The sequence below is a fragment of the Chrysoperla carnea genome, chromosome 5, assembly GCF_905475395.1.
Source record: "Chrysoperla carnea chromosome 5, inChrCarn1.1, whole genome shotgun sequence".
NCBI classification, from domain to species: Eukaryota; Metazoa; Arthropoda; class Insecta; order Neuroptera; family Chrysopidae; genus Chrysoperla; species Chrysoperla carnea.
The window spans coordinates 3,548,297-3,670,192 of record NC_058341.1 but is presented as its reverse complement, the minus strand read 5'-3'; the positions used below and the strand labels follow the sequence as shown (position 1 = coordinate 3,670,192).

Genomic DNA, 121,896 nt, shown 5'->3' with positions numbered 1-121,896 from the left:
TTCCAATAAAAATTGATTATAAAACTCCTAAAAAAAAGGACATTTATTTTGGTGATTCCTAGCGAATAATTATGTTTGTGCTTAATTCTCATGCGTTAAGCACAACGGAATGGAAAAAATTCGTATTATACGCTTCTTGTCCATTTGTTTACAATTCTCTTCACAGATGTTTATACAAAAACCTAGATCGCTTTGTCAACATTCAATGATGGAAGACTGTTGTCACTGTTCAAGTGAAAAGTGTCGTTATATACACTTTTATTCTTTACTATATTTCCCGAGTACGAATGGCCTGATTTCTTATTTACAAGAAATTCACATTTCATGCAATACCCTTTGGCTTCTCCAAGTCCACTTCTACGTTCTATATTGAATTGCAGAGTGCAATTGTGAATCATGGAAACTTCAAAGTGCAATTTTGAACGGAATTTAATTTTAGCTCTAAGGATCAAAGTCGTATTAACATGCATCAATAATTGATTTTTTATCGGATCCCTGATCGTGTGCAATGAGCCTGAGTGCCTGAAAATAATTTTGAGTCACTGAACCTTCTTTGAGAACGATACAAGGGATTCTTGTTCTTCAAACCACTTTCTTTTCAAACTCTGTGTCTGAATAATCCAGTCTTATTTAAGGTTCCGTATAAACATCTGTAGATATGTGTCCCCTTCAAAAAAGTTTCAACTTTTCACAAAAGTTAACCGTCTTTTTTGAGTTTAGAGGAAAATTACATAGTTTAAATTATTTCCAAAAAAAAAAAAGTTTATTTTCAATAAAAATTAACATTGCTTACTAATTTTTGTTTATACAACACAACATATAATAAATTTTTCAGTCAAATTGTTCTTTCAGTTTTTCTTTTTTTAGTTTTCATAAATTGTCTTTAATAACATAAAAAAAAGTCTTTCATAAATTAAGCAGCACACGATGCGTGAGCATTTTTTTTTTAAAAACAACATTCCTTCTTCGCACATGTCCGCCGCTCCGCTTCCGATTACTAATTATTATTATAAATGCGAGCACTTTTCACAAATTATAAAAAAGAAAAAAACAATTCTTTGTCATAAAATTATTACAGTTTGTTCATTTTGTTTTTCTTTTTTCATATTTTTAAAGCTGGCCACAAAATAATGTTTTGCCACGAAAGTATTATCTACGATCACGATATAATAAATACGTTTTCATTGCATGTGGTAATGCTAAATTTGTAATTCGGTCTTCCAAATGTTGTTTACCAATACGTTGTCTAATTACTCGTCGACATAGGTCCATTAATGGTAAGGGTTCAGCTGTAACAAATTAAAACAAAAAATTAGTTTCATTGAATCACAGAAATTGGAAAAAAAATCAGAGTCCATTAGTAAAAGTAATCGCTCTCTAATTATTCAAATTAGACAGATATAAGAGACCTTCGGCGCAAAAGACCGAGCCCTATCTATCTAGACCAGACGGCGGTGCGGTGAATATTTGAAATTTTTAACTTTAAGTTTAAATCGATTATTCGTGAGATTTTCCGAGTAATGCGCGTTGCTGCTTCAACCATGTTACTTTCTAAGGATCCTCTTTTATCTCAAAAAAAAAAAAAATTCAACCAAACCTCCGACTCTAAGGCCGTGTCGCCTCCTTGTTAGTTAATTACAGTTCTATGGCCAGTAAGCATTTCTTATTTGAAATCTTCTGGTATCTTACGACAGGACTCATAAATAACAGGGAGAGAAAGATTTCGGAGTAGCGATCGAAATATACTATGACATTTCCTTACCATAACAAAAATTCCCTAAAACTTTTTCGAATTTGATATCAAAAATGCAACAATCTCTGCATCATTTAGGTAGAGTTTTGTGGTTAAAATTAATAAACAATATACCGCTTGTAAAGTATCTCGTTAGCCATTATGATATATGAAGTAAAAAATTTTTATGGCATTTTGTCTGAAGAGCTGTCCTTTGTCTTATACATAAGACAAAAACTAAGAACTAAGATAAAAACTAATCTTACTCCATATATCATAATTGATAACGAGAGCTTTACAAACGGTATACATTCTGAGGAATTGATTAGTTATTTCATCATAATTTATTCACAAAAATTTCTATTCCTTGACTTTTTCAGAATCTTAGCGTCCTGTTCCGTGATCCTTCACGAGCTTGGGGTTCTTTTAGTATTTATTCAAGGACTTATTTGACGAACTTCTGAATTTTTGGACAGACTCAAAAATAAAAGAAATGAATAAATAAAAAATACTTACGATCTAATCCACCAATATATTTCATCGTAATTTCACAATGACCCCAAACAGCACTAACAATTGGATATAATTTACGTCCTTTCAAACCACGAAATGCAACACCTAAATATTGTCCATCCACTACGAAACTTAATGTGCCTTCATCCATATCTAACACCACTAAAAATTTATCTGGTACAATAAAAGTTTCATCTGGTTTCAACAACGTAGGATATGTGACACCAACATTATTCTTTGAATCATGATATAATTTATTTCTACCTAAGTCCCAACCCCATGATTGATCTGATGCCCCAACTAAACTTTGATATCCTACCGAATGTAACGGTGCATCTGTGGTCGCTACGCCAACCACAGCATGTGTACCCCGTTGTCGTGTGGACCAACACACTTCCCAAACATGTAGTCCTTTTGTGTATCCCACTTTACCCCGTATACAATCTGTTGATTGTGCAACGGGATGCCGATGGAAGGTTAATTTGTCATCATCTTTAACGAAGATATTTAGTGAACGATCTTCAGCGTTCCATGAATGTTTGAGTTGTGTATCACGTAATGCCGGTGGCATATCTAATAGGATATCTAAACGTGCTGGCCGTGCGAAATCTTGTGCTAGTTCACGTGGTATCACTGGTTTGTAGGGAGTGGGTGAATCCCGTGTCACTGTTTTAACACCGCCGCTTATTTTTTGACCCATGTTCATTGACGTTGTGCCACGATGATGAGTTGGTCGGGTGCTTCGTCGGTGATGTGACTCAATATACGATTGCTTCTGATGATGATGATGATGATTATGATGTGGGAGGACACCACCTTTATATGAACGACGTATATCACAAAATTCGTTTGTTGTGACGTCACCACCCCCACCTAAACCCCCACCACTGTTTGATGTGATTGATGTGTAACGTGTTCGACGATCACCGTCCCGACTCGATGATCCTCTTACTGAGCTACGTACTCCGCTTTTGTACCTGAAACAACAACAAAATTACATTAATTTATTTGTAATTTAAGAACATTTTTTATATGAAAGCCAAAACATAATACTTTCGAAAGGTCAAAATATTAACACATCCGAAAAGTAGGCTCGTAATTATTTGGACTTTATACTCGCATGAAATCAGTCTCTTTATGAAACACAAAGCACTGAAAACCTTAACGACTTGATGCGGGTAATTAAAGGTTTAATAAATAATAATTTCTTACATGTTAATGACTCGATTTGATATTTTATTCAATATTTGTCACGTCAGAACGTCACGATTTGTATGAATAAATTGATTTTGAATGCAACTGACTTATTATGAATGAAATACAAAATTAATTAATAAACAGAACAGCAAGCAGATATCTTTAGCGGATGTGTCAAATATTACGAACATGAACTCTGTTTGATAACAATATCAAAATTCATTGGAATATTGCGGTGTACCTTATGAATTTTATAAAATTTATAAAAATGTTTGACCAAAACTACGTCAATTCGTTAAGAATTTCTAATCAAATTCTAGAAAAGTTTCCAAGAAAATCATATCAAATTATTGTTATTTTAAAAACTCCATGAAAAACATACGATATTAACGATTGGAAATTCCAATAGATTCGAGAAAGTTGTAGAAAAACTTTTTCAAAACTTTCAAATTGTATATTTTTGAATTGGATCAAAATTTTTATAAAATCAATTTAGCCAATTGTTGTCTCTCCTTTTTATAAATATTTCTGTCTTTATTTAAAATCATGAGCAAAAAAAACAACCTATGTTTTTTATAACAATTCTCCAAACAATGCATCTGTTTTGGTGCAGATTTTTTCAACATTTTTGCAAACAAATAATTTCATTGTGTTCATATTTTTGAAGAGATCGAATCTTTTGGTTCAAACTGTACCAAGGTTTAAAAAAAAAGTTAATACCCTCTAGTTGAAAGACAGACATATCCATAAATGTGAATATTAAACAAAGATGAACGTAATAAATGCTGTTTGGGTATTATATTTTCGTCATTTACTGCTGCCAACTCGTTCTCGATGCATTCGCCTGTATTATATAGGTTCGATAGTCGCAACCAAATATTAACTACACTATACCATCATACCAAACGAAAAAGGGGATCAATATATTGATTTTGGGTATGTTCGTATATACACACACACAAAAAAAATAGTTACATTGTGACGGAGACAGCGAAATATGATTTACATGTTATATTGATTTATCTGTTTCATTTTATTATAGATAAAGTGCAATTTTTTTTTTTTAAATACGAAACACACCCTATTAAAAAGGGTGTGTTGCACCCTATGTGTATAATATGCAATCAAATTAACTATACATATGATATCATCCTTATTTGAGGGTAAATAATATAGCAGACGATATATTTTTATTTGAAAAGTTTTTTTTCACAATTATTATAACAACAAAAAAATATATCTCTATCATTGTTGAAAACGTGAATTCTTTGTATGGCAAAAATCAAAATTGTGTGTGCAATATAGGCAATTTTTATAGTATTTGAGTATGCAAGTTGCATATATAGAAACAATAAATAAAAATTCAGAAAACAATTTTTTTAAGTATTTAGGATTCAATAATAATTCAGGTTCATTGGACTGTTAGATAAATATTATCTTAGGAATTTTCTAAATTCTTCGAAAGTTGAATCAGAGAAATTGTTTTTCGCTTGCGATTGTTGAGGAGTTAAGATTAACTATACCTTCAATTATCAAATGGACCGGATTTTTGTTATTTTTTACCTCCAAACTGTGTGCCTGTATGTCTGTCTGTGGCATCGTAGCACCTATTTGAAAGGTAATTTAATGGAGTGTTCTTAGCTATGTTTCAAGTGCGGGTTTAGGGTTCCGTATCCACAAAAACTACAAAATTGTTAATGATCTTCAAAATCGGTTCAGTTTGGAAAAGACTTGCTGTAAAGGAGCTTCCAATTTAATATCAAGCATGTGCCTTTCCAACCTTAATTAGAATTTCAATCATCTTGGATGTTTGTTTTAAATATTACAGAACAGGGTAGGACTTTGAAGTTAAAAAAAATGAGTCGTTAGAGAATTTATGCTATTCTTTGAATACAATATATAGACAAATATAGACGAGACATTTGAAAATTCAATTTTTTACACAAACAATTGGTAAAAAAAAAGTTTCCTTTCATTTTATTTTTCACCTTGAAAATTTTCATATAAGTAAATTTTTTTGTAAAAAAAAAGATGAATAATTATTTTCAATTATTACTCAATCGCTGTAGTTTCAACCTTCAAAAGAGCTAAATAAAAATTTTTGTTGAAAAACTTACACAATCAACGTATATTTCGAATTGTTCATGATAAAACAATCATTATCCGCCGAATAATGTGGAAAATAGTTTTGTACATTATTAGGGTCCATTATTTTTATCCAATTTTCTTTTTTTTTATTTAAAAAAATTCACTAACAATAATTTTAACTCACTACTAAATTTTTCATTTAGAAACACAGAAATTAAGTTACTTAAATCATTTTCCAAACAATATCGAAAGATTTGCAGGACGGAAAAATATCTTTAGATTTTACACTCTGTTAAAAACCACACAGTTTTCTCACAAAAATATAATATTTTAAAAATATTTTTAAGCAAAGACTTGGAGATCAGACACAAAGTTAACTTCTGAAGAAGAGATCCACAGACAACAAATAATATATATTCCTCAACGACCCAGAGGATCCGAAATACAGTACTTAACCACAGACAGACACTGAACTACTCAATAAAGCAGGGTAGTTGGCTTTGGTTCGTGAGTTACGCCGATTTGTACCTAAAGACCTTTGTATGTATTAAAGAAAGAAGTATATAACAAAGAAGGTCGGATTCATGGACCTTTTGTAATAAAGGACAGAACGTCCCTACACAAAAAGATTTAGTGTATTCATTTCAAGGATAATTTTAAGTATTCAGGTAGTTTCAATAAAAATATGCCAAAATGGATTCATAATTAATTGAATAGATATTTCTATTGAAATTTGTAAAATCGAAATTTTCGATACTAGTTACGTTATGTAATAACGTAGTGCAAAAAAGTAATAATGAAGTGCAAAAAAGGTGTAAAATTAGATATTAAAGCAGTCCTTAATCTAGGAGTTCCATTTTTCGTTATTTTCAATTTTACACGCAAATTAGTTATTTGATATTTTTCGATTTAGACTAAAAAAGAGGTGGTCGTAAATTTTTTTATATTTTTGTTTTTAATTTAAATTTTTTTGGTTTTTCAAACATGCACTGAAAAAATAATAAATTTTCATTTTGTTCATCATAAAATAATTGTTTCTTTGTTTCTTAGCCATCGAATATGTACATTCAACCCTTGTTTATTTCGAATTATTTTTACTATCGATTTTTCACCGATTTCCAGTGATGTGGCGGGACACCCTGTTATATATTGTGTTCATGAAATCCCAATGGCCATCATCCACACACAAACTTATTTTATTTTTAAACAAAGAATCAACCTTTAAAATGTAAGTGAATTCAACACAACAGCTTGTAAGCTTACGATTACTTTTTTTTTTTGTTCAGTTTATTTACCTACTATTTATAATCGAAGAACAGCGACCGGTTTCACAACTCAGGTAAAATCTCCTAGGTACAAAAAAAATATTGTACTCTCATATATTTATACAATTTTATTAAAAGATGTATGGAACGTATTTAACGAATAAATGTATTTTTTGTGTGTGTTATGTGTACCCTAAAAAGGTAGTAGGTACCTTTAGGTTTTATATTTATATTTGGAATTATTACCTTTTTGAAAAAAATAATATACCAAAAAAAAATTTCGATTTATGACGATCAGAGTAGAATTGAGAAAGTTTACAAAATCTATTGTCCCAAAAATCATTAATAACTATAAATTTATTTTAAAGATTTTCGTAATAAAAATTCTGCATTAAGGCTTCTTTGTCTAGCAAAAAAGAGACAGGTAAGAATCTTTGAATGTTAATAGCTTATTTATTTTTTAATCAATTTTAATTTAACTTTCAAATTTTGTAATGGTATTAAGCCTGCTTTTACAACTTTATAAGGTGTCCTATTTATATAATAATCAAAGCGCCTATTTCGAAAAAAAATTTAGCATCCATGAGTGACATAATTTAACGATAAACTGCTCAGAACTGTCGAAATATGCAACAAATAATCAAAAAATGGCTTTATTGACTGAATTCTGGAGAGCAAGACCCTATAAATGATCGTACAGGAATGTGATTTATCGAAATAATTTTTTAGCACTATATTCACTCATAATTATTGACGAGTAACAGCTATTTTTCTCAACAATTTACCAAGAAAAATACAAATTAGTCACACATTTAGTAGTGTTCTGCCTTTATTGACACCCTGTATAGTAAATATTTTTCATTACAATTAAAATAAGAGAAAAACTTTGATAAGAAATTAATTTAAAAAAAAAAAAAAATAATGTACACTTTGAGAATACAGAAAAAAAAATTGAAGCAGGTTGAGTTGTGAAGTGGTGATGAGGATGACCTTGAAAATGAACTCTTCACATAAAATGAACGTACGTATAAGTTGACGACGTACAGAACTAGAACTGAAAGAACTGATGGCTACACGGTTGTGCCTGGGTAAGCAAGCAACAAAAGTTAACTTCAGTTTAAGTTAATGTTCTTCTGTATGTTAATTTTATGATATTGTTATTTAAAAAAAATTGTTATAAAAACTACCCATACGTTGTCTTGCAAAGTGTTGTAATTATATTTTTTTACAATGAACCATGGGGTTCACTAGATAAAAATCAAGAACCATTTATTGAGTGCAAATGATTGCATTTCATCTATACTTAAGGACGTCCTCAAAAAATCACGATTTCTTAGGATCATCTTTACTTCGTGAATATCCGTTCTCATTAATTCTCAATCACATTTACTTCGAAAAATCACGATTTAACAAATGTTAAATGATAAAAGCTTGAAGCTAGACGAATCATTGTTTGCTTAAGTTTTGTAGAATTCCTACGAACATGTGAACGACACTTTTGTGTCGAATTTTAATATTTGTTTAACAGTTCATTGTTTTTAAAATAATACTGTCTCAAAAGTTAATGAACATTTTCGTTGTTCTGTAAATATTTAATAATTTGTAAACTACAATGACATTAAAAAGTATGTTAACCCCCCATACACAAACATAAAATTCCATTCATATAAGTAATATAATTAAAGTCTTCATACTTCTTAAGTTAGTATCGTATTATTTTGAAATAATCAATGACAACAATCAATTTAATAATAAAAAATTAATTGACCTTCAGTTTTATTATTTAAATGATTAAATATATTTGATTTATGTTGATAATAAAATATTACTTTATTGTTTAGTTATTTTTTGTACACAAAAGTAATTGTTTTTTAAGTACGAATGACTTAAAAAGTAATTAAGTACTTTTATTAATTGATAAAATTTGTAATTTTCACACCTCTAGATCCTAGCTTAGAAAAAGTTTTCTAACGATTGTATAAACAGAATAGAAACTAAATCAAACATTAAACAAATGAGTTAATTGTTTAAATACTTGAATATCGATCCTACACAAAAAAGCTGTGTTTTAAACTTTTTCTTCTATCTCCAACCGTTTAAAAGATTTTCATAATTTGCAGTCTAAGGCCTACTTTTTTACTTTTCAATTTATGAATTCGTGTAAACGATTATCAATGCGATTTTTTTTTTAAGTAATCTTTTTAATGTGTTATTTATTTTTACTCTATAAGTCAAGTTTATCAAATCGTCACAAATGATCAATTTCCGGTAGTAAAATTTAATAACAGGATAGCCACAATAACAATTTTTTCAAAATTCCTCTGATTTTCCAATATAGTTCATTGTACTTTCCCTTGATTTATTTAAAGTTTACCGAGATTGTAATATCTACAACAAAAGTTAGAATTTTTGACCAGATAAGATGGGGTTTTTTAAATTTTCCGCATAGAATTTTTAACCGATATCTCAAAAATTGTACGTTCAATGATAAATTTTCCTAGATTTTTCGCAATTTTCATAAAGGGTATACTTTTACAAAAAAATTTTGGTTCGTAATTTTATTAAACTCACTGTAACACGAGGTAATCATTTGAAATTAAAAATTGAATAAAGTGATTATGATTTATGAATTTGAATTAAATAATAATTAATTTGAGAAGATTAGTGAATCGATTTACGTTGCTTGAAGCCATTTTAAAATGTTTAAGTCGTGATACTGATTATTTTAATTGCAGTTTTAAATAATTAGTATGTTGTTTTTTTTAAGGTCATAGGTGACAAAACAGTCAGCCAGTTAAAAACATTTTATCAGTCAGTTGTTGTGGGCTGTTCAGTCAACAAATTACTGACATTTCAATTAAAATTTTTATTTTGAGACTTATGATTTTACAGAGAAAATAATATTCATGAGTATTTTTTGTTGCTAAGTCAATATTTTTATATCCTATTAAGGTTTTTTTTCCTTTGTTTTCATTCGTTCCAAGTGAAAATTATCAAATACCTTCAAAATATATCGTTTTTTGAGAATTATCCAGAATAGAAATATGTATTTTATATCGATTTTCAATGATTTTTCTCTTAAAAATTTGCATGGATACATAATCTGAAATTTTAAACATTCTTCGAGTGTCTACCAAAAAAAAATTTTTGAGCCTTGAGCCAAACCATAATTTGTTTCTATGCTCATACATCCTTAAAAACTGAAAATAGATTATTTTCGATATCGCACAAATAAGGAAGTCAAAAAATAAATCATAAGAACAACTTTTTAACACAATATATACAGAGTGTTCGGGCATTTTTATAACGAAGCAAATTTAATTTGTCTGAATCATATACGGCTTTTATTTCTCCGAAAAGCAGAAAAATAAATTGGAAAAATTTTCTATTGAATTTGTCTAAAATAGTTTTTCACTTTTTCTCTATAATTAAATTATATTTTGTTGATTGAATTTAATTAATTAATTAACGTTCATTGAATTTATATAAAACGTACATTCAGCCTCACTAGCTTATCAACTAAAATTCAATAGATAGTGTTTGTCGATAAAAAATTATGTTTGCTTTGATCTGTAGTTTAACCTAACACACACTATTCAGTCTGCTTGTTACATTTTCCGTTAATTGAAGCGTATACAATTCTTTTTTTCTCTCACACAACTCATGTTTTATTGTGTAATTTTTTTTCAATTGTTATATATTTATTTTATTGTTGTGAGAACCTAAATATCAAGTCATGTTTTTTAACGGTTTTTCGTTTACAATTGTAACAATTGTTTAATTTTCAAAACAATTTTTGTTAGTCAGCGTTGGGAAAATTTTGTTTTGGATTCTTCTTCGTTAGTACTGAATAATTTTCAACAGTCAATTACAAAATTTGTTAGATCAGCTGATTTTTCTTTGTACACAATTTTTGAGTAATTATGATCGATTTAGACTACACTACTAATCATGATTCACTCCTCCGATAATACAGAGAATTTAAACATTTAATTATGTTAGTTATTATTTCTTTTGTTTTTATATTTATTATTTTGAAAAAAAAAAATTGATAAATTATATCTTTATTCTAGGAATTTTAATCCAACTATTTTAAAAAATTCAAAAATATTGATTTGACTTTTTAAGTTTTATCAACCCGTTGCTATTGCAAAAAAAAAAAATTATTTTTAAAAATATCTATCTATCTTGTCACAAATTTTTGTAAACTCATTGTTTATGGCTCTCAACAATTGAACTGATTATTTACCAATAAAAACAAAGCCCACACTTATAAAAATTTTGCTATTCATTAATAAATAATTTACGTCTCTAAAATAAATACAACAAATGTTTTCAAAAAAAAAAAAAATTTCAATGTTATCAATTATTAATTATAAATAATTTATTATTATTTGATAAGATTATTATTTAAAAAAAAATATTTATATTATTTTTTTACACAAAAAAATCTCGTTGAAAATGTAAGCCATGCAACGGGGAAAAAATTTGATTTTTGGAGAAAAAACTTTGATATAAAGCATGTCGTAGTTATTGGAAAAATCATTTTACCACGTGAAAACTTTAGTTCCTACGAAAATCTGGTTTTCAGGAAGTTTTGAATAAATGCATGGGTATTAAGACCATAGTAATTTACAACAATACTATTTAGGTGTATGAATGAACTGCCTAATAAAATATAGCCTTCCTTACTAGTAAAAAAAAATCTGTGTGTCCGCTATCGGTGGCTAACAACTACACTGTCTGCTGTGTCCGTCAGGTTATTGTCAGTTTCAAACAAAAGATGGTTTGTCGACAACACACGAGTACACACGTAACACACACGCATTACTGAAATGTAAAAGGAGCGATTCTAAAGGAATAAACTCTAAAAATAGCCCTTCCCAATCCCAAAAGGTTTAGTTATTCCAAAGACAGCGATTCGATTTAAATAATGACTATATTGAATGATTTTTTCAATAATAATCCATTCTCATTAGAATTGCAAATATTTTCGAAATTTCAAATTTTATTTACGGCAGGTAATTAGTTGGTAAAAAAAACCGAGGTATTGGACAGAGGATATTTAAAACATTTATATATTTGATTGTTGATATTATCAGAAGGGTAAAAAAAATTTCATATACGATCTTTAATGAATTGGCATAAAATTTAATGTATTAGTAAGAATTTTAGTCAATGAACAGTGAATTTATTTTAATATTCTTTTTTTAAATCAATTGATTGATTGATTAAATTATAATATGAGAACGATGATGTTATTAATTTAATTAATTCTATTATAAAAATTTTTTTATTAAAAAGGATATTAAAAATTTTTATGGAGGCTGGGGACTTTGTTACTGGAGAATACAGAATATAATTATTATAAGGGTTTTATATACTTTTAATATTGATTTTTAATTTAGTACCCTTAACGTTTCATCAAGCAAAAGTAGTGTGGGAATGGGAAAAACCATGCACAAAATTTTCCCATCAAATATTTGCTATAGAAATATTTTTTGCGTTGAGGTTGTATGAGCACGTAGCGGGATAAGACGAAAAGTACGAATACAATTTATCGATATCTGGCGTATTTTCAAAATATCGAAAGTTTTCTTGAATTATTCAGGTTTCGATATTTCGAAAACCAAGGCAGATATTGAAAAAATGTATTCTTATTTCTCGTCTGCATTCATGAAGTTAGAATAAAATTTATCATCAAAGTTGAAAATAAAATAGCAATAATTTCAACCCTAAAATCTACCCTGCTCGTACATCCCTAATACGGATGGAGATACTAGGTTTTTTCTTTTTGAGATTTCTCCATGAGTCAATGTGGCATGCGACAAAGCGTGCCAAGAGCTACGATAATAGGTTTAAACTGAGTTACAGCAGGCATTGAATGAATATAACATGGATATTAGGAAACCATTGCAATTTACAACAATACTGTTCAAATGTATTGATACAAATTTTTTAAATGGTCCTGTCATTACATATACCACTGCTTTTTTTTTTTTAAGTTTAAGCCCGCTTATAACTGCCATATTGTCTCTACTTGGAAGCCGTGGTTATGTTATTTATCCAAAATATGTTATAAAACAAAGGATATTCGAATTGGAGAAAATATTTTTAGAAAAATTAAAATTATTACTTACAAGTAAAACATTATTATTTAATCATAATAATTTCCTTAATCAATGAAAATATGAAAATGACGTTTTTCTCAACAATAACAAAAAACAATCACAGAACAAGAACAAAAAAAACAAAAACACTTGAATGAAAATATATTATAATGAACTTCGAACCGATGAATGATTTTTTGAAAATGAAATAAATAACACAAAAAGCCACCCAAAGAGATTTTTTCAAATAAAACTAACGTTAAATATTCACTTGAATATACAAAATTCCACGAATTTTCAACAACAAACCTTCACAGCGACAATAAAAAAAACTTTATTGGAATTAGTCATCATTTTTAAACAATTCAAAAAAATTAACCGTCAAAATATTAATAAATTTTATCAACACTATAAGCTTCACTGACGGACGGCACTGTTTTAGACTGACTGACTAACTATGATGAAATGGATGATCCATTCAGCTTTTAGTGTTGTTTAAGTAGAACTGAACTAAAAACTAAACTGTTCTCAGTTATTATTTAAGTATTGAAGTGTTTAGTACGGTTCACATGTTATGATTGTACAACTCTCAATATTATTATTTTTAGTACGTTTACATCAGAGAGTCAGTCCTCGTATAATTTATAATATCAAGATAATACAAATGCAAATATGAAAATAATAAAAAAGGCTGGCTGGCTGGCTTAGTGTAGAGCTCATCATTGAAAAATTATTGTATTAAAAATTAAGTATTATTTATTACGATGCATTATTCGTGTTATGATTATTACTAGCATAATAAAAATATGTCTCATCAATTGACGATCAAGTGTGAAGAGGAAGTCATTCTTGAGGGTGGACAAAGACATTATAGAAAGTGTTACATTTGAAATGCTCAGTAGGTTAGGTTAAAGTGGCTGTTCTAGGATAGGAACACTTAGACCGAAGGGTCCGTTGTGATACCGAAATCGGGGTTGATCTATCCCCGAAAACTAATCCATGAACCATTTGGAGCTGTTTAAGAACAAGGAGCGCTTAGACGTCAACGGATTTAACAGAAAGGTTGTCAAAGAAACATTAGCTCAAGTGAGTTATCTTCTCAAGGCAAGAGCTGGACAGTATGAGAGAGAAGATGAGACGTCGTCTCTTTCTCCTCGCTGTGACAGCTCCTGTACGGTCCAGGCGTGCCTCCTACCTTAACAGTGGCATTTTTGTATTGCCGCAACAATTTTGCTAATAGAGGCCCTTGGAAACGATATAAGATCTTCGGAACGCCAATACTCAGAAGATTGTCATTTTGACTACTCCCCGGATGCCTATAAGTTACTTGTTTCCGACAAAATTGTTTCATATTTTAGCAAGCTCGTCGGCTTTAAAATTTCCTAAATCTACGGAAGAATCGAAGAAAATTGTCTACCTTGAAAAGGAGTACGTTCTATTTTATATCATTATCGGTGATCCTTAACCGCGGTCAACAACGATGTGCCATAGGTTAACTTATCTGCGGTTGCTTTATCCGCGTTAAGCTTTCTGCTTCTATGCAGCAAAATTCGTCCAAGTTTATTCCCTTTTATGAAATTTTTCTAATACACAATGTCGGATGTTATAGAAAATTTGATGGCAGAAGATTCGAAAATGATACGAAATGAAAACTTAAAATATTTTGGTATTTGCAGGGTATTTAAACAATTAAAAACTACTAAAGACACTAAATATTGAAATGCAAATTATAACAAAGCAGAAAAAAAAACTCTAGCGTACGTAAGTCTTTGATTGTAACATCAAACGCGCGCTCAAGCAGCTGTTAAACATATTTTATCTCATTATTTATTATTTAATATATATAATTTTTTTTTATTGATAGAACAAAGATAGAGAGCAACTCAAATGTGCGTGTGTGTGCATTTAAACAGAAAAAAAAAATTATTATGATTTTCTATGTAGGGGATATTATTTATTGTAACTGACTGTGGCTGGCGAACTGACGAACGTCGACGCGGCGATTATGTTATGTTGAGGCTTTTGACATCATACACATAAAATGTGAACTCGTCTTGTGTTCACAATTTTTTTTATTAAATTATCAGTTTAAAAACAAACAAAAAATTGTTGAACTAATGACATTTTTAACTTCTTTTCTAAAAATAATTTTTATTTTATTGCAAGAAAAAATTATTTTTATTACGATTGAATTAGAAAATTGCATTTTTTTTTGTTTGAAAACAAAAATTGAATCGTTTGCATGACGTAAATAAGAATTGTATGAATTATGAAGAATAATAACAAACAATAAAGAAACATCATCAGTTTTTAGATTACACTGAACTCTTATTATTAATGGATACATTTTTAAGGGTTCTGTACCAAAAAAAGAGAACCCAAAAATATCCTAATGTTATCTCATGAAGATTTTTATCCAAAATTGCCCTGGCACTCGTACATCCTTAAGTTGATAACATTACTGATTCTGTTCTGCATTCAACGAATAGAACGCTTAGTGTTTTATATATAGAGTGCTCGAAAATCGTCATATATTTTTTCATAATTATACCGTTGATTTTTAAACTAGTTTCAAATACATTCCCAATTAAAATATTTAGCGTTAATTATAATAATAAAACCTTAATACATACAGCATAGTATTTCATAATTTATAAAGGCATGCCTCTATTCATCTAGCACCTATTTTCAAGGTGTGTTCCATACTTTTTTTTTTAAAATTATATAAACGTGCATAAATTATTTAGTTAATTTTGGTCATCATCATAAATTTTAATTTAATATGTGTAACAGTTTTTTTTTTAAGTACAAGCCACGCCTCACCTCCATACTGAATACATTTATTATTACATGTAATTCATAATAATACCACCAGATGGTTCTTTTAATAGTCTAGCCAGTCAGTCTAAATGTGTATATATGTTTTGAAAAATAATAAAAGTATGATGATATTGATAACTAACTACTAGGGGTACCAGCAGATCAAACCACAGCTTATGTTTAAAATAACTGTTTTAATGGATCCCCAAACCATGCCACAGCAAATGGTACAAACGATTGTTAAGAAGAATAATTCAACCTACTTCTCATTTTATATTTATTTCGATTTCGATTTGTTTCAAAAACGAGCTCCAAGACATTTTTAAATAAAAAGCTTAATTTTTTTTAATATAAAGTTGAACTAAGTCTAACTCAATTGTGAAAATTTTAAAGGGATGGGGTTTGTCTTCAAAATTAGACACATTTAACATTGATTATGTTATAAATCGACAATATAAGACGTACAATTTTAAAAAAATCCAATTTATTAAGAAATATAGGCAATATTATTACCTTAGGTGATAAAACTTTTGTGTAAACAATATACAGATATTTCAAATTTGCAGAAATACATTCAAACATAGGAAAAAATTCTTACAAACCTCATTAAAATAATCAATCAGTAATTAATCATAAATACGGAATATTAAAAAATTTATTGTACTAAGTTTTAAAAGCTTTTTGTAAAGAATGGAGAAAGCAAAAATTTTAAGAGTATTTGTTAATAATTGTCAGAAATTCTAAGTAAAATGAAAGAAAATTGAATTTTGGATTAACGCGATTTAATTGAATTTTTTTACCTTCGTTTTTTCTTTTTATCCGAAATATACAATTTCTTTAAAATTCCATCTATTAAATCCATTTAAAACAAACAAAAAATTTTCCCCGAAACTAAAAAATTTCAATCAAAATAGTTTTTCTTTCACAACAATGAAGAAATATTATCACACACTTATTTTAAAATCGATTTTCTTTTAATATTTTCACAATTTCACTACATATGTATGGGTGTTCGTCGTAGACGGTCCTCACAGTCCACATTTATTCGTCCGTCAATCCGTTATAAAGTATACACGTGCTATTCTATTAGTTCGAACAAACAGTGACAAAATAAAAACATATTTTACCACCGCCAAGAAGATATCAACAACAGACATTATCAGAGACACATGGTATGAGGTTTATGGAAAGTGGAGCGACCGGGATATGTGTGTGTGTGGGGGGGGGAGGGGGGTTGTTATTGTACACTCATCATACATAAAATAAATTGACACACGTGTTTTTCACAATTGTATGAGTGTGTATGTGTGTGTTTAGCCACGCGCAACTTCTAAAAAAGTATACAAAAAGTACCCCCCACAAATATTAAATATAAATATGGGTTTTTTTTGGCAGCAATGAATAGGATGGTTAATTTGTTATTTATGGCAAAATTATTATGTTCTAATATGAGAGTTAGCAAGTTTTACGATAGTTGATTGGGTTAATTTTGAATTTTTTTTTCTACAGGGTGGGTCATTTTAATCTATACACCTAAATATTTTGTAGTTAACCAATCATAAAATAGCTTAAACAAAAGTTTGATGTGAGACATCATATTGGACCTAGTTTTCGGATTTCTTTCATAGCCAATTTAATTCTTAAACGGTAAGAGACAGAATAATCTTCCCAATTTCGATAAAAAAAAGAAATATCCTAAACCTAGCCGTCTTAAAATCAATTTATTTGTGACGTTGCCATTTTTTTGAGAGACCACTTAACAACAACAAAACCTAGCCTTCAATTTTTTTGTTTAGGTTTTTATCTTGAAATTTTTAATTGCTTATAGAGATTATGTCAAAAAAAATAGAATTTTTTTTTTTTGGGTCATTGAAATGTAAAATTAATCATTGTTTAAATATTTTGAAAAGTGTAAATATTCATAAATTTTGGCTAAGTTGATGTCGACACAGTTTAACGACATATTTGGCTTAAAGTTGGTGAACGGATTCCAAAGGACAAAGGCCGAACATATTATGTGGGTTTTTGAAGTTAATTTGATTATTAAACAAAAAATTCCTATCAAGTCTATCCGAAAAATTGATCTTCCTGTGAGATTTTGGGAGAAATTTTAGAAACTATACATTGAACCACAAATTTAACCACGGGTTTATTCGACGATTCATTGAATATTTTCTATGATATCGTTAAAAGTAAATTCCTCCTATACTACACACAAAATATAAAAATTATCAAAAAATCTTCCATTTTAATTTGTTGCGAAATAAAACACGGAACTTATAGTAGAGGTCATTGTAAATCAAATAGACCTTTGAACATACATAAATTATTTTCCTCAAATGATTCATCCTTAGATCAAAATACAGAAAATTTACAAATTCTTAGAGGTATAAATCTTAAAACACAAAGATGCTACCCTCTTCAATAATTTCGAAACTTTCCGTATATGAGAGAATTCACACAAATCAATAAAGTAATATACCATCCGTTTTAATTTAGGTGTGTTTTCTTGCTAATTTTAATCATGTACGCGAATCGTGATTATTACCTGTGAACATATAAAGCAAAGCATAGCATAGCTTAGCAAGCAAGCATGGCATGACATAAGATGTAATAGTCTAGGATCAGGCAGGTTGTTCAGATCTTGCTAAGTAATTTTTACCCGTACGAAAATTTTAATAACCAGAAGAGTAATATTTAATAATTAATTGGAAAAATCGTTTTATGTGCCACTCGAAATAAGGCTGTTTGTTGTCTCGCTATGACTAATTAAGGATGTATAAGCACGGTAGTGCCGACACAAATTTCAAAAAATATATTTTTTCAATTGTGATTGTGAATTATGTAATTACTTGAAAATATATGAGAAAAGTAAGAATAAAATTTTTCGATATCTGAAGTAATTTTCAAAATATCGAAAATTTGGTTTAATTATTTACCTTTCGATATTTCGAAAACCAAAAATTTTATTCGCATTTTTCGTCTACGAAAATAAGGTAGAAATAATTTCAACCCTAAATCTAAAATTGCCTTGGCGCTCGTACTACCTTAACTTCCATGAAATTGAAATTTTTAGTATCTCTCTCATAAGGATGATATCTGGTTATAAAAATTTTCATAGAGAAATAAATTGTAAAGTACGACTTTGATAGCACCCTCTCGAATTTCCAACTTTCCTAAAATTTCTATTAAATACTACGATTGGTCCTAGCTTTATAGCGATCGACCGGTAACAATACAATTGTTAGAAGCTATTAAAAAAAGCGATGACTATGAACTTGAAATAAAAAATTTTTTTTTGTATAAAATGACGTATCTATTTCCGCTGATGAATATTTCTTTCACAATTACTTGGAGTTTTTTATTACCTGCTGCAAGCTATTTTTAAAATTTTTTTTCTGTTGAATATTAAATATGATTGTGTAAACAAAAATTCAAACTGATTTCGGTAAAATTTCAAAGGCGAGACTTTGACATTTAAACAAAATAAATTCTAAGAAAAATAAAAGATTTGGTAATCAAGCAAGAAAATCCTAAATATCCTTGACAAATTGTTACAAAAATGATTAGATGATCTCATTAGTTGAGACTTACCCCTTCAGCATTTATGTTTTAGGTTATCCATTTTTTTAGCCAGAACAGTGTTTCTTAAAGTTTGAAACACTTAAATTTCGAAAGTCTTACGTCATAGCTTGTGGCTTTGTGCAAGGTCAGCAAAAAATTCAATAATTACCTGAAACAAGAAAGAAAATTTTGTTAATTATTTTTATCAATCAAAAATTTTTGATTTCTATTTTAAGGGGAGACCGGATTTAATATTTTAGGGGGTTATTTAAGGGTTTAGGGCCAATTATTAAATTTCCCAAGCATCTTCCAATTTCCAGGACATAACACAAGAAAATCAATCGATATAATTTAGTTTCTATACAAAATATATATAACAATCATAGTATTGTTGCCAATTGTTATCAAATATTATCATAGGTACATAACAATACTTGATATTTACCCATAATGCTTTGTATTCAAGTAAATAGGTTTATCTAGACATAATTTATGTCTCTTCAAACAATTTAATACCATAATGATATTGTTTATATTCATATCGAATTCAAACATCTTTTGTATTAAACTTATTAATATTAATAATAGTTTAATTATATTGATTTACATGTTTTACACCCTTCTCACTCTGTAGACCCCCGCTAGACAATAATCATTGATAGTATATTAGTTAATTCAATAATCGACTATGTATTGTGTTTGTGTTAATTTGAATATTGTAAACAATAATTTACAATTATTGGAATATAAATTAAATTATTTGTAATTAATTTGTACATTAATTAATAATGTTTAATTAGTGGCCATAAATATTCTTATCATTAATTCACCTTGAAATTGATATACAACACACGTAAAGTCATTCGTCAAATTTGCTGACAAGTTTAATCAGCTTCTTGGAGAATCCCTTCGAAAATTACAGCTAGAAATCCTTCCAACTTTAATTAAAAAGGTAAAATTATAAAAATCATGATTTTGATTAGAAAATCTTTATATTTTTTCTCAAAGGTTTACTAAAAATTAAGTGGAGAGACGAAACGACTTCCATGCGAGCCTAACATGGGAGACGAAACGACTTTTTTAATCATATTCCCTACAGAGTGTATGATTTCCCTGGTTTTGGGTCGGTCTGACCTTACTCAGATTAAATTCAGGAGTCATGAGTGACATGAACAAAAATTCAAATTTAATTTTCGATCGATCAAACTTTTAAAATTCTTGCCTGACTTTTCGCCTGAAAGTTTTCGAGTATTTAAGCCCTGACAAGTTTCTACTTTTGAAAAATATTTTGTTATTTCGAAATATCTCACATTAAATTCGAATACCTAAAGTTGGAAAATAAACCAGTCTATCATCTTTAAAATATCCATATCGAATTGAATCAAGAAGAAAATATTGTATTTAGGAGTGGCAGAACCATACACGATACAAACAAGGATAACACTATTGTAAATATATAATAAGTGCGAGTGAGATACGAAGTATAATAATGAGGATGATATAGTTGGAATGTAATGCATATATAACAATTCCCGAACCCTGTGTACAGTAGTCGGGATTCGATCAATGAATGGAAAAGAGGGAGGCAACAAGAACCGAAAGACAGAGATAGACAAAGCAACGATAATGCCTCTGTTGATGACGACACACTATGTAATGTATAGTCGACAAAGAAAATGCCGACAGACTCCTGTTTACAACAAAATGGAGGGTATGGTAAATATAGGGATGGTATGGATGCTGTATGTGATTCTACAGTTAAAATCCTTTATAGTGACATCGAGAATAAAGGCTTTATAATAAAATCAGATAAAACGACATATAGAACAAAAATTTAACAGTTAAAACACTTTCTTTACTGGGTATTTCAACAATTAACTCAGTCTATAGTTTTTTTTTTCCACATAAAAATAAAGAATCTGCCTAGAGCTAAAGTCTGAGTATAATCACTTCGCCCTTTTATCTATTAAAAGGGCGACCCAATGAAAATTACTATTATCGAAGAAAAATGAAAACTCAGTCATTAAAAGGAAAGCTAGAATATGCTCCAAGTCTATATTTTTGTGTTCCAGTTTGTCTTATATCGACTAGGCTTTTATTTTTCTTCGAATGGCCATAAATGTAGATATTCTTTCTTTGTCGTTATAAACGATTTTCACTGTACTTAAAAACTTAAGAGGGTATGTTAAATATAGGGATGACTTGGATGCTGTGTGTACTACTGGTGAGTGCTTCAGGTTTTGTGTATACATATCCTTACTCAAAAACTTAAAGAGAGAAAATAGAGTAGGTGTGGGAATTTGTTGAGAAATGTAGAAGTGTATACTTTAAAAACATCCTGCTCTAAAAACTGTATTTGTGTCTCTTTCTATTTTGTTGTGACTGTAAAATAGTTTTAACACTTAATGTTTTTTAACCCTCCAAGAGTGTTGTTTTGTCACACAAATATAACCTCAATATTACGTGAATTATGGATTAAGTTTTAGAAGGTTTTTCATTTCTTATATTTTTGCAAATTTAAATGAAAATATTTCGTGAATTATGAATTAAATTCTAGAAGGTTTTTCATTTCTCATGTAAGACGTTATTTAATGTTTTTGCAAATTTAAATGAAAAATACTAAAGATATTTTTTAAAATCAATTCATGTTTAAAAGATATCTTAAGCTTAAAATTTCTTATAAATTTAAATCGATTTTCGATCTCAAAATATTTTAATTTCAATACTCAAAATTTTTAACTTTTCCAACACTGTTTACAAAAAATGGGCCATTTTTATACAAAATTTGTATTTTATGACATAAAACGTACAAAATTTGTTACAAAGAATATTATTATTTTTATATTAAATCTGATTTATGAGAAAATCAGAACAAGAATCAGATCCTTGAAATATTTTTGAGTTAAATTGAAATGAAGAATTTTTTTCTGCTAAAATTAATTAATTTAATTAATCGCAGATTTTTAAAATGATACCTTAAAATTTGTCAATACAACGTTGAATATCGTTAACCTCAAAAAAAAAGTATAAAAACTTAAACAATAAAATTTTATTTAAAATAAATAGACTTACGTATGAAATATAAGTTTAAAATCACATATTATCATTAAATTATAAATTATAAAACAAAAAAGGCACTAAATAAATGAAATTTAAAAAACAAAAAATTGTACAAACTTGAATCCACAATCACATTTTTTATAAATTTGACAGTTGGATAATAAACAAATGACTATCTATTTATCATAGAGTTCTAACATATAAATCTATAGAGTTCTAGTATAACAAAAAGAAATAAACATACAACTTCAATCATAAGTTATAAACAGGTACAAAAAGACGCCTCAAAATAAATTCTATTCACATTACATTACTTAAGGATGTTCAGCATTAAGGATGCATTAAGGATGTATGAGCATGACAGGGATATTTCATTTAAAGTCATTGAAAATCGATAAAAAATACATTGGCTCTTATGGAGAAATCTTAATAAACGACATATTTTAAAAGTTTTTGATAATTTTCACTTGGAACGAATTAAAACAACTAAGAAAAAATTTTTAATAGAAAATAAAGAAATTAGCAATGATATAGAAAAGAAAAAAAGTGTCTCCATCCATATAAGGGATGTAGGAGCAGGCTAGATTTGGGGTTGAAATTATTTTTATCACATTTGAAACTTTAATGATGACTTTTATTATAAATTTATGAATGTAGACGATATCTGCCTTGGTTTTGAAAATATTGAAAGCAAAATCAATACCCAGGCTTCTAAAAATTTTCGAAATTCCTGGTTGCACTCTGGTGATAGCACTCTGAATTACGTATTTTTATTTACATCACCTTTCTTGTAAATAAACGATGTTAACTGAGGGTTAAAAAAAAAAGAACAAAGACATGAACAGTATATAGTTGTTTCATGTTATTTCCTTTTTATCGTAGCATGCCTATGTCCGTGTCCGTATGTCCATTTACGTAAAATAACATTATTGTGTTCTATTTGTTTAATGTGTTGTAGTTTGTTTCATTTTATCATCTTTTTTTTTGTTACCTTTTCTAGATCTAGACTTAAAATAACAAACAAACATCAATTTCTAATGATGATTAAAAGTTTTTATTCTACATGATAACATAAAAAATAAACTAAGTCTGACAATCCTATTATTTTTAGGGTTGTCCGATTCTTCTTTATTTATCACGGTAGTTTATCTTCTTTAAAGCTGACAGACTTGCAAATCTTTAAGTTCACTAAAGTTTGTTTAAAGGACTAGAAAATCTTCACTGAGTACTTTCAATAAAATTCATGAACCATCTGATAGCAGTGAAGTAGACTTAAAAGTTACTTAAGACAGTTAGTCACAATATTTTTGTTAAATATTATCAATTGAACTCAATTAAATAAAAACGTCACAGCTCCAGCCTAGCATACAATTAATAATAAACTTGTTATTTCATTTATAATTAAACTTTTACTATAATTAAAACAATAAAACATTCATTTATGTCATTAATAAAAATTAATATAAATAAATTAATAATTCTATAATATATAAAACACACTAGCTAACTAGTCATTGCTGACCACAACATTTCATAATATTTCATTTTTCTTGAAAAGAATACTGATTAAGCTAATCACATAGTACAGGAGAAAATGGCAGCATTTGAAAATACATCTCATGAAAGAAATCAAAATGAATACTATTATCTTTTTTAAACAGAAAAATCTCCCGTTTAAATGGTAACATCTTTTTGAACAACCCTGTATATGTTTATCCACCGATTATAGTTTAATTTACTGAACATTCCCAGATAGGTCTACAAAATTTCGCGGTCATACTTTCTAGTCACTACTTTTTGTGAAAGTCTCGTATGAGATTACCAAATTGTGGAAATAGCTAAATCGGCAATGTAAAACAAATTCTTCGAAAACTCAACTCAACACTGTATATTCTTATCCACCGGACAAAACCTTTCCCATAGAGACATGGGATCAAAAATTGTGCTACGAATGTTCTTTTTTTGTAAAATCAAACACTTTAACTGCCTTAAAGTTCTACGAAAACTCAATGGTCGAGTAAGAATAAACTGCTGATTTCTGCTTTAAAACTTCTAAACGACCCTTTCCTTTTTAAGGAATGTTTCCCTTCTGCCATTATCGTTTCCAAGAAATTTTTTAAATCAGCATGTCATTACAATGCTTAACTATCAAGCTTTATGTTATTTTTCAGCTTTAAATACACAATAGCCGAAGAAAATAAGACTGGTTATGTGTTTCAGCTGTCATAGAATGCTATAAATAATCCTGCTACAAGAATTTCAAATTAAGGCGAGGAAAACTTTTGAAATGATTTTGTTTTAAGGGAATGTCTTTTCTAACTCGGATAATTTTTATCTTCTTGCGCGCCATTAATTCCTACACTATTAATAGTCAACAGTAGTAGTGAAGTGAATTCTCTCAAGGTTCTCTTTTATTCCACACATAAATATAAAGAAACTGTTTTTTAAAATAAAAAAAAACTCATTAAAATGTTACAAAATTTAAATTATTATTATCAATGACAGTAAATTATTAATTTATTTCAAATTATTAATTATTTCCTGAAATATATAATCGCACGCACAAAAACAGCTTCTCTACTTAGTGACTACTTGACTTGACTGGTTTTATACAAAACAAACAAAAAATAAAAGTATTTTTCAAATCCCAAATTTCATAACTCAATTGGAGAAACATTTCGAATAAAACTTTAAACGGTATTTTGTAATTTACAATGATTTCTAATCAAAAATTGAATAAAACAAAAGACCCTTCTTCTTAGAAGACCCTACCTCTCAGCGGTATATATAAGAGGTCTTTTGTTCAAAAAAAAAATCAAATTAACAATAAATCAATAACCGTTATAATTTTTATTGATTGGGCCTCTTACAACATTTATTTTATTCACTTCAATTCAGCTTAAATAATTTATTTTACATTGCAGCAAATTTCGGAATAAGTCGATAAAAACTGGGTTAAAAATACTAAGAATTACAGCACAGAAAAAAACTAATAAAACAATAGCTTTTATAATCTGGGTAAAATGGTTTTCTAGATAGAAATAACGGACCATTAAAAATCTAGGACATACAGATTACTATTTATAAAATGTAGAGCATAGAAATTTCTATGTGTTCCGTTTTAAAATAAGCTTTTAGAATAAAGTTTATGTAGAAATAATAATAAAAAAAATTCGTGTGAAAAATTACATGAACTTTGGTACAGAGTGAGAGAGTAAATCGATGACAAACTTTACAATAGTAATTATCTTCGTTTTTTCTTGAAATGCTTCTTTTCAAAGAATGTAGATTTTTTATAAAATTAACTTCTAAGAACTTGAAAGTCGTTTAAAAATTAAAATTCACAACAACTTAAGGTTGTACGAGCACCAAGACTTTGTTTGTTTCAACTTTTTATATTGGCCTTGGTTTTCGAAATATCCAAAGCTAAATTAATTTGAAATAAAAAAATAAATCCGAAATGTTTAAACAAAGTAGAGCCTATTAATTTTAATTAGTCTTATTCCATGAAAATATATTATTATCGTTAAATAATTAACAATGTTAAAAATTTTACAATGACTAATAAAACTTTGAAAAATCTCACACATTTACAAATAAAAAATGACTCACTTCAATTAAATTTTCTTAAAATATCAAGAAAAATTTTTCTTGATAAAATTAGTCACAATACAACTCTTAAAATTAGGTCATTTTTCATCCAACCAAAATGGCTTTATTGTGTCAAAACCCACCATCATTCAACAAAAAAAATACACACAAATAAATTTATTGTGTGAAAATTCTTATCACAAAAATAAAAAGTCATAAATTTTGCTTGTTATCTCAAAAATGTAAATAAATATAATTTCATATTTAAGATAAAAATTTTTATAATAAATATTAAAAGTCGTTAACACTAAACAAAACCGACGCCAATATGTATTTATTTTTTTCAAAAACATATCCGGAGGAATCCAAAGTAGTTTGGGTCAATGATCGGATCGGACCCTGTATCATAAAGATTGACCAAGGGCATGACAAGACAAGAATAAGTTTTTTTTATGTATACGAGAAAGACACCTTTTTATTTTAAATTTATTAATACTGAGTCATATTTCCGTTTCAAGGACACAAAGTAACACATGTTTTTTTTTTTTATCAAGTCGAAAAAACCGTTGAAATAATCGACGATTTATTCGAGCACCTGTTTATTTTAAAAATAAGTTAATATTCCAAAACGTACCTAGTTCCATGATATTTTTGTCTAGCTAATTCCATTTTAATTTAAATAATCCAAAAAATCACTTAATCACTTAAATTAATTCACTTAAAAAAATTTCTGTACATGTAGAGAGCAAAAAAAAAAGCACGTGGTTTTAAACAACGTATATTTTTCCCACCAAACTCAGAGCGACTTGCGGTTACTTGTGGTATCAAACACCACATGAAACCAACTGAAGTAAATATTTTTCAAGAACTTATTATGTGATTAGATTGTAAAAAAAATAACCAAGTAGCTCGCTCTGTTAGACACAACACCAATCACTTTTTAAAAATTAATTTAGAAGAAATAAAAATTAATTATATTTCACTCCATTCTTAAAAATTAAATAAAAATTATTGCACTTTAAGTTTTTACAGACGGAAAAACAGAAAAAATAAAAACTAAACAGTTTGGAATGATTTGAAAAACTGAAATATTTAATTTTAGTGTGAACGATTTAGTTATGTTCGTTTAAGTTCGATTCATCATTCGTGTGAATTTATTATAATGGGTGAATTTAGATCATGCGCAGTTTGATTTTTTGACGGTTTACCGTTTATATTATTACCAACCAAATACCATTTTTTTGTGTTATTACCAAAAGAATTATTTATTAGTTACTGTTTGTATTTTAGATTTTATAAATAATTTTTTTTTAGATATATTTTGGCAGATGTGGGCTATATTGTTTTTAAGGAACGTTTTACGTCATTGATTTTTTTAGGTTAGGTGGCACAGGGATTGTTTTTTAAATGTTGACATTTTGTTACGGTTGTTTTTTTGTTTTAACTGGCCATTTTAAATGTTGTTTAATTTCCGGGAAAAGTTATTACACTCGAAGATCATAAAATTTTTCGATTTTTAGCCTCATTTTCTAGAGATTTGAATCAAAATCGATAAAGTTTAAAAATTTGAGATTACTTACAAATCAATTTTTGAATTTGTAAGAAATTTACTAAAAATAAATTTTACCAAACTTTCGAAGACAAAACAAAAATGACATTACGAAATTCAAGATGGTGGAATTTCATACAGTTCTAAAATTGGTATTTTTCAAAAGAAAAAAAAGGAAACATATTTCAATGTAGTTTCTTTGACTTCTAGTTTCGACATTTCTAAAATTAATTTTTTTCAAAAAGGAGAAATTATTTTTTTGACTTCTGGTTTCGAAATTACTTTTTGAAAAAAAACACATTTTCATTTATTTCTCAAGTATTTGATAGAGTGGCGTCATGAAAGTTTAAAAATAAAACATTTTGATTACAAAATAATTAAATTTGCACCCACGCTCGTGTGTCAGTAATTTTTTTGTCAATGACGAAAATAAATTAAATATTTTCAAAATTTTCAAATCAGTTGTTTAATTCCCCTTATAATGACGTATTTTTTGGTTTTTCTCCAATTAATTGGAAAATGGAAAATTTCACATGAGCGTTTAATAAATTTCAAATGAAAAATTTCCTATTTTAATTGCTTTCTTGTTATTTTGAGAAAAAAAACTTGAATGATTAAGTTTTTAGGGTGCGTTCTTCACAAACAACGTTGCGTGTATTTAATCTTTAATAAAAATTTCCCAAAATGCACTTCTTAAAAAAAAATTTATTTCAAGGTTATGTAATATGTGTGATGTTCTTGAATTTTTTTTAATTAGTTAATTAAATAAAAAAGTAATAAAAAAAATTTCTCTATACAAAATACGCATATTAATTATCATTAATTAAAATAAAACTGATTAATATATTTCCGTTGTTGCCAATTAAAGACGTCGACTCTTTTTGAAGTTGAATACTCGGCTAGTTTGAAGCTGAGAATCATTTTTTAAATAAACAATATAGCCATGTGACTATTTGTGACTACTGCGCATGATTTGTATACTAAATATGGCGTCTAATATGTCAAAAAATGATAAAATTATTCATGAAGAATTTGGCGTTTGTTCTCAACTTTCTCAAGTCTACAACTGCCACTTCTTGGTACCAGTTTTCAGAAGGAAAGTGAAAGAATACTGCCAAGTATTATGCTAACTTGAGCCTACTAATGAGATTTAACGCTCCTTTTTTGAGAGCTGTATAACAAAAGACATTAAATTGAAGAGCCTTAAGATTGAGAATACTAAACAAAATGAATATCGAATACGACCCAAGTTATAGCAGGTTATAAAAAGTTTGATAATTTATTTTCCATCATAAATAGGTTATGACTGTTTTGTTTCTAACATAATAAAAAATAAATTTAATCACAATGTATTTACGAGAAGTCAGAGTCAGGGCAAAGTGCTGCTCACACACAGAAGAGGCAATCGACGATCGTCTACTGATTCTCCTCCTACCACCAGACCAAGCTAGTGGTAGATAGACGCAACATGACGATATATCAAGTCGTTTGCGTTGTATTTTGTGTTATTTCTCAAAGGTTAAATAATTATAAGGCATTGTACTTCTGTTATAAATACACCGGATGTATCAGGATAAATGGTCAGTAATTTAGAGGTCATGGAATACACCAAAATAAGACTTTTGGTATCAGGAAAAAGTGTCTCTCTTCAGATTTAGATTAGGTTAGGTTAGAGTGGTTATCTTGAGGTGGGACACACTTAGATTATAGGGTCTGTTGTGCTACCAAAGAAAGGATTGGCCAATCGCTGACCACTACTCCATGAACGATTTGGAGTTGTTTAAGAAAAGCAGGAGCGCTTTGACTTCAACGGACTTTAGGTGAGAGCTTGTCAAAGAAAGGCTGGCTCCAGTGAGTCTACCTCTGGGCAGTGGTAGAGAAGATGAGATATCATCCCCTACTCCTCACCGCTGTGACAGCTTTGAAAGACGAGCGTTTCTGGATATACATGCCTTATACCAAAATGGTTTTTTTTTTATCTTATCATCCTCTAGATGTTTGACCATTTATTCTGAAACACTCGGTATAAAAAAATACTACATTGACTCTGACTTCTCTACGTATGTGAAGAGACTTTCGATGAAGGCCAACTACGTTATTATTGACTGAGCTGAGAGACTGTACCTCTACCGTAGACGTGTATGTATTGTATGTGAATATTTGTGGATTGATCTCACAGGATTTTGTAGGTTTATCTTTGTTTAATAACAATGTATTCGTTTGTCTTGATAAAGTTTCCTTCTTCAAAAAAAAAAACAAAATAAATAAATAAAATTTCATGTGTTAATTGAAAATATGTGTCCTTGGAAATACATTCTTTGAAGGTTTTATGCGAAAACATCGATTCTTTATTAACGAGAGAAATATGTTATCTTATTATAAGTACAACAGAAGGCATAAAGGAAAAGTATCGTGGTCGATTAAACTTGAAGCTAGTGTCGAGAAGTTGTAAAACTTAAAATGATTTCCAATTTAATTTTAAACCGGAAATCGGACAGCTTTAACGAAAAAACCATAGCTTTGCAAACATGCCACATACACAACATCACCTGGTTGCTTTTAAAATCAAGGGCAAAGGGGATCTCTTGGCGCAAGTCGTAGGGACCCATTTGTGGAACCCCTCTTATTATTAATCTTAAAATCTAATTAAACTGTTTGGAACATTTTAAAAATTGTTAAATTTGCTTTGATCATTTTATTAAAATAAACAGAGGCCATCCACATCATTATTTGATTATTTTGCTATTTCACTTTGCGACTTAGCATTCAAAATGAGAATGAATTGGCTGGGAAAATTGCAGAGTTTGATGGGTAACATCATATGGGATTTACTTTTTCGTGTTGTTTTAATAGTCAATTTAGATCCTGAGATCCTTCCAGCAATCCGGAGGGCTAGGTAATCCGTACTGGATTTTTTATGAGAAGTGGGGGTGTTTTAAATTCCACCATTATTATTTTTCTTCATTTCAATGAGATCTATCACCTGTCAATTTTTCCCAAATACTTTGTATTATGTGAAGGTAATAAAAATTATTGTAATAAATAATGACGATTAAGTATTGAATAACAATTTTAACAATACCAATATAATAATTTTTGTGTGTTCAAAAGTATGGTTGACTGAACAACCAATACCTCTACAACTACAGAACATAGTCATACAATTTATATACAAAACTGATAATATACACGAGTGGTTGAAAATCATATCCTCACAGCAGAGAGTGAATACGATGGTCGATGGATGAAATGTTTGGGTTTAGCCAGCTAGCTTGCCTGCCTGCCTGCCTGTTCAAGCTACCCAATACACCCATACCATCATACACTATATCTGACACAAAAGACCCAGACAGGTGCAGTGTTGCCATGACTACATAAATAAACTGTGGTTGTTCTACACTCCCTTCTGGTTTAGCCTGTATCATGTATAATAGCCTCTGTTTATGTTTGATTCGTATAGAGTATAGACTAATCATTTTAGACGAAAAAAGTGTCAAACGAGGAATTTTTTTTGGACCTCAATCTATTTTTAAAGACCTAAGGGGTTTTTGAATCAGTGAACATGATTCCGAAAGTAAGAATTCGGATATTCTCTACTATTGGGAGTAATTCGCCTCCTGTTGGTGAAAACCATCAATATTTTGCAAGTATTCAACAAAAAGGGCTAGAAAAGTACACTAGAGGATTTTTGGAGTCGCTGATCACGGTTCTGAAGTTATAATTCCGATATACAGCCCCCTTCTTGGAATAATTTACCTCCCTCAGCTCCAAAACAAAATATTTTGTAAATATTCAATAAAATAGTCCAAAAAAATATACTAAGAGGTTTTTTGGGTCCTAATCCTCTGATAAAATTCAGAATTTTGTCAAATATTTATAAATAGTGTTTTTTGGACCAGCAGGGGCGAATTTTCCCAGGAGAAAAGGAGTATATTGAAATTATTCTTTCGTAATTGTGATCATAGAGACTCCGAAAATCTGCGGTATAGTTTTCTGGCCCATTTTGTTGAATATTAAGTTCTAAGATGTAGATTAACAGAACAGATGTAGGCCAACAGCAATGAAGATGTGGATTTTGATCAATGCACCTTCCCGAAAATTTAAAAAAAATTGGGCCAAAATTCCATTTAAAATGATAAAATGACAGGACTAGTATATGGAGATAGTTCAATGTATTATTTCTTTTATTAATATTATAAAAACATTTTAGTTTTTGAAATATATTCAAAAAGTTATTTGTCCCAAAAAGTATATAATTGTCAACAAAAAAAATTGTAGGTAGTCTGAATTAATGATAATTAAATGTTTGAAAAACATCTGTTTCATTTCAAGGACAAGGTGTATTTTTAGCAAAAAGATTATTACCTAAAATACATTCAAAATATTAATGGAGTTTATGTAAGTTGAATGGGAAATAGTTTTGGATCGAATACAGTACATCTTTCATCCTGTTTGAGATCCTTTAAACTGTTGTGTTGAAATTATATTACATAAATTCATTTAATTCTCTCATAGTTAGATTTCACTTTAGGCCTTTGAGGCATGAAGATTCTAGCCTAAAATTATCCATGAAAGCCTCGAGGAGCTGAACTTCCTGACAGTCATTCTGATACGAAATGTCTCGGTCAAAGCACCCCTCTCAATAGAGCATGTGATTTTTATAAGAAAATAGAATGATGCTCCGTTATGCCCAGAAAATAGCGATAAGCGTACCTTCTTCGATTTAATCTGATTGTTGTTTGAATTATAATCGCCATAATTCGAGGTTATACAGAATCCCATGGGAGCTATCTGATCATGGGAGCAGTCATCCTGGAAGCAGCCTAAAATTTAACGATTTTTCTAAGAAAAATAAAGGATTCCCTCATACGATAAGTTGAAGGATTCTCAGAATCGTTCAGAGAAATAGAAAAGTTCATGTCTTTGATTGGTAAATTTTTAAATATTACATTTCAAGTGGTTTCAATATTTATAGAAAAGGTCAGAATGCAACCTTTTAACAAAGTTTTTATTATTTTGGCATTAACTTTTAACATTTACATCTATTTTTATCTCTTTTCAACTATGACTGTAATTACTATTTTCAAATTTTCAAATATCATAGATAAAATGCTAAAAATTAAATAGATATGTCGAAGCATTAGAAAAACTTATTTATTACTAAAAAGATTAGTTCAAGCAAACATAGTTAGAAAAACATTGTTTAAAAGATTAGTTCGAGTACATAGTATATGCGAATCACATCCATTGTGATTTATTATACCATGTACATGAAATATATCAAGGTATACTAAGTTTAATCCCAAGTTTGTAACGCTTAAAAATATTGATGCTATGAACAAAATTTTGATATAGGTGTTCATAAAATCACCTAATTAGCCCATTTCCGGTTGTCTGTCTGTCTGTCTGACTCTCTGTCTGTCTGTCTGTCTGACAGTAATTCAAAAACGATATCAAGTTGAAATGTGTTTATTATGGTAAACAGAAGTGGTTTCGAGAAAGACAAGTACCTAAAACATGAATAAAATATATTATGTAATATGTTTTTGGGTATATTTGATACGGAATCCTTAAAATGAAAGGTTAAAACTTTACAAAATAATTATAATAATCTGATTTTGATATCAAAATAAAAAAATAAAAATAAAAAAACTACTATAGAATATTTAATTGACAAGATTAGAAACCAGTTGAAAATAAATTAAATAATTTGTAATAATTACTAATTATAAAATGTTATAAAACTACAAATTATTATGACTACATACATATAGACATATAACATAGGTTTTAACTTTTAATATCAATTCACTTTGATTTTATTAATAGTTATTTCCAATCAATACTTTTTGCCACCAATTAATTTTCTTTACTAATAGTTCAAGGATACCCCGTATCTATTTCACTTCACTGACTATGAATACGCAACACAACTCAATTCATATTTTTAATTATCAATTTTTTATTTATAATAATTTTAAACAATTCTAAGGAAATATTTTGTTTAGGTAAAAAAAAAAAACTTTTTTTTGTAAATTTTTAAATGTTAATTAAGATTTATTGCTTATAAATTTTTGATAGAGCGAATAAAAAAATTTGGGTTTTATAGCGTAAAAAAAACATGATTAAAAATGTCAATTTAAAGTAGTCGTGAGAGAATAATTTTTAAAAACCTTGATGAACAAATTTCAAATTTATGATGGCAATTGAAAATTTTAAAAGTCTCAAATTTCAAATTTATAGTGCTCTTGATAATTTTATAAGTCTCTAATTTAGAAGTTTCCAAAAACTGTTGTCGTTGAAAATAGAAGTCCATGATTTTTATCATCGGCAGAAGTCTTCAAATTATCCGTCATTTTTTATCAGGAGAAGGATAAAAAGGCTAAGAATTGAATACTTAAAATATCAAATTTTTTCCGTTCATGAAGTGGAGGGTTCAAGAAAAAGACTCTCTTTGAATATTTCACCATTCTTTCCTGGCATCAAAAAACTGTCTAAAAGGAATACATAAGGGGAATGTCCCTTAACATATGGGTCCTTAGCATCTAGACCAAGGGGTATTTCGTGTCCTTCTGGAGACAATCTATTACCCGAAGACGGGACGTTTCCGGGATAGAGATGCTTTTTAAGCAGATGAAGCTATAAGATACTGTCTAGTCTAGGCGCCACGTAGAAAACTCATAGCTTCTCCGCCGGCATCTCTCGGGACTGATGGATCTAAGGTATCGTACTCAGATTTCTGTACGTGCAAATAACATAAATGGAGGTCCTTCCTGGAAAAGTTTCACTATTTAAAAAGGATTTCTCATAGCCTTTACGTGATTCGGAAAATTACAGAGCATATTGCTGTGGGAATAACAGGTTCAGGAGAAAGGGACGTTTGAGACGGCCTCTTTCGTGCCAAAGAGCCCGTTGTTTTATTCCCTTTTAACGTTAGAGTGACTCGGTACTAAGATCAGTTTAACTGTGTTACTCAGTTCCAGGCATTCCAGTTCGATGACAAGCTAAAATTGATTTTTGTTTGTAGAATTCGTTGTATCAATTTGCGTGAAATAGTAAAATTTACGACTGAATGGCTACATAGGTTCGTGTCTCAATTTCTTGAGAAGACGATTTGAATTACTTCAATTTCAATCTCAATAAGATTAAAATAGGAATTCATTGCAACCATTTTTAGTTAATTAACCTAATATTTTAAAAATCTTTCTCCCCACTATTTTCTTTCCAATGCAAAAGAATGTACAAAGTATGTATAAAAAAGTGACCTATATAAATTCTTTAGGAAAAAAAAAAACAACACATTGTATTTGATTATAAAAGAAACCTACTTTTATTGAAATAATAATAAAAAACAATAAAAGTCTGACTTTGTGCAATAATTACTTTCATTTTCATTCAGATTTTATTAAAATATACGTATAATAATACTTTACTTTCATAAAAGTTATAGCTTAGCTAAGAAGTAAAAACGTGCTATAAACATGAGTACTGACTGACGCGTACTATTATTTAATAATTGTAAAATAAAAAAATATTTATTAATAATAGAGCCAGGCTAGTTAGTTAGTTCAGACAGACATTCTAATTTTGGTTTTTACAATAAATATATAAAATAGAAAAAAAATATCAAATCGAGGTAAATTATTATTTTATAACAATCAAAAAGCCTTTCCAATCAAATTTACTTTCAAATCCTGCTAATTTTTAACTTCTAATTCGTGTCAAAATAAACCTTAATATATCTTTTAAAACTAATCTCAATTTCGTAACTATTTGTACTTAGCATTGGAGAGTCGAAGGTAATGAATGAATAGAAGACATATGAGGTAGTCTCAATCTCATCGCGAGATCAAATATGGCAAATAACGCGACGAATGTGATATAACTGACGTACAGAGTTGGGTGGTGAAGTTGACACAAACGCATGAGTTGTTTTTATGAAAGTAATACTGTCTAACAAATTTAAAATATTGTTGCTTTGAAATGTAACATAGTTTAACTTTTTTGATTGTTTTTACCACTTAGGCTAGAGTGGCTGTTCTGGGGTGGGACACACTTAGACCATAGGGTCCGCTGTGATACCGAAAAAAGGATTGGCCTAACCCCAGCCACTACTTCATTCTACCACTTATAAAAATCATAACAAAATACTGATGTGATTGTCACAATCACATGAGCAGGTTTATTAGGTTTATTTAAAGAAAATTAGAGTTCTTCCAGTTGGATTTGAATCAGCGACATTCGCCTTACTATTGATTTTAGTGTCTCCATCTTAAACTTAATATCAAATTGACGTCCTGTCAAAATGTCGTGTAAGTCATGAACGAATATTTCAACAACATGAAATAAATATCTTAATATTATAAAAAAAAACTAAATGTATTTTTTTTTCTAAGTTGAAACATTAAACTTTTGACGAGGGTGGTTTTTTGTTATATCTGTCCCAAATGTATTTAGTGAACCCTATGGAAGATGTTGAAAAAGGTACCTTCCACCTAAGTTGGTTGTTACATACAAAATGTATATGAAAAGAGATCCTTTTAGGATCATTTTTAGTAGATGAGAGTGTGTGGTTTGGTATTGAGTTGGGAGTAAAGTAAAGTTTTTGGTAAGGTAATATTATCCTTATTTAATATTTTAAGGAATAGATATCATTTATCTATTTTTAAGTTTTCTTATCAAAAAGTTTCTATAAATAGAATTAAATATTAAAATTGGATGTTATCATATTTGTGTTGAGGGTCAACTTAACTACACGTGCGTGTCCACAAACATCTAAAAATTTAGTGGGGGCACAAATTTAAAAAAAAAAACATATATTTTCAATTTTGATTGTGAATTATGTTATAACTTGACGATATAAGATGAAAAGTAAGAATAAACTTTTTCGATATCTGGTGTAATTTTTAAAATAATGAAAATTGCAAATTTTAATAAAATTCATCATTAAAGTTGAAAATAAGATACAAATAATTTCAACACTTAAGCTACTCGGCTCATTACATCGATTATATGGATGGAGACACTTGGTTTTTACTTTTCTATGTCACGAAAGCATTCTGCTAGAAGAAAAAGATGATTTAACGATCAAGCATGAACAATCCTCTTCCCTGACACAGCTCGAGAAGCTTGCGCTGTCTTCTAACCTCATGAAGGATTAAAGACACAGATTTTTCATAGAAATTGGAGTCCTATGAAAATGATATCTCGAAAATTATAATATCGGAACATTTGAGTGCAGAATGGATTTTGAAACCCTATTGTATTGAAGTTCGAATAAGTTTTCGAATAAAAAACTAATTCGTAACTTTAATAGAACAGTAGTTATATTAAAAAGTTTGGTATAAACTTTTGGTATAAATTCTTTCATATATGTAACACAAAGTTTCTAAATAGTTTTGATAAAGGTACGAACCAACTCCTATACAATAAATAAGTTAGGTACGACTTTACTTTGGCGAACGAATTATTTAAAGTTATATTCATGGTCCTCTGTGTATGTATGTATTCTTTGGCCGCTTGGCAAATTGAAAACAGCACACAAAGAAACTATTTCGCATACATATACACATATGTAGTATAGTCTCAGACAACAGACGATTTGAATGTTTAATTTTACGCTGAGATTTTTTGCAAAAGAGAAATGAATACGAAAATATTCAACCAATTTAAACATTTTAACATATGACATTGAAATTTTTATAGATATAGGATGTTTTGTGTAATGCACGATGAATATGGCGGCGTGGCCGACGATACTTACAATGCTTTTTATAACGATCATTAAATTTTAATTGCATTTTCTGATTGAAAATGTCTTTTTTAATTAAAATAACTTTTTATTTTTACGATTTTTTTTTTTTGCTCGAAATTCTTACGTTTATGTTATTTGAATATTTTCCTTGTCTGATGCAGAATATCTCTCAGACGTCACAAGTCCTTTAATTGAACCTTAAAATTATTTTGTAATTGTTATGTATATACAGTAGAACCTCGTTAAATTGTAATCCTCAGTAAGTCAAAAAAATGTAATTCCCTGAAATTCACCACAAAATATGTGGTATTTCGAATTATTTAGACTTCGTAGCTCGAACAAAGTGTAAACTCCCTGCGAAGTATTGGTAGTACATATTTATACTCGTATTTCAAAAATCAGACTGTCTTACTTGTATCCTTACTTGTTCTAATCTCTTGCTCCTTCTAAGCCGAAATTTACTCCTTACTAACTATATCGAAAACTTATTAACTCGAAATTTTTAGCATTTCTCTTCAGATTTCAGTTATCGAGGTTACACTGTATCTACTTTTAGTGTAAGGCTGAAACCTGGAGATCTTACAACTAAATTTTAAAGAAGTTGTCCTGAACCGAATGAGCTGAATTTTTCCATACACGTCATTCTAAATCCAATATGGCGTTCCGTCAAAGATGGCGGACTATCAAATGAAACGGTTTGCTGAGAAGAATATGAATAAGAAATGTGAAGTGGTTAATAATGCAAGGACAAGCTTTTATTGTGATTAAAAAGTAGTAAATAATTATTTATGAGTTTTTTTTTAGCTTGGATTGCGATCAAATATCAATTTTTTTTGTACAGGTAAATCAGAGAAAATAGATTGTGCCAAACAAACAAGAAAGTGCGAGAGTAATCTTACATCGAATATAGGTACAGAACCCTAAAATGAAAGAAAAACTTAAAAGAACCAGAAAATCCAATGATAATATAATAAAATAATGATATAATTTTATTTGGAACCCACCATAATTTAATTTACATCAAACTGTACTTTTTTTTTTGAATTTTTACCTACTCGAAAAAACCATATCTATGACGCGTCCCCGTCAGCTCTTAAAGGCAGACATATGAATCATTTTTCAATCGCTATGATATTATACACAAGCATATCTTAAACATATATATATAAGCCCCACATTTTGGATACATATGGCGTTTTTATTTGATGATCTCACATTATAAACAGACACACTCAAAACTTAGCCAGCCAAAATGGTTTTTTTGTTTTTAGTTATATAAGAATTTATTTTTTTTAAAATAATGTTTATACAAAAATCTAAATTTAATTGCCCTTTGTTTTGAAGTTTTATTAATGTCTGTTCAACGTAACAAATAATATCTAGAGAAACTCTTTCAAAATGTCAAAAGTTGGGCGACAATTTGAGGAGTTGACTCATTGTAGGCTTTAGATATTTTGATGTTATTAAGGTAGTATGAGCGCCAAGGCAAGTTTTGGCCTGTGGTTGAAATTATTTGTACTTTATTTTAAACTTTGATCATGAATTTTGTTATAACTTCATGTTTTCGCTTTGTATATCTCGAAGTTTCTATTTACTGACCTAGAAAACATTAAACTAGCCTAAAGTTACTGGAAAGATCTGAAAGTATAATCTACTACGTATCCTCAAGTCCCATTGTGATTTCAGATTTTCTCCTGATGTTGCTTTTGCCCTGAGTATGAAGAATTTGCACTAAAATTATTTTTATAAAAGATATAAAACTTACATGACGGGAGTTTTAAAACCTCAGTAATATTCAAAGAATGTAATTACCTGAAACAAAAGAAAAAATATAATTAATTATTTTTATATTTTATAAAATTTGAGAAATAATAATTTTCAAAGATAACTTTGAGAAATAAATATAAAACTAAAAGGTGCATTTTTTTCCCTACAGACCCCTTTTCTTTATGTATATACACAATTAAATGATGATGAATGTATCTATGCAAATATTCATGCAAAAAATGTTTATTTAATTGATTTGGTAATCAATGATTTTATTGTGTACAAGGTAGCAGCAAGCTACTAAAACTAAGCTAATGAATATTAGTTAGCTAACAAATAATTAACAATGATAGATTGGAATGATTAAATCATATATATTGGTGATTGGTAATGACGTACGCTTATCAATATGGTGAATGGAATTAATCAAATGATGAACAACTACAACATCATATATGATTCGAATCATCTTTAACGAGCACCAAGGCAATTTTAAATAAAAAGCTTGACTTTTTTGTACTTGAAATTGGACAAAGTATAAATCAATTCTGAAAATTTTAAGGGGGGTTGCCCGATTATTTAAATAAAGGAATTCAAAAGTAGGCAGGATGATATGTTTTCATAGATTTCTCCAAAATTAGTTGGTATTGCAAACAAAAAAACTCCGTTGTGTGCGAAAAAAAAAACGAAAATTAAAAATTAGGTTAAATTATTGAGCTTTTCTCTAATTAAAGCTAAACTCTTGATGATTCAGATTTGACGAAAATCTAATTCAATATCAGATTTTTTATGTTCTTTCTCCTAAATCTTGGAAGTACTTCGATCAAACAGTGAAAGTATTTAAGTCAAAGTTAAGTTGTTTACAATTTTTAACCTTGTTATCACTTTAGAACCTTGTAAGGTGTATGTCTTATACACTCTTGACCGGATCCAAAATAATTTGCATATTAAAAAAAAAATTTTACGTTCAGTTTTTTCTTACGTAAAATGTGTGCCATGGACTAAGGTTGTCTCATCATTTTGCATTTAAAAAAAAATCAATAATGGTTATTATTTATTTATGTTTATTAAAAATATTATTACTAAGCATTGAATGAGCAACGCGGCACAGTGCTCTATGTATTCAATGAAGTTAAGGTAGTTACCTTAACTTCATTGTTAAGGTAGTTTACTCGTTGCATTCGCAGATATAAATATACTCACCGGGACACAATTTCATTCAGATTTTTTTAACAAAATTTTAACTGAGTGATCAAATGTTATCGACCTGATATTTTCTAGACAACTTAGTACATATTATGTTCGAAAGAAATATCGAACAGAATAATCAATATCATTGAATGATTTTTGAAAATCTTTAGAAGTACGCAAAATATGAACGCTTAAAATTCCTTATTAAACAAAGAGGAAGATTCAATTTTACGAATGAACTACCTTAAGTACATTTAACATATATAAACTGTAGGATATGAGTACTTAGTTTTAAATTTAAATAAAATAATACTTTGGATATTTGTCGAAACCTTGAGAGGAATATTCAATACACAAACAAACAAAAACAATTGAACTTATGGACAACGGGGCAGCAGCGGGAAGGCAACGACAGTCAGTGTACGTGATTTATTTTTATAATTTATTCATTTTTTATTTTTATTGTTTTTTTAGATGGTAACGTGATGGTTGCCTATGATATGCATGCAATATAATTAAGTAATATATTGTACTGAAGCGAAACCTCCTTAACAAATCGAAGACCCAAAACTGAATGAATTCTATGGTAGAATATATAGTATCGGAAAACGAAAACATACAGAGTGGGTCGTTTTAATCTAGTAGTTAAACTTTCAAAAAATAACTTAGCCAGCTATACCAGCATTTTTTTCGAAAATCCTTAGCTTTCCAAGAAAATGTGACTTAAAAATATGTCATTGTTGCATTTAATCAAAAGAAAATATGATAGCTTGAGAAAAAGGACAATAAAAGTCATTCGTCTGTGAAAAAAGATCAAGGGCAAATGACCTTGAAACTGGAATTGTAGGTCAAAGTCATGGACACAGGCGAATATTCTGTATTACTCTTGACCACTTTTTACTGTAGTTAGAATGTTTTCTTTCGATTAAATGCAATAATCAGATATTTTTAAGCCGCTTCACTCCCTCCTTTCAAGTTTGCCTCATTTTCGAAAATACTGAAATACTTTTCAGTCAAAAAATTTAAAATTTATTCTTAAGTTTATATTTTGTAATCAATCTAAAAAAAAAAAGTTAAATAACGGTTTTATCCCAAACTATAAATCATACAAAAATTCAATTAATATGTTTTCGAAGAGAAATTTAAAACTTGATTTTGAAAAAGATATTTAGTAATGTCAAAGAAGAAATATATACGTAAAGATATACCCCTAAGTATACGGGGTTTTAGTTAGTTATCGAGCCTTCAATAATATATAAGGGTGAATTTTACAGAGTGGCCTACAAAAACACCGTTGTAGTTTGAACTATTTTATTTTTAGAATTTTATAAGCACATTACAATAGTTGCCGGATGTCAAATATGTCATATTACGCATAAAAATGTAAAGCTCGACTTGATACCATGACAAAATTTGAAAATGAAATTAAAATTGATTAAAAAACAAAGAAGTTTCAACCATTCAAAGATTGATGCTCATTTCTTTTTAGTAAAACAAAGTTTTAAATGTATTATGTATGTATCTCTATGATGATATCGGATACAATGACGTCACTTACACCTATATATGTCCCTTTTTGTTTAATTATAAATTTAATTTTTCAAAAACCCACTTTTCTGCCCATGCAGTGAGAATTTTTCACCTGAAGTGATTAAATATTTAGTCAACAAGCCTATTCTAGGCATGTTTCGATTGTTCCCATCGACAAAGAAGAAAATCACGATCTCATTTCTAGTTTCATAAAAGAGGGGATGAAATTTATTCTCAATGCTCAATTCTTCACAAAATAATGCAAATAAAAATTTACACTTCAACAGTATTTTTGCACCACTCTGTACAAAGGTACAAAGATACAAAGGGCATGGGATTTTTAAGTTGTGAAGGTTTTTAGTAGAAACGAATTTCACATAAATAAATATTTTATTTGTGGTAAAAGGTACTTTGCGCAACACACACAAACACTAATGTACACAAAATACTTACCATTCCCTATACCCTATATTAATACCCAACTTACTGTCTAAATCCTGTTTCCTTTTCCATAAAAAAAAATCCCGTGATTCCTGTTTAGGTCATACACAATATGTGAACTATGATACTTATTTTAACGAATGTATATTTTGAAATTATTTGTAGAGAACCTTCATTAATTATATATTCTTTAATGGCAGGTCTCTTTTTTTGTAAGGGATGTCGAAAATTGAAAAATAATTATTTACAACAAAATGCTGTTAATTTCGCTAAATTTACACGGCTTTTTTTGTTTGAGTCTTTTGACAAAGTTTTCAATACTAAAACTTCAAAAAACGATGAATTTGAAGGTTCAAATCGATTGCAAATTAGAATATATATCAAGGTATACTAAGTTTAGTTCCAAGTTTGTAACGCTTAGAAATATTGATGAAATGAACAAAATTTTGGTATTGGTAGGTGTTCATAAAATCACCTAATTAGGTCCATTTCCGTTTGTCTGTTAGCACGATAACTCAAGAACGAAAAGAAATATAGTTATGAAATTTTTATAGCGTGCTCAAGATATAAAAAAAGAGATTGAACCTAATTTGCGCCCTTACTGGTAAACAGTGATGTTTTCTAAAAAATGTTTCAAACAAAAGTTGATTATTTTTTTATAGAGATCATTTCTTACTTTTAAACTATTGCTCTATCTCTAACGGTTTACAAGATGATTCCTATGGACCCAGGACCCAATGACCTAGGTTGCTCATTTACGGACTCCACCTCACATTTTACGTCCTGAGTACGCTGTAAAAATTTCAACTTGATTTCTTTTCTCATTTTTTAGTTATCATGGTGTCAGACGGACAGACAGACAAGTAGACAACCGGAAATGAACTAAATTAGGTGATTTTATGAATACCTAAATCAAAATTTTGTTCATAGCATCAATATTTTTAAACGTTACAAAATTGGGACTAAACTTAGTATACCTTGATATATATTATATATATATATACTGGGTATAAAAATTCTACAAGCACTGATATTCAACAGTTAACTAAGTCAATTGTTTATTTTCACTTGCTTTCAATTAAATAAAATAAAAAAACAGATAGATTTTTCCTTGTACTTTAAAACCAAACGTTCTCTAAACTATACACATGAACGCTTGACTCTCGGCCAAACCCTTTTTTGCTAATTGATCGTACTAAAAAATTTTTTGTTTTTGTTTTTTTTTTATTATACCACTTTTGAGTAATTAGTTAACCTTGGATGATTATGGATTAAACTTATATATACATTTTACCTTGCTATAATTAATTATATTAAGAAGTTAGAAATAAAACAAAACAAAAAAAATGATAATTTAATTTCGCTACCCACAATCATACTCATAATTTTTATTAATATTAATAAAAATATTTACATTTAATTTTTATTTAAAACAAAGCAAAAAAATTAATTTTATCAATCAAGTGTGTTGTGTGTGAGAATGATTACTTTTCACAAAAAGGGTTCTGTAGAACATTCAGACAAAGTAAGTTTTTGTACTATTTTCTAGTTTAATTTTGACAAAAAAATGCAAAAATCGAGTTTCCTTAACGATTGAATGAAAAGTTTTTGTTATGCCGACTAAATTCGATTCGCGAACTATTATTATACGGGAGTAATTTCTACGGTCGATACAGAAGAAATATGGTGTCCAATCTCAAAATTTTTAACGAAATTTTTGTTTTTTGGCTTATTAGGTTTTTTAGGTTAATGAAGATCCAGAAAACATAAAAGTCCAATTCTTTTGACGATTAGATAGGTACTTTTCGAAGTATTATATTAATCGCTCCGAAGTAAAAGATTTTCGTACAGGATTTTGAGTGATATTTTAAAAACTTCTCTTCTAATCGTGAATTGAACACGATTTTTGAATTTTTTGGGTCAAAATTACCTTATAAACTGAGTTTTATCAAATTATGAAGCAAAATTTTTTTCCTCAAATTTTTCGATTTTTTTGAAGGGGTACCCCTTAAGAAAATTGCAAAAAATCGAAAAAATTTATTTATGACCGATTTGGATAAAAATCATTTCCTAGAGTAATTTTGGCCCAAAAAATACAAATATCGGGTCAATTTGCCTATTGGACTTGTGGTTTTTGAGATTTAGCTCAAAATCGCATAAGAAAAATTATATTCCGGTACTCTTTCAATCAATATCTCAGAAACTTCCTGTCCCCTCATAAAATGAGCCAAATATTAATTTTTTTTATCAAGTAAACCAAAAATACTCATGAAAAACTTCAAAAAAGTGATCTGGGTTCGAGAAATTCTAGCTTGAAATGTGATTTTGGTGTTCATCAAGCAAAGACTTGTAGTACGAGATACTATGAAAATTTTGGTACGGATTACTAACAACACATGAATTTTTAGCTCCTTAACATTTATTGTTAAAACAATTAAAAAAATAATTTTAATTTTGTGTTATTTTTTTTTAATGTTATATAAAATATTTTTTTTTTGGTTGTAAACGATTTGAGCACCATTCATTTCTCACCATAAAAATAAAACTTAAGATAGGAAAAAAAACTGTATTTTTATGGCGACATAAAAATACGAAACATATAATATATAATTTTTATTTTTTTCGGTTGAACTTTTATCATATCCTGTTTTTATGATCACGGTACTTAAAAAAATATTGAGCGAAAATTAAAATCCTTATACAGTATAACCTCGATAAGTTCGTTATAGAGGTTTTGGGCTCTGATGGGAAGGGAACATAGTATTTTTTGAAGTAACAGAGGTTTTTATGTTACCGAGGTTCTACTGTACTAGTTCCTTTTTTTTAATTAAATTTTATATGTAATTTATTATTTTGCTGTCAATAACTATTTTAAACAAAATTTTTCAAAAATAATGGTAGTTCAATCTTGGTTCATGTATTCAAAAACAGTAAAAATGTATATTTCTATTGAAATCTGAAAATTTTCAATATCGCTGCAAACTAGCAAGTACTAAAAGGGCAAGTGTGTAGCCAGATAATAACACTTCCAAATCCAAAACTTTCTACATTGTACGGCCAATGGTTTTTGAATCGAGCGAGGCTCGAAATGAATCTAAATTCCGTTGAAAATATGAATTTTTTCGCAGATTTCATAATCCACTTTGAATAGCTCCTAATATGCTTCTAGTTTCTTCAACTGGCATCCATGGAAAACGTAAAAAACAGATCCTTAATCTTCTGGTGTTAAAGGTAATTGATATCAAACACAAACAATTACCTTTAACACCAGAAAATCAAAGATAATTTTAACTTCTCACCAGAAAGAAAGCAGAAAGGAAAAAATACATTTTTGAAGAATCATAATTTGAAATATGTCGATTATTTTTTTAATCATTTGCCCTGAATGGTATTAAATTTTACTAATTATCGCTGAATTTTCCAAAATTTCTATACTATCTAATATTCACCGATTTCACAAGTCAATCGTTACCCTGTTAATCACAAATCTTGTTTGGAATTGAAATTATCTTAAACTAGCTGTGAACTACCCGCTTTGCTGGGCAACATCCCCACTTGCACCCCTCCCTCCACATTTCCTTGCGTGGGATAACAGTTTTGTAATGTACACGTCATGCTCTTTTATTTGATACCCCACTTAGGTATATTTGTAAATATTCGATAATTCCTTCCCACTTTCTCGCTACACCTTTCTACCCTCCGAAGGTTAAAAGTAGATAAAAACAATAGATCTTTGAAGCTGGTTGTATATCGTGTCAATATTTGAGCTTAATCGATGCACAACTTTTTTACTTTTTCAAGAATATCCCTTCCAACCCTTATTTCAACCCCTTACTCTACTATAATATGGATGTATTATACATAAAAACCTTCCTCTTGAATCACTCTATCTATTAGAAAAAACCGCATCAAAATCCGTTGCGTAATTTCAAAGATTTAAGCGTACAAAGGGACATAGGGACATAGGGACTGAAAAAGCGACTTTGTTTTATAATATGTAGTGATTTTGATAAAACCAAAACTATGAAAGATAGACGCCATATTTGAAAATATAACAATGTCTAATATAAACTTAATTTAATAATCATATTTCAATTAAAAAGATATTAAAACATTAATTATTTAATATTTATTTGTATTAAATTATTTATTAACAAGAGCAAATAAAAAGTGTAAGTACTTCAATACATGTAATTATTATTACACTTCATAAACTCATTATTTACATGCTTTTAATATTTATTAATTGATACTGACATTTCAAGGTCAATATCTTTGAATTCAATCTGTTCAAACACAAAAATTTAATGAGCTCAAATTTATTATTAGCACAATAAATTAAACATTAATCATTATTGGTTTAATTTCGTCTGAAAAATTAATAGTTTACAATTTACGTGGAAACTACCTTAATATAACACTGAATCTCTTGTCTCAAAATAAATATCGATATTAAATCAAGGCGAAACAAATTTAAAAAACAAAATGTTAATTTCCAAATTTATAAAAATTTTGTGATAAACATAATTTTAATTATGAAAACAAGTTATTAAAATTACTCAAAAATTTTTTTTAAATATATAATTTATTATAAAATTACAAAATATTATTTATTAATAATAATTAAAGATGATATTTATTAATTTTATAAATTTAAGTAAAAATTCAGAAAAGTGTTTTGAAATTGTCGTATAGGGTAAAACCTTGTACTTTGAGAATTGGGATTTATTGTATCTTATATTTATAACTAGCGACCCGGGTTTCATCGCACGGATGAATAGATTGCTAGATAGCCGGTGAAAAACGCCACTTGCATTAAATTTTTATACAGAAGATACAAATTGACAAATTATAAAAATATTTTTACATATTCTCAAATGCGACAAATTGCATCTCTTGAAAAAATTTTGGTATCCAAGGTGACCTAAGTGAAAATAAGCGGCTTTTGGTTAAACTTTTTTTGGTTTTACCTTGAAATTAGCAAACAAATCAGAGCGATAACGTGTAAGTGTAAGAACGATAACGTAAACAATCGATGATAATTTCCATGATATAGATAAATAAAAACATATGATTCAGAGATCACTACAGAGTAATAAGTATAAAGTGAAGGTTGCTTTGTTGTTTTAAATATAAAATTGTGTACCTACTAACACTGTTTATACTTATTTATGTTATTAATTAGTTTTCAAAAATAATAAGAGGTATTATTTATTATAAATATTGAGTAATCATTATATTATTTATTTATTAAATAAAATAATTAACGTATTTAATAAAAAAAACATAATAATTTTATATAAAATACCACCTTTATTTTGAATTGAGAATGTATCAAAAAATACAAAATCTTTTTCCCTTAAACATTTTGTATTATTTATTCATTTATTTATTGTTAATGAAGGTCATTTAAATTACTTTATTTTATATAAAATAACAATAATTACTGTTTACTTCAACAAATTCATGACTATGAATTGGATTCTATCTATGTGAGTTATGCTCTTTGAATGAATACACCTGTTTTTAAAATCTTAATGATTGCTTAATATTATTGAACTTTAATTTTAATAATACATTTTTATTGCATCATTTATTTTAAAATCCGAGACCATCTTTTACTTATTTAATAAAATTTGAAAGGATATTTTATTACAATGAAATTTGTTAAGGATGTATGAGCATGACAACAATGTTTGATTTACTCAAAGAATAAGTGGTTAAAATTTCAGCATAGGTAACCGGGCAAATTTTTAAGAAAAAAGTCATTAAAAATCGATATAAAATACATTGGCTCTTATGAAGGAATCTCAAAAAACGACATATTTTGGAAGTTTTTGATAATTTTCATTTGGAATGAATGAAAACAAATTAAAAAAAAACTTTTTAATAGAAAGTAAACATATTAGCAATGAATTAGAAAAGAAAAAAACTAAGTGTCACCGTCCATATAAGGGGTGTAAGAGCAGGGTAGATTAAGGGTTGAAATTATTTTTATCTTATTTTCAACTTTGATGATGAATTTTGTTATAACTTCATGAATGTAGACGAAAAATAAGAATACAATTTTTCGATATGTGTCTTGGTTTTCGAAATATCGAAAGCTAAATAATTAAACAAAATTTTCAATTTTCGATATTTTGAAAATTAAGCCAGATATCGAAAAATTGTATTCTTACTTTTCGTCTTATATCGTCAAGTAATAATATAAATTTATCATCAAAATTGAAAATATCTATTTTTAAATTTGTGCCCCCACTACCATGCTCATACATCCTTAATGATAACATTTATTTAGCTTTTTACTAATATTATAATTTAGGAGTCCGTTGGAATAAAGGTGTAAGAACATTTACGTCATGTTTGCTCCGCTTATTAAGATTCACGGCTGTGTTATTGACTTACCCAAACAATACAATACAATATGGACTAGGTGTACCAGTTAGTCTCTATTATTAAACATCGTAAAAAAAAAAGAATTCAAATAGTTAAAATATAATTAAATGAAAATTATTCTAAAGGTGTAAAAAAAAATATTTGATATTTGAAGTATAGAGCTTCCGAAAAATAAAACAATAAGTATTTATTTACAATTATACTAAAACAGTACATGCAAAACAAGGTTGTAATAAGGTTTCTTTTATTCGCAAAAACCCGAAGGTTATGTTTCTATTATTTAAATTAATTTAACAGTAATACGTTTCTGTCATGAATATTAAATTTAAACGAATTCCCGTCACATGGAAAGAAAACTAAATAATACCGAAGTTAGATTTATTAAAAATTTGGTACTCTTTTTTTTCAAAATTTGGTTAAGGTAGTTGCTTCGCTACAATAGTATCAAAAATATATTAATCCAATATTGAAGTGTTTTTAAAGGTTTTTTATGTAATCAGGCTAATTTTCTTAAAATTAATTTGGAAAACTTATATTCGTTAGTTAAAAGAATGCCAAATATTTTTCTATAAAGAAAATTATGGCAAGCGGCACTCGTTTTTCCATAAAATACATTTAAAGTGATGAAATGAATGGTATTTGCGTGTTATTTTTTCTAAAAGTGATTTTCTATAAATCTTTAGGCATCAATCTTTGAAAAAACAGAATCCATCGACAAAATTTTAAAGTCTCAAATACTTGCATACACTCAATCTTTTTCTGGAACTTTCTTAATTTAACTTTTTTTTAACCCCCGAACAAAAAAAGGGGTGTTTTAAGATTGACCGATATGTGTCTCTGTCTGTTTGTCTGTCAGTGTGTCTGTCTGTGGCATCGTAGCGCCTAAACGGGTGAACCGATTTGGATTTTTTGAAAAATAATTTAATGGGGAGTGTTCTTAAGTATGTAACAAGGGTGAATTTAGGGTTCCGTATCAGGAACAAATAAAAAAAAGCGATGATCTTTAAAATCAGTTAAGTTTCGAGAAGGCTCAAAGGAGAGCCTCACATTGGACGTCATATACACAAACAGGAGACGTCATCATACAAATTTTTGATCAGTTGTAAAATACAGTACCTCCTTAAGTCACACGAGAGCCGCCCCGACAATAAAATTACTTATTATTAAAACAAATAACAATAATTACTTACTATCTAATAAATAAATGAAAAAAAAAAAGTGAAAAAAAATTTAATGTCATATTAAAAATGTGCACAAGGCTAAACGCGTAACATTAGAGAATGTGGTAAACCTACTGAAATAATTACATAATCTCTCGTACTAAAATAACTGCGCACAATAGAGTAATCGAGTTCGTTTACAAGTAGTGTTCTGAGCGCAAATTTTTTAGCTTCTTTACAAATTAAAAATTTAGGTTAATTCTAAACAAAACTAATTTAACCCAATCACTTGTTTAATATGAGCTCAAAACAATTGAATAATAAATAAAAAGAAACATTTTTATGCAAGACCAATTCACTCAATTATTTTATTAACTAAAAATCGATTGCAAAACTTTAAAATAATCTTTTTATTGATAATTTTGATTAAGACATCTTCCAATCATTTCATTTCAAAAACGTTTGCTTTTATTTATTTATTAAATAGAATTTGATTTGATTTGATCGATTTTAATTGCTTACGACTTTTATATTAAGAAGACTTGCTGTGCGATTTTAATAATAAATAATAATTGTTAAAAGAAATATTGCGGCATTTTTATTATTTATTAAATTCACTTGAAATTATTTTTATTATTATTAAAACAAATTTTTATTTTTATTTTTAGAATATTCGTGAAATTTTTTGAAAATAATCATAAAATTTTGTAATAATTATTATTGATGATGAATCGATGACTTGGATGATTTATGGGTTTGATGAAATTGTCGTGAAAAACGTGATTATAAAATTTGTTATTAATTGTGTAGAAATCTTTATTATCGATTTTTGTCTAGTATGGATTCTAGTAATGCACGATCTGATATCGGTCAATGTATTCATAAAAATATGAGATAATTTATCCGATACGGAGGAGTTGACCCAGTCTACTTCGAATTCTTCAAGCAATGTACAGAAAAATTCTCGTGTGATTTTTATAAATGATCTGATATTTTATCTCTGTTGCCATAACAAAAGGTCCAGATAAGATCCTTCGGGACCAGGTCCTTCACCATTTGAGTTCCTTCATCAGCAATTGGGTTAATTTCATGATTGGATTGGAACTTTTCGAGATACCTTTCGATTTTCTCGAAAACTAAGCGCTCAAAAAGCAAATAACCCAGATTTTTGAATTTTTCGGGTCAAAATTGCCTTATATACAGATTTTTATCGAAATCGGAAACAAAAAAATATTTTCGATTTTTCGCAATTTTCTTAAGTGGTACCCTTCAAAAAAATCGAAAAAATCGAGAAATTTTGTTTGATTCCGATTTTAATAAAACTCAGTATATAAGGCTATTTTAACCAAAAAACAACAAAAATCGGGTTAATTTCATGATTGAATTCGAATTTTTCGAAAAACTTTCCAAAATCTCATGCGAAAATCGATTTTCTCGAAAATCACGCGTCCAAAAAACAAATATCCCGAACCTCATAAAAATAAAAATCAAGCCTTTTATCTAAAATTGCCTGACACCCGCATATCCTTAAAATAGGACACTATAACACTTTGAATTTTGACAAGGGATCGATTTTACCCTTTCTTTTCAAAACGTAGAGAAGAAATTTGAAGGTAAAAGGTTTCCTTCGATTAAAACAAGAAAAGTAAAAGTACTTATTATAAAAAATTTCGCAAAATAATTTGAAAAATATAATAATAATTCTTATTACATACATCAAAATGACAAATGCCAAAGAAGTGGTTTACTTGTTGGTTAAGAGTTTCAGGCCAAGGTCTGTGACAGTAGTACAACGCGGCGCGCCACGCTACGGCGCTATAATAATACCAGAATGAATGCAGTATTTATAGTAAGTATTATTTATATAGTTATAGTGAAACTTGACAATTATTTTTATTTTATATACATAAATAATATTAAATACAATTTCTTTTCTTTTTAATTTTACATATTTAGTCAAAACAACTTCACAAAAATTATTATTACCTACCTATATTATTGTGACTTAATAATACTATAAAAATCAGTCCACCACAATTGTACTGTTACTGTCTAAATTCAATATTATTTATTGATTTATTGAAAATATTTTACCTTTCTATTTTTTTATATTGATCATTGATCGATATATCACACTCTCAAATAATTATTTGTCAATTTTTATTATAAAAACATATTAATTATATTTGTCATTTAAAAAAAACATCTGTCTTATTCACGGGGGGCGCCAGTTCTCGAAAACTGTTTCATCCAATTCGAAGGGTACATTCAAAATCAGTTATAACGACACTGAACAGGTTTACAAAATTCGTCGTTATAGCACATAGTCGTTATAAGCGATATATATATTTTTATATTAAAGTGAGCTTAAATGGCCGAGCAGTCTAAGGCGTTTGCCTTGGATTGTTTGTCCATTTAAACTTAGGTTGCGGGTTCGAATCCAGGCAGTGGCAGTGTGAACAATTTATAATTAATGGAAGTGCAGAATTGATCACATTGTCGTTGCTTAGATAAGAACGAAGTAGCCGACTCCACCCACATCAAAATGTAATTGTAAATATGTTTGTAATGAAATACATAAAGATTAACAAATAATGATTTGGGTGGCCTCTGTTATAGGCGTATATGCCAGAGAAACGGAGGTTAAACCCCATTATTATTATTATTATATTATATTTAAGTGAAAGTATGGCCGTTACTGGTGACTAATTCCAATGACGATTGGTCACTATAACAGATATATGAATTAATAAGGCCCAAGATAAAGTTTATTGGCAAAGAAAAAATTATTGATGTCTAATTTCAATGATGACTCGTCACTATAACCGTTACAGGAGTAAATCAGGTCTCAAATTAAGTTAATAAGACTAAAAATAAAGTTTCTAAGGTTTCAACCCTCATCGAGTAAAAGAAGTCTTCTTATGTGTCACTATCTTACGGTCTATTACTTCTAATGTCACATAGATTTATAAATAATGAAATAAAAAGGAGAAATTATTTATTTAGAAAAATTAAATTATTACAAAATAAAAACCATATATTAAAAAATCTAAAAATAATTTCTTATTCTTATTATATCATCTTCTTTATTACCTTAACCTTAACCTAAAAATACCTTCATATTTGTATTATTTTTTTTTTTTGTTATAAATAAATCAGAGATTTTTTTTTTCTAATAAATATCGTGCATTTTACACTTCATGTACACCAACACAAGTTATGTATGTTTTGTAGCCATCTTTTTCTAATTGCAAATTTTTTGTTTATAAAAAAAAAATATGAACATGACACGACTTCACGGCTACGGTTTCCTGATGCATACAAAAACATTTGTTTTTTTATTTTACATGTGAATTAACAATTATATAAAAACCATAATTTTGTAGAATTTTTATAATATATCGTGTTCATAAATTGTTTAAGTTTTTCCGAAGGAAATTCAAGGAAATTTCTAACACTGCACATGGTAATAAAGTGAATGGTAATAATTTTAAATATTTTTTTTTTATAATAAACCTTGACGAAAAGTTATTTTATTTACTTTTACAAATCGTTGTGCGGTTATTTTTTTGGGTTATTTACACAGCAATTTAATTGGTTCTATGGTTAATTACTTCAATGTTAATTTATTCAAAAATGTTTTCCGAAAATTTTAAACTTAAGGATGTATGAGCATGACAAAAATGTTTGGATTTAAAGGATAAAAATTGTTTAGTAATATTGTAATTTTTAGATTTTTCCTCAATATTTTGGAAACTACGCCAGATATCGAAAAATTGTATTCTTCAAAAAGAGTATCATTTGAACTTAAGATTTATTATTTGAATAAGAACTTAATATCTTGACAATCAAAAATTTAACACAATACAAAAGAATTTAATTTTCAGAATTTTCGTTTCTTTTTTTTTAATAAATTAAATAGAAATTTTCAATTTTTCCAATTATTTCATTAAGTAAAGAAAAAAAAAGGAATAATATTCGTGCAAATTAATTCTAATATAACATTTTCTTTTCTTTGTTAGCTTAATAAAATAACAAAATATTTTTTTTTTTTTCTGTTCGTGTGAAAAACGAGAAAAATATTAGGTATATCATTTTCCATTTTCATAAATAAACATGTAGAAAAAAAAACTAAAATAAATAAATAAATAAATAAAAACGGAAGATTGTAGGGCGAAAATAAACTAAAAAGAAATCATAGAATATGTAGAAAATAAAACATGTTTCGAAGTACAAAATGAATCAGAACGAAAGTACCGAGAAACTTATAAAACATCAACGCTTAGAAAATAACTTTTATTAGAAAAATAACTTTGTAATAAAAATGAGAATTTCTATAAGGTCTACGTATAAAAAAAATTTGTAATTTCGTTGTAACAAGTGAAAACAAACAATTGATAGAATTAATTTTTGAAATACCAAGTATAGAAAGTGTTGATGATGGAATCGCGGGAAAACAGTGATGTTTACGAAAAAATGTTTCAAACAAAAGTTGTTTATTTTTTTATAAGGAACATTTTTTACATTTAAACTTTTGTTCTATCTCTAACAGTTTACAAGATTTGTCCTACGTACTCAAGACCCAATTGACCTCAGCTGCTTATTTACAAACTCGATCTCACTTTTTACGTCCTAAGCACGCTATAAAAATTTAAACTTGATATCTGTTTTAGATTTTGAGTTAAGTGTGTCCACGGACAGACGGACAACCGAAAATAGACTAATTAGGTGATTATATGAACACCTATACCAAAATTTTTAAGCGTTACAAACTTGGAACTAAACTTAGTATACTTTGATATATTTAAAAGCTCAATGCGATTTTAATGCTTTTCTGAGTACGATATTATGAAGAAAAAAGTCGTCGCCATAGGACCATTACTTTAATAATGTTATGTAGAATCATGGATTATGTTTTAACTTAGAAATTTCGTAGAGTCTAGCTCTAGTATGTCGAATTTATAATGATATATTTTTCCCTCATGATTTTCGATGAAACATGTTGTAAAATAAATGTGCGAGCTACAAGAATAATTTAGAAAACTATACGAACATGCAAGGGAGTAATTGTTCAAATATGTACACATACATACATACAAGACTTGACATAAAATCGTTATTTGCTTTCTCATTAATGTTGTTAACCTCCGCCCCTAAAAGTATCCACCCATCTCTCTCATAACGAATTTATCAAACAGAGTGAGCAAGCATGAATGAAATGTTCCATAACCAACATATATTATCATTGTAGCCTCTTTTTGCAATCCATATACCATGAAAACCGTTTATAGTGTTTTTCATGTCGAACTGGTTTAAGAACTGACCATAGGAAAAATTTGCCTCATTATTAGGCAGATTTAGGACTCCCATGTCGATATTTTTGGGAATATCTCAGAAACTATGTATTTAATAGCTAAATGAACACGATTTCTGAACTTTTTGGGTTAAAATTACCTTAAATATTGAGTTTTATCAAAATCGGAGACACACAATTTTTTTCGATTTTTCGTAATTTTTTCAAGGGGTACCCCTTAGAAAAAATCGAGAAAATCGGAAAAAAAATTTTGTTTCGGAATTTGGTAAAACTCAGTTTATAAGGTAAATTTGACCCAAAAAAACCAAATATCGAGTTAATTTAACGATCGGGCGAATATTTTCTGAGAAAAACGGCATTTCGGGTTGATTTCTCACGATAAATCGAAAACTATTTGCCCGATCCTGCAATGAACGCGATTTTTGAAATTTTTGGGTCAAAATTACCCAATTTACTGAATTTTATCGAAATCGGAGACAAACAATTTTTTTCGATTTTTCGTAATTTTTTCAAGGGGTACCCCTTAGAAAAAATCGAGAAAATCGGAAAAAAACTTTTTGTTTCGGAATTTGATAAAACTCAGTTTATAAGGTAAATTTGACCTAAAAAATTCAAAAATCGTGTTAATTTAACGATCGGGCGAACAATTTTTGAGAAAAACGATATTCCGGGTTGATTTCTCACGTTAAATCGAAAACTTTTAGCCCAATCATTCAACGAACCCGAAAATTACCCAATTTACTGAATTTTATTTATTTACTGAAAAATGCTTAAGGGTACCCCTTAGAAAAATCGAGAAAATAAAAAGAAATTTTTGTTACATTGTATATGATTTGGATAAAAATAATTTTTCAAAATCATGTCCAGTTTATAAGAAGTATACTATATTTATGTATGTATCTAGGTGTTAAAAGTGTTTTGTAATTTATTCGAGGTTTTTTTTATTATTTTCTAAGTGAATGCGATGTCATTGTTTTTAATTACAGAGTGAAAAAAGCATTAAAAATATTCTTTTTTATTTTGTTACTATTTTTATCGCTTTGACACAGATATAAAATTGATTAAAATTTTTTTAAAAGCTTTCTTCTAAAACCATATTCTTATAAAATTATATTGTAAAAAAAAATATCGGTCAAGTGAATAAATCAAAGAACAGAAGAGGTGAAAGAATCTGAAGGTTTTTTAAATAACGTTATACTTCTTTTTTTTTTCGAAGCTTTCTATGATTTTAATGATAGGGTAAGAATTCAAATCACAAATTAGCCATTGAGCATTCGGCTCAATTTTTTTAAAAATATGAAATTTCTATCCCAAGAAGATTTTGAGGGTTACCTTTATTGTAATCTTTGTACGTTAAGTAATTTTTCAAGAAAAATATGAAGAAACCCTTTTACAAAATATATTTTTACCATAAACCAACAAAAAAGAATGATGCGTTTGAAAATGTCATGACATAGATTTTAATAAAAAAAAAATTGTGATATTTTTAATAAATTAAGCAATTAACGCACAATTAAAAAGAGGCAAAAAAATTAACATTTGAAATTAACCTTAAAAAAACTTTAAATGTTAAAATAATCATAGAAAAAGATTATTAAAGTCAGTCTTTTTTATTACTTAAAAGAATTGTATAATCCATATTTTTAATAATTTATTTTAAAATTAAATTATTACAGACAGGGTGATTTTATTTGTCCATAGTGCAAAATGTAAGAAGATTTTTAATGATTATCTAGGAAGCGAGAAGAGTCAGTCAATGGAGCGATGGTGTAATTGCATGAAACAAACGATGGGAAGATTTGTGACTCTAGATTTTCGAGGGAAAGTTACAGGTAGGAGCAGTTGGGACGATCAGGCCTTTCCATGGACGATAGCACCACGAGGTAAAGATAACGATGAAGAAATGCATGGCGTTTACTACAATACTAGTATGGTATAGAAACAGGTACTATATCCACCTGTATACAAATATATTATCCACCAGAAGTATTGTCATATCGCCAATCAGTCTGGATCTGGCGTCCAGTTTGCATTGATTCGTCTGCCATACCTAGTGCTAATGATACAATTCTTTCAATACAGTAGAGTTCTATCAAAACTAAGTGGCACTGAACAAGAGAGAGTGTAGATACGAGTGCACATACATATACATCATACACTCTCTCTTGCTCGGTGCCACTTAGTTTTGATAGAACTCTACACAGTATGATCTTCACACCGATACAGTATGCTTTGAATACAAATGCTTTTAATTGCGAAAAATAGCTGCATGTAATAAAATGAATCATTCTGTACAGTTAATAAATATAGATATCACAATATATTATTAAAATACATTAAAACAGTGTTAGAATAGACACTTATATTAAAGGTGTTACTTGACTCAACTAAAAACGTAATAATAATGACATTAATTTGTTAAACATTAATAAATAAATAAAATATAATATTTAAATAATAATTATTATAATCAATGTGTATATATAGTTTTTATATATATTACAGTGACATTTAAAACAATTTGAAGTTTGTTGTTTTTTGTTGTTGAGTTGAGTTGTGAATGAATCAAATGAAAGTAAAGTGGTTTACATTTGTGTTGTATTATATTTATTTTTTATTAAATATTTATAATAAATTATAATTATTATTATTACTTAAAAAACTATTTTGTTGAAATGTTTTAATAAGATATATCATTAACTGTTTTTAATGTTCATTTATTATTGACATATAAACATACTCTATTAAATTTTAATCTTTACTTTTATTATACTCTGTACATATGAAATATATCAAGGTGTAATAATTTTAGTCCCAAATTAGTAACGCTTGGAAATATTGATAGGCTAAGTTAGGTTAGGTTAGAGTGATTGTCCTAGGTTGGGACACATTTAGACCATTGGGTCCGTTGTGGCCCCGGCCATTATTCCATGAACCATTTGGAGCTGTTTAGGAACAGCAAGAGTTGTCTGACATCAACGGACTTCAGGTTGGAGAGATCGTCAAAGAAGGGGGGCTCAAGCGAGATGACCTCCTCCAAGAAATATTGATGATACGAACAAAATTTTGGTATAGATGTTCATAAAATCACCTAATTGGTCTATTTCCAGGTGGCCCATTTCCTAGGTGGCCCATTTGTCTGTCCGTCGACACGATAACTCAAAAAAGAGAAGAGATATCAAGCTGAAATTTTTAAAACATGCTCAGGACGTAAAAAATGAGATTGACTTCGTAAATGAGCGATATAGGTCAATTGGATCTTGCAAACTGTCAAAGATAGAACAAAAAGTTTAAATGTAAAAAATGTTTGAACTGTTTTACGCTTGAGGGCGCGAATTAGGACAAAGCTTTGGTGTAGGTAATTTTTCTCCAAAACTATAAAATATGGGGAGTTGAAAATTTGCAGGTACTTTTTTTAATTCTTCCAATTTAGAAAAAATAATGCTATTTTGTATATAAATAAACTATTTTGACAAATCAATGGGAAACATATTTTTGCCCGACTGTGCGATCCTTCAAAATGGCGGCCACCAAACGCCATATAAGAGGAAATGAGACACTTTTATCTGCCACTATAAAGGATAAACAAGAATCAATCAATATTCAATAATAATAAAAACAATTAATTTTTGTAATTCAAATAAATGTTTCAATTACCAATCAATAGCAACAAGTGAATAATTTGTTTGTTGTCTTGATGTCTTTATTTGGATCTTGAAATTGTTGATAATTATTTTAAAATGTCATCGATTTACAATTTATTGATTATATATTGACAGTTTTTTATTTTATTAGAATGTATATATTCTAACTGTTTGATAACACATCAGAGATCAGATATTATTTAATATTTTAATTTACAATCGACCGGTTTTATTAATTCTAAGCTGCAAAACATGGATAAACAAAAAGAATGTTTTATTTAGAGTGAAAACAACCATATGGTTATAAAAAAAAAACTCACTGGCAATGACATAAGTACCCCAATTGATAATCTCTTACTATAAAAAATTAATTGTAATTTTAAAAGGAATGTTGATAAAAAACAAGGATCTTTTTTTAAAAACTTTCGCCAGCAAAAATATATACTCAATTTATTTTGATTAATAAATCTTTGATTGGTAGAACATGGGAACGTCCTTAATCAAGACTAATACACTTTTTAGGCCTTCTCATGAACGGAAGAATAATAAAAGAGACTTGTTTTAGTCTTAAGTGTTTAGAAGAAAATAATATTGGTTTACGGTGAAAGATCTTTAGGGAGTTTTTTGTACAACCTCTCATAAAGGTGAATGAACAGAAGAAATAATTTCAGTAGTTTAAACGAAAGCACGATATGGTTTCGAGAAACAATTACTTTAATATAAAAGCAAGTCGATTCAGTAAATCTAAAACAAAAATTTGATCATGAATCTTTTAATTTGATAAGAGAGTTATTGGCTTCGTCTCCAAGAATCCTACCTGCCATAGCTAATGCTTAATGTAAATATTCAAAACAATAATAAAATGAAGAAAAAAAAAATCAATAATAAAATATTTAACATTGAACAAATTAAAAATTATAAAATTTAGGTGTGACTTTTCATGATAAATTAATTATTTTCAATTTCATTTTTCATGTTACATTTCCATAAATTTATTTCATTTTTTTTATCTTTAATTTATTAATAAATTTTCCAATAAATTATAATTATATGCAAATAAATTAAGTTTCCTAAACTATTGCGTTCTATATCTAAATTTAAGTAAACTTTGAATATCAATAAATTACCATTTTTGAGAAGTTTGATTAAGGACAGAATTTTGAAAGGTATAAAATTTTAAAAATATATAATTAAATGTTATTGATAGATTTGAATACGCAAACTTTATAGTTTATTAATATTTAATATTAATTTATTTTTTATAATATAAAAAATAAATAATTTTATTTTCATACACGTGTCTTGTAAAATATATTTTATTAAAGTATATTTTTAGATCTCCATAATAAAAATTATTTATTTTAAACGATGCAATGATGCATTTTTAGTCTACTACCAATTAGACTTAATTTAAAAAAAGACGCGTTCAATGACTTAACTTAAAGCAATGACTGTTCTTTAAATTTAATTGTTTTTAATTTATTGTTTTAACTGCATTTATTGCAAGGCTGCAATTGGTTTTTCTTCTTTCAGAAAGAAACAATACTTGAAAGATTAAACTGAATAAAATTTAGGTCATTTTGAAATCATGTAAAATAAAGAACTGTTTTTACTATGACCTAAATACTAAATTAAAGACCGAATAAAAATGATTTTTTATTTCGAAATCTTTTAAGATATTTATCAAATTTAATAAATAATATTATTCTTACTTTTTTTTTTAAACATTATCGGATATAATATCACATGAATAAAATATGCGCGCGAATGTTTATGTCAAATTCACACGCGACAAATATAATAATCGTTACTACAGGAAATTCTTAACACGATATAAATTTTTCCAAAAAAAAAAACGTCACGGAGAGACTTCTGAACGGATAACTGACGATAAATATTTTTGTTTAATTATTTCAAAAATTTTCTGTTTTTAATTATTTTAGTAAAATTGTCGTGTCGAGTTTTTGTTTATACTTTTATACATTAAATTATATAAGGTTTTTATAATTAAAATGTCTGGGATCTTGGAATTGGTTCATTTTTTTATTTAATTTGTTTAAAAAAAACAACAGCTGTTTCGTAGACACATTCGCGACAATATCAAAGTATAGAGATCGATCGTACAGTTTGTCAATCCGTTAAAAGGCGATATACCTAAACCGCACTTAAACGTGTTTTTCCTTTTTATAATATGTCTTAACAGAAACAACCGAATTTAAAATTAAGAGAAAATTCATAATAAAAATCCAATTTTTGTGGAAAGTATACTTTTAAATAAAAAAAAGTTTGATACACTTACGATAAAAAATTTCAAATTTTTGAAAGTAGATTTATGTCAAAATGATTTTTACCTGAAACAAAAAAAATTACAAAAAAATTATTAAAAATCGATATTTATTATTAACAATAGTTTAAAGTAATTAAAGATATATTTATTAGAAAGTACTTAAACTCTGGTATGTGGTTTATTAGTCTTTTGAATTGTTTTCATAACGGTTTTCGACAAATTTTTAACATACACAACAAAAAAATTGCTTTTAAAATACGGTATTTTTCAATGTATTCCACATGTCAATAGAACAAATTTTTTTTTTTAAAGCAATTAAGGTTATTTTATACGAAGAACCAAAATTTTGATATTTTGTTGGACTCTTAAAATTTTTAAAAATTACATTACTTTTCATTTTAAGATGTTAGAATTTTTAAATATGAATTATTATTAAATATGAACACGAAAATACCATTGTGCAGTCCGCCACCAAATTAGCAACGAGTAACATACATAATAAGAGTAATTACGATTAGCTAATTCATACTGATGATTACTGCTTGGTAGTCGAAATACGTTTATAAAATACAAAAAAGTTCCAGGAACTTGGGGCAAAAATCGAAATTTATTTCGAAAAATCCTAGAGTTCTCATTTTATTATCTTCGATAATATTTATATGAATTGTCAATTCAAAAGATTAGGAATTAACTTAGAAAAACTTAGAAATTATTTGTATAAGCTTTCTGTATTAAACGACCTTAAGAAATACAATTTGTAATATTTTGCTTCTAAATTGCTACTTAGTACAAAATGTTTACGTTTTAAATTAGCATTAAAACTATTTTTGTTGACAGTTTTATAGCATTTTTAGTTTATTGAGTGTAAACGATGTAAAATAAGAATATTTTTCATATAATATTTTCAAAATGATAGACGTAACGGAATCTTTTTTTATGATGATAAATTAATGACAACTGATTTTGATATTTCATATAAAATTTTTTCATTTAAACTTTGTAATAATTTTTAGCAAAGATCAAAATTTTTAGTATTTCACACTCATTTCATTGCCGCTGGAAATTTTTGAAGATGTTGAAAAAGCCGTATAAGTCCAATGTTGAATTAATAGTCATTTTCTGAGACACTCAGACGGAAAAAACTTTACAAGGCATGATAACAAATCTTTTTTACATTTTAATACCAAATTTGGAATAAAATTTTGATTCACATTTCTATTAATAAATAAAATTTATGTATGCAAATAGAATTTCAATAAACAATAACCATATACAGTAATAATAAAAAATATATAAAAAAAAATATAAAAAATACACATGGCAGCGCAACGCTGTAAAACAATGGCGCCTATACAAAACAATTACAATTATTATTGTAATAATTGAAACAAGGTAGTAAGTAATAAGATATTAAAATTTCCTTGAGAATTACACATAAAAAGAAAAATTAAAAATAATTAACATAATCTTTGTTTTCAAAAAAAAAAATTACATAAGTTTTTATTATTTAATGAATAAAAATATATTTATATTATTAATGATTAATTGTTTTACACGGTGTAATAAAAGTTTGAGCTATCCAACTTTAGCTAGAATACAAAAAATGTAAGTCTCTTTGAAGTAAGACATAGGAACATGGTTTGTCCATTGTTTTATTGTAGGTAAAGCTTAGGTTAAATACCTATAAAATATATTTATGTATTGGTAAATTATTTGAAAAGTCTTGAGAATCTGTTTTAAGAACTCATCTGTTTTACAAACTCAGCTCTTCGTTAGAGGGGCGTAATGCTAAATAAATAAAAAGCGCTTTACGATGCTCAAAGCTGAGATAATCTCCAAATTCGGGGATTAAAATTAAAAGAACAGAATACGTTAATTGCATGCTTCTCACAATTGGGATACAAAATCCTTCATATCTTAAAACACGGTAAGAAATGTATGGCGTTTAGTACAATGCTGATATGGCAAAGAGACAGGAAACTATAGTATCTATGTTAACACGAATAATATTACAGTATTAAATTCGACTATCCACCAGAAGTATTTTGATATCACAAACCAGTATGGGCCTGACACCCTTACTGTATTGACTCGTCCGTCATTACTATTGCTAATGTTACTATTTCTTCAATCGTCAAATCAGAATGGCATTATTAACTTAGTGATATCCACAAAAATTCGTTACCGTGTACAATAAACGTTCAAATATTAATTAAAATTTTTGCATCTTAACATCGTTTGTTTTAAAAGAATTTTTGCATACATTATAAACAAAAAACATTATTTATTATAATAAAACATAAACAAAAAGCTTGTTCTTATAGAATTTATTGTTTTTATAAACGAATCTGCGTAGGTCAGTTGATAATTATGAAAAATGAAAATAAAATTATGCAAAAAGTTTAATTCAATTTTCGAATTGCTTTGGTGTAAAAAGTTTCCTGTATAGTAAGTTTTTTCATCCTTGCTATTGTTGTGATTATATTAAACTTTTATAATTAATTTGAGTTCTTTTTTAAATAAATTTAAAAAAAAGCACGTGTCATTGGCAGCTTTCTAATAAATAATAGTATTCAAAACTTTAGATAGACATGGTGAATAATTTTTAAGGTTTACTCAAATCCTAGTATACCTTGATGAAATAAATATTGACCCAAAATTTTGCTCCGATTCTAGGGAATTTTTTTTTTAAATGACTTAACCCTCAATGATAACTTAAGTATCGAATAACCTTAATAAACCATAAATTAAAATTGATAAAAAATTATTGCATAAATAACAATAGAAATACATGTTACATTTGTCATAAATTGTATTATTATTATCAATTTTCTATATTAGTTTAGACATAAACTATATATACACTTGACAGTCTGTCAGACAGACAGACAAACTTGTACTAAAGTAATTCAGATGTCTCATTATTTCCTATATGTATCTTTGTTTAATAACAGAAGTCACAACACACGCATCGAATAACAGCTGTCATATTTATAAATAAAATGAAATACAATGTATAACAAAAACTTTGTAGGTAGAATATGTATTACTTTTTTTAAAGATCAAAACAAAGAAATATTTAATAAAAAGACACGATATTATATTAAATAAGTCAGGCCATATTTTTATTTTAACGTCCTTTATAAAAATCACTATGTATTTACTATACTTTATTCGAAGATACATACAACTTAAAATACATGAATGTATTAGTATTTCGGATAATTTATCTATGATGGGATGTCACTTTTCGTGTCAGATTTTTGACGATATCTTAGAAACTTCTCGCCCAAACATTAAATGTGCATTATATTTTTGGGGGTCAATGTTTCACTGGATATTTAAAATAGTCGATTTTCTAAATTTTTTGATGGAAAATGCACAAGATTCGTTCGTCAGTCAGTCAAAGTTACTCTAGGTATTTAAAATAAATAGTTGACTGTTCCGAATATCCTTAGATCTGCGCTAGATTAAAACAGAAACCGTTGATTATTTTAAATCAACTATAGGTAACCAAGCATCTATAGTCATGTCAAGTAGATATAACAGGTACTATGTTATTTATCCGTTCATTCGTCATATTTATTTACTAATTATCATTTATTCTTATTTATATTTTTAAACCGTGAGCTCATAATAGAGCCAAATTTGTAGGATTATTTTTATCTATTTTTAAGAGAATTGATAATAGGTGAGTATGGTAAAAAAATACAGTTTTAATTTTGGCTAAAACTTTATAGTACCTAATCGAGTGATTCGATTTACGAGTATTTGCCGCTTTTGAAAGGAAAAAGTTTCTAACACGCTTTTATTAGCTTCACACGTAATAAAATCTTAGTAGTCAATTTTTACTTACGTCTAACTTAAGGAGATAGTCCTTTGTCAATTTTCAAAAAGATATACAATTTACTTCATTATAGGCTTACGGTCCATTGTGTTTGTACGTGTGTTTAGTTTTATTCTTTATTCTATGTTTGATAGAAAAAAAGTAATAATCAACCTTACATAGATAGGTAGGTTGTAGGTACATGTTGTGTTTATGTTTTGAAGTACCTACATAGGTAGTATTAGGTAGTATTTCTTACTTCTATGGTGATGTTGACCTTGTGTCGTTCTATCAAACAAAAGCTATTAAATCGCACTGCGATTACATTAAATTGTTGTAATGTTGACATAATATAAATTGTCGTATTTACACTTTGTCTTATTTTGTTTAGTAATGTTATATGTACTTGAGTACCCTGCAGCTATGCACGCGAGTAAATGGTAGTTATAGTATATTAACCTTTTAAACGCGATAATATAAGTTGGACTAAGACTAGTATTAGGGGGGTTTGTGGAAAATTGTATTACTTGACTTATTTTTCGTCTACATTCATGAAGTTATAACAAAATTCATCATCAAAGTTGTAAATAAGGTACAAATAATTTCAACCACAAGCCTAAACTTGCTTTGGCGCTTGTACTACCTTAAAGAGTTCAGATATTCTTTACTTTACATCGATGATTTAACCTCTGAATTCATTTTATGAATTTAATTTTCTATTAAGTCAAATAAATCAACCAGTAACTTAAATAATAAATATTTTTTTCAATAAAAAAATTAATGAATTGTTTGATAATTTATCGATCGAGAGAAAATAATTTCCAGATGTTTATAAAAAAAAAAAATGTACAATTACAACCTGTAACAACGTAACATCTCAAGTTACATAATAAAAATGATAAAAGGCCTTTGTTTAAAATCATTTTTTACATAAAAAAAATTTATGAACATATTGTTAATTGAAAAAAATTAAATTATAACATTATTACTTCAACAAAAGCGTCATAAAAAAAGCGTCATTTACAGCAAAAATAATTTTTTATCCTCTGTTGGTAACGTGGAATCAATCTCGTGAAATTCAAAAACGTTGAGATTTTCAGATCAAAAATATATAGCAATAAAATGGGTAATAAAATTTTAAGTCAATTGACTTTCCCAATAATTTACTTAATCTGAAAGTTATTGAACTGATATCAGAACGTAATATCATCCACAGACTGTTTTGTGGGTCTGGGTCCCCCTTCTTGACTAATTAAATGGTCACTGTTGTTTTTGGTTTTGTTTTTAAATGTTAAAACCGTGTAGTATTGTTTATATAAATAATTGCATAAAAATTATTACATAATTCAATTTATATATTAAATACTCCGCTGATATCATCTTCAAAGAGAATGAAATTATTTTTCATAAAAATATGATTTATATTTATTTATTTTTTAAAATGATTGTATTTCACTTGAAGCTACTTCAACAGCACCAAAAACTAAAATTCATGAATTACAAATAAATAATATTCAGAACATTTCATGGTCTTTTTTTTGTTTAAAAAACTCGTCCTCAATTTTTATGTTAAAAATTCTGACCACGAAAATCATGATTTTAATATTTTGTTTTTTAAACGTACCTTCAAAAATAAAAAATCATGATTTTATCAGCAAAAATTGTTTCGTAAATTTATTCGGTTGCATTGAATAATATTTTTGACCAAAAATGATTTACAAATAATTATAAATTTTTACACAAAAGGCCATTTTTCATCAAACTAATCTTTTTGAAACTTCTTCTAAAATTTTCAGAATTGATTTAGACTTAATACAGCTTTATAAAAAAAAAAAATCAAGCTTTATATTCAAAATTGCTCTGATGCTCGTACATCCTTGAGTTTGACCAAGAGTCTGTTTGAACAGAGTTGAGACATAACATAAACAAAACGTGAACATAACCCAGTTCTTTTTTAAGAGTCATGAAATATTATACCACAGCCAATTATAAAAATATTTATAATGCACACAATAACCACTGCGCTGCTGTTTTTAAAAATAAATAAAAAGTATTAAATTCGGAATATTTTTAGGGATCAGTATCTAAAAATCACGGCTGTTGTAGGAAAAAGGTTTCTAGGGCCAAAAACACAATCTAAATAGGCTTGTATTTTATTGAGTTAAAGCTCGTACTAGAAAAACAGGTGTTATGTGTTTGGCCGCTATGTGTGTGTGTCTGTGTGTCTGTCTGTGGCATCGTACCGCCTAAACGAATGAACCGATTTGGATTTTTTTTGTTTTGTTTGAAAGGTAATTTAATGGGGAGTGTTCTTAGTTAGTTCAAGCGCGAGTTTAGGATTCTGTATCCGGAACAAGTAAAAAACCGGTCATGATCCTCAAATAGACGATCGATAGAAAATGATGATAGGCATGTTTAAAAATCAATAAAATTTCATGAAAAATATATTTCATCTGGTTATCAGATGGGTGAAGATCGACCTTTTATCGTGTCTTGTCCTAATATGTGATCCAAGCTAAATTGAAAATTTCATCTTAATGAGGCAGACACGAGAAAAAGAAGCACCCGTCACTACCCTACAATCTATTATCGGGAAACTCATAACGATGATTTTCGAATAAAAATGATTCGCTCAATTAGTTTACAATTAAGAACCTTTTCCTTGCTAGCCAAACTCTCACTTATCGATCGAATATTTTTTTTTAAAAATACAAGAAATAAATATTACAAATCAAACAAATATCCACCTACACAAAACATTTGTGACCTAATTCGATAGAGCCTACACTTGACCCCAATATATTTATTGTCTTTTTATTTTTTATTTTGAGTCGTACTTTTTATTTATTTATGTTATTTTTTGTTAATTTTAATCGTAAAAACTAATATTTTTGATTTATGATTGTAAATATTTCAAATACCAACCACAATTCTTGTAATAGATATGAAATATGAATTATTATTAATAATTATTTTATTATTATTTAAATTATTACTCTTTTTTTTTGCAAAATGGTTAAAAAAAACTAGCAAAAAAACAAGCCATACGTTTTTATATGTTATTTATGAGTCTAATGACGTGTTACTATTTATAAATGAACAAGAAAAAAATCAACAATGTTATTACTGTTGTTTAGTGATGTAACGGATAGTAAGTGTCCTTAAGGTAGGTTGAGCCCTATCAAATAAGATCAGTATCGTGAAAGCAAGAAAATTTAATCGTATGCTTAGCAAAAAAAAAAGAGTTTTCGAATGTGACTTTCGAAGACATTAAGAAGCTTTATTTGTAACGCCAAACTTTGCCATTTGTAGCTTCGCATGGAATCAGTTTATACCGATGGAATTTAATGACTCGTCTTTGGAAATGTTGGAAATGGAAATTCCATGCTTGTGAGAAATTTGCTTCAAAAACATGGAGGCAAAAATAATCAACGTCATACTTATCGCAAGACATTCTTGCCTGACGATAAATTTCCAAAAGAACAAAAAATTACAATGTTTATTGATTTCAAGTAATGCTTATTGATTATAATAATTAATCTATGCTTAGAAGTTATTATGATATCCGTAACATCACTAAAAATTGCATATAGATAGATATTACAATAGAATAATATTTATTATTAATTGTTATATATCGCTTTTATAAATGTCTTTATTTTACAAAACATTGCCTTGCAATAACATAACAGTCCAACAGTCTAACACTCTAACGGTTGTAATAAATCTTTGAAAAATATTTTTATTATTTTCAATTTTATTACTGTTTTGTGCTGTAGTTAAGTACAGTACTGTACCTCTACGACGCATACCTAACTAATACTTACAGTACAATATAAAAATATATTGTAATATTATGTATTAAAATAAATGTTTTAATATATTTTATTTTCTTCTAAACATTAAATTTATATTTTATTTTGTCATATAATCATATTTTTATTATGTTCTTTTCAAGAGAAGTGGAGTAGATGTGGGCGATTGGGTTTATTTTGCAGGTTATACAAAGAAACTACTGCACATTTATGACCTAAATTCACAACGACAATAAAGACTGCACAGACAGACACTCAGTCAGACACGTTCAACTTATAAACTCCTCTTTATAGTTGAAAGTTAATAAAGTATTGATTTCATAAATATTTCCCTTTTTCGTCACAAAATTGTATAGTATCCAAACTTAAGGCAGGGACGAAAATATTAGAGCATTGCTGGCGAATATTTCATTGACTTGTTTTCACATTTTGAAACTTCATGCAAATTAAAGGTAGTTAAATAAATATTTTCGGCATCTTTTAAATCTAATAAATTGATCTTCGAATTAAGAAAAAAGTAATTAGTCCTCATTATTTTTGGATACATAATCCCGTAATTAAAAACATATTAAACCCTGCACTCAACATCCAAAAAACATAAATGACATTTTGTAACTAATCAAAATTCTTTTGCAAAAAAAAAGAATCAGCAATAATTTTAGGACTATATAGTTGTAGGTATAAACCCACCCTATTTCTTTCATCTAAGCGGCAATATATAAAAAAGTTAGGTACAACAAGCAATTATTGTACATTAAGGATATATATGTACAGCGTGTCCACGGATAGAGGTAACTATTCTTGTAAATTTTCTTATTTTGCATTTTAAGAAGCGTTCTTTATAAAAAATTTTGCTTATTCTAAAAAGTATGTAAGCATATTTAAGACTTTTATTGTGAGAAAAATTTGGATTCACTATTTTTCTTTTTGGTAAACTATCCCATATTTTTTTTTTAAGTTGACAAAATGTTACTAAGAAAAGTTGCTCACATTTAAGATTTTCATCTTCATTTAGATCACAATTATAAACTTTTTGTTTGGGTTAACCCCACAATAAAAAATCTAGGGGTAGTTTACCAAAAAGAAAAATAGTGATTCCAAAATTTTTGGTTACCCTGTACATTATTTAGAATGTTTTAAATATGCCTACATATTTTTCAGAATAAAGAAAATTTATAAAGAATTTTTTTCTCAAAATAAGAAAATTTACAAGTATAGTTACTTACCTCTATTCATGGGACACACTGTATATACATATATATAAAGAGGCTTTTAACAACTAACACAGAGAAGGCTTTATTACTTTTCAACTTAAATTCTCATTAAAAAACCCCCCTCTGAGGGTAAGTAGTATACTAACTAGTATATCCATCCAAAAACATAAAATATATATATACCATAATACCTACTTCTGAATTGATGAAGTATTTAAAACAAACTTTAGCTTGCCTTGCTTGCTTGCTGTGTTTATATTGTGTGTAGAGAAGTTTATCTTCATCTTTTGTACCCAGAACTGTTTAATTACTGTACTCATTAATCAAATTGTTTTTACTATTTATGTGAAGCTTTTTTTTTTCAACTTCAATAAATATAAAAGCTTTTTTTAATCAAGCTTACATGCATCACTTAATACGTGGACCCACAAGGACTTTTTGAAGGAAAAAAAGTATCTTTTCTTTTATAAATTGGTGCCAAAGTACACTATTTTTTTTGTGCATTGTCATTTAAACTATAATTCATGCTTGTAGACTCTTAAACGATTTATTTTAAATGACTTTATTTCGTCAAAATCTTCAAATTGTTATTAAAATCCATATACGTGATTCCATGAAAAAATGTACCACGAATGGTGCCAACACGTAGTACTTTTAGCTTTCAGTACTTAAATAATATTTTTTCTTCGTAAATGCTAAGTTTTCATAAAAATTTCATTATCTATGTCTATAAGAACGTTAAAATGTCGATTATTTTAAGAGGTTTATTTCCCTACAGTATAAATTTGATAATATAAATATCTCTCTTCAATCATCAATACTCTAACTATAGTCGCCTCTGTTCATCAAATGATGGATCTTCGATGAACTTATAATAACATTAAAATTTTGTTTTTATATCATCGACAACCTTATATTTTTATGGTGTTATTATGTATAAACTACAAGATTATCTAAATATTTCAGATAGTTTTTTATCACACTCTTTAGATTTTTTGATATAGAAATATCCAATTGAAAAGAGTAACCTATACGATTCATTATTTTTTCAGCCAACTTTGAACGATAAAAATAATAAAAAAAAGCCCGATGACTTAGGAATTTTTTGTGATTTTTGAAAACTTTGTTAATCAAAAAATGTATTTCTAAAATTTTATTGACATCCCTGCTATTATTAAATCCCTGCATATCTCGTTAATTCAAATGTAACGTATATTTGCTTGATGTGAAAATTCTTGGAAATTTTCATACCATTATATTTAACTTTTATATAATGAATATTAGTCCTAGAAGTAAGAGTGGTTGAAAAATATTTTTCCTGATTTATTTTAAGCTAAAATAATAAAAAATGATTTAAGATCAAAACGCACATAATAAAAATTAATGGAGCCGAATATAAAAGCAAGTATAAAAATTTATTGATATCTAGTGAATAAAATACAATACTACTCTGCTAATATTTTGTATAACTATTTCTCGTGTACGTACTCACAAGAAAAGCAATATCTTTCTACTCTTGATTTATTATATCAAGCATAAAGTAAAGCGTTGGCTGCATTAAATATGAATCTCTAGCGAATGAAAAATATTACTTTTATAATGTAAGAAAAAATACATTATCTCATTTTTGGTGTGAATTTATTTCGAATTTTAAAATCATTTATCTTTTGTTCAGTTTTTAAGTAGCTATACTTGTAACTAGAGATTCGATTATTCTTTCTATCATGTGGAGATCGGATTTTTATGTCTATCTAAAGAGTACTCTGTATTTCATGATCATTTGAAGTTAATATTTTAAAATGCCACACCGCAATAGATTAAATTTCTAAATAAGTTTTTAAGAATTCAATCACAAAATTTTTTTTTAAATCGGGGATATATTTGAAACAAAATTTGAGTCCATCATGGTAAGTATTGCGAATGAAAGTGAGTTTTATGGTTTATATGAGACGATTTCCATTTTGATTAGGTCTTATGATATGTGTATTCAAAGTATATCCATCTTTGGCTTGCCTAACTAAGACAAGTATAATTTGTACCTTACCAAAACCATATTAGGCAAAACAAAAGATGTACATGCCGAAAAAATTATAGATTTGATTGTGACAGTAAACTCCTTGTTACATCCAGTAAATTTTAAAGTCTTGAGCATTCTGTAGCATCTTTTAACAAAGCAGCCATGCATTAAAACATGTACCAGCTGCATTGATTTTTCATAATTTTTAATGGTGGTATATACTTTTTATCCAATGCTGGGTAACAATAAACTCTCAGTAATACCATTAATGCAGGTGATAGTTGATATTAAATTCGTTTACGGAAAGAAACCTTTTTTTTGTCTGCTTTTATGTACGAGAGGTAAATAATATTTTTTTTTTTAACTTCCTACTAGAAAGAAATTGCTTTCACCTCGAAAAAAAAAACAAAAATTGTATGATATTTTTATTTTTTGAGGTTACTTTATTTCTGTCTATGTGGAGAATATTGAGCAAAGATAAGCTTTGGACTTCCTCAGTATCTTCAAGATTGGCTTGCCTAGTAAAAATTCTAATTAAATAAGAAGATAATTGAAAGAAAATGCGAAAATAATTTTGTCCGAAACTCTACAACACAACATATTTGTGGTTCAAAATCTAGAAAATTATTGAAAAATCCAACATTTTTGTTCTTTCAAGTGTCGGAAAAATGCTTTTTCCACTTGTAAGAGAAAAATATTGTCAGGTTCGGCGTTGACGAAAGGCTTTTCAATTTGAACCTTTAATAAAATTAATTCAGCAATGAATTTAACCATTTTCTTTATCAGAAAATTGTTGGTCTTAACTGTAAAGGCAATATCCCTAACAGCTTATTCTTCTTTTAATTTTTAATGATTATAAAATACTTTGGGTTTTGGTAAAGTAGGTACCTGTATTTCCATTATAAAATTAAACAAATAATAAACAAGAAAAAAAAGTTATTAAAATTTTTATGATGATTATTCTTTTTCGAAAATTTTTTTATTACGACTTAAGAAGCATTTATAGAGAAATGGTTTTCTATGACATAAAAATTAAATTTTTGACAATGTAAAAAAAATTCTTAGAATTTATTTCAATTTTTGGTAAAAGTAGGTTGGTTTATTGCACATATACACAAAATTTTTGTAATAATCATAAAAATTAGAAAATTTAATTTTTGTGTCGATTATATAAAAATTTTTAATCTAAATTTAAGATTTAAGTAAAGAATTATCTTTAATTTTATTTTAAATAAATAATTAGTTTATTTAAGTAAATTATATTTATTATAATTTTAAAATCAATTTTGATAATTTTGTTTTTTTCAAATTGCAACAATTTTCATTCAAGTTATGTCGAGTTGATGTCTCGAAAAATATAAGTCTTATCCAATTTTTAGCCTATATCATCGTTTTCCCAGGGTCGAAATTAGCCTAACGAATAATTTGTCTCATTGGGGAAAAAGTGATGTAAAACTAAGTGGCTGGTTATGATGAGGGTAAGCGCACTTTGATGTGGATATCTCAAAAACCACAAATCGTATGAATTTTTAACTAATGTTAGCGCCTTCGTAAGGTGAAAATTAGCTTAATACAATGTTTTCGATAAAATTTAGATAAAACAACGAAGCATCAATGGCTGTACGGATGTGCCAATATTCAAGAATTAGAGATTTTCAAGAACAGTAGAAGAGACTTGACGTCGACCAATTTCAACTCCGATAGATTGTCAAAGAACGGTTAATGTAAATGTGTCAGTTCTCTCAAATCAAGAATTTAATATTGACAAAAGGCGACATTTGAGTAAAGTTCACACTATATACAGCCCAACTTTGATGAGATAATACACCGATATTTAATATAGGTTATCGAATTCCAATATCATCTTCAATATTCGATCAATACAATAATTTTTCAAACGGATGTGGTAAATTCAAAACTAGCTGCATACAAAAACAACATAAAAAAAAACTAAAATTGAAAACTTAGATGAGTTTTTATAACAAAAAAACTACATAACATAATAAACTTGTTTTATTTCCTGTAAAAAAAATACCACCTATAACTTCTTCATTGAAGTGAAGATAGCTGTAAGCTGGTTGTTGCCTGGATGGATGGATGCAATGCGTGGGTACGTGGGTATTAAATTCTTCTTTGTTTACTATCAATAGAAGGAAATTCATTGTTACTTTTTCTATGGATGGAAAAAAAAGTATAAAACTGTTTATTTTATTAAAATTGATGTAAATAGTAAGCCAGGTTGTTAAAACAGTTCCTATAGTGGCTGTCCTTGCGAGTAGATTGTTACTTGCAATCCTGGGCGGGCAGAAAAGTGAAGTTCGTTTTGGAAAATCTTTAGGAGTACGCAAAATATGAACGTTTAAAAATCCTTATTAAACAAAGAGGAACATATAATTTAGTGACGTCATTAGAGGGTATCACCATAGAGATTACAAATAAAACTTTGTTTTGCTAAAAGGAGATGGGCAACAATCTTTGAATGCTTATAACTTCTTCCTTTTTTTAATCAATTTTAATTTCACTTTCAAATTTTGTTATGGAATTAAGTCTAGTTTTACATTTTTATGGGTAATATGGCATATTCGACATCAGGAAACCACCGATTTTTACGAATGAAAAATAATATTGAGGTTACACAGTGGTTAAAAGCTGTTCTTGGAAGTTGTTACCTATAATTAAAGGTATTGTAAAGATATGATATATAAAAGTATTATCCGAAGCTTCTATTTTACTCACTACGAAATCAAGTGAGAAAAATACAAGCTCCGGAATACGTTTTCAATTTACAGACTATTTGACTTAACGTCAGATACAGGTGACTGATCAAATGACGTGACCGTTCCCTTTGAGATATAAAACTGTACTACCTTAATGGGTGGTTCTGAATTTTGAGGCTTAATGGGTAGTTCTTAATTTTGAGTTGGCCACCGCCCATGAAAAAAGGGTGTGGCTCACTCAAATTAATTAAAACCATATCATGAAATGAAAAGAAAAAAATTAAAATTTTATACTTGCCCGGGATTTGAACCAAGGATCTCTATACTACCAATTAACAACTCTATACATTCACCCATTAGAACTGTTGTATTACATTACAATTTTTTCTTTGATTATGAATTTCTTGAAAAATTTAAAGAAAATAATATTTGTAATATTTCAAACGTTTTTATGATTAAAGGCAGGAATGGAGATGTCCTGGCGCTCATACATCTTTAAATTGTTCTCGAAAACATTAAAATTTTAGCATGATTTTTAGTAATGAGTTTATTGTGTATACTTAAATATCCTTATATTAATAAGGTAAAATTCGTGGAATTAAAAGAACTCGTTTCTCCATGAATCATTTTTTGAATGTATTATTTAAAACAAAAAACCTCCGGATATTTTTATTTATAAAACAAAATTTGAATAATTAATAAAAATTTCATAAACGATTGTATTGTTTTGGAAATACTAACATTATGAGGTGGCTATGGCTGACTAAAATAATAAAACTAATAAATTTTGTCTAATCTTTTTATGTTGTACGTGTGTTGTTGAAATATTATTAATACAACACGCTTTGTTAGTTTTAACGCTGATTCAATGGTTTAATAAATAACAAATATCAAATTTTATAGCAACAATGTTCGGTTTAAAAAAATAATTACTTTGAAATAAATCGTATCTTGTATCGTGTTATCACTTTTAATTGGATAACGTGCGGATAAAACTTTTTTTTTGTTTTGGTAAACTATAAATATGATATTATTTTTTATTATTGTTAAAATTTTCTAGGAATGTTGATTATTTGTAAAATATTATGGCTTAGACTGAGTTAAATGAGTTGGAAAGTGTTTTGGATTATAAACTTATCCAAAAAGATTCTAACTTTCAACATAGTTACCATAAAATATAATCCAACCAAGTATTCAGTTTGAAGTTTTTCATTTCATGAAAATTTGAGTATTCATCTTATTTCCGATTTTATACCATGTATATATGAAATATACATAGTATATTAAGTTTAGTCCCAAGTTTGTAACGCTTAAAAATAATGATGCTAGGAAAAAAATTTTGTCATAGGTGTTCATAAAATCACCTAATTAGTCCATTTCCGGTTGTCCGTCCGTCCGTCTGTGGACACGATAACTCAAAAACGAAAAATCAATTGGGTCTTGGGTCCGTAGGATCCATCTTGTAAACCGTTAGAGATAGAACAAAAGTTTAAATGTAAAAAATGTTCCTTATCAAAAACTAAACAACTTTTGTTTGAAACATTTTTTCGTAAACATCACTGTTTACACGTGAGGGCGCCAATTAGGCGGAAATTTTATAATATGTACTATACTTGATTATCAGTTATGTATGTGTCACATGTTTATATGTGTAATGTGATAAAGAAATCAACACTGACTATGCATGGTATTTCAACAATTAACTCAGTCAATTTTTTGTTTTCACTTGTTAATCATAAATATGAAATAATATTGAAATTATTATTAATTTTATTTCGAGTTTGCAATAATTAATGCAAAAGCTGTTATTAACATCAACAGCTATTGTGGGTAAGTGAGTATTCATTCATACCATCACGCTTCGCTGACCGATTTCTAATTAAAATTTTAAAATTTCATTGAAATCCATTTAATAGTTTCTGTTGTATGAGCTATCTATCAGACATCCATCCTCCCAAACTTTTCCGATTATAATATATAGAAGACAGAGATTTACTGAGGCCAAAAATTAGCATTCTAAATTTTAAAGCGAGGCCTTTCTGTATTTATAAAACTTGAAATATTGAAAGAAATACTTTTTATAAAAAGTTTTAAAATGTGATCTTGAATATTTTTTATTATAATGTAATTTTTTTTGTTTGTTACACAATATTTCTTCTTTTTTTTCTGTCCTCTTTCTCTCAGCTAGAGATTATGAAAAATATAAATCCGTATTCCGTACATTATTACTACAATCTCTAGTGAAAGTAAAAAATATGAGTGTATTAAATATTATGGCGTCATCATCATCGGTAAACTAGAATTTTATTTTATCACAAATCAATGATTATTTTTTTTATGTTTTATTTTTAAATTTATTTATAATAAATGACATTTTCATTCATTTATCATTTTCTCATTTGATGGGTTTATTTTATTTATTACCCATGTTCTTTGCAGCTTCGCATGCGAAAAATAAAATACATTTACTAGGAATATAAATGCATATTTATTTAAAGATGAATTTTTGTTGAACAAAATTTTTCCATCAAAAGATCTCTATGGAAATTTTAAGATAGTTGAACTCTATGAAAAGCCAACGATGAACGCTTTAAAGTTTAGGGAGAGATACTTAAGCGCCAAATATCTCGGTGTATAAGTCAGGAAACTGAAAATATCTATAAATCTACGTCTCTCACAAATAGTATGTCAAAATTAGTTTAAGTAAATAGAGAATGAAGGTATACCCCCCCCCTTCCCCATCTACTTCATCCCTAAAATCAAGAAAGGTAAACAAATGTTCTTACTAAGAAGCGCTTAATTTTTCACAATCCATATTTTTAGATGTTCATTCTTTTCAATTTTAGAGTTCAATATTTCGAAATAACGACTATTTATGATTACGAAATAGCAAAGCCATTTTATATTTATGTTTGGTCAAGAGTATTAAGTATGATTTCACAACAAACATTTTAGTAAAAAAGAAATGAAATGATAAAAAGAAAAAAAAAAAAGATTCTTAACTTTCCGATAAAAAGTAATCGTATTCATCCCAAAAATAAACATAAATTTGCCAGCCAATTTTTGGTTTGCAGGAAAACCGACCATTTTCATCTAGGCCATTAAAACCTTTTCAAGCGATTCAACTTGCTATGAATTTTGAAAAATATGCAAAAATATTTGTATATATAGTCTATTTTTCATCAAGAAAATGAGTTGTGAAAGTGAATTATCAGAAGTTAAAGATAATAGAGATAATTTAAAGTAAGTATAAGGAAATTATATGTTATGTCATAATAAATATCCTGATCAAAGCAAATGTAGGTAATGTATGCAAATATTGGGTTGACTACTAAATCAGAAGTAATTTTTGCGTAACTCACAATTGGATTTATTCTGTAATTAAAATCGGAAGTAAAGTTTCATTGCGATTTAGTCTAACATCATCCGATAAGCTTAATGATCTTGATTAAAGAACAGGCTTGAATATAATAATTAAATTTGCCACAAAGTTATTGATCTGTTTTCCAAAGGTTTTATCCACCACGGTTAGTTTTTTATTTGTTAACAAAACAATGATCCGTGAGTATATATTTTTAACAAAAAAAAAAATTTCAAATTACAAGGTCAATGTTAAAAGAATATAACAATTTTAAAACATATTTAAAAGCAAATAATACAACTAATAATGTATGAAACGCAATGTTTGGAGAAGCTAGCTGGCCAGAGAATCGTGTTAGGTTTTTAAAAGTTTATTTTCACATTACACAACTTTCTAAAAAAAAAAAAAAAATTAACAAAATGTTAACGAACGGATGTAAAAAATGTACGGACACGAGTTTTGTAATAAACGCATTACGCACACATCAGAAAACATTATGAAAAATGAAAATTGTTAATATAAATTGAATTTTTTTTACCTTTTTGTAGTTGGATGCATAGTTTAGAAAATTTTAATTACCTGGAACAAAAAAAAAAAGAAAATTAATATCAGTAGAAAAAGTTATAAATAAATTATGATTTAAAATTTCTTTATCGTAAACAAATTTCGATATTAAATGATTTTATTGTATTACAAAAAACAAGTGAAAACAAACAATTGATTGAGTTAATTGTTAAAATACCATGTATAGAGTGTTGATTTCTTTATCACATTACACATACATAACTGATAATCAAGTATAGTACATATTATAAAATTTCCGCCTAATTGGCGCCCTCGCGGGTAAACAGTGATGTTTACGAAAAAATGTTTCACACAAAAGTTGTTTAATTTTTGATAAGGAACATTTTTTACATTTAAACTTTTGTTCTATCTCTAACGGATTACAAGATGGGTCCCACGGACCCGAGACCCAATTGACCTATGATGTTCATTTACGAACTCGACCTCACTTTTTACGTCCTGAGTCCGCTGTAAAAATTTCAGCTCGACATCTTTTTCCGTTTTTGAGTTATCGTGTCCACAGACGGACGGACGGACAACCGGAAATGGAATTTTTTTCCTAGCATCATTATTTTTAAGCGTTACAAACTTGGAACTAAACTTAATATACTGTGTATATTTCATATATACATTATACATGGTATAAAAATTCGAATGAAGTACAAATTTATTCTAAAGTAAAGATTGCTCTTTCCTAATCTGAATAATTACATAAAATTTTAATTGAATGAGAGTGGATTCAAATGAACATAGAATCTTCTTTTTATTATAATTTTAGGTAGTACTTTCAATTCAAAATTGTTACATTTTAAGTTACAAGATATTGATCATTCCATCCTTGTTTCTCATAATAACCAAAGTGGGTAAGAATGAAAAAGATAGATTGAAAAGAATTGTGTTTTTTAGTGTGTTGATGTTTAAAATAAAATGTAAATTGGAATGTTTGATGTAGTAATATTATTTAACATCAAAATATAATAATAATAGTTTTGGTACTAACTAATAATGATTACATTCATCCATCTATATCTATCTCCTATTCAAACATTAAAGTTTCTTAACCAAAGATGAATTTTATTTCTGATCTGAATGAAGTGAGAGGTACAAGTTATATCTATATGTACACGGTTTTCTTACTTTATGATTAGGAAATCTTCTACTAAAACGAATCATCATTTTATTATGAGTTACAATCTAAAAGAATAAAGGTTTTTATACCATGTATATATGAAATATACATAGTATATTAAGTTTAGTCCCAAGTTTGTAACGCTTAAAAATATTGATGCTACGAACAAAATTTTGGTATAGGTGTTCATAAAATCACCTAATTAGGTTGTCCGTCCGTCCGTCCGTCTGTGGACACGATAACTCAAAAACGAAAAAAGATATCGAGCTGAAATTTTTACAGCGTATTCAGGACGTAAAAAGTGAGGTCAAGTTCGTAAATGATCATCATAGATCAATTAGGTCTTGGGTCCGTAGGACCCATCTTGTAAACCGTTAGAGATAGAACAAAAGTTTAAATGTAAAAATGTCCCTTATCAAAAATTAAACAACTTTTGTTTGAAACATTTTTTCGTAAACATCACTGTTTACCCGTGAGGGCGCCAATTAGGCGGAAATTTTATAATATGTACTATACTTGATTATCAGTTATGTATGTGTCACATGTTTGTATGTGTAATGTGATAAAGAAATCAACACTGACTATGCATGGTATTTCAACAATTAACTCAGTCAATTGTTTGTTTTCACTTGTTCTACTTAAAGTGGATTAGCTCTTTTGATTGTTTTCACACCCTACCCCACCGGAGATGAAAATTGCCTTAGTGCTAATAGGCTTCTCGCGAAATAGATCAACCTAAAAAAACTGTCCACAGAACTTAATAAATCTGTCTTTCGGAGATCCACGACATATAGCAAATAGAATGCTCATAGGGAGAGACACTATTTTTGCTCTGAACAGGTACGTCTTTTCTATTGAACACTATAGGCAAGCGCACAGGACTCTGCGATCGATGGGGCTCCCGACTTGCCTCAAATAATAATTATCTGCGAGTTATCATTCTATTCTACGCATTAAGTATACGATTCAATGACAAAATAATTAATTTGCAATACAATTTTCGAAGTTTCCAACCCCAAACTTGAATTGTTAGTATTGTCTTAGTAATGTCTCATTGATCGATTTTATACAATTTAATTAAGCTCAATTGAACATACAAAGAAATTCGATTTTCCAACTATCAAAATACGTAAAATACGGAGACGAAATGCGGCAACCCAAATATCCTTGTGTACTTAGGGCCTCCAGAAGGTTAAAGACGACCCTGGTTCCGAGTGTTATATCCTAGTAAGCTCAAGGTTTGCGGAAATCATTGCCAGATAACGTAAGAATCGAATAGACATGCAGAGTTATTACTTCTTACAATATGGAATTGTGTTTCATGATATCATTTTCGGCGTATCTTCTACAATTTTTTAACATTTACCGATTTCACAAATAAGATTCAACTTAAGGACGTCTCAAAAAAATCACGTTTTACAAAAGTAGGTATGGTAAATATAAAAAAAATTTTACTCTTAACGACTTTTCGTCTAATTTTCCCCAGCATAAACAAGTCTTTGCATACAAATTTTCTTGAGAACGTCCTTGAGTGATTTCTTAACGATTGTCAAATTCAACTTTTTATTAAACAATAATTTTTGAAATTAAAAAAAGGTGGATCCCACACTTTTTAATCAAATTAATCGATAATCATGAATAATCAAAAAAAAACTAAATAATGACGATGATGAATGAATGAATTAAGAGAAGCTAGGAAACAAAATTTAAAAAAAAAAAACTTTCATATATCCTATTATACACATAAATTAAAAAGTATTGGCGTTACGTAATTGTGTATGGATTGTATGTTAAATACATTCACAAAAGAATTATTATTATTAAACATAAAATAATCAAAAAACCTTCAAGTACTTTAATTATTACAATGCATATGATTATTATTAATAAAAAAAATTAATATTAAACAAGCATTAATTACATGCTACAAGCTAAGAGAGCTGTTATTTGTTTTTCTGTTAAAAGGTTAGCATTCACAGCTTGTGCGCTAATGATTGATTCTGACAAATTCTCTCCGCCCATAAATTATTTATTAAACAATTGATTATTTTTACTATACGGATTACAATTGAAAATATTAAATTTAATTATTTGAAAGTAAATTCTATTTTAAAAGTAATGACAAGAATAAGATATTTAATAAGTAACCGAGTTAATTGTTTATATACCTACTCAGTTTTACAATACTTGAATTTGTGTCGAATCTAAATCATCGTTGCAAAAAAGTTTCAAAAAAGTCAGTAGCATTACATTGTATTTAGCAAGCAGCGGATTTAAGACTTGGTAAAGGAGCAGGTGACCCACTGGGCCCTCGAAATAAAGCAGACTAAAAAAGGGGGACGAGACAAGTTGTTATGGGAGGGCACCACTAGGGGAACACCTAACATACTTGGTAGACTACGAAGATACATACGAAGGCTAAAAAAGGTCCCATATTATCTACAATACAGTATCGTCAATAACGCCATAGTGTATTTAAATAAAGCCATGTACCATACCAGCATTGTAATTAACGCCATTCATTTTTAGCCATGTATAAGCAGTGATAATAAATTTTTTTAGATCTCCCACGAAGTAAATCTGAATAAACTGCATCGATGCATGCATGCATTTAATTTTTAAATAGCCACCATAATAATTATTAATTTATAAACAATTAATTTGCGTCACCAATTTAAAGTAAAAAAATAAAAATTATTTATAAATTAAACTGCGCATGTGATTTTTTTCTTTTTCTTTTTGTATTTCATATAAATTATTATTTTATTATAATAAATATTTAAAATATAATTTTTTTAAAATTTTCTTTTACAGAAAATTAAAATATCAAAGAAAAAATTTTTAACCAAAAATTAATAATAAAGGTGTCTTGTGAAAATGTTGGTATGTAAAATTTCATCTCATATATTAAAGTCAATAAACTGTGTTTATATATTTCTCTCCGTGTGTTTGAGTTGACGTCAATTGAAATATTCATAAACAAAAATATTCTATTTATAAAATTATTCATTTTAAAAGATTTTACATATTTTATGTGAGTCACATATAGGCAGCAGCAGGCGGCCACAAACTGAACTAGTGACATTTTAAGATGAATTTTTAAAAAATAAATCTCCCATGCTACTGCGTCTATGAAGTTGACAAAACAAAGTTATCGTATGATTATAATTTTGACATACATAATTTATACAAATTGAGATTCAAATTAAACTTGATTTGTTTCAATTAATTAAAATTTGAGGGTGACCGAAACAAATAAATATTTTTTGATTTTTGATGAAATCACCGAATACAAAAAAACCAATATTTTAGAAAATGTGGCGAAAATAAAATGTGGCTTTTATTCTTATTTTTCATCTTCATTCATGAAGTTATAATAAACTTCATCATAACAAGTAACAACAAACAATTGACTGACTTAATTGTTGAAATACCATGCATAGTCAGTGTTGATTTCTTTATCACATAACACATACATACATGTGACACATACATAACTGATATTCAAGTATAGCACATACTATAAAATTTCCGCCTAATTGGCGCTCTCACGGGTAAACAGTGATGTTTACGAAAAAATGTTTCAAACAAAAGTTGTTTAGTTTTTGATAAGGAACATTTTTTACATTTAAACTTTTGTTCTATCTCTGACGGTTTACAAGATGGGTCCTACGGACCCAAGACCCAATTGACCTATGATGCTCATTTACGAACTTGACCTCACTTTTTACGTCCTGAGTACGCTATAAAAATTTCAGCTCGATATTTTTTTTCGTTTTTGAGTTATCGTGTCTACAGGTAGAGGGACGGAAGGGCGGACAACCGGAAATGGACTAATTGGGTGATTCTATGAACACCTATATCAAAATTTTGTGCGGGGCATCAATATTTTTAAGCGTTACAAACTTGGGACTAAACTTAGTATACCTTGCATATTACATATATGCATGGTATAAAAAGTTGAAAATAAAATAAAAGTAATTTTAATCCTAATATGTCATTGCTAATATGTTCACTTTATATTAAAAGATTTTTTTTGTATTTATTTCCATTCGTCCCAAGTAAAAATTATGAAAAACTTTTAAAATATGTCATTTGTTTTGAGATTTCCTTGAAAAACTTTTAAATCAAATATTGTTGCCATGTTTATACATCGTTAAGTTGTATAAAAATTGGCCAAAATATTGATTCCATGATTTCAAGAATCCAAGTATCGTTAACTAATAAGAATTTAATATTTTTGGATTTTTATGGCGTCATAAAGTACAAAAAGTCGATTTTTGGGACAATGTAGCTAAATTTGATAAAAAATTTAATGAAAATATTACTCAAATTATAGAATAATTTGGTTTGTTCAAATTTTTTGGAAAATATGGTCAAATTCAAACAAATCCTTGAAATTTTTTCAATATTTTCAGAAATCAATCTCGTTTAAGAAAGAAATGAAGAAAACAATTTTAAGTGTCCCATTTAAAAATTGCGCCCCATTTTGGAAAATTTTCGATACAACCATGTCATCTTCACATAGTTTAACGATGATAAAATCACACAAAACAGTAAAGGGGACCTTTTTTTTTTTTTTGTTAATCCAATTCAAGTATAGTATTTGGCTTTAAAATGCGTTCCTTTGTGTTACAAACACAATAATTTTTGTAGCGATAACCTTTTGAAAATACAACAAAAAAAAAAAACCATGTCCCAAGGTTAATTTTATAAATATTTATTTAGTAAACTCCAAAAAATGAGCAGTGTATATGTTACCCATATACATGTACAGGTAAAGAGGCCTTTATTACCGACATGGAATGGATGTATGAGATTATATTAATCACTTTCAAATCTTTGTGACTCTCGCGTAGGTATAAAATTATTTTATTGAATACAAAAAAAAAAAAATTTCTTTCCGTTATGAGCTGCATGACTGAATTACTTACTTACAATATTATGAAATTTTTCATTGAATTTTTTTTTAATTACAATCATTTTCTAGGGATATGTGTCAAGGTTATTGGTTGTTGGTATTACTGAATGTGTTTCTTGTTTTTCAAAAAAAATATAAATATAAAAATTTCTTTCACTAATAAAATAAACCCCACGTAAAAGTTATAGTGAATTCATTGTAGCTAATAAACAACAATAATTGGTATAGTTCACAGAAAATTGGGCCAAATTTATTTTAAGAGAAAATGGAATATAATTCTTTACATTCTGTATTGCTGACGATTGGGAAAATTTTGAATATTAATAAATTCTGTCGTCACGATAACTCAAAAACGAGAAGAAATATCAAGCTTAAAAGTGTATAGCGTGCTTAGGACGTAAAAAGTGAGATAAAGTTCGTAAATGAGCAACATAGGTCAATTGGGTCTTGTAAACAATCCAAGCATATCAGTAAAGTCATTTAGTGCCACCTGTTGACGATTCGTATGGATTACATTATCATATCCTGTCAAGGTAGTTCTTTCGTTAACTTAAAAAATCACGAGTTTTATCATAATAAAATTATTCATGAGCAGTTTAGAATTGAAATTTTTTTCTTTTAATCCTAATCGCCCACAGTTTTATAAAAAAAAAAACGGAAAAGAATTTGAAAAATTTAAGGTTCATTTATGTGATAAATATTTAAAAATAAAATTTGTGTAATAAAAGTGATTAATTTGATTAGTGGTAGTTGCAGTCACTAAAGTAGTTTATAAATATTCAATATATTGACCTTTTATTAATAATATTGTATTATTGATTTATCATTTGTGATAAATAATAATAGCAATTATTTTAAACACAAGCTGCAAACCCGTTGAAAATCAACAGTACCTTTTTTGCCTAGGTATTCTCTCTTAAAGAAAATATATATTATACTTTTTGGAATATATTAAATTTTTAATCTTTCCTTAGATTTGTAGCCATTTAGGGGTAGAATTCTCCCTTAAACTTAGTATGTACAAGACTTTCAATTATTAAAAATACACACATAGTATTAATATTAAACATTACTGATGTGATGTAAAATCAATTATAGACCTAAAATTGAGTCTTGCATTACTCCTACTGTATTGCTCAATCACTCCTTAGACTTAAAATAATATATTTTAGATCGTTATGATTGGTCAGAAACCATTGGAGATCGGATTTTCATCTTAATAATATATAATTATGATATAAAATATGATATTTTATAACAATTATTATGTAGGCAGTACAGTGGCAGCAACAATATGTTCATTGACAACACTGTAAACCTCGCAAACTCTTACCAATCAAACAAATAATAATAATAATATCATATTTATTTATAAAATATTAATTTAACAACAATTTTAATTTATTTACATTCAAATATTTTTCCTGAATAATATATTTTATTCATTAAAATTACATTCAATTGTAAAATTTATTTATTGAATTTATGTCAAATATTTTTATCATTTTAACACTCATTTTACATTCACTGATCTCTATTTTTAAACTTAGATTGCTGATAATCGTTGGACAAAACTGTTAAGGTAGCCCAAAAGCTTCGGGACTTTGATAAGGACGCCATTCCTACCAATTTGATTATTCAATCACCCAAAAATATTTCTTGCCTACTTCGAGAATTTTCATGCATTTTCTTACCTGAACGAGATTTATAACCTCAAAAATTGATGAGAATAGTACGTTTTTTTACCATGTATATATGAAATATATCAAGGTATACTAAGTTTAGGCCCAAATTTGTAACGCTTAATTGATGCTTTGAACAAAATTTGGAATAGGTGTTAAAAAAATCACCTTAGTAGTCCATTTCAGGTGAAACAAAAAAGAAATGATTGCGTAATCAATACTGTCTGTTCATGATATTTCAACAATTAACTTAGTCACTTGTTTGTTTTCACTTGTTTAGCTTAAATTTAAAAGCGATTCGAAAAAGAGATTGGGAATTTAGTATAAATGGACTTTTACCTAAAAGCTTGCTTCACCCAAAAACAATCGTAATCGTTATTTTTCGAAGTAAACGTTATTAAGAATTATCGAAGTGAGTTACTAAAATTTTTGTTCGATAAATTCTAGCCCTCTTTACGGGCTAATGACTGATTTATAATCGAAAATTATCGTTTAATAATCACATTTTTAGTAGTTCAAAGAGTGTGAAAGGTTTTTGTAGAGTAATTACACAATGATTCATCGAAATTTAAAGTTTAATCACCTTTCTCGAAATAGAATATATCACATATTTTAATATCGATTAAATAATTTTCTATAGTAATAATAACATTATAATTGCATTTCATTGAGTCTTTAAACCAAATTCAATCGATATGTTATTGAACTAGAAATGTTTAATTTTTTTTTTTTTTTAATTTAATTTCTATATAAATAAAACATTAATCATCATTAATGTTTCCTTTGTATTTAAAGAAGTGTGTTATTTTAGGTAATCAAAGCGCCAATCAACACATACTGTTTTTGTGTTTTTATTTTCAGCACATGAAAAATAAAAAAAATTATTTTTTAATCATCAAAAACGTGTGGTGTATTGGTTTAAAGAGTTGCTCGATTGATGAATAATCAAATAAATGATTAATTAATTTAAAAATACTTTTACCGTTAGCTGTTTTCTTTAATTAATCCGAACAAAAAGACATTTGTATGTATTAATAAATTATTAATGATTTTATTGACACTATTTTTTTAATTAAGTTTTTTTTTCTTGAATTTTCAATAAAACTTTAATTTAATTATTCACTTCCTGACAGGAAGTGATTGTTTTCACCCTGAAAATGTAAAGAAAATTTTTTTCTTGATGTGCTTAATATATATTATAATGCGTAATTACACCGTGCATGAGCTTTATTTCAATTTCAAGATGGTTCTAAGGATAAATGTAATTTAATTGAGAGTGTTCTTAAGATATGTTTCAAGTTAAGGATTCCGTACCCCAAAAATTTGTAATATAAATAAAATTTTTGTAAAATTTACTTGTAATGAGTGATTAATACGATTTAAATACTTGAGAATAAATTTATGGTTAAATTTTATTTAAGAATATATTAGACGATTTTTGAAAGTGTGAATAAAATGAAACATTTACTCCAATATTAATAAATATTAAAAAAAGACCCTCAATAATTAATCTAAACCACTTGAAAACTCATGCATAGAACAGATTACGTGTTTGTGGTTTCTAGACAAAATGGTATAATTAAACTGAGCCTTGATGACCCCCAATAATATCATTCTTACGACACCTATGAGTTCAATGTAAATATTTTTCGTTAACATGCTCTTAAAAAATGAAAAGTTAAGGCTGTTGTCCCAAAAAGTTCAGTCGTCAGTGCTTTTCGTGATAATGATCAGAACTTTAATGAAGTTTATTTCCAATTAGAGTCGGTCAATACTCTTCAAATTTTGATGGTAACTGTATTATAATATCCTTAGAAAGTAGTGTTTTCTGACATTATGCCCATAGCAAGACAACAGCCTTAATTTTCACAAGTGGTGAGCAAAGCTTTGGTCCTGAAAATGCAAATACTAACTGGAAATGAGGTCAAGAATATTACAAATACAAAAAAAACAATGAATTTCAATAAAACATCAGCCAACCACCCCTTCCCCTGTCTTTACTCTTTAAACTATTAAAAAACAAACAAATTATATACGAAAAACCTATATAATTTTCAAAAAAACAATTTACATCACGATAATAGTAGAAAATTCATAAAAATATACTAAACAGACCACCCCTTTCACCTCTTTTTCGAACAGTGTTTCTCTAAATTATAATAATTACAGAACGATAACGTAAAAAAAAAACAACCTTAAAATTATTGAACATTTTTTTTGTTTCTAAAAAAAGAAAAACCACACGTTCCCTAATTTACATAATGAATTCGATATAGAACGACTAACTACTATAAAAGTTGGTAGTACTGAATGAATATATAACAAAAAAGTTTTGTATTTTTAAGCAAGCGATAATATAGTCCAGATAATAAAGCCACAATAGAGCTTACAGCTCAAGCTAGTCTGCTATCTTTAGTATAACGATCACTTTAAAAATTGTGTATATACTTTTTTATTTTAATAATCTAATATGTCTGTGCATAAATTATAATATATTCAATATGTAGTGTTAAAAGAATACAGTTGAGTTCTGATTATTTTATTGTTTATGCTACCAAAAAAAATTATATACAGGGTGCTCCCTAATTGATCCTGAAAATCTCGACTATGACGTTTAGCTCATCAAGATGAACGAAAAAGTTCTTTCCCAAATTTCGATCTGATGCGTAATTTCCGAGATATCTTGCTATCTCAACGCATTTGACTCAGAGTAATTAAATGTTATTTTATATTAGGTTGCAAATAATGTTTAAAAATTTAGAGCACATTTTCATGATTATAAATCTGAAATCATAATTAGAAAGCTGTCCTAAGAAAGTGGGCACTTTATTAGAAGGTTTTGTGATTGGATGAAAGATATTTCGAAATGCAGAGCTTAATTTCGTAGTCGAGTTTTCCAGGATCAACTAAAGAACACCGTATATTTATTTAAACCTAAGAAATACGAAGCTTGACGATATAATGAATCGAGGATGGGCTAGAATTGGGCAATTAAGCATTGACCGTTGAGTAATCAAGTAACCAAGTCAGGAGAAAATTCGATATTCTTAGGTCTGGTGAGGAAATCAGAAAAAGATGGTGTTGGCTTTTTCGACACTGAATGTAACCTAGTCTAACACTCATTTTCAAGAGAGGGTAAAAAACTGAAATTAAAAAGCAGGACTCAACTGTAAAAAGATTTAAGTAGTAAAAAAATCGTTAAGCAGATACACACACAAAGTGGATATGTAAACTAAGTAACCATTATACAGTATTTACACAAAAAAAAAAATGTCGCAATATTTAATAGTTTAAGGACAAATAACTTTTCATTTATTTAAATGAAACAAAAAATAATATAAAAGACATTTTAAAATCAACAACAAAAAAAACCAAATAAAACAATGCCAAGACAAAATTTTAATTAAGTAAGAAAAAAAAATATTACGATTTCGTAATAAAATAGAAAGTTTTTTATTTTTTTTAAACACCTCGCGCGCTCTAAACACAATAGGAGACTCACTTTTAGTAAAATGAATAATAAATCACTGAGTAATTTATTTATTGTTAAGCAAATTGGGGACTGCTGGTTTTATTTATTTTAGGCGCCACGCTTTTTGGAACACAACCTTTCCAAAAGAAATGCACGTGTTCATACTATCAATACTCGTAAAAGCTTGAGGCGCTGCAGAACTTTACCACAATATTGATCCTTTCTTTGACATAAATAGCTTCCTAAGTCTTACAATTTTGGAATGACTATTGAGGAAACAGCGTCCTTATTGAATGGGACGATCGTTTTAATCGGCTGAACTGTGCAAATAATTTCTACTTGATAGATTTTATGAGAGTAATTTTAGAAATAACTGCAATTTATCCACCCTTCTCGTTCTTTTACATTCAAACATGTATACAAGCGTTATGAATAAGAGTGTCAAAGTTGATTTGATGCTAAGGGGTGCGTTCCTCTCACTTAATTAAAATCCGAATTTGAATGCCTTTAATATTTTAAATTTCTTTAATACAATCTATTTCCCAAGGGTTGGAATTCAATACGAAATGGTTTTCTTAACTATTTACAATAGTACTCTTACAAGAAAGAGAGACTGAACGAATCAAATTATTTCAGCTTTTAACCTAAACAAACAACCCCAGACATTTTCAGAAACACGGTTTACAGAGGCAATACCAGTGGGAATAGATGACTGACTTAACCCTTACTGCGAATTGGAGTCATAAGGGTTAAAAAAATAATTTTTACAAAACTCCTCGTGTCTTATTTTTCACTCAAAAGGAAAGATAAGATATTCTTAGTAACGTCATTGGTGAAAAAGAATCTGGAATTGACTTTGCCTCTGCATTAAAATTCAGGACACTATCCAGGCTTTCTCCAAGTTCTTTTGCTCTTTGGGAATTCGAAAAGCATTCTCGACTTCCCCACTATTCAAGCTTTCTCAAAGTTCTTTTGTTCTTTGAGAATTCTAGCAACATTCCGGGATTACCGAGTATCAATAGTTTGAACTCTGGATATTCCGTTTCCTGTTCAAATAGTCTTCCGTTATCTGACACTTCGAAAATTACAATTTACAGGTTACCAGACAAGGGAGTACCCGTTTTTTAATCGGACATCGATCATGAAAGAGAACACTTCACTTACGAGAAATTCGTAGTGGAAAAGTGGTTAGGCTCAGCATAATTAAAGCACTAAGTCTAAGTCTCTTATGTTCCTCCATCAAAAAGCTCCTATTTTGGAGATAAACTTATAATTGCACAAATTAATTTGATCAAAATAATTACAATAAGAAACCTCAATTAAATTATTCTCACTTTTAATCCACACTTTTTTAAAATCCATGACAACGGCGTTTTAAACTCAAAAATTTTTGACACCACTAAAAAACACTTTATATTCAAAAATTTGTTATATACGCACTTGAAAAGGATATAATTTTGTTGAAAATTTTTAAAATTTGGTTAAAAAAAGAAAAGACAAAAATAATAAATCTTCTTATAAGATAGAACTACCTTGTTTCCATAGTAACTGGATGAAAAAAATTGGATGACGAAGGGGTTGCTGCAGTATGAGTAGTGGTCCAATATACGACATACGGATTTAATGGACGTAACACATTGACAGTTCGTACACGTAAAAAACTACACTGAAATGTTGTCGGTTCCCACAATGAAAAATGTCCACAACTATTTAAAAAATTTTGATTTAATTTTGTTAAATTTGAACTACAATTAATTGTTGAGCACGCTAACGTATTATTTGAATTTTGTATTGTTGATATTGATGGCACCCAGACTAGGTTGCAGTAACGAGATGTTAGCATGACGTTAAGACAGAACGCGTACTAACCTTGGATGCGAGCAGTTACTCTATGCTAGCGGCGAGTGCTTTACGTTCATTGGTTCATGGTATCCCCCTCGTTGCCTCTGTCAACGAATGGTAGGGTATCAAGTTTTTTTCAGTAAGAGAGAAACGACATCAATTGTTTGGTAGTGAGCGTACAGAACACTAACTAGCAAGTCTGTCTGTGTTGTTCATACAACTCAACTGCACATAATGTAATTTCTTTTACAAGATGTTCTAAGACACTCACATTGAATTTTTGAATCACACAGTACTTGTCAAATAACGAATATTATGCAAATAAAAGTCTTTTGCCCTAAATTTGAAAAAAACTGATTTTTACATAACATTAGTATCTGATTTACACCAAAAAAATATTCAAATTTACTTCGAAAACAGTGTAGAGTGTCATAGCGTCTTGAATGACATCACGACTTGCCAAACAATCATTTTTGTATACGGCTGTTTTATGTATGACAAAGGCAGAGTTTTCAAAATCTTGATTATTTCGAAAAATAGAAAATATTTCGACTTCGTCATTGTAGTTAGTCTACACTGATAAAAAAGATCACTCGAAGGTAGAAGTTAGAATTTCACATCATCTAACAGACTTATTTAAAAAAAAGGTATTTATCCTTTCGACTCGAATAATCTTCGGTTCAAATTTTCTGCATATTATCGAAACAATACTCTTGATTACTACATTGTAATTTTCCAACAAAAGGCTCGATTGAAATCGATTATTTAAAATCCTATCGTAAAAAAAAACTATATCTTTTAAAAAAAATTCAATTCAATTCGAATAGACATACAATACAGACAACTTCGAATTTCGAGAAACCTTCTAGTAAACATTTAAACAGGAAAAATTTTAGTTTACAAAAGAAAATACAATTAACAAAAAAAAAAAAACAAAACATATTTACATAGACACATCATCAGAACGACGATAGTTTTTCCAATTTTCCAAGTTACAAAAGAAAAACATTTAGTGGAAAAATTTTACATTTACAGAGAAAAATACACCGTGATGGGTATGACCCTTGGAGGTCAGATTAATAGCTATCACAATAAGTAAAATTTTGCTGCGGAAGCGATCATATTTTTACCCCGACAACAGCGAAGCTAAATTAGAAGCTAAACACATAACGTTTAGCTTCTAAACTACATCATAGTTTTTAAACTACTTATCATAATTTGACAAGGGGTATCGCTGAAAGCGATTTTGATCGTCCGCTGGTTATAGGCTTTAAAAAAAATTATATATAATTTACTGCGATAGTAAATAAATTAGAAATAAAACATTGCTCTATTTATACGTGTTTTCTACATGGTAATTTGATTTACATACAATCTCATATTATTTGTAATTATTCACAAAAATGTAAGACTCTACAGTTTAAATCAAAGTACTATGTGGAAACCCAACCTCTAAGAGTATGAAAAGAAGAAAATGAAGTCGACCCTTCTATGGAAAATTTAATAATCTTAGAGGTCTCTCCGACTGTATTGACTTTGCTTTTCTTATAATACTTTTCATACTTTTTAAAGCGTGATTTTGTTGCAGTCGGTTTTACTTTTTTAAACTTTATTTTATGAAGACTTTGACTCCCCCCTCGTTAGAACTTACAAAACCTTGTACTTTTTCAGGATACTAAATAACTACGATTTAAAAACATAAAATCTCAAAATTTTGATATGAAGCAAAGTTTGAACACGAATTTCGAGGTGAATAAAATAGATTTCTATCAGAAATTTACAAAGAGAGTAGAAAAAACTAAATAGAATCGAACTTCCAACTATAGAATCCCTCCGTTGGTCGTATATGAGAAACATTTTGTCTCAAACTGCAACATACGTTTCAAACTGTCTACCCAACAAAGATAGCAATATATTTTTAAGTTACGCAATACGTAGAAATCTAAAATAATGAAGTTGAATTGTAATAAAACGTATATCGTAACTAGAATTATTTAACGTTCGAGATAGACGTAACATGAGGCGTAATATCATGCTATTTCAGTTCAATGAATGGTGTATTTTGTTTCACTCGCTTCTCTATTTCAGAAGAGTGAACTGAAACCAATATAGTATATTCGTCTGTTTCACGGAGTAGCGTATTGATCCGAATATGAACGGATAGGGTGGATATTATAACTCGACTACACATAATATTCACAATTTTCACCCTTAAGCTATACGAACGTTAGGAGTGCCTTTTTTTTTCGCCAACCGTATTGAATTTGTGTGAAACTAGGGAACGCTTTTTTTAAATACAGTATTGTGTGACGAAAGAGGTTTTGTTGCAGGAAATTTTGTTATGTGTGTTTTTTTTGTAAATATTTTCTAGGGTTTCCAGAAAAATTTTGTTTGTTAGGACTATCCAAATTTGTTTGAAATATAATCGAGCTTGTTGTCGAATTTTCAATTAAATTTCTGGATTTTTACTGGTTCTTTCTGCCTGACCTCTATTTGCCATTTTTCAAGCTAGGGATGTAGGAAAAAAAGTGCAAAACAAGCTACTTCCAAGTTAAATTCTTAGATTAACATGATTTCATGAAATTCTGGGTTTAATGTCACAAGGTTTTCTCTATTGCTTAAAAAATTAAAACCTATGAAATTGAGAACTAAAGGGGCATAAGTGAGGGCATGAAATCAAGGCTATAGCCCAGTAATCTTTGTTTTTAAAATTGAAATTGCTCAGCGAAGTGGTCGGGTAACTGTGAGTATGTAAATACAGTTGATCTTGGGTGAATGAAGCTTGGATAAGAGAAAAAACTCTACAAAAGAATAATTTCGTTTCGAAAGTCGTTTTTCCCTCTTTTCTTCCGTGGAAAATAAGGCCTATAAATGAAACTACAACTTTCCTGTATCTTTATAAACGACAGTTGAGCGTATTTAACATACTTGACTCGGTAAGAAAAAGAGATTGCAGTCCCTTGAACTTTCGTATACCGAGGTTCGACTGTATTACCTAAAATTCAATAACTAGAATTTGACAGAGAAATAAATAAACATTTAGGCTGAACTCTATAAACAAAAAATAAATAAACTTTTAAATACCGGAAAATTGCATTTTAAAATTTCTTCATATTTATTTATTTATATTTTTTTTAAATGAAATTTTAAAAAAATAGTTTAATAAATATTTTATTAAATACTGATATTTATAAAAGAATAATAAATAAATAAATAAATATAAATGTTTATATTTTGATTTTTGTATCATAAGAAAACATTGACCCCATGCGACGTCGTCAACAAGGAATTATTATAAATATAAATATCGTGACTAACTGCTAAGTCTTTGGATACATAAAGTCAATTATTTAAATCCGTCTTGTCTATCTGTCTGTCTATCCGTCCATCTGTCTGTCTGTTTTTATTTATATATACCGTCATGTCAATTAAATTGTGCTGTAATAATAATATCAAAACGCTCTTTTTTTTTTTTTTTAACAAAATCAATAAATTATTTTATTAAATAAATAATTTAATTATCGTTAATTTATTTCTGCGAATAATTATTATCCCGAAAATGGTCTACTCTATTATTTCTAATCATAGGCTCAAGCAAAGCTTTTAATTTGAGATAACAAATGAAGTTGAGAAAACAAGATTAGATTTTGAAATGTATCTGCCGTGTCTTCTTACACGTATTCTTGTATCGAAATTCCATTTTTCACAAAAAGACTTCGCGTTTCCTATCGCCTTTTCGCGGAGCTTGTCTTGAATTTCGTCTAGCCCAATCGCTAATGATTCAAGATCATATCTAATATTTTATTCTATCAGACTAATCAATATATTTTCTAGAAATCAATTATAATAAAAATTATCTAGCAATTTTTTATTTTGAGGACTATTTCGCGCGTTTTGTGAGTAGCCCCCGGGTCATGATGTACTTTCTTGACCCCCCTCGCTACGCTACTGTATGATATATATCAAAAAATGTTACTCTTAATCTCTTCTAATTTTCCCAAGTTATAAAAGAATCCACAATCAAAATTTTGAAAAATAAGTCTCAAATATTTGCATACATTAATTTTTTTAGGAACGTCCTTATTGATCAATGCATATTATTAACGAAATTTTTTTTATTATCAAAAAAAACCAATTTGTGTTTTAATAATCGTGACAATTTCTCGCTTATTTGAAAAAAAATAATTTATGATTTATTTAATTTTGAAACAATATTTCAATAACAATCATCTCACCCTTTTATTTATTTATTTTTTTGATTGTTGTTCAAAGGTTAAAAGCCGGTTTCAATAAGTAGTTTTTTTTTTGTTAATTTTTTTTTTTTTTGGTAGTTTAACAGCTGTTATCAACATTTTACACGTTCACGTAATACATTAGTTTTAAGTTTATTTAAATTTGTAATAAATATTAAAAAAATGGCCAGATGTTTTATTTTAAATTAATTGAATATTTCAAAATAATTCAGTTTTTAGGGCACTAATTAATCGCAGAGAAAAATGTTTTAACCTAGATTAAAAAACAATACAGTTCAGTTTACAATGAATTGTTAGTTTATCTATTTAGGGTGCATACAGTAATTTTGGGGATTCCTAAACTTCCCCAATAATTCTTGTTTTATTTGCATAATTTAAGACAATTCCTGCGTATATAATCCTTCTGAACATCTTTAAAAGGTATTTGTTAAAATCCAATATCAAATAATCCAGTTTTTGATATTTTTATCATTTTATTTTTTTGCATCGGTGGTAACCAAAAATTTACAAAAATTGCTGAATATTCCAAAAAAATTTTTTTTTGTTTTTAGATTTTCTAGACTAATTATTACCTAAAAATAACGAAAATCTAGTTTATTTTACTGTAGGATAAATCTTTTATAGAAATTGCCTGAAATTGATTCGAGAAATCGAACACTGAATTAAATTTTTGAAAATATCTCGGAAGTTATGTATCCAAGCATTAAATAAACCCGATTTTTGAATTTTTTGGATCAAAATTACTTTATAAACTGAGTTTTATCGAAATTGGAGACAACAAAAATTTTTCGATTTTTTGCAATTTTTTTACCCTTCAAAAAAAATCGAAAAAATCGAGAAAAATTTTTTGAAGCCAATTTTGGTGAAACTCAGTTTATAAGGTAATTTTGACCCAAAAAACACAAAAATCGTATTAATTTTATGATTGGATGCGTAATTTCGGAGAAAATCGCTTTCCGTATGAGATTTTGGTTGATATTTCAGAAACTACACATCCAATAATAAAATAAACATTATTTTTGAACTTTTTGGTTCAAAATTACCTTATAAACTAAGTTTTATCAAAATCGGAGACGACAAAAATTTTTCGATTTTTTGAAATTTTTTTTAAAGGGTTACCCCTTTATAAAAATCGAAAAAAATCGTTAATAATTTTTTGTTTCGGATACAACATTTGATACAACTCCGTAAATATGGTAATTTTGATACAAAAAATTTAAAAATACGGCTCATTTAACGATTGGATGCATAGATTCCAAGATATCGTTCAAATTCCGATTTGAGGAACGATTTCTCGAATTGATTTCTGACAATTTTGTAGAAACGATTTGTCTAATAGTAAAATAACCAAAATTTTCGTTACTTTTGGGTCCTAATTAACTTAGAAAATCAAAAAACCGAGACAAAACTTTTCGATTTTATTACTAACAACAACCAATTCCAAAATAAAGTGTGAAAGTTGATATTTTCAGTAACACGGCGATTGAAAATCATGACTACCATTTGATATTCGTATTTTAGGATCAAAATTGCTTGGAAAACATCACTTTCATGAAAGACATATTGCGATGAAAGGAAGGAACACAAACCACGATTTTCGTAAAGTTCATCTATGAAAACTAAAGTGATGATATATTTAAAGTTTTGTGTTAAGTTTAGTTTCCAAGAGATACAGATAAGTTTCGTTCTAACTGTATGTTTAACGTGTAACGTTTGTCCTGCAACAACGTTTACTTCATATAATTGTGTGGTAAAATCAATATATGAACGATGAATTCAGAGCAGAGGAGCTATCTATATGGATGCAGTAATTTTGTGTTGTAAACACTATCATAAAATGAAACACGAATTCACGGAGAATAATTCATGGTTTTTTAAGAAAAATATAAAATCAAAAATTATAGCATTCCTTTCATAATAAGCACAAGGTAGCCGTAGAGTTGTTTAAAGATGACGAGCACAGAAGCAATTTTGGATAAAAGGATTGATTTTCTTTAATGTGAATTTTGACTAAGTCTAAATCAATTCTGATAATTTTGGGGGGAGTTAGTTGTCCGATTATTTAAATAAATAAATTTCATAGATTTCTCCAAAACTACTCGGCGGAAATTATGGTGAATTATGTTGGAACTTGACAATATTAGACGAAAAATAAGAATAAAATTTTTCGATATCTGGAGTAATTTTCAAAATATCAAAAATGAAAAGTTACGTTTAATTATTTAGCTTTCGATATTTCGAAAATCAAGGTAGATATCGAAATAATATATTCTTATTTTTCATCTACATTCATGAAGTTATAACAAAATTCATCATCAAAGTTGAAAATAAGATAAAAATAATTTCAACCACAAGTCTAAGCTTTCCTTTGCGGTCGTACTACCTTAATAGTCTTAACATTGCTGTCCGTGTATTTGTTAACATATCAGATGTTTTGTAGATAAGTTTCAAATCGTTGCAAGAACGTTTCGTTAAAGTTTCCTCCAAGAGTGTTATAGTTTAGAGATGACAGTCTTAGAGATGGAATCAAGTTGAAGTAGTAATTTTACAATCAATAAGAAAATGTTACAGCACAAAGTGTTTGAACGCGTTTGTAGTTCTACTTTTAGTATAGTTGTGATCAGCTGTTTAGAAAATATACAGAATGTCTAGAAATTATTATCAAATCGAACAAAAATCTTTTTTTTAACAAAAATCAAAAAAATCGAGAAAAATTTATTGAAGCCAATTTTGGTAAAACTCAGTTTATAAGGTAATTTTGACCCAAAAAGTTCAAAAATCGTGTTTCTTTTATAATTGGATGCGTAACTTCGGAGAAAATCGCTTATTGTATGAGATTTTGGTTGATATTTCAGAAATTACGCATCCAATAATAAAATGAACACGATTTTTGAACTTTTTGGGTCAAAATTACTTTATAAACTGAGTTTTACCAAAATTGGCTTCAATAAATTTTTATCGATTTTTTCGGTTTTTTTTGAAGGGGTACCCCTTAAAAAAATTCCAAAAAATCGAAAAAATTTTGATGTCTCCAATTTTGATAAAACTCATTATATAAGGTAATTTTGACCCAAAAAGTTCAAAAATCGTGTTTCTTTTATGATTGGATGCGTAATTTCGGAGAAAATTGCTTTTCGTATGCGATTTTGGTCGATATTTCCGAAACTACCCATCCAATCATAAAATGATCACGATTTTTGAACTTTTTGGGTCAAAATTACCTTATATACTGAATTTTATCGAAATTGGAGACGACAAAAATTTTTCGATTTTTTGGAATTTTTTTAAGGGGTTTCCCTTCAAAAAAAATCGAAAAAATCGAGAAAAATTTATTGAAGCCAATTTTGGTAAAACTCAGTTTATAAAGTAAAATTGACCCAAAAAGTTCAAAAATCGTGTTCATTTTATGTTTGGATGCGTAATTTCGGAGAAAATCGCTTTTCGTATGAGATTTTGGTTGATATTTCAGAAACTACGCATCCAATCATAAAATGAACACGATTTTTGAACTTTTTGGATCAAAATTACCTAATAAACTAAGTTTAATCATAATTGGGGACAAACAAAAATTCCTCGAATTTTAGCAAATTAAAAAAAAAATCTTTATAAAAATCGAAAAGAATCGGTAGCAATTTTTTGTTTCAGAATTTGATAAAACTCACTAAAAATGATAATTTTGACACAAAAAATACAAAAATCACGTTTCTTTAACGATTGAATGCTTAATTTCTGGGAACTACCATCTGATTTTCGTATTTTAGTGTCAAAATTGCATTGAAAATTGAGTTTCTTGAGTGAAAAAGATAAATTTTCTTTCATTTTAACCAACATTGAAATATTTTGAGACAGAATGCGAAAATGAATTTCGATCTTCCATCATTTTACCATTTAAAATATCGTTCGTTCACAGTGTAAGTAAGTATCTAAGTCATAACCCAAACACTACCAGTGTAAACATAAATGTAAACATATAATATTTAATTTTAGAAAATTATTGTATATACAGTGATGAACAAAAGTTGAGCAGGCCTCAAAATAATTTTAAACTATTCAAAATAAAGACTTTCAATCTATATAAGTTCAAGAGGATTAAAAAATTCCGTATTATAGTCCGATTGAACTTATATAAACTGCTTTTTATCGTGAAATTAATTTGAAATTAACTTAAAGGTTATCGAACTTTATTCCCATCACTGTAATTCAATTTATTTAAGTTGTTGTTATTAATAATAATTCTATGTTCTAACATTTAATTTGTGTCATGTTCTATTTGTGTGAACATTATATTTTTGAATATAATTAAATAAATATTAAATATTATTATTTATTATTGTTTTAATTATAAATACATATTTATAAAGTGTAAAGTTTTGAATATGTAAAGTAAACTTACCTTTAAAATGAAGTCAATAAAACTTCGTTATTCCCATTATGGTTTGATGTTATGATGGTATTCGTCCTTGTGTTGTTAATGTCACTGTTCATAGATTCTGGAATCTGTAAAGAACCAAAAATAGAACATTTAATATCATTTTAAAAACAAGTGAAAACAAACAATTGACTGAGTTAATTGTTGAAATACCATGCAGAGTCAGTGTTGATTTCTTTATCACATTACACATACAAACATGTGACACATAGATAACTGTTAATTAAGTATAGTACATATTATAAAATTTCCGCCTAATTGGCGCCGTCACGGGTAAACAGTGATGTTTACGAAAAAGTGTTTCAAACAAAAGTTGTTTAATTTTTGATAAGGAACATTTTTACATTTAAACTTTTGTTCTATCTCTAATGGTTTACAAGATGGGTCCTACGGACCCAAGACCCAATTGACCTATGATGCTCATTTACGAACTTGACCTCACTTTTTACGTCCTGAGTACGCTGTAAGTTTCAGCTCGATATCTTTTTTCGTTTTTGAGTTATCGTGTCCACAGACGGACGGACGGACGGACGGACAACCGAAAGTGGAATAATTAGGTGATTTTATGAACACCGATGACAAAATTTTTTTCCTAGCATCATTATTTTTAAGCGTTACAAACTTGGGACTAAACTTAATATACTATGTATATTTCATATATGCATGGTATAAAAATGAGTCGAAAATTATCAGTACAGGGGTGATTCCATGAATGGAATAAAAATATTACTGTTTTTGATGGTAAAAATACTTTAGTAAGGAGCCAACACTGCAGTACTTTTAGCTTTCTGTATTTTTAAAACCTAAATGATATTTTTTCTTCGTAAATGTTAAATTTTCATTAAAATTTCCTTTAAAATTATTTTTGTTTTTATAAGAACGTTAAAATTACAATTATATTAAATTAGTGATCTTTTTGATTCTTATTAATTGTACTCAAAAATAGCATTTTAGAACATTTTTGAATCTTGAAAATGGTTTTTGAAGTTCTTACCTTGTGTCCTGTAATATCTATTTCTAAGATTTTTTTAAAATACAGCTATTTTGCCATCCAAAGTGGCGGTATTGTCAGTCACGATTTGTTTTACTAATAAATTTAATTCTAAAATACTAAGTTTCTTTATTTTACCATTTCCCAATAATTTGTTTTATCATTAATCGTGCATAGAGAAAGATATTCAAAGTTTAAAAGACAATCTTGAACGCGACTTCTTCTTGCATGTAGTATCAGTCACAGTTGCATTTTGTAAATAAATCATATATTAATTCAGTTTTATGAACGCAATTTTTACTACAAATGTTGAATCCAACCACAAAACTGAACTAAAACCATTAACATTGTAATATTTATAATGTGATCCAAAATAAAACGTATTTTGGGTCAAATGTAGTGTCAGTCACATATGGAATCACTAAACATACATTCTTCTATTACATGTAGATACTCTTTCAATTAAACAAAACAACATTATAATAATATTTCGAACCTTATAAACTTTTGTACATATCGCTTATAACGACCATAATTAAGTATTGGTCTCTTTAATGATTCATGTTGATCGATTATTACCCATTTTCAGTGTACATTTATAGATTAAATGAAATATATTAATTATTGTAGATTCATGTTGATCGATTATAACCCATTTTCAGTTTACATTTATAAATAAAATAAAATATATTAATTATTATTATATATAGTTTATATCTGTATAGTATTTATTCAATTATTTCTTTCAATTGATAGCACAATATTAACTTTTTGTTTTAGTATATTTAAGGAATAAATCAAAATTAATTTATATATATTTTTGATATAAAATAATCATTCAACGCAGTATTTAATAAAATACCAATGAAAATTACATAACACGATTTGTTTTTACCAGTTTGTTATTTTGATATAAAAATCATAGCAAATAATCCAAATTTGACAAGTTTTATAAAATAAAAATATTTGAATGTTTTAAGAAAGTGAATTTTTATTTTTTCACAAAAAAATATAATACTAAAAAATTTTAAATGTTGTAATTAGTCTAAGAGACGGTATAAGATTGATTTTTTCCATGAGTAGTTTTTTACAGGCAAGCCAATACCATTATTTTCGAAATTAAATTATATGTCTTCTTATACCAATTACGATTGTTTATAGGCGTGTTTATAAATCAATAAAATTTCATAAAAAACAAATCGTGGATAAAGTCTGGTGCGACCCTTGAGGTCCAAGGATCATATTGCCGTTAATACTCTTCAATCGGCACCTTAACGCAGTCGATATCTTAAAAAAGAAAAAATTAACATTTTTTTTATCTCCAAGACGGACAAAGTCAAAAGACGATTATTAGTACTTTTAAGAGTTAAGGATGTATGAGCATGGTAGTGGGGGCACAAATTTAAAAATAGATATTTTCAATTTTGATGATAAATTTATATTATTACTTGACGATATAAGACGAAAAGTAAGAATAAAATTTTTCGATATCTGGCTTAATTTCCAAAATATTGAAAATTTTGTTTAATTATTTAGCTTTCGATATTTCGAAAACCAAGACACATATCGAAAAATTTTATTCTTATTTTTCGTCTACATTCATGAAGTTATAACAAAATTCATCATCAAAGTTGAAAATAAGATAAAAATAATTTCAATCCTTAATCTACCCTGCTCTTACATCCCTTATATGGACGGTGACACTTAGTTTTTTTCTTTTCTAATTCATTGCTAATATGTTTACTTTCTATTAAAAAGTTTTTTTTAAATTTGTTTTCATTCATTCCAAATGAAAATTATCTAAAACTTCCAAAATATGTCGTTTTTTGAGATTCCTTCATAAGAGCCAATGTATTTTATATCGATTTTTAATGACTTTTTTCTTAAAAATTTGCACGGATACCTAAGCAGAAATTTTAACCACATATTCTTTGAGTAAAAGACTACCTACAAACAAATTTTGAGCCTTAAATCAAACATTGTTGTCATGCTCATACATCCTTAAGTAATTAGATAAATCCGATAATTGGTGTACGGTAAAATTTCAAGAGTTTTGTCCTATCAACCTTAAACGATCAAGGACACTTACCATCGAATTGAAAAGATTTTAATTTTCAATTATTGTTTGTTTTATGATGTTTATGTTAGTTTTTGCCCAGATAGTTGTAATAATCCGTCATAATATTAAAGATAGACGTTATTATTTATTTTAAAGTCATAAAAATTTTTCAATTTTTATATCATTGAACTCAAACTTTATTAATATCAGATCTAGTGTTTTTAATAATAATCATAAAATTTTAACAACTTTATACGAACTAGCTTGCGACAACGTATCAATATTATATTATTATTATTATCTATAAATTTTTAATGGTTTTAATTCGAACATAAAAATTATCGATACGTAAGATAAATCTGTTTTTAATCGAGTTTTTATTTTTTAAAGTTATAAAAACTATATACATAATATTTTTATTAATTTAATTATTATTTGATTATTAATTTAATTGTTTTTAAAAATTATGCAAAAAGTTTGAAAAACTAATCGAATTTCGTTCTCAAACGTCTATACATGAAAATGGAATGAAATTGTCCTTTTCACAAAGATTCAGAGCAAAATCGATCTGGGAAAAATGGAGGGGAAATCAAGAATACGTTTATTGACGTTTAATTAATTTATTTTTTTCATTTTTCAAGCACTTTTCCGAATCCTCCGATGTTAAATTGAGTCATTTAAATATTACAACGACTTTACTCTGTTACTTGTATCAAAATCGGTTCATATTGAGAAACAACAAATTTAATTAAAATTGATGAAAGAAAATATTTTTAAAGCAAGTTTGTTTATTAAATAAACTTTCAACATATGTGACGAATACCTCGTGAAAAATAAAAATAATCTATACAAATTTTCATTTACCTAAAAAACATAAAAATTAATTTTCTGTCAAAACAATGTTAAAAAAAAGTTTTTCTTTTAAAAAAATAATACATTTTCCACTTTTAAAAATATAATAAAAGAAAATATGTTTTCAATTTTTGTGTCTGAAAAAATACAATAATTTGTACGCAGTCATATGGAAAAATAAAATTTTCCTTTTCAACAAGTAAAAATAAAAAATGTAAAACACAGAATAAAGATTCTTAAAAAATTAATTTTTTTACTTTAAAATCATTTTTAAACAGGGTGTCCCATTGAAAAAAAAGAACACTATAAAAAGTAAATCCACAAGTAGAAAGAATATTGCTTTGTTCTCTATAGAAATAAAATATAAGGTGTCCTGCAATTATCACAATAAAAAGCAATGCAGAGAAAGTGATTAAATTATGTTTCAGCAAGCAAATTATTGCACCTAATGACGTCATCAAAATAAAAAAAAATTTAATTTTGCTCTATCACATTCAAATTTTATCCAATTTTAATAAACCAAGTATGGAATTCTACTAAATTTGGGCCATACTTTTTGAATTTCTGGTCAAATTAAACCTATCTTTAATAGATTTCAAGAAAGTGAAGACTTGGATCTGAAATTTAGCACAACGGTGAACGGTAGCGAAAAACTAATCACACAGTTGAAAAGTACGACCCAAAATTAGTGGGTTTTAAAAAAAATTCCATCCAGATCGGATAAAATTTGGCTGTGATATAAAAAAAATCGATTTTTTTAAACTTCATGACGTCATCGAAATCAAAAAAATTTAATTTTGCTCTATCACATTCAAATTTTATCCAATTTTAATAAACCGAGTATGGAATTCTACTAAAGTTGGGCCATACTTTTCAAATTTCTGGTCAAATTTAACCTATCTTTAATAGGTTTCAAGAAAGTGAAGACTTGGATCTGAAATTTAGCACAACGGTGAACAGTAGCGAAAAACTAATCACACAGATGAAAAATACGACCCAAAATTAGTGGGTTTTAAAAAAAATTCCATTCAGATCGGATAAAATTTGGCTGTGATATAAAAAAAATCGATTTTTTTTGAACTTCATGACGTCATCGAAATCAAAAAAATTTAATTTTGCTCTATCACATTCAAATTTTATCCAATTTTAATAAACCAAGTATGGAATTCTACTAAATTTGGGCCATACTTTTCAAATTTCTGGTCAAATTAAACCTATCTTTAATAGGTTTCAAGAAAGTGAAGACTTGGATCTGAAATTTAGCACAACGGTGATCGGTAGCGAAAAAATAGTCACACAGATGAAAAGTACGACCCAAAATTAGTAGATTTCAAAAAAAATTTCATTCAAATTGGATAAAATTTGGCTGTGTTATCATAAAAATCGTTTTTTTGAACCTAATGACGTCATCAAAATCCAAAAAAATTAATTTTGCTCTATGACGTTAAGAATTAAGTCTGTTTATTACTTAATTTTTGTTAATTAACTGTTTGACGCCAGAGTAAGTAAGAATTTTCGATTCAACAGAAAGTGAGTCACCCTGTAAAATGAATTCTTATAAGTTTTTCGGTTCATATAAAATCAGTGACGTAATGATGACGCACCCAAATAAATAATGATGAAATATAAAACGTACGAACGTAAATGTATAGTTAGTTAAACTTTTTTATAAAAAGTGTGTGTTTTTTATTTTTTGTTTCACGTTGTGTGAGTTGAACGTGTATTTGTTGATCAAAACTTATTTCCAAGAGTTCACCAACCCCTAAATAAAATGTTATGGTGGTTTGCGTTCGTTACTTGCTTTGCCAGTCAGTGCTCAGTGTATTAAATGTATTTAATATTTTAAACCCCTTTCAAAATGAACTTTTATAATAATAAAACATTATATGAAGTAATATTTAGTTAGTTACTGGATGATTCATTTAGAGTCATAGCAACGTAATAAACAAAAAACTACACATTTCGGATGGAATAAACTTCAATTACGAAAATTACAACAAATCTGTCTTGAACTAACTGCAACAGACGTTACTCTTGGATTTGCTAATAAAGTCGAACTAAAAAATCATCTTCGAATGACATTTTGGGCTCAAGACCCAATTGACCTATATTGCTCATTTACGAACTCGATCTCACTTTTTACGTCTTAAGCACGCTATAAAAATTTCAGCTTGATATTTCTTTTCATTTTTAAGTAATCGAATAAGTAATCGAGATGACAGAAGGACAGACGACAGACAGGCAGACAACCGGAAATGTACTAATTAGGTGATTTTATGAACACCTATACCAAAATTTTGTTCATAGCATAAATATTTTTAATCGTTACAAACTTGGGACTAAACTTAGTACACCTTGATGTATATTACATGTATACAGGGTATAAAAATAATGATTGTTCACACTTGTTAAGAAAAGAATATCAAAACTGTGAATTTTTATATTAAAAAATTTATTTTTTCGGGAAATAATTTTTTGATTTATACTTGCCGAATGAACTTTCAACAACGAATAAACCGAATGATTCATAAAGTAATCGACATTACACACATAACAAAAAAAAAACAATATTTATTTCCAGTCAATCGACTTATAACAAAAAACCAAGCGTACAGAGTATAGAGCTCTATGGCAGGCTATAAACACGGATAATAAAAAAAATCAACAAATATTTCTAATTCCATTATGAAAATTATTAAAGCATAAATAAATAACAAAATTTTTTTTATTATTATTTTTATGCTTTCAAATGAAATTATTTGTATTATCGAAAAAAATTATGAAAATGCATTCATGAATATTTGTTGTTTTTGTTGTTGACTGCATCGAATATTATCGAATTTGTTAACGGCTCACTACATTAATTTTACCTCTATATACATATCAAGTGACAGATCTAACCAGTTTTACTTGTGTATGAAACTACTTTCATTATTAAAACCGAGAAGACAGGCGTTCAACATTCCCATAAACATGTAAGAATTGATCGGAAAATGGTCCCTTTTCGAATCACGCCAAAAGAAGTCCTCAAAATTATTTTAATTTTGATTAGAATGAGAAAAAAATTGAAATTATTTCGTGTGGCTTTATGATCGAACAGAAGAAGAATCAAGCATCAAAAAAACATAGGGATAAGAGTTGCAAGGGACACAAGGGTTGAAATAAGAGCACGGTTATCTCCGGAAATTTTCTCCGATTTAGAAATTTTTGCAAATGTGTTTGGCTATTATAAAACCAACGAATATTAAAATATAGTTAAGTATTGCGGATGGTTAAGTAAGATTAAGTGCTCACATTTTCCCTAATTGCAAAAGCTATGATTTGCAATTTCCTTTTTGTATGTACGCTTTAAAATTTTTACGCATTGTTTAGAATTTTAATCTATAATGCATTTGTATACGGAGGTCGTTTCTCGTTTAATATTCATAGTCGAATTATTATCAATTTTTTTTGTTTGTTTCGAATGCAAAGTTCATCAAATTTCGACGTCATATAGGAAAGTTTTAATTTTTTTTTAGATAATCTGCAATATTTATAGTCAATAATTGAATGTATTTTAAATGTCCGCCTGCAATCCGAAAGATATGAAAATTTATTGAATTAAATAAAAAATACAAAAAAAATTGGGGATAAAAAAAATATGTGGATAATAATTTTTAGCACAAAAATTGTATTATTATTTAAATAAATGTCCCGTCCTCTAATACCAGCCCACACCCACTTTAAAATATTCATTATATTAAAAATTTTCAATAATTATTAAATTATTGAAAACTTGTATAAATTATTTATTTTAATTTTTATATGTATTATATTGGTATTATCTTAAAACCAAAGACTAACAAAATACTACCACATATAAAATGAGCAAGATCTGATTCCTGAAATATTTATTGCATAAACTGATTGAAAAGTACAATTTTATTAAAATCAAGCGTCGATTTTAAAACAAGTTGTTTTAGAAAGCACATCATTTTTACCTCGCGTTTGTTAGAAGCCCATGTTATTTGCTGATAATGTAGCAGTCTATGGGCGAAATAATTTTTAAAATCGGTTAAATTTGGAGTCAAAAATGACGGATTTTCATACAAACTTTATACCTTATTTTAATCCTTTAAGGGCTAAATCCTCTGGTGATTAAAACAAATTTTCTTCCGTGATACATAAAAAATATACTAGTCTTTCTTCGTCAAAACATATTTTGTTAGTCTTTGAAAAAAAAATTATTTTAAAATAATTAAAATAATAATAATTATAATAATAAAATAAACATATTTTAAAATATTGAATGATTAATAAATAATTAGTAACAAAATTTTAATTATGAATTTAAAAAAAAAAAAATCAATGTTTACAACAAAATTATAAATAATTGATTAACATATACGATAATACATGTATACGAAAAATATTATTGTACCCTGATAAAAATTATATTGTTATTATTGCAAGTGTTGAAAGCCATGACGAACGCCTTATTCCCATGACGCTAGAAAATTTTTGTATTGTTCAAGATCGAGAATTACATAAATGCCGTACATGAATAAATCACGTAGGGCTTCGGAAATTGACGTGAGACCAATATTTTGTATTAACTTCTAGTACCGAAGTTGGTATGGTATGGTATGTTATGGTATGGTATGGAGGTTAGCGGGCCATGCTCGAGCATCGCGCCTCGAAGCAATGGTTTAGAGCACCTAGCCAAATAGACCCTTGTACTTCATCCCCGCTACGCTTTTCAGTGGCTATTATAACCAACTGATGTACTGAAACCCAGGATTTGCACAGCGCTGAGTTTCCTAATTTCTTCTGGCTCGACTATGGCCGGACCAAACCATTTCCTTCGCTACTGTATGAGCGCCGGGCAGTAACAGAGAAAGTGGATCGATGTTTCTTCTGAATTTTCTCAGCATCTGTCACACGCGGGAGATTGTCTTTTTCCAATCTGATGTTGGAACTTGTTCAGGTTATCATGCCCTGTGAGTAACTCTACGATGACTCTAATATCAGCTCTGTTTAGTTTCAAGATCTCCTCGGCTCTGTTACCGAACGAGTTTCCTTCACCCAACAGGCTTTTTAGTACCGAAGTTACCGGATTTATTCCTGTACGACATTTATGTAATTATCTTCGAATATCTAAGCAAAGTTAGTATCCAGCAACCCCGTAACTATTTGCTGACGCCATGGTGCTTCAACTTACTTTTATATATAGGAGCACTTTATTCAACATGATTCCTGGTGAGTCATTTCACTCGAAAAAATGTGCTTGTAGTCTATAAATGTATAACAATATTTTTGAATACCCGGTACACTCAAAATATTATTTAAAATTATAAAATAAAATAAATGAGATTCAGTGGTTTTTCAGTAGGTGAATGGGTTGAATGTACACGGGGTTGCATAATAACATGTACATGTACATGAAATGAGTTGAGGTGTTAAAAAGGTAGTTACTATTTTAAAATGTCAGTTTTTGACCACATTACAATACAGAATCGAGTGATAATAATAATGTGTGCTTGCTACATTATTTTATATGTTGGGTTCATTTTAAAAATTATATTTGGTATAAGCAGCATTGCAGATGGGAAAAGGGGTTGGGAAGAGTGCTTAAAAAAAACCACCCCACGATCGTTAATTAATAAAATACAATTTTATTGCACATTTGATGAATTTTAAAATATTACTGTAGTTGGTATGAATATATTCATTACATGTACATTTTGATAATCGTATAGCGAGTACACGGAGTAAAATTAACAGTTATAAACAGAATTCTGCAAAACCTAATTGGAAATGATAATCCGAAGTATATTAGAATCGAATTTACCAAATTTTGATTGTGGAATCTGGAAAAAAAGTAAGGCATCCATTCGTGTACAGTTTTTATCGAAATGGAAAACAAAAAAAAAAACGAGAGGTGTTGTGAGCACCCGGTAGGAACTATGTTCCTTTCGCTATAAATTCTGTATTATTGAATAACATGCACAATGAAGGAATAGTAATGAAATTGTATTTAACAGTTTTTTTCAAGTTTTTGTTTCCCAATTTTTGAAAAGAGATATTTTCTTATTAATGATTATTACAAAAATATAAGCAAATCATAAAATTAATTATGTATTTACAATTTTAGATCAAACACCATCTATGAACAGCAATCAGAAGTTACCAAACATCGGAATCACTTTTTTTGGTATTTTCATTTTTTAAAATTGCAAGACATTTTGACCCAAAAAAAATGCATTGGAGTTCTTTGATAAATTTGGTGGGGATTTTTTTAGTGGTATCACGCGAAATTCTATATGAAACCTTTGATTTGGAGAGATTTTCGGCGGTATCTCAAGATTTAGTCCCCTGGTCCTCAAATTACCTCTTTGTTAAACACAAAATGAAATCTTCGGTGATAAAAACTATTATCTACGTTACTAAAAAGTATTTCAAGCCCAGAAAATGTGAAAATTTATTTCATTGTTTAATAGTTTTACAGATAATATTTAAAACCCAAATCTGGCGTAACCAAAATATTTAGCGAATATTTTTATAATGTCTGTTTTATATTTGGAACCAAAATGAAAGCACTCCATTTTCCATTAAAAAAAATCAATTAATATAAAAAAAATCCTTGAAAACTATATCCATAACACGCATATTAAATTCAATTGACAATTATTACATATAAACCTAACAATATGGCAAACGATCCCTCATTTTTTTTACTATTTTGTTAAAACATTACATTATTATTATCAACAAAAACTACCCCACAGTTTCCATCCATCAAAATACCAAACCCCTTGTTGTTTTTCAATGTATGTGTGTATATGCAATATTTTTATCCATTAAACAATGGAAAAAAAATTGATGTAAAACACACCCATCATCTGTGTACGAGCTATCTAGCGACCGAACGAGTTATGTTAGCGCAGTGGTTACTACTTTAGTAGTTAATAAAATATATTTTTATTGAAAATTTTTTTTTACACGTTAGGAAATTAATTTTCATTTGTTTATATTGATTGATAATTTTTACCTCGATATTTTTTTTGAAATTTAATCAAAAAATACAAAAAAGCTTTTGAAGGTATATTTTTATGGGTTATTTTTTAGATCCAATGTGCATAGGCCACATGCTTACGCTTAAAAAATTGATTGCCTCACTGTTTCCGTAGTCGTAGCAATGCGTTCTCCTTCACTTAGCTTGGAATATTTTTGATTGCGCCCCTAAAGCTTGAAACTAATGGATACACCTTCTTTAATATTTCTAACAGTTCATCGATTAAAAAAATGTCTAAATAATTTTGTCTGATACATTCAATAAAATAATTTCTCCTTTTATTTCGGAAGTCTTCTTAGAAAAATAAAAAACGGAAACCAATTTCAAGCTTTTTAACGATCAAAAATTTTACAAGTCCCTCGTAAAACTCCTTAGCTTTAAAATAAGGTATCAAGGTATACTACGTTTACTCCCAAGTTTGTACACCGCTTAAAAATTTTGATGATACGAACAAAATTTTGGTATAGGTGTTCATAAAATCACCTAATTAGCCCATTTCCGGATGTCCGTCTGTCCGTAAACACAATAACTCAAAAACGAAAAGAGATATGAACATAGGTCAATTGGGTTTTGGATGATTAGATGGGTCTTACAAATCTATCCATTGTAAACCGTTAGAGATAGAATAAAAATGAAATGCAATAAATTTTCCCTACAAAAAAGAAACAACTTTTGTATGAACATTTTTTTCATTAACATCACTGTTTATCCGTGAGGGCGCCGCAAATTAGGTTCGAACATTATAAAGTTTGTATTACATGAGAATATCATTTATTTGTGTGACACCACAGTTGTGTTGTGTGTACACGACTGTGGCTATATAAGAGTGACTATCTTTCTATATTACAAATTGTGAATATTAAAAATTGTGAATAATAGTTAAACTCGCGCTTTTCCTATTTTTTTTAAACCTCATACCCCCTACGCATCAGGTTGCGTCGCCCATCTGGAACCCTTGTAATTATAATAATGCCATCTCTGTTCAATTAACAGAATGATTTATGTAATTTACAATAATTAAACATAAAATATGTTGGAACAGTGTAGCAGTACAGTACATTGAATGTAATTAATTGTATTCAGGATAATTAGATACAAAAAAAAAATGTACCAAGGAATTGTACAGAGCTTATTATATGCAATTATGAAATGCAAATTTTTAATTTTAATTACTTGAAGCTAAAGTCAGATCAATGGGAAAGTTCTACAGATCTGATTTAATCTTAGATCACTGAGTTACATAGACTGAGCGTCAACAACTGAGGTAATTGCTTAGGTCAAATCCATCATGGTGGCGGTGTAAAAATGTCAAAACAAAGTGTTGTTGTCATACTTGTAATTGTAGATTTTTAAGAAAAAATGTAAAGTGATACATGAAGTATTTTTTTAAGTCAAAAAGCGAAAAAGTTCAGTGAAATCACGATGTTTTAAGGAAAACATTTTGTGATATGAAAATTTGACTTTCAATGTATATATTCTTTTAATTGTCCATAGCGGACCCAAAATAAATCATCATATACAATAGGGAATAATCCTGATGTCGAATTGGCCATATTACTCATAAAAATGTAAAGCTAGACTTGATACCATGACAAAATTTGAAAATGAAATTAAAATTGATTGAAAAACGAAAAAGTTATAAGCAACCTAAGATTGCATTCAAAGGTGGTCCATCTTCTCTTAGCAAAACAAAGTTTTTTATGTAATATCTACGGCGATTTCCATGAATGACGTCACTATAGTGAGTATCATCTTTCTTTAATTAGGGACTTTAAAATTTATTTTTAAAAACAAACTTCAGTTTTCTGTACGTCCAATGAGAATTCTTCTCCTGAAGTGATAAAAAAAATTTAGGCCGGTCCCCTATAAAGGCGAGGTAATATTTTGACAGTCATAAATATAATCTGTTTTGTTTAAATGAATTCATAGCTTACTTTAACTGAAAAATGCATACACAACAAAAGTAAGTAAAAAATATGTTATTGGACGCTTGTGAATTTAAAATGTGTAATAATTATGGACCTATAAATTGTACATTTTTAATTATGTAATTAGATAAAAACATTATTTTTATTATTATCGTTAACAAATAATATATTTTTTTTAAATAATTTCCATTTAAAATTTAAATTCTCTCATGTCATTTTCAAAAATATTTCAAATTTAGGGACTCCAGTGATAAGTAAGTACGATTTTTGGTGGAGTAATCCTCTCGGAAAAAGAATTTAAAATCCTTAAAATTACTTTTTTGAAGCATATTTATAATGTACTATAGCAGTGGTTTTTGAACGGCCGAAAAAATCGACAGGCTTGAAATTGTTCGAGGTCTTTATATAATCTATCTATCCAAAGTTCAAAAATTGTTAGAGCTTATTATTTTTATGCCAAGCTTCATAATTTGTTTTCTGTCTAATTCTTTTTGTTTGTTTTATCGAATAAAATTCTAGTTCACTGACTTCGCATAACAAAACCTAACAAACAAACAAAACAAGGCTCACTCACAAAATTTTTGTGTTTTTGTGTTGTAAATATAAAAACTATTGTATTTATATTTAGATCAGTCCAGTCAGTGAATCCTGTCAACCGTATGTGCATTTGATATGATAGGCAACCAGCACCTCTAGAGCTACAGTAGCTCGATGCTTGTTACATTTGTAATAATAATTGATGTGCCCAATGTCCATATTAGTTTTTGTTTTAGCGTTTTGTGTGGTTTGTAGCTCTACAAATGAATGAATTGTTTTAAAAATAATGCTGTTATCAAAACACAATGTAATATAAAGTCGTTCATAGACGTTCAATAAATTTACCCCTTATGCCAGTCATAGAAAATTAATGTTATGATCATTCCGAATTGAAAAGACCTTCAATGGTTATGAAATCGGATAATAATTTCTTACATGTTGGTCAGATGCGCTACTTTTTGGGTCATCGATTTGATAAAATTGATGATGATGTTTAAAATTGATAGAAACAAAATTTTTCTGACTTTTTTCTCGATAATAGCTAGTTATTGCGTTTTGATACTTTTCAATCAATTGTCATGACCAGTAAGTACTACAATCCTATTTAAATCCCTGTTTAAGCCATAATAGTATTGTAAAATTTGTTAAATGATTACCATATTTTCGACAGCCAATGAATGAAAAATGACAAATTTTTTACCTGTAACAAAAATAAAAGAATATTATAATAATATCGAAAATATTCCTAGCTCAATAACAGATGCAAAAATATAGCACGTCTTTGAGCGGCTTAACATAGAAAACTGCACTGTTACAATATGGTCGGTATTTTTTTTCGTAATGATAACCAATTCTCATTATTCATATTTGTCTCTATTTGACACTCGTTTTGATTATACGACTATAAATAATTTTTCGAAATGTGTCTCAAAACACACATAATGGGAATATATTTTTAAAATATTGAGATAATGATTTTTTGAATGTTAACTATTATCTATCAACGGTACTCAAAAATATGGTAAGAAATAGAAATTTGAATCGTTGTGGAAGTAACGAGAAAATGCATACTTTCTTTTTTCCAAAAAGAAACATTAAAAAAAATTTGGTCTTTGACGCTTTTAATAACTAAAAAATTTTCACTTTTTAATGGTTAAATTCTCAAATTTTATTCAATATTCTTGTATAGTCTGTGCTAATCGTAGAGAATGAATTTTATTACATAGAAAAAGTGCCTAATTTACTTAAGACCTAAGAAATTATCTAACCTATATTTGAAAAAACCAAATAGCTCTTAAACGATTAAAAATATTGAATATAAAATCAAGTTAAGTTACACCTTTGAATAAACACATAAAATTAAAATTATAAAATGACATATGTAAATTTTTTAGCTGTATATTTTATTGTCCAGTTTAGTTTCATACTCAAAGTAAAATAATGTTCTGTTAACTTAACATTTAACAACATAAATAATTATTTATTTTTTTGCATAACAAATTTTAATATTTGTTACTAGTTACTCTGTCCATTCCATTGAACAACCAGATTTCAACATGCAACACGTTCCTATACAGAGTGTTTAAATCTTGGAAGAAAAAGGATATTTTTGTGAATATTGCCAAAAGCCCTGCTTAGAGAAATTGACAATTTTACAATATAAGCGTTAAATTACAAAAATCAGCAGTAGGGATAAGGGTATGCCAGTACGCCACTTTCTAGCGCCACGGAATTATTATTTAAGCAGCCGTTTGTCAATCAGGGATATTTTTAACTTCCCAGAGGAAGTTAATGTAATGGGGCCAATTTTGAAAATCTCCCATTTTATATATATTTCCGCCAAACCTTTTCAATGTCATGTCTGTGTGTGTGTGAAGGTATGTGAGTATGTTCGTTCGAATTCTTTCGCATCGGTTTTCTCGCAAACCAGTTATGACATTAACACGTGACTGGGCTTATTCGACGCGTAATCACGTGTTTAGGAACTGAAATAGTTTTCAGCAGAATTAGTTGAGCCGTTTTTTAATGGTTATAAAAAAACTGAATAAACAGAATCTGAAAAGTGAATAAAACACATCATTTTTTCGAAAATTAATTTAATGGGGAGTGTTCTCAGCTATGTTTCAAGTACGAGTTTAGGGTTCCGTATCCGAAACAATCAAAGATTAGGCGATGATCGTCAAAATCGATTCAGTTTGGAAAAGGCTCTAACGAAAAATGTAATTTAATGGACAGGGTTCTTAGATACGTTTCAAGTGTGAGTTCGGGATTCCGTACCTGAAAATTTTCTCGGGGATTGTTTAATTTTGAATGAATTTGTTTAATGTTTATTTAAAGTCTTTCCATCGACACTTTAGATCAGCCTATATATAAAATAGAATCTGGCAGTTAGATGAATTAAAGTATTAGTTAGCTGTTAAGTTACAGTTTGTTGTATATATTAAAATTAAAATTAAATAATAATAACAATAAAATAGTAATTATCATATTCTTTTATTAATAAAATATAATAAAAATATAAATAAATATTGTTTATTTATTCATTTCATTTATGAAGTTAAAACAATCATAAAATTTATTTGTCCAGTCTACTTTCTATTCTATATTCAATTATTGACCAACCAACCAGCCAATAATGTACCTACACCCCGCGACCCTCCTTGCAGGTGTTACTTTATTATTAGATCGTAACATAGTGACCCATTTGGGTATGCTATTTTTATTCTTCCACCTCGCGGGTGACTAAAAAAAAAGGAATTTCAGTGTTTAATAAGAAGAAATTTGTAAGTAGGCCGCGTGAGTAACATATCGAGAAAATTCGTTTACTATTTTTCAAAACTTTTACGTTAGAACACCATTTTTTACGTTTTTTAACCCCCGAACTAAAAAAAGAGGTGTTATAAGTTTGACCGTTTTGTGTGTGTGCTTGTCTGTATGTGACATCGTAGCGCCTAAACAGAAGCACCGATTTTTAACTTTTTTGTTTCGCTTGAAAGGAAATTAAAGCAGCGTGTTCTTAGCTATGTTTCAAGTTTGAATTAACGATTCCGTATCCGAAAAAACTATAAAAAAAAATGGCGATGATCTTCAGAATCAGCTCAGTTTGGAAAAAACTTTAAAGAAAAAGGTTATTTAATGGAGAGTGTTCTTAGATATATTTCAAGTGGCGAGTTTAGGATTCCGTACCCAGAATTTACCGGAGGTTTTTAAATTTTGTAAATTTCACTTGTAATCAATCTTACTTGACTTTTCGATAGAAACTTTTAATAAAAACAAGAAAGTTTCCTTTTTCAGGACATATTGACTTAAATAGGACTCAATATAGCATCTATTGGCGACGAAATAAAGTACATTGTCGGGACATTCAAATTTGTTATTTGTGGGGAGACATTTTAAATGATTTCTTATGTAAGTGATAAAATTTTCAGGTAATTTCCATTAAAGGCTCAACACCGCATTTTCCACCATTGCAATAGTTCTATTACTTTGTACACGAGAGTAAAAACACAAAATTTCAAATAAATAAATAAACATAATAAACATAAATCAAAAGTAATATGTAACACATCTCGAGCGATGGTTTTGCTACATGTACACATCACCTATCGATGATTTGCTACATACATCCAACTCATCTGAACCTATATCTACAAAAACAATCCCTTGTCATGATAATAATACGCCTTTTTAATGTTTTATTATTATGTACCTACTACAGCAGCCATGACGTTGTGGTACGGGGTTTGCAGTTGGTATGTGTGGTGGTATAATTGACAATGGACAGCAGGACAGTGGACATTGTACATTTATTGTTATATAATATTGACAGAGAAAATTGTATCGTCATTATCAAAGGGCTATATGCTTGTTACTGTGTACTGTTAGGTATGTTTGTTTGTTTGAATGTTTGTCGATGATTGTGCATTTAAAATTTATGTACGAGATAATCCATTCGCTCTCTGCGAGTTATTCCAAGAGCCAACGATCTATTTTCAAGCTGAAGAAGGGGTGAAATATGTTCCAGTAATTATAAGGAATTTTTTATGAAATCGAAAAAATTTGGAGTCTCCAATTTTGATAAAACACAGTATACAAGGTAATTTTAACAAAAAAAGTTTAAAAAACGGGTTCATTGGATGATTGGATGCGTAGTTTCTGAGAAAATCGCATTTCGTTTGAAACTTTCGACGATATCTTAGAAACTACGTATCCAATCATCAAATGAATATGATTTTTGATTTTTTTGGGTCAAAATTAGCTTATAAAGTGAGTTTGATCGAAATCGGAGATAAAAAGTTTGTATCGATTTTTTCGAATTTTCTTAAGGGGTACCCCTTTAAAAAAATCGAAAAAATCGGGAAAATTTTTATGTCTCCAATTTTGATAAAACTCAGTATACAAGGTAATTTTAACCCAAAAAGTTTAAAAAACGGGTTCATTGGATGATTGAATGCGTAGTTTCTGAGAAAATCGCATTTCGTTTGAAACTTTCGACGATATCTCAGAAACTACGTATCCAATCATTAAATGAATATGATTTTTGAATTTTTTGGGTCAAAATTAGCTTATAAAGTGAGTTTGATCGAAATCGGAAACAAAAAATTTGTATCGATTTTTTCGAATTTTCTTAAGGGGTACCCCTTTAAAAAAATCGAAAAAATCGGGAAAAATTTTTTGTCTCCAATTTTGGCAAAACTTAATATATAAGATAATTTAAACCCAAAAACTACAAAAATCGGATTTGTATAACGATTGGTGACTTATTTTTTATGGTATCATCCAAAATCCGATATGATGCGCAATATTTTCGATGTAAGCACAACTGATTTCATTATCAAATGAACTAGATTTTCATGTTTTTATAAAATTAATCAAGACTTGACGGATTTTCTATATCTGTCTACAAATCCTTCTCTTAAAATGCCGAAAATATTATATGAAATGTAATATTGGCTCCTGGACTATTGTGTCCAATAATCCCATTCATTCAATATCTATCTTTGTTGTCAATCATCTCATATTGTTATCCCTGTATATTATCTTTCTATACAAGTGAGATAGAGAAGGGAATACACGAACAGCAACCCAAACAGGTATCGATTTTAACTGTTTCTGATAATAATAATAATACAATCAGTAAAATTCGATTGATATCCATCCATCCCTATTCCCTTCACTTGATATCAGGGAAACAGGATATGTCATTTTATTTATGTGTTCATTTTACCAATCATATGGCGGTTGAAACATGGTTTTTGATTTTATATGTATAGTATAGCCAATGTACAGAGAGATTCGTGAAACTTGAAGGTATATAATTGATTAAATGAATAAAACAGTCATCTATTCTAAGGCAGGATAATTTTTTTGAGCTTTTCAGTTTAAAAATTCCTGTGTATTTGGAATATAAAATCGAACAATTCAGAATTAACAATTCGGGGCATAAAAAAATCCTTACGTCTGTATCACAAAAAGTGTTACCATTCTAAGTGATATAGCTAGATATAACATTAAATGTGAATTACATGTACTGTTATAGTAATAACACTTAGAATGGTTCAACTTTTGCATTTATTTTGACTTTGGAGTGTACGGTACACACAAAAAATTCGTGTGAAGTCAGTCCAGATTTGTTCATATTATAATAATACTAGCTGCGCCCTGTGGTGCTACACGCTATAAAAAGAGGTTTTTGAGAGACTTAATCGTTACTGTGTAAATTAATCAAGCATTCTTGAGGAACATTAGGTTTTAAAGTTATTTTTGGAATCGAGACACCTTAAGAGTTTATAAATACTTTGTTAAAAATACTAAACTATTTTAAAATTTTTTAAAAGATTGATTAGGTCAACTAAATTCATAAAAACTGATTAGAATATCTTGTCACTAAATACATAAATTTATTTTATGAATTTGTCTCAATTATTTTGAAATCAATAATCATTACAAAAAAAACTAGATCAATTTTAGTATATTGTTTAAAATTTACCCGTTACAAATGAAAGCCATTATTGCAAGTTATCTTTACATTTCTACATGATTTTTTGTTTGTTTCGCGCCTATTTGGATCTGCACCTTTGCCAATAATTCATAATTTTAAATTTTAGACAATGTAAGTTTTACTCCAGAAAGAGATTAATATCTTCCCTATTATTTAATAATATTCTTTTTGAAATGAAGAATCTAAAGGGCATATTGTTTATTTTGGATGAGCACATCTGCAACGTAACAAAATTGATTTACAAAATAAAAAATCTTTATAAAAAAAGGGTTCATTTTTTTTTTCAATAAAATTTCGCTTTTTTTGGTAATATAAAAAAAAAGCTTTAGAAAAAAGTGTGATAAACCATTTGGCTTGGATACGTCGTTATGACAAAAGATAATGAGCGTACGAAATTTGGAATATAGGATTAAATTTATACAAAACTTTTGTATTTTTTTCACTTTACAGGCAATCATAATTATTCAAAATCAAGAATAGTCCCCCGCAGACATGCAAAAAAGACACGAAATTAGTGTACAAAAAGGTGTACTTACTTTTAACGGATTTTTGTACTATGAGATCTTACTACAAAAGGGGGTATTTTTTTAAATGAATTGTGAAAGTGAGTTATCAAAAGTTAAAGGTAATAGAGATAATTTTAAAGCAAGTACAAGAAAATTTAATATTATGTCATTAAAAATATCCTGATCAAACCAAATGTAATGTATGCACACATTGGGTTGACTACTAAATCAGAAGTATACCTCTTTTAACTGATATTAATTCATACAGTAAAATTAGCTAGAAAATTATAATACTTAAAGAATAAAATAAGTATTCGACTTCTAAAATTAGTACTTTAAGAAGGTACAAAAGGAACATAGTTCCTTACGAGTGTCCCACAACACCTCTCGTTCTTTTTTGACTATTTTATATGTGTATTACTAACAATAAAAAAATTCCTAACGAGTTAGAAAACAAAACTCTATCAAAGCAGGAGTTGTTCGATTGTCTATTGAGACATTAAAATTCTCTAAGTTCTCATAACATCAATCATGATTTCCAAGGTAAAAATCATAAACCTTTTAACTAAAAATAGTTTTAAATGTTAATTAATTTATATAACTCTTATGCTAAAACAATCTCCACTTCTTAAGGAGGTTGGAAAGGAATTTTAAGAACAGCTGACAAAACGCATAAATTTGTTGATCTTCAAGGCTATTTATAAAAAAAAATGATTGCTTAACATAAATGAAGTTTTGCAATTAACAGCTATTGTTTGACAATAAAAAAAATTTATGACAGATCAAAAGTTCAACATATCACATCATTCAGTTTTTGCAAGATGTTTTTTTCCAAACCATTTTGATGGGAAAATTTATGATAAGGAACTAGAATTTTTTTTGTATTCCCTCAATAAATTTTTTTTTAGTGATATTAAATCGTGGAATATAAAATAACTGGCCTTGATAAATGATCGTTAATTTGAATTAAAATGTATTTTATAAAAAAAACATACAAACTAAACATTTCCCTTACAGGTGTTAGTTAAGAAGCTATTTAAATATCATTTGCTTTTTCCTATATATTCGCAATTATGCAATCCTATAATTTTCTGATAATTATATTTATCGTTTTACACAAAAAACGGTTATCATTTTTTGTGGCTTCATTGGATGATCTATTTGGTTTAATTAAAATAAAATTTATAGGTACCTTCAATGTAGTGTCACTAAACGTCGAAAATTCAGATTTCACTAAGCCTCAGTCAAACTAGATTTAACGCACGTAGTATTAACTAGAGCCGTAACTTGCAGCGAAATTGATGGTTTTATTACGTTTCTTCAACAGAAATGTTATACCAGATTTGAATTCAATTTGGTAGTGAATAAAAATTTTCATCAAATCAAATCAATCAATTTGAGTATTTTCAAAATACCAATAAAAAACCATATCAATAAAAAAGTATGGACCTTGAATGATTATTACCTCGGAAGCAGCACACGGACGGAGTTTAGATTGCCCATTAAATATATTTCTCTTCTTTTGTTTATTACATGTTTAATTTGTAATTAATTTAAGTTAAAAAAATTTCAAGTGTTTTTATAAATAAATTTGATTAGTGACAAGGTTCAGAAGAAAATATACATGCACCAATATTTTCAATCAAGATGATATTTAAGAAGTTGTCTATTACAAAATTCGTCTCCGAGATACCTGGTACTTCGAGTACCCTGGGTATCTCGGGCTCCAGGTCCCTGAGTATTCTGTCATGAT

The 121,896-nt window shown here is 28.1% G+C and overlaps 1 protein-coding gene across 4 annotated transcripts; it reads right to left on the bottom strand.

Annotated features, from left to right (window-relative positions):
• Positions 1-845: 845 nt before the first annotated feature.
• LOC123300299 (protein gustavus) lies at positions 846-91,540 on the bottom strand. Of its 4 annotated transcripts, XM_044882855.1 has the most exons (4): positions 25,912-25,916; positions 7,786-7,799; positions 2,249-3,222; positions 846-1,289 (listed from the first exon to the last, which is right to left on the bottom strand). In XM_044882855.1, the coding sequence occupies exons 3-4, from the start codon at positions 2,949-2,951 to the stop codon at positions 1,150-1,152; spliced, it is 843 nt and encodes a 280-aa protein (XP_044738790.1). In that variant the 5' UTR covers positions 2,952-3,222; positions 7,786-7,799; positions 25,912-25,916; the 3' UTR covers positions 846-1,149. The 4 variants fall into 4 exon arrangements, with proteins under 4 accessions (XP_044738790.1, XP_044738787.1, XP_044738788.1 ...); XM_044882852.1 differs by lacking the exons at positions 7,786-7,799; positions 25,912-25,916 and adding an exon at positions 91,224-91,540; XM_044882853.1 differs by lacking the exons at positions 7,786-7,799; positions 25,912-25,916 and adding an exon at positions 26,575-26,833.
• Positions 91,541-121,896: the final 30,356 nt, after the last annotated feature.

Excerpts from the sequence above, each read along its gene's own strand:
- LOC123300299 (XM_044882852.1), bottom strand. The coding sequence starts at position 91,534 with ATGCTAACATCTCGTTACTGCAACCTAGTCTGGGTGCCATCAATATCA. Across the intron at positions 3,223-91,223 it reads CCAGTTACTATGGAAACAAG|GTACAAAAGCGGAGTACGTA; the intron begins GTAGTTCTATCT and ends TTGTTGTTTCAG. Across the intron at positions 1,290-2,248 it reads ATATATTGGTGGATTAGATC|CTGAACCCTTACCATTAATG; the intron begins GTAAGTATTTTT and ends AATTTGTTACAG.